The sequence below is a fragment of the Thunnus thynnus genome, chromosome 6, assembly GCF_963924715.1.
Source record: "Thunnus thynnus chromosome 6, fThuThy2.1, whole genome shotgun sequence".
In the NCBI taxonomy this organism is placed as follows: Eukaryota; Metazoa; Chordata; class Actinopteri; order Scombriformes; family Scombridae; genus Thunnus; species Thunnus thynnus.
The window spans coordinates 3,366,025-3,510,203 of NC_089522.1; the positions used below are offsets into that span (position 1 = coordinate 3,366,025).

The 144,179-nt window shown below is 39.0% G+C and overlaps 1 protein-coding gene and 1 long non-coding RNA gene across 3 annotated transcripts; both read right to left on the bottom strand.

The window, feature by feature from the left end:
* Positions 1 to 9,836: 9,836 nt before the first annotated feature.
* Positions 9,837 to 104,395, bottom strand: ntsr1 (neurotensin receptor 1 (high affinity)). Its single transcript, XM_067591325.1, has 4 exons — positions 103,401 to 104,395; positions 43,845 to 44,046; positions 24,880 to 24,964; positions 9,837 to 13,359 (listed from the first exon to the last, which is right to left on the bottom strand). The coding sequence occupies exons 1-4, from the start codon at positions 104,067 to 104,069 to the stop codon at positions 13,104 to 13,106; spliced, it is 1,212 nt and encodes a 403-aa protein (XP_067447426.1). The 5' UTR covers positions 104,070 to 104,395; the 3' UTR covers positions 9,837 to 13,103.
* Positions 64,468 to 71,743, bottom strand: LOC137184034 (uncharacterized). Of its 2 annotated transcripts, XR_010928606.1 has the most exons (5): positions 71,036 to 71,743; positions 69,967 to 70,054; positions 65,581 to 65,750; positions 65,346 to 65,503; positions 64,468 to 65,253 (listed from the first exon to the last, which is right to left on the bottom strand). It is a non-coding gene; the product is annotated as an uncharacterized lncRNA (long non-coding RNA). The 2 variants fall into 2 exon arrangements; XR_010928605.1 differs by having other exon boundaries at positions 64,468 to 65,503; positions 71,036 to 71,741.
* Positions 104,396 to 144,179: the final 39,784 nt, after the last annotated feature.

The following is a 144,179-nucleotide window of genomic DNA, read 5'->3' on the forward strand; positions in this document are numbered from 1 at the left end:
TTTATGAGCCTCATCGACACTCTTCTGGACTAAAAGGCTACTGCAGATCACTGGGAATTCCTTTCATTGACAATTTCACTACATTTCAGGACAGACCTACGCTTTTCAGGTATGATGGTCTTCACCTAAACTGGTCTGCTATCTACCAACATGGCGCTGACGCTAAAATCATGCAAATCCTTGTGTAACTGACATAAGGTTAGTCTGTTCCATTATTGTAATAACTCTGCTCTTAAGTGTGATACTCCTGAGATTGTAAATGCCACATACTGTGTAAATCCTGAAACTTTTCTGAACAGGAATGGAACGGTTGGGCGCCTGACAGTAGCCAGTCTATTGACCCGGTCTCACTGATTCCCGTCATTACAAACTTTAGGCCCAAGAAATGCCTCCCTGCTCACACAACTAGAGCTAACAGTAGTGCCTTGATCCATATTACCTACAATCATAAACAGTCTATGCAATCCATCACTCCAGCTAAGTTTGCTCTATTCAATGCTAGGTCTCTGTCAAACAAAACCTTTATCCTGAATGATCTGATCACATCACATAATTTGGATTTTCTGATTCTGACAGAAACATGGCTGAAGACTGGGGACTGCTGCCATTTAATTGAACTCTGCCCTCCTGAATACAGTTATTTTAACTCCCCAAGGTCCACTGGCCATGGTGGTGGCCTTGCAGTCACCTACAGCAACCTTTTTATGCTTATGTTCAAAATCAACTGTCAAAACCCTATCTGCTGTATCTCAATCTACCGTCCCCCTAAACCAAACAACAGCTTTTTAGCAGAGTTCTCTGAATTCCTATCCATTGTTCTCAACCATGATAGAATTATTCTTGTAGGGGATTTCAGCATCCATGTTGATGATACATCCAACCATTTTGTTACTGAATTCCTAAACATTACTGATTCTTTCAATCTGGTGCAGCATATTTCTGGTTCAACACATAACCGAGGCCACACCCTTGACCTCGTTTGTACTCTTGGCCTGACTATTAACTCCCTCTCATTGATTGATTTTGTCTCTGATCATAAATGTATTCTATTTGACTCCTACAACCAGGCAACTGCTCCAAGTCAGAAGCGAACAGTATGTTCCCGTATTTTTAATTACCAGTCCGCTTCAAATTTCTCATCTATTTTCTCTGATTTATATAATGGCCATATTCAACCATCTAACATTTATGATTTGGTCAGTAATTTCAATAATCTGTGTTCCGTTGGATGCCATTGCACCTTTCACAACCAGGTCAGTAGCAGCTACCAAATCATAACCATGGATAAATGATGCTATCTGTAGCTGTAAGCAGGAATGCAGGAGGGCTGAGCGCAGATGGAAAAAGACAAAACTCAATGTTCACTACCAATACATGAAAGAATTTTTAAACTTATTCAATCAAAAGACCAAGGATGCAAGATCAGCTTATTTCTCAGACTTAATTACGTTAGATCCAACATTGTGCTGCCATCCACCACTTTTGATCCACCTGGTAGTGTTTCAAATTTGCTAACCCATTTTGCCCCAATTACCATGCAAAACCTTATAGAGACAATTTCTCGTCTGTGCCTGTCCTCCTGCAATCTTGATATCTTACCCCCCAAATTCTTTTTGGAGGTCCTTCCTGTCATTGGCCCTGCTGTACTCACTATTATAAACATGTCCCTCACCTCTGGTTATGTCCCTGATCAGTTTAAGACAGCCAGTGTCCAGCCACTTCTAAAAAAAACCTACCTGGCCTTGATCCAGCTGTTTTAAACAATTTCAGACCCATCTCAAAATTACTTTTAATTTCCAAAATACTGGAAAAAAGTTGTTGCTGAGCAGCTTCTCCAAGTTGTGGAAAGAAATATTGTCTTTGATAAATTTCAATCTGGTTTTCGTCAAAACCATAGTACTGAAACTACTCTGTTACAAGTTACGAGGGAACTCTCCATCTTGGTCTTACTTGACTTGAGCGCTGCCTTTGACACCATTGATCACTCCATCCTCATTAATTGACTAAATACATATGTTGGTATCTCAGGGAAAGCTCTAGAATGGTTTATGTCATATTTGTCAAATAGAAGTTTTTCTGTCTCTATGGGTAACTATGTGTCCTCATCCACTCCGCTGCTATACGGGGTGCCCCAGGGCTCAATACTTGGTCGAATTCTTTTCTCTTTGTATATGCTGCCCTTGCACCAGATAATCAGTCACTTTGGTTGTATATCCTATCATTGCTATGCAGATGACACTCAATTTTTCTGTAAAACCAGATGATTTTAGCAACCTAAACACTCTCCACAGCTGTTTAGCTGCGATAAAGGACTGGATGTCAGTTAAATTCTGACAAAACTGAGCTTCTCGTTTTTGGTCCTGAAAATACTGCTAAAGGCATCATTCAGCATATTGGCCCACTTGCCTCCTATGTCAAAACTAACGCAAGGAATCTTGGCGTTATATTTGACCCTAAATTGAAATTTGGACACCATGTCAATAAAATGGTTCAATCCTGCTTTTTTCAACTTAGGAACATTGCAAAAATCAGACCATTACTGTCAGCCTCTGACCTAGAACATATCATTCATGCCTTCATTTTTTCCCATCTCGATTACTGTAACTCCCTTTTCACTTGCCTTGGCCAAGCTGACCTGTCACGTCTTCAGCATGTACAAAATGCAGCAGCTAGGCTATTAACTAGGACTGGCCACAGATCCCACATCACTCCTGTTTTAGCCTCATTGCATTGGCTGCCAGTGATGTTCAGGATTGATTTCAAAATTCTCTTAATCACTTATAAGGCCTTACACGGTTTAGCTCCTGCATATATATCCGAGCTACTAAGCCCGTATACTACCATGCGGTCACTTTGGTCTTCCAACCAAAACCTGTTGACCATACCACGTGCCAAACTAAAAACCAAAAGCGACTGTGCTTTTGTTGCCCTGGCACCCAGACTTTGGAACAATCTCCCCACTTCCATCAGATTAGCTGAATCTGTTGACTGTTTCAAAAAACACCTAAAAACCTTCTTTTTTAGAATGGCTTTCTCATAACATTTCATAAATTCAAGTGTGTGCTCTGGGTGATGACTGTATGCTTACTGTGTTCGTATGTGTGAGATGTCTGTATGTGTTCTTGAATGCGTCTTTCATGGTTTTTGTGTCTTATTTTCTCGGTGTCCCCATGTCACTGTAAAGCACTTTGTAACCTGTGTTAAAAAAGGTGCTATATAAATAAAGTTTTACTTACTTACTTACTTATTTACTTACTTACTCAACTCTACAAATGTGTAATCTTCAGTAGTTGTCATTGACTTGTTTGTTTTGTTTATTACTTATCTGTAGGTATTGGTGCTCATTTACAATGTGTCAGGTGTATCCACATTGTTCTCTCAGCTATGCGCACTGCTGTGGGTGTTGCGAGTAGCACTTGGAATGGGCCTTCCCACCTAGGAGAGCTCCAGTTCTTCCTTTTGAGCGTTTTGGTGAAAACTCAGTCTCTTGGCTTCACAGGTGTTGTTTGGTCAGGGACTGGCTCTGTGGGTGAGAGGACTGTAGACATAGTCTCTTTGTTTTTCAACATCCTGCTCATATAATCTACAATTGTTTCTGTTAATTCTGTGTCATCTCTCTTTAAGTTAATCAAAGGCACTCTAGAGGGTCTACCATATAGGATTTCAAAAGGTGATAGTCCTGTATTGTTAGGTTGTATGTTAGGCTTAGCATTACTGCTGGCAAACAGGTTAACCATCCTTTCCCTGTCTCTTCCATGGCTTTCCTGAGTTTAGCTTTGATTGTACCATTTGCTCTTTCCACTAATCCTGCTGACTGTGGGTGATAAGAACAATGATATTTCATTTTGATGGAAAATAGTTCACTTAGTTTAGCAATTACATCATTTCTGAAATGAGGTCCTTTATCACTATATATGATTTCTGGAAACCAAAATCTTGGTGCAATGTGTTGCTAAGGCTTTAGCTATTGTTATTGCATCTTTTTTTACTGTTGGAATGACTTCAATCCATTTTGAATATAAGTCTATGATTACTAGGCAGTATTTTTTGTTTTCACATTTATTCAATTCAATGAAATCCATGCATACTGTGTGAAATGAGTATCGTGCATTGGGTATCCTGCCTGACCTTGGTCTCAATCTACCTTGAACATTCTGTTTTCCACACACTAGACATGATGCACAAAAATTTTTTGCATAATTTTGGAAGGTTGTATATATTTTGTTTATTATTTCATTACATTTTTTGGAAGAATATACTTTCCCTCTGGTCATTTCCATAATTCATTTTCAGACAATTTCACCCCTTTCTTTGCCCAAAACTGCCTTTCTGAGTCGGGTGAGCTATGTTGCATGTCTTCAAATGTCATGATCAATGTGTGTAATTTGCTCGGCTGTGTATATGTCTTGGTATTCTTGTCTGGCAGCAGCTGCTTTCGCTTCCTCATCCGCCTTCCGGTTTCCCTGTGAGTAAGTCATATCCTGAAGTGTGAGCAGCACACTTACATACTGCTATCTGCAATGGCAATTGTTTAGCTTCTAATAAGGCTAAAATCAAATCAGTGTGTAAAATTGGCTTTCCTGTGGATGTGATCATACCTCTATTTTTCCACTGTTCTGCGAAAATATGTAAGGTGTTAAGAGCATATGCGCTATCAGTATAGACAGTTATTCTCTTTCCTGCTCCTCACTTGCATGCTTCAGTTAGTGCAATCAGCTCTGCTGCTTGAGCTGAGAAATGAGGTACAAGTGCTTTTGATTGCAGTACTTTGTCTATAGTTACTACTGCATAGCCACGACTATTTGTTCAGTCCGGATTCTTTTTGCATGACCCATCTACAAACATCACTACGTCTAGGTTTTGTAATGCCACATCAGTTGGATCTGCTCTAGGTAATACTTTTTTCGTTGCTTCAGCCACACAATCATGTTTGGTGCCTTCTGTTTTGTTTGGTAGTAGTGTTGCTGGATTTAGAGTTGTACATCTTTCAATAGTTAGGTGAGGCTGAGAGAGTAGAATGGTCATGCAGTTAAGATGTTGGGCTGGGGACATGAAGGCTATTTTTGTCTGTGTTAGTAGAGCATCTACAGTGTGTGACACTTTCAGGGTTAATGGGTGCTTGGCCCTAAACACCTTAGAAACACACTATCTAATGATTTAGCTAATCTAGATGGCATTACCCTGGCCTTCAGCTCCACCTTAAGGAATCTGGGAGTTCTTTTTGATCAGGATATGTCTTTTAACTCCCATGTAAAACAAATGTCAAGGACTGCCTTTTTTTCACTTATTTAATATTGCAAAAATCAGGCACATCCTGTCTCAACAAGATGCAGAAAAAATAGTCCATGCATTTGTTACTTCTAGGCTGGATTATTGCTACTCATTATTATCAGGCTGCCCTAACAAGTCTCTAAAGACTCTCTAGCTGGTTCAGAATGCAGCTGCGTGTGTGCTGACTAAAACTAGAAGAAGAGATCATATTTTCCCCTGTCTTAGCTTCGCTGCATTGGCTTCCAGTAAAATCAAGAATAGAATTCAAAATCCTTCTCCTCACATACAAAGCCCTTAATGGTCAGGCACCATTATATCTTAAAGAGCTCATAGTACCCTATTTCCCCAGTAGAGCACTGCACTCCCAAAATGCAGGCTTACTGGTGGTTCCTACAGTCACCAGAAGAAGAATGGGAGGCAGAGCCTTCAGCTGTCAGGCTCCTCTTTTGTGGAACTATCTTCCAGATTCGGTCCAGGGGGCAGAAAACCTCTCTACGTTTAAAAGTAGGCTAAAAACTTTCCTTTTTGATAAAGCTTATTAAGGGCCGACCAGGCTCGCCTTGGACCAGCCCTTAGTTATGCTGCTATAGGCCTAGACTGCCGGGGGACTTCCATTGATGCACTGAGCTCCTCTCTCCTCCTCTCAATCTGTATGTATTCTTTTACCATTAATACATGTTACTAACTTGACTTCTTCCTCGGAGTTCTTTGTGCTTTGTCATCCGCAGGAAACCACATGGACCATGCTGACGTGTTGGCGTCCTTCTTCTGTCCTTCTCCAGCTATTGCTGTTTGTTGCTGCTAGGCATGTATCTGTTGTTTGTTCTTGCTTACTTTGTGGCCCTGTTCTGCCAAATATTTTAATAGCGCAATAGTATCAATTTTACAATCCTGTTCATTTTCTGACGCAAGTAAAATGTCATCAACGTATAATAACAGCTGGCTCCCCCTTGGGGGGGTGAATTGTGCTAAGTTGGATGACATTGCCATTGAAAAGATAGTTGGACTTTCACAATATCCTTGTGGGAGATATATTTCTGGTCTAAATCCAATCATGAGTGCATGCTGTATGGACTGTCTCAGTTTCTCATTTATGTGTACAGTATGTAAGTAACCGTATACTGTCCTGCTTTGTGTCCTCCCAAGAAACTGAGGATCTTGTGGATGTGTCTCTCCTTTCTGTGGGGTGATGTCAACCTTCGTGAAGGGGTTGTGGGATGAGAAGGCGGGAGGTGGAGGTGGAGCAGTCAGCGGTGGAGGAGGAGGAGGAGGAGGTTGAGGTTCAGGGTAAGGCGGAGGATCCAGACAGAACCCACATGGCACGTAGCTGTCATCATTCTGCTGGTCCCGTGCGGAATATAGGACAGGATATATGTTATTATTTTTATCTCTATTCTGTTGAGCTTCCTGTCACTTATCTATGCCTTCTTGTTGTCTAGCGACCTTTTCCTCCCCTTCTCTCTTTCTTTTCTGAAAGCCAACTTGTCTGGCTTTTGCTTCTGCCAGCCATGACTTGGCCTGTGTGAGGCCTTCTTTCTTTGACTTCCCCTTTTTCCCTTTTGTTCTTTCTGAGATTGCTTTCACTAATTCTTCACAAGCTTCCACATCTAGTTTTCCCACAAAATCATACCTTTCTTGCCATATCAGGATGCAGTACTTTCATGCGTTTGGTACCTCTACCATATTTCTCTGCTTGTGTTTTTTTACAGCGACAACAGTTACCCATTGTAGAGGCCTCTTTTTTTCTTTTTTTTCCCTCAAAGTTATTTAATTTCCTTGTTCTCCCCTTAACAGCCAACCAGTTTGTATGGAGTTCACCCGAGCAACTGGTCCGATCAGTGAAATATATAGACTTTTGTTGATACCGTTAGGTTTCCAGTCCCCAGACAATTTGTTGACACCGTGAGGTTACCCTTGTCTGGTTTTCATTTCACTGAGACACTGTTAATAACTACCATATAAAACCCTTTAACTCTTTATATGTATATATATATATATATATACTCCCCTGGAGTCCCAGACTCCCCAGTATTATTTATTGAGTGCCGGACTCACAAATAACACTATCCTGTGAAGTCCCTGACTTCTCTAGACGTCTTTTTGTTTACTCAGGCCTGAGGGATTAGTTTTTCCAATTGTCGTTCCAAAGACATTAGCTTCTAAGTCCCTGACTTAGGTATCACTCATAACTTCGAAGTCCCTGACTTAGATTTAACTGATCAGTAATTAAAATTTATCATACCCTTTTTGCTGGGTCCTTCGGTCCGTCTCTCTTTGACTGACCCCGTCGCTGTCTCTTCTCTCAGCCGGTCCAGGCCTTCTCTGCCAAAACGGGGATTTAAGAACTCCGCGGCGAAGGTCTTTGGTTGTGTTCTTGTAAGGCCTTTCTCAGGTCCGTGGCTTTTTGAAGAGATCAGCTGTCAGGGCCCCACGTTGGGCGCCAATATGTTAAAAGAATTTCTTCATAATGACCATTAAACAATAGAGACCGAAGCTGAAGTATCAAAATTTAACAGAATTTATTTTCTTGTACAAGAAGGAGCGTTTTGCAGTGCAACACACAGGATGAAGTTACAAAGAAAAAGGCTCCCAGTGGAGCGCTTATAACAAGGTTTTATACACCTTAAGTGAGCATTACAGTTCTTTTCTTAATCTATCAAATACAGACTTATAGATAACGTCATGTCTGTTTTCAGTTCTCCTGTCCAGGGGCCATCCTACCCAACTGACCCCCAGATGACATGTCTCACCCTGTCTCCAACAAATTTTAATTTCTACATCTTCTTTACAAATATAATGCTGAACTTCCTTTAACCTTAGCTGATGAGTCTGCTGATGTTGCAGAGTTGCAGTACAAGACAGGAACAATTCATCATGATCTAGGTAAAATAGTAACACACATACACAGTGTAATCATAATTTTTATAACACTTAGTGTTATTGGCGGTTGTTGGCCAGGCCTGCCTCTGCACTATTCCCACTGGCCAGCAGAGGAAAAGCTGCCAACATGGTATATCAAGTTGCCTTGAACAGAATTGTATATCTAGTTGCCTTGGTGTATCTAAACAAACATCAGCTCCAGTAGTTGATGTTTACTGTATGCCCTCTTATGGGGTTTGATTCCCTGCATCATAAAGGAGGACAATTCTGTTCAATATCATTCCTCAGATCTTAAGTAAGACACGTGGCTCGTTTTATGAGGCAACAGCTCTCTGTGCTGGACACATGCGCTTGGTGAGTGACATTTCTTTTTTAAAGCCTACAGCTATTAATTGTCATGAGTGTACTTTAGCAAAGGTCAAACACTGTTCTGCTAAGTGGTGTGTGTGTGTGTGTGTGTGTGTGTGTGTGTGTGTGCACCCTTCATTGTTTGTATATTCTTGCATAGCTGTGAGGGAGCCTGTGTAGTGGGAATAAGATAGAGGAGAGACATAAACAGCATAGTCAGTACATCACGGTTTATTTTCTGTCTTTTAATTTTTTATAATGAAATGAAATAACATTCTGTTTGAGAACCGTGTGATATACAGTCATACATAGCTGATGTGAATCATCAGTTAAAATAAGCAAAATATTTCTTTGATTTAAATATAATAAAACCAAGACACATTCAAGTTATGATACGTCTACAAGTCTGTACAGTATAGAAAACAGGTTTGCGACTGCATATACAGTTTATATGGGTTGTAAAATTAAAGGGATATACAGAATTTTTTGTGTATCTCATTCAAGATGGCTGTCTTGGTGAATCTGTGGGTTAGGGAATCTGATGTGAATGAATATCTAATGAAGCATGTATGATTCAACACAGATTCATCAACAACACAAATACTGCACAAATTAACAGAAGTACAGAGATTTATCAACCAATACAAAGCACAACTAATAACTGTCACCGATATTAACTAAGTACATTGTTTAATAAAAGATCAGTCATGATATAATAAAAATAATACACAGAGGTTGACCTTTTTTTTCTTGCAATTTACTGGCGTGATATGCATTGAAAACAGGATGGCAGTGTCAAGTCTTTATTACGGTAAAGTAGTGCTGTAGCAAAAGTAAGTGTAATGCAGTGAAATTACCGCTGATCTTTTTGCACTAATGCAGTATCTAAGTTTTTTTTTCATCTTTTCAGAGTCTTTCTTAAACTTAAGTCCTCACTTACATAAGCAACACTGCTTAGAAGACTATAGTCTTTCATGGGACTGTACATTCATGGGTCATTGACAAAACCTTTGGTATTAAACGTAGCAAACTTCAAAAGAGGCTACAAGATGAAAATTCACTGGTAGGAATTCAGTAGAATGAGCAGTGCATATGCTGAATGATGTTGCTGCTGTGGCCCTGATACTATCTCATAACCACAGCCTGACATTCATTTCAATTTGTAGCAAATTGAAATCAGCATAAACGTAGAGGCTCCTCTAACAGCATAAATTAAGTCTAGGTCCACTCACCACCAGCTGAAAATAGCCTCATGCAAATAAAATGCTTAAGTCCCGGTGATTTGTCGATCCCATTTGTTTATATTAAAGCAGAGAAACGTACAGTAGAAGCAATGGGCCTCATTCACATTCATTCATTCATTGTGCATTCATTGTGCGTATGTACAAATCTGTACTTAAACTGTGTGTATGAACATTTGAAGCACAAATCCAGGATTCATCAATATGTTCTTACCTGAATTTGCTCTTACTCTGCGAACAAATTTAGAACTGCCTTAGACCATGCAAAAATCAACATCTCACAGTCTTAAAAAATGATGTAGTCAATATTTATTCAATGTAAACAGTATATTACAACCACAATTATTTAAAAATTGGGCCTAAATTTGCAACATTTAAAGTGTGAAATTGCTAATAGTACACAATTTATTTACTTATTACAAAATTGATAGCTAAGACGTTGTAATCCATAAATCATCATCATAAATGTAATGAAATTATTAATATATGAAATTTGTCCTGTTTCCACTATAATAATAATAATAATAATAATAATAAAAATAATAATAATAATGATAATAATAATAATAATAATAAGAAGAAGAAGAATAGCTCATATATCGGAATTTCCATATTGAAATGTGACGGCAATTAATTTCCCCATCAGATTTGGCTGTGGTATATGCAGCCTATACAGTGTTCCTCACAGCCTGACAGTTCAGTAGTGGCACAGGGAGGGGCGCTCTGCTTTTATACATCACGGCCTGTTGTGGACAGAGACGAAACACGATGCGCATCTGGCGCAGCAGTAGAGATTTACTTAGATCATATTCACTGATCTACACATCTACCAACTTTTTATTTTGTTATGGACATACTGTGCGGTAGTGGTGCAACAAGTATGATTCTGATTAACTAACATACACACAGCAACATTTCTATGCACGTATTAGTGAATGAGGCCCAATGACTTGTGCAGTAGAAGGACATTCACAACATACTTTCAAAGTTAGGTGCGCTATGTGAGGAGCACACCTACAGAAAGCATTACCCTCACACTGCACACATCTGTGACTCCGAAAACTGGCAACACGTGCAAGAGGTCACCAGCAGTCTGATAAATTCCTACAGGGATGAGCAACCAGGTAATCTTGCTTGATTCCAACTAATGCAATTATGATGACCCATTAAAATTTTTATGTTATTTTTGATTTACCTGGTAAGGACTAGCAACTTAAAGAAATTACCTAACAAGAATCAATTTAGGATGGTATACTATGGTTAAGGTTAAGGCATCAGTATGCTTCAAGTGCTTATCGTATCGTCAAGCAGTGTCTGAAATCCGTATCCCTCCCCCACACCTTTCCGATGTTGGAATTGGGGAGCTGTGTCTCTCGTTTCATTCTTCACACAACTACTTCTGTCACTATTTTTGTGTACAAACGAGTGCAATACTATGCAATCAAGAAAAGACTGTACAAAAGTCTAGTCCATTATCCCCATTTGAACGATTATCATTCTTGCCCCTCTCCATCATGGCGAGCTTTTCACTCCACCTTTGAGTGTGGCAATTTGGAACAACTATAAGGACTGACTGACTTTAGATGTGTTTGCATGACATGTTGAACGAACTAGTTAGTTGCGAGCATACACTGGCCTTTAGACATGTGAAACAGGTTTGGTTATGATAGATCAAGGGAAAGATCATGGTTATGAAAAACTGTGATAAAGGTATGGTCAGGGTTAACAACCAAAGCTCTTCGTTATGGTTAGGGAAAGATTGTGGTTACAGTTAAAAATGTCAACTGCAGGTCTGTGTCAGGACGTGAACTCTGATGTCCTGAATGAGAGGCTGACATGACACAAGCCCATCTACCACCTCCACCCCTTATTTACTGCCTCACTACATAAAAGACACTACTTCCTGTGTTGGAACTGAACATTGGCATTGAATGTAAACTGTGAGGTCTGGAATCGAATATGGACCAATATGGACTGAAATTTGCAGGGATACTGGGAAGGTGCAGTAGAAACTCAAAGATCAGTTGAGTTTGAATTTCTATACCAGAAAGAGACCACAACACTGGTAGAATTAACATCTGTTGTGCCATTCACTATAATTCAGAAGAGAGTGACCTCTCGCAGAGTCCAGGTTGTTTCACATCTTTGTGTTTCTCCTAAAGGAGAAGTTGGATTCCCCTGATCTCTGCCTGCCTCTGATTCGTGAAGGAGCAACTGGTGGGAAAACACAAGATGCTCTGTGTCTGTTGAAGTGCTCTTCTGTCTGCCCCCCATGGACTCAACATTACATTCCATTTCCCCCCATAGTTCCCCCATCTTTCCCTCCCTCTTCTCCTCCCACTGTTTTCATTGTATTTTCTTTTCTAAACAGCTTCACTGCATTGTCTATACAGCAATTTATTTCCAAAGGGTGTCACTTGCTCCACAATTAGTCCACACAGTGTTATGTAAGAATACTTAAAAATAACCTGTTAGAGCCATTTCTGTGTCTACCCACTTACCTCACATTTTCTAAAGGCTGTAATTAATGCAGGAAACTGTTACCAGGGAATAATCATAATCTGCACTATTTACAAATCCCACAGACATTCATATTTCAGAGTCTAAGCAGTGTTACAAGGACCCCTTCCTCCCTCCAGTTTACCAGATTGTCCAGACATTATCTGGACACACGTGTATAACAAAAGTTTTGCAAAAAAGCTGCTTGTGACAATAGTAAGAGAGGCAATGATGCAAGAGATTCTTCAAATACAGCTTTGAAAGCAACTTTGATCGATGAAAAAGCTTTTTTTTTTCTGACATCAAAGCCAGGTTTATCCACAGACCCAAAATTGCACCAAAGGATGGTTACATCAGAACCTTTGTAATGGTAAAACTACTGCCAGTGGCCAAGTATTTTCAGGAGTTTCATAAATGGATGCAACACTAAAACACCAGTCATTTACACTGTACAACACCAAGCAAGTTTGAATGATTAGTCCAATTAAAACATGTAAATAGAAACATACTGTACTGTATAAAACATTAACATACCATTTTAAAATAGGCATTCCTTTTATGTCCATCCTTTCTTCCCTTTTTCATTCTTCCATTGTTGTATTTTGTTTTTGTGATTACACAAATTCAGGTTATATTTAATAAACATATAACACACAGTAACACATAATAAAATGTGCATCTGAAATGAAACCAGTGGTTGCAGTGGTCACTTGACCCCACTTGACAATGATGGTGAGCCTAATACTGGCCAACATTCTCCAAACTAGAGGCAGAATTTCCTGATGAAGTTGGACAAGTAATCACAAAGTGGCAGCAGGTGGGTTTATAGTATGAGAAAATGTATTCAATTGCAGTTCAGTTCAATCAATATGCAGTCTCTTTGATGATGTTGGTGGAGAGGGTGTGGTTGCTGGAGATGCTGATGGAGTGACGGGTCAGGGGGTGAGGGTACCTCCTGGGTGTATGGTGGCAGGGCATGCAGAAGTAGCGCAGTGTGGAGAAGAAGATCTGGCGGTAGGTGGCTGACACCAGGTTGTAGAGGATTGGATTGATGGCCGAGCTGACGTAAAACAAGACGTTGGTCAGCATGTAGAAATAGTGGTAGAAGTCATACAGGTCACTGTGAGAGGACAGAGGAGTCATTGTTACGAGTGGCGTATCAAAACATCAGTTCATCATTGTCAAATTGATTTGGACACATTTGTATAGTACACATTATAATATACATAGACATACCATGTTGTGGCATTGTTGACTTGAGCAGGAAAATTTATATTTTGTAATATTTGTGTGAAATGACAAATTCTCTCCAATATTTTACAAGGGTAGTTTTCTACTTTCTTGCTTGTTAAATCCACTATATTGTAGCTTATTAGCTGTTTGCAGCATCAACTTTTATTTAACACTCCTCTGCATTAATATAAACTGCTCTACAAAAGAGGATTAACTTGTAGATAGTAGTCTTAAAGTCCCTCTCCACTCAAAAATGTGTTTTTATTGTTACTTTAAACTTGGATGTTTGAGTTTCACTCTGCAGAATGATGTATGTGCAGAATTTGACACTAGAAGGTTGTTTTCACATTCATCTGCTGAATGTGGAAAGTTTCTCTGTGCTCACTGAAAATCCGATTTTAAGGGGTGGGCCTACAAGCATGATTTGTGACATCATAGGTAGCCAATCCTGGTCCAGTATTAACTTATACAAGTGTGATGTGAAACTTGAAGCCTCCAGTGCAGAAACACTGAGAATGGATTTTACAGTGAAGTAAGAGACATCTTGTGTTCAGCAGTTAAACTTTTGAAATAAAATATATTTGCATATTCATAGATTCTGGAATTTTTAATGAGGTAGAAAAAGTAGGTGTCATTTAAAGAATTTTAACATGGTAATTTTATTTTTTTGTGTGGAAAAAACATAGATACACATTTATGCAGCCTGGGAGGGGCTATAAAGAAAAAAAAATAATTTATGCTCTCAATTTAGTAATTTGTGCTCTCAGTTTAGTAATTTGTGCTCTCGATGGCACGGGGAGAACACGCAAAAATATATGTACAGATACAGTATATATATTAGGGATGTGCAGAGAGCCCAGTATTTGTATTTGTACTTGTATTCAAATAAAAGTGGAAATAGGAGTAACAATCCTGTTTTTTTTTGTTTTAATTTTTATTACACTTCAAATTTTAGGATATTAAAGTGTTAAAATAGGTGTTCTTCAATAAACTAATATAATTATTATAAACACTTAAATGTCATTTTGGTTTATGGTTTTCATAAACCCAGCAAGAAACATGTATAACCATAAACATCATTGTAAAGAAAATAATTTTAAAACTTAAATTCAGTTCCTAATCCACACTCAACCATTACTCTAAATTAAAGCTGCAAGCAGCGTTGGTCGGGACCTCACACTCTGGCCCGTCGGGATCAGATCATTTTGCTTTTAAAAATGAGGGATATTTCTTACAAGTGTGGTGTGCTTTTATTTTGAAAGTTTGATTGACATGTGTACTGTCGGGTGTGTAGAGACAATAAGTAACTGCAGCTGGACACAGAAAAATGCTCATATATTTGAATGGAGAGTGTGAGCAAACCCACATCTTTTTGAACATTTACTGCTTCCACATAGTTTTAGATACAGACTTCATTTGAACTTTAAATGAGTCACGAGACTTTGACCTACAAATCTTGAATTTACGTTTTTTTTTAAAAATCTTTTACTGTTTTTGAGATATTAGAGTTTGACTTTTAAAGTCTTTTGTTGCTCCTCCTGTGATTTTCTAATGAGTGTGTATTGCGGAATGTTTCACAGTACTGAGGGAGTGACATCACCAGGAGCAGTTGGAGAGGAGGATTTTAGAATACACTTCTTGTGAAATCTCCACATAAATCCCATTACTTTAGCCAAATCTTACATTAAAAATCATATTTTAGTAGGAAATTTTATAGAGAATCCATTGATACAGGTTTGAAAGAGGTCAGACTTATAATTTAGACATCAGAAGCATCTGTTTGACACAAAGTCCATGCCTCCCCCATTCTTTTACATTGTAAGGGGTTTCATGTGATGTGATGTGGCACTGCAACTTTCAGGGATTATAAAATCCAAACCGTTCGAGTTATTACAAAGTTTTTAACAACTTTTTTTCAGCACAGTGTCATTAGTCAATTATTAAAGTTTGAAGCCGATACCATTAACGTCCTCACAGGAGATAGTGTTTGTTCGGAGGCCAAAATTGAGGCAAAGTCTTATATTGAAAGGCTAATTGCGGACTTCCTGTTGGATTTAGGTCAGGGGTGTCAGCATATGATTTGAAGGTCTTGATGAGACAAATAAGTCAGTTTTAGTGTGATCACTCTATGATATTCCTATGGGCCTATCAGCCATTTTAGTTACATAGGTGGCGCTAGAGAGCACATTTTGGCACTTTGGGGTTCAATGTTTACATTTTATCAAATTGTTCACCAGACCTGATGTGCGTGCCAAATTTGGCCTAATTAGGGCCCCAGCCCAAAGGATGAAGGCCCTGTTGTATTTCGTGTGTTTGTTTCTCTCTGTCTTTCTTTATTATTCTACCACTTCAGACCTAAATTTGACCCCTAAACATGCTCAAAAACTCACCAAATTTGGCACGCATATCAGGTCAAAATTTGATAAGATGTAAAAATTAACCCACAAAGTGCCAAAATGTGCTCTCTAGCACCACCTATGTAAGTAAAATGGCCACCATGGCCCGTAGCAATGTCGTAGAGAGATCAAACCAAAACTCAATTATTCATCTAATCAAGACCTACAAATCATATGCTGACACCCCTGACCTAAATCCAACAGGAAGTCTGCAATTATCCTGTCAATATAAGACTTTGCCTCAATTTTGGCCACCGAACAAATGCTATCTCCTCCGAGGGCATTAATGGTATCAGTTTCAAACTTTAATGGATGACTTCTGACACTGTGCTGAAAAAGTTGTTAAAGACTTTGTAATAACACTAACGGTTTGGATTTTATAAGCCCTGAAAGTTGCAGTGCCACATCACATCAAATGTACCCCTTACAATGTAAAACAATGGGGGAGGCATGGATTTTGTTTCAAACAGAGGCTTCTGACAACTTAACTATAAGTCTGACCACTTTTAAACCTGTATCAATGGATTCGCCACAAAATTTCCTACTAAAATATGATTTTCCATGTAAGATTTGGCCAAAGTAATGGGATTTATGAGGATGTTTCACCAGAAGTGTACTCCTTTCCAAGTGCTCCTCGTCATGTCACTCCCTCAGTGCTCTGACACATTTCGCAATACACACTCATTATAAAATCACAGGAGGAGCAAGAAAATACTTTAAAACTCAGACTCTAATATGTCAAAAACAGTAAAAGATAGAAAAACCATGTAAATTCAAGATTTGTAGGTCAAAGTCTCGTGACTCATATAAAGTTCAAAAGAAGTTTGTATCTAAAACTATGTGGATGCAGTAAATGTTCAAATAGGTGTGGGTTCGCTCACACTCTCCATTCAAATATATGAGAATTTTTCTGTGTCCAGCTGCAGTTACTTATTGTCTCTCCACACCTGACAGTACACATTTCAATCAAACTTTGACCAGGTCATGTGCATTAGAAGTCTTTCCTTTTCTAAAAATAGACTTGATAAAAATTAGGAAATTAATTTGTTTTAGACACAATCTCGCTATGCTTCCATATTGTCTCTTTCTCATAGTGCCACCTACTGTGCACAGGAAGTCTGCCTTACAACACACATCATCAGGTTTGCTTGACATTACATAGTATATTCTCAACAACATAAACTACAACATGCCTTTATTTCGCAGGTGTGTTTGTTACTTTGTGGATGTTTTCTAGTCTAAATAGCTTCACCACTTCATTCAATGTCCAAAAAATGCCTGCGTATGAAGAAGTCCACGTGCAGACCCACCAACCACGTCACAGCCCAACATGCATGGGGCACAAGGGACTGTTCATCGCTGCTTGCAGCTTTAATTAATAAATGTCTGTCTGAACATTGTGAACCCCACCACCACCCACCCTGACTGGAGGATACTGAACAGATAGAATATAAACATAGGATAGGACATGGCTGTGTTGTTGATTTGGTACTTGTGGGAGGTTGGGTGGATACCAAGGTAGGGTGCTTGAAATGCAAGTAATTGTACAATGTGGATGTTGACAGATGTTTAATATCTTTGCCTCTGCCTAATTGACTTTTACACACATTACAGATCATCTTGGTTGGATCTGCACTGACTGTGAAATGCTTCCAGGCAGCACTTTTTTGGCTGGGGGAGCACTTTAGTAGGCTCAGCATGCACATCTTCCTCTATTTTGTTTTCCAAATCCATGGGGTAGGAGTTGTGTTGTTGTGGGACAGCAAATGAGTGGTCAAAAATAGACTGCTACCTATGGACCTAACTACAGATCTTGCTGTCTGCAAAGAAGAGAGCAGCCTAAAAGGCTATGCAAAATATCTCAATTCTTGTCAAGTGTTGATGCAATGTGAAACAATCACACAAAAGGTAGACCTATACTGCCAACAATAAAGGCTAAGTTACAGGGTTAACAGGCGAATGCTAGCCTAATTCCCTCCCGGTCAAACAAGCTCTACGTCTTCTAAGTTGAAATAGTGGCACAACAACTTTGCAAGAATAGCTATAAATGGCGCTTTATTTCTCCAGTATGATATCTGCACCTGTGTGACACAAAGGCTGACTGATCAGTGAGCACAGTGTGTCAGTGAGCTAGTACTACACTGCCAGAGCTAACAGGCTCCTCCTCCCCATCAAACAAACTGCACTTCAGATATTGCAGGTCCAACAGGAAAACAAAAGACAAGTAATGTTATTATAAGGTAACTACGCAAACCAGTTAAGCGAAAAAGAACCTAATCAAAACAAAATAGTCGTGCAGCAATGTGCTACGTTTTGCCCAAAGCCTCTGGTTTTGCCTACATTTTAATCAGGCTGTGTTGGAAACTCTGTCTGTACTCTCTCTCCCCTTCTCTCTCCTACTGTCGGAGCAGGTGGAGCACAAAATACCCACCATGCACACATGAGGAAAACCAGCTGTTTATATATATACTTTTTTTTTTCTTCCCAGGAGCAAATAATTTTTAAAATATTTGTACAAAATAAATATTCGTAAAAACCCACTGTTTGTGTTTTGCCCAATAACATATTTGGATTCGACACCACCCCTAATATATATTATGTATTATATTCTCTAAGTACATCCATGGAGCGCTTCCTGGCTGCTTTTGATCAAGCTTGGCTTGGATCAGTAACTGACAGGAAACATCTTCTTTGTCACTTGTCACAAAATAGTTAATTCAATCGAGAGCACAAATTACTACATCAAGAACACAAATTAGTTTTTTTTTCTCCATGGCTCCTCCCGGGCTCTGTACACATTATTGTTCCAAGCAGAGTATTTCTGTATGTCTTAATACATGTCTGTCTTTCATAATACTGTCTGAACTTATTGTCCCATTAGAAACAAGCAACCAAGCATATACTGTCAGTTAGAAAGCTAGTTAGCTCGGTTAATGTGATTGACTAGATCTAGAATGTTTCACAGCTACCTAGTGTGTTAGTGGTTAGCTCAGCAGCTAAAGCTGTTTTCTAGCTAATGTTAGCCCTGCGTGTAATCAGTGACCAGGCCTTTATATATTCATTTATGGAATTTTATTTGACATTTAAACATTGTCAAATACAAAATTGTATGTAAATTATATGTATAGACAATTTGATAATGAGTAATAATCCAATTTCATACATTATATGTACTGTACAAGTCATCTGAAGGCAAAACAATTATCACATACGATAGAGAAAAATAGTTTCTGGCATTTTTAGTTGAAATACATGATGTTACCACAAAAGAGGTATGGTCTTTAGAAAGGTCATGTCAATGAATACATCTCTTACAAACTGTCTTGCAAACCGACAGTTTGTAAGCTACTGTTAGTGGTTAGCTGCTGTTAGTGATTGAACCCGGTTGAGGTGATGTAATATACACCAGGATTGAAAGTTGGTGAGAATGTAGATAATTTGGCTTCACAGGGACCCTGAATATCACTTTGAGTCCCCAAAAGGCTAAGTGTATAATTTTTATATTGTGTATAACAGCAAAGAATATATAATACAATGAGAGTGGAAATTGTGTCTTGCTTTATTCCACTGAGCATATACTTTAAGAATTTATGTGAATCGTCAGGCTAAGAGGACCAGAGAGCCTGGTGTGTACTAATTGCTGGTGAGTATGTATTACACTAAACCACTAATCATCTCTTTAGATGTCATTGCTCATTTTAGGCCTTGCTGTTCCACAACCAGCCTGCCAGCCTCTTTCTATAGTAATGCTGCCAAAGCTACAGTAAGAAGAAAACGTTTTAACTGGAATTAAACAGATGCATACTGTGGAGTAAGATCAGCTTTTGGAGTCCATATTGTACAGATCCAAGCTTCAGCTGTCTGAGGGGGATACTGATTTTTCTCTACATAGACAACCATAAGGAGACCTCTACTGCAACTGGGTGTAAATCTTGTGCGGGAGAAGGATTTGTTTTATTTGTAGTCCAATAAGGAATTAGCATTATTATACTACAAAGTATCCCTTCAGTCTGTCAGACTTAACTGCCGTTCTCGATCACACACCTTTGTGAAGCAGGTTTCTCTTTTTAATAAAACAAGATTTCAGAAAATAATGGATGTACACCCTCCCACAGCGATATTCCAGGCTATGACCATTTTTTTTGTTTTTTAGAAAATTTCCAAAAATTCTCACAAAGTGATAAGTTTTAAAATTTTTCGACTTTTTAAGTATTCAAGACAGCAATAGCCTAATTAAGTCTCTCTCCCCCTCCCTGAAGCCTCCATCATCCTGTCACTGGTTCAGAATTAAATGCTGTATATCAACTATATGTATGTATAAGCTATCATTTTATCATTTGGGTCCAGTTGTGGTTATAGCAAATGTCCAGGCTTTCAACTCATAGTAATAGGTAGTCCTGTAACCTCAACACTCGGTATATTAGTTAATCTGTGTCATGATTCGAAACACAGGGTAACTGACATGCAGAGTCACTGAGTAATGCAAGGAATGCTAGATGGGACTAAGCAATGACTGAGAATATTTGCCCCCAAACATTGTACCAACATTGTCAATCAGAACCAAATATTGTACTGTTTCCCCCTTGACACACTAGCAATATCTACTTTAATTTAACAATCTTCTGCTGGAGTATAAACTGCAAACTCCACTGTAGGGGTCGCTGTCACTGCAGAAAATCGAATAAACCTAAAATATCTTCTTTTTGGTAATTAAAATGATGTATTATAAGTACACAAGTCAAAAACAACTCTGGTTATATATACTGATTTCTGAGAAAAACTGAATTTTAATTTCAGTTTAACTTCAAGCATTGCACTGCATAAATAGCATATAGCATATATATCCAATCTTTATGTGCACAGGAAATAAAGAATGAATGGATACTAAGTAGGCAGGTTTGTGACACAGAAATAAGAGGACAAGATAGGCCAAATTCACACAGGCAAACAACAGACAATAACTGTGAAGCAAAAGGTTACAGCACATCAATATATCCTAACACATAGTGTAGATACTCCCAAGCGTCATCTCAGTTACTAGAATCTGGTGTATTGATCTTTTCTGCTCTTAGAATTGTGGGCCATAGACAAGGGTCACTGAAGTGTGCATAAAGTCAATGATGTATGTGTCTGTCTGTATACAGGGACACCATTAAAGATGAATGAGGGTAGTATTGAGAGTGATAACGGACGGTATTTAACATGACCTTTTCATTATATATACTCAGGTTATTCTGTGGGCTCTATTTATGTAATGGAGGATGTTACATGAGCCATGAGCTAGTTCTTGCACTCGTAAAATTTTGACTTTGACAGGAATCCCTCAAGCAAGAGGCATTTTTCATTATAATTACACACGGTGTCGAGCAAACTGTGGATCACAGGCGCAGCATTTTCTAATATGGAGATTCAGTGCTTTGTGCACACAGACATCAGTCAGTTTTCTCTTGTGGCAGAATGACTGCGGAGCGAGCTTGCTGTCATGAACTCATCAGTGAGGACTACTATTACCAGGAAAGAAAAGCAACCCACTTCACTGGTCATGACTGCTCCCAGCCCTTACAACACTCACTGATTCCTCTTAATCCCAATCCAAGTCCATCTGTGCCGGGTGCTTCTTGGCACAAAATTAGCAAATTTCAGTGGAAATGCCCTGAACACCCTGGAAAGTGCAGTATTTTCTGTGATATCTGCATTGCACCACTGATTCAGGAGAACAGAGCCCTGTGTCTGTTATTGTCTCAAATACAAACACTCCTTCATGCACACATTTTTACTTGATATTTATTGTGAGGGGCCAGTCTATACACACACATTAACTAACACAATGCATGGCGAGTGCAAAGTCTCATTACTGAAAAAACAATACAGGCTAACAGGAGGCTGCTTCAGTCACACTTGTCACTATCCACAAGTGAGCAAGGCAGGTAGACATACTCCCATCCACTCCTTTGCTGGCTTTGTCTGTCTTCTGTCTCCAGTAGTGATGTGCAGAGAGCCCAGTATTTGTATTTGTATTTATATTTGTTGAGGCAACAAAATTATTTAGTATTTAGTATTTAGTATTTGCGTTCAAATAAAAGTGGAAATAGGTGTAAAAATACAGTTTTTGTTTTTCATTACGCTTTTAATTTTAGGATATTAAAGTGTTAAAATAAGTGTTTATGAATAAACTATCTTACGAAGGAGGCCCCACACCGGGTCTCAAACTTGAGTCTCCCGGATCATAGATGACTGCACTGAGCTAAAACCCAGTGCATCACAAATGTGCAGCCAGACCTCTACTTATTTACACACCCATAACACAGAGAGCAAAGCATGTAACGTGGTGCGAGGAACTTCAAAGGTGATTCTTATTTTGCACTTTCATTTATTGCCTATTTTTTACAACATTGGTTGTGGAAAGGAGAAGGGGAACAACAGGTTATGGAGAGTCCCTTGACAGCACTTTGCTTGTGTTAGTAGCTCAGCTTTATCAACTCCGGGAGTGATGTCTAAATAAGGAAATGTGCATCATGTAGCAGGTGGATGTGACTCCCCTGATTGAGACCTGCTGATAGATGTAACAGCGGAGCAGAGGAGAGAGAATGAGATAGCAACTGAAATTTTCTTCCCAAAAACAAATCATTTTTAAAATATTTGTACAAAATAAATGTTCGTAAAAAAACCACTATTTGTGCTTTGCCGAATAAGGTATTCGTATTTGGGCCCACCCCTTAAGTCTCTAGGAGTCTAATCTAATTTTCTTGATATCGTTTCCAACTGACTTTGACTGAGCTACCTTGTTTTATTGCTGCCTTTTACCATGCGGAACAAATATATTTCCCAAATAACACCCTTTTACATCTGAAATTTAGAGAAACTGAAGAAGGCTGTCCTTTTATCATGCTGGAGAGTTGACTGACACTGTTTTTAACAGGCATGCAGATACTGTACCCTGTGGTTTCTTGGGTACATATGTGCATATTTTTTCCATTTTTGAAAGAGGATAAAATACCTATTGTGTGTACACGTTTGTGGCCTCTGGAGGTTAATGTAACACCTTTTTGCTCAGAATGAGTGGGTAACAGTACAGTACTGTAACTTCTGTGTAAAAAATGTTAAATGAAAAAAAAATCCAAGAAAGCCACACAGAGTGAGTGTTCAAGTATTACTCAGCAAATACAACTTAATTCTTTTATAAAGATTTGCATTTGTTGCTAACATTGGCATTTTAACATTAGTGAAGTGTGGGAAAAAATTAGGATCCAACTTGATGCTAAAATTAAACATTAGTCAATAGTGTTAAAGATTAACTTGTTGTATATGGTGATTTTGTGTTTGTCAATAAAATAACTGTACCTTTTTATTCTGAGTGGAAAACAATTTAAAAAGAAAAATAGAAATATGTTGTTCTCTTTATTTCTTTTCTTTTTTATTTGGGCCTTCTATCTTATACTCTTAGCTTCACTCAGCTACGAACGCCCATGGTTGACTGACATTTGAAAGCTGGCATTGCTAGGACTCATGTTGTCAACTTCTGTGGTGCGCCACCGTTACATGTCATATTGTATATGTTTGATACGTTTTTTCCCTTTTGAATGGGGGTCATCATTCTCCTAAGTTTCTACTGTACTCAGAGAGTGGAATCTAGCAATCATGTTATTGCAACACCTGCTGAGTGCCTTTGTCAAGCTCCTCCATATTCAGTGTTATGTTTGTCCCACACTGTACAGAGGAGTGTGTTCCAACTACTGTTTTTCCATTGGGTTGGTTGTGTTAATGACAAATGACAGTTCTGTTACAACAGCACTCCATATTCCATATACATAAAAACAAATAAACTGAAATTTAGAATTGTAACAATTGACCAAATAAGTATACAAGCCAAGACAAACACTAACAATATAAATGAAATTCATTTAGATTTTTGTTTGATTTTAAAAAAAAAAGGAAGCAGAGAAATGCTACTTTAAAATATGCAAATTTGAGTCATCATAATGAAACCAACTCCTGTCAAATTATGGCACCAGAAAGTGAACAAGAGGCACACATACTTTGTGGTTTGTCTGTTTTATTGACTGTATAGGCAGCAAGTTTACAGTAACCGTGTTTACAGAGGTCATATGATTTTCTGTTCCCTCATTCAAATACAGTTTGTCTATCCTTCATATAGAGTGGAAGAAAGAGGCTTTCCCACCACTGACATCCATTTACTGAAATGGTGTCTGATTTAATTAGGAAAACAGTATATACTTTGGAAGAGCTAATCGTTAGAGGAGAAAGAGAGAGAGAAAGAGAATGGGAATGTTAAATGAAGGCAGTCTAATCAGGAAGATGTATCTGTCCTGCTCCACTTTGTCAGACGCTCTTAACTGATAACCCTATAAGTGATGGCTATGGCCAATATGTGTGTGTCAGTGTGAAGGTCTGTGTGTGCGTACTTGGGTTTGTGCATGTGTGTGTGACAGTGTGTGTGAATGATCATGCATGTGCAGGCCTATTTGTGTCTATAATCTGAATGAGTATGTTAAATTAAGGCAATCTAACAAGGAAGATGTAACTACCCTGCTCCTCTTTGTCAGATGGTCTTAAGTGATGGGTCGGGTCGGGTCAGTGAGGATTGATTACAGTATGATTATAGTATATAACTTGGTTATGATTGGCCATTAAGCTCAGTCCCAGAACACGCATGCAGCAAGCTCTCATGTGCACCCCAAATGACAGGCACACAAAAACTTGATAGATTAGTTGACTGCAGCCTACCAATGCAGCGGCCCATTGAGATTTGTCTCAGTATGCCTGATGGCCAGTACACCACTGTATGCGTGTCAGTGTGAAGGTCTGTATGTGTGTACTTGGGTTTGAGCATTTGTGTATGACAGTGCATCTGAATGATGATGCATGTACAGGCTTATGTGTATGCGTATGTCTATACTCTATGTGGCATCGGTGTGTATCTATAGAGATCAAGTGAGCAAACTACTTGGAAATTCCTTTCGCATGAGAGGCAAAGTGGAATTGTTACTCACTCAGACCAGTCAGACACGTAGCAAAACATGAGGCGACGAGCATGATAAGGCAGCCAGCAGACCACAAAGGCTATGACCACTGCTCCTAAACAAAAAGAAAACAGAGATAGCCTCAGAAACCAAGGCAAAGCCAAAAAATGAGCAGACACATAAAAAGCAATATGACATAAAATTGATGCAGAAAGGGACAAAGTTTTTTTTTTTTTGCAAAGTGTGCACAGTTTTCATAAGATTAGTGTGAATGTTTAACAGTCAGACTTGATCGAATACTATAAATGTAGGTGTAGATTTGTATTGTGTTACTGTGGACAGAAAGAGAATAATGTGTTTGATTGGAGACATAAGAAAGTTCCCCACCACACACCACCAAAAGTGGTGCCAGGCCCTACAGATGCAGCTTCAGGCTCAGCAGCCCTGTCTCCCCAACCCCATACCCCTACCAGCCCTACTCCCAACTGAAGAAGTATACCTGGCGAGAACCCTGACAACTGTACTGGGGAATTTTCATGGGAGCTGCTGGTTTTCCTGATAGCAAGTGCTGAAGTGGATGCCAATTCATCTTAAAATGGAAAGTAAACCCTAGGAAAACAGTGTGAAGACAGATGGAAGAAATGCAAAATGAGAAATTGCATTTAGTCACAAAAGCTATCAGAGATCTTGTTACTGCTGCAAAGAAGTTTGCTTTTGCTGATTTATGACTCTGAGAAGTGTGACACATTGGCAAATCAGGCGACAAAAGATTCCGATTCAGAGTACATGGTTCATATCCAAATAATGTGTTAGTATTTGTTTATATCTAGAGTAGGTACTTACATGTGTAACAGCATTTTCAATTTTAACAGAACCCACTTCATACAAAAGTCAATAACAGACCAAAACTAGCACAAAACAAGCATTAAAGGGGAAATTAACCTGTGTTTCAAAAAACTTAAAAATAACAACACTTTCTACCAAGGCAGAATGAGTGGCTCAGAGTTGAGAATGGCAGAAATCAATGGTTGATTCAAACAGCTGTGTTGTGTTTCTTCAACAAGATTTATTTATAAATGTTCTATGTGCTTAACTTCTCTTCTCTTATTCTCTTCCTCTTCCATGTCTGTCCCTCCTCTTTCATGTACTTCTTTTGCAATTGTATCCATACAGTTGTGATTGGATGACAGGGTGGTATACTGTGTCAAGCTGTCCTGCAAACAGTTTTGTTTTCAACCTGAACTCAGTCCTCCTTGTCCCTTCTGTCAAAACACCTTTGTCAATAACAGCGTCATCCCAACTGTCACATTCCCTGCCTTGTTATATAAACTTAGCACAAAAAGTAAGGAAATTTGTGTTTGGTAGATTATTTCTTTGTTGTAACAATGCTTCTTGGAAAAAAATCTTATACCGTTGGAAAGCCTGTTTATTTCCTTTTTAAATGGTGCCACATTTGTAAGGAACATGCATTTGTGGGATGAGTAGCAGAGCTGAGTATGTGGGTTGGGCCCATGAAAAATTTGCCAAATCTTCTCTGCCAATGTCAAACAGCTTATTTTGCTGTGGCTATTGACTCTTGTTTTGAGCTTCTGGTACCCACAGGTGCTGCAGCCCAATCAGGTGCCAATCAGGCACCTCCAGTCAATAAGTTATAATATCTTGAAATCAGTATGAATCCATTGATTGTCCAAATCCCCTCATCACCTAGTAGTATCTAATCTGCATCACTCTCTTCCACTGTGAAAACAATGGAGTCCTCTTTCGCAAATACATATATTAAAATTCCTTCACAGCACCCAATCTGTATCTTCGATAAGTTGTACAAGTGTCCAAGGTGTGAATGTGATAAAAATAATGTTAACCAATTATTTTAATATTAAAAGCAATATTATTAAGACCAAAACAGCATGAGTTCTCTGAATAAGTACATAAATACATGAATCAAATCCCTCATGTATTGTATGTATTGGATTGTATCTTTGGCAGTATATGTAACTGAAATGTAACCACTGCAAGATAAATTAGTCCAAGGTTCTTGCTGTGGAAAAGGGATCTTCCAAAAATTTTTATTTCATGTACAGTCAGCAATCTTCCAAACTATGACTATTCATCATCACTGTTACAAGCTCAAAATTAATTAAAACAGAGGCTTTAACCCTGTAAAGCCCAAATATAGAAAAAAAATGAGCATTTTTTTCACCTTTCAGATGTTGCAAGTTAAAGGGTTTTTTCTTTTTTTTCACATTTTAGTACGTTTTTCAGGAAATGTAATATTGCAACATTGGCCCTAGTTGGGAGCAGAATTTCTGTATTTGTACTCACATTCTCTGAACAAATATACAGAAGAACTAAAGGTTAATTTGCAGGTTTGACTTCTTACTTAGCCCCATAACAGTATACATCATGAATAATAATCACACAACAGTCATATTTTTTATGAATAGTCATTTCATTAATGAAAAAAACAGGATAAATTTGTATTTACAAAACTGAATTTCATCTTCGTCCCAGTGCTCAGCCATGTTCATTTGCAGTGATAGTTCCAAAGACACTTCTTTTCCTCTGAAAAGTAAAGACGAACATCACACTTGCTGCATAACATGTTGGTGTATCCTTTATTGCAGTGTCTGCAGCATCCTCTCTTCATCTTCACTGGGAAATTTTTCAGCCAACGATACCTGTCACAAGGCATGGTGTGTTTGTTTGGTTGGGGCTCGATGTCCACATAATCAAACCTAACCCTAACCCTAATCCGATTTACACATTCCGCTAAATTCATACAATACTATCGGACTAGCCTATCATGCTCTCTACTTATCATACTTAAAGGAATACTTGCATCCCCCCAGAACACTTATATCCCCACATCAGGACGATTTTCACCTGTCCTCAAACAATGCAACAACCATCCCCCAAAACATTCAGAACATTCAGAACCTGTTCCTAATTAATGCAACAGGCACCTATTTGGGCAAACAAACAAAGCCCAGAAAAAAGCCCGAGATCACTTAAATGTATTTTTAACTGATAAGATACAGATATAGTTTCTGCTACAGATAGAGTTTCAAATACTGCGACCAGAAACAGTTAATTCATTTCTTCAATTCTTGTCTAAACTCAAAAATTTAACAGAGAAAACAAATTTAGAACTTAGTTATAGTGAATCATCAAAGACATTATATTTCTATCAGTATTTTTTTTTCCATATGTGAACATATGAGAAGCGCAATGTCCCCATGTAATGTGTAAAGTGCACACACTATTTTGACTACCAAGCTCACCCAGAGTTGTAGAATTGCAACACAGACATAACAAGCTCAAAATCAAATTTGATGAATGTACTGCACAATAACTAAGTATCTACATGTTCTAGACATTGTAATAATCACACACAAAAAAAAAAGGAATTTTACTTACTTCTCTCTTGACACATCCAGTCCAATAAAACAAGGAGATGAGCTTTACAGAAAGTTTGCAGGTAGCATGAGTTCATGGCCAGATGGCCGGACCTATTTACACATTTACTATAATAGCATTGCAAGGATAAACAATAGAAATGACTAGGTAAATGTGGTCTTTAAAAAAACATTTACAGATTTTTTTTAGGATAGCTAAAAGTGATTGTTGTAATTTTGCAACTGTAGGCCTTACAGGGTAAAATAATCAACTGCCTCCTAGCCATGAAGCACATACCCAAAGGCAATTCATGATGTCATTAAAACCTTAGGATATCCTACATAACTGTATACTAAGTATAATGTTTAACTTGTTCAACATCTTAGTTTAACATGTTAGCATGCTTATATTTGCTAACTAGCAGTAAAAACAATCTAGCTCTGAGGCTGATAAGAGGGTTCTCTGCAGGTATTTAGTCATAAACCAAAGTTTTGGACAAATTAAACTTTTGAGCTGAAGATGGTGCTAGATGAAAAGTTAAGGGATCACAAAAGTTATCTCATAGATAAGACATTCATGTCCCCTCTTCATCCAGAGGGGACATGAATGTCTGTGAAATAGCATCCATCCAATAGTTGTCAAGAAATTTCACTCAAAACCACAAATGTCAGCCTTATGGTGGCGCTAGTGGAAAAGTCTGAGGATCACTGAAGTCGTTACGATACATTGTCTGCGAACCATGAATGCCAATCCTACCAAAAGTTGTCAAGAGATTTCACTGAAAGCCAACAGTGTCAACCTACTGATGGTACTAGAGGTAATGACAGTGGTTCGCCAAAGTAAATAAAATCCATCTTTCTGGCACCATGGATATCTCAACCACATTTCATGGCAATCCAGCCAATACCTGGGATATTTCAATCTAGACAAAAGTGGTGGACAAACCAACTGACTGATCGACATTGCTAGAGCCACAGTGATAACACATCCAAAAAAGCCAACTGATCGAGACTGGGAAAAGCTTGAGATTATACATTAAAAACATCTTGAGACTGGATTTTGGACTGAGAACAAACTAGTGTACTACACCACCAATATCAGTCTCACAAAACATTCATTTTACCACATTCAACTCAAGTTTAGTTTAAAGTTGTTCCATACAGTATGCTTGTCATTGCCATGGAATGAGGTTCAAGTCATAAATATCACACAAATTCACACAATAAGGTGGTGATACACTCATTTATCCTCTTTGTATCAAATGTAGTTCATGATAGTAATGGCTAGTGTCATGATTTGTTGCTTCTACTTTCCTAGTTTAACCCCAATAAATTTAACAGACTCTAAACTTTACTGTTTAACTCCACTTGTTTATAGTTATTTGCATTTGGCATAAAAAAGTTACAATGAAACCTTCATTGATTTTGTATACACATTGATTCATATGTAACACCCATTAACACCCACATTTGACAGATATTCATTCAAATATCATGCTGGAGTTATTGTTGTACTTTTGACCAAAAGTCCAGAGGGTGGCGGTAAGCGCCTTCAGAATGAGCCTGTTGTCAGTAGCGACGTGCGAGAGAAAGAAGGTGGGGGGTGGGGAGTAGGAAAGGCAGAAAAAAGGGAATGGAGTCCAGTGTGTGTACAATCAAGCATGGAGAGGAAAAGAGTGAAAAAGTTCTTAATACTTGTTGAAGTTCAGTGCTAGTCCAGAAGAGACTTACCTTGTTCCGGGATATTACTGATTACCAGAGAATGAAATAGGATCACTATTAGACATGTTTTTGATGACAGTTCTTTGGTGAGTGTGTTTTCCTTTCAGTGCTAGCTTAAAAATTGATGTTAGCTCATGCTCACTTTATGACTGTGGATGGAAAAAAAAACTATCAGAGAAAGACAGAAGCACTGTAAAGATTTGTGATTTTTGATCTGTGTGTTTTCTGAGAAGTGATATTAGATGTTATTATTCCTAGATATTATTGCTGGCAGAAATTGTTGCCTTGGGAATTTTATTTTCCATTTATTTGTATTAACAAAAGAACTGAAGGGTAGACAATTTAATTTCCTTTATTTATTTATTTATTTTTTGGTTTAATATTTTGAGGAGCTCCGAAAAAGGAATACATTTAAATTGGTGTACTGTTTTATTTTAAAGGGGTATATATATTTTTATTTTATTATTAGTGGCCAAATCTAAGTAATATGTGAAAGGTAAACCTTGGTTTATATTTTTTCCTCATGTGGAATAAATTCATTCTTTCTATTTTCACTAAGTTGAATTGGTGTCTTACTTATCATTCTCCTTGAAGGGCCTATACATAAGATATTGGTGTAACTATTTATTTGGCACTTAGGTTAATTCATAACAAGTAGAGGTTACACTACCAACATCTTAAAATAACCCTGACGTCATCTCTAGAATTCAAACAAAAAAAATCCAGTTTAAAATCAAACCTTTCTAGCCCGTGCAACAATTTTTAGACAGTATACTGCAGAAAATTAAAATGTATGCCTCTATTGTCACCACAGGGCTATTTTGAGAAACTACTGTAAGAACATCTTAGTTCACTTAGATTTGCTATTTTGGTGCCAGCTCCAAACTTAGACATCCCAGGAAGCTTGTCTTGTACAACGTTGAAAGGGTTACTTATCACTGCATGATAGGCCAACTACACAACAGAGAGCTAACAGATACTTGAGTGTCAATTTGTATGCATGTCAGGTGAGATTACATCAGGGTCTCACATGTTTCCTCTTCTTGTCTCACGATTTTGTGGTAAGACATTCTACAGGTAGTGAAGTACAGCTTAGGCATTCATCAAGTGACAGTGAGTTCAGTCAAGAAAAACTCAACCAACGATGTTGCCAACACTTAGCAGTTATTGTTTTCTATTCCCTGGTGGACATACTAATATGTAGTGTTTGCTGAAGTGTGTGTGTGTGTGTGTGTGTGCACTACACTCATGAAGTCCATCAAAAGCTCAGTGGCAGACTGGGATCTCATTTGTCTAGAGTCTATTCCCACAGGCAGCTCCATCCTCGTCTCTGTATGTAAGTATATTATTTTGTGGGTAAAAAAATTACAAGTTGTTATATAAGCATACGCATATAAAAAAATTAGTTATAATCAAAGCTGTCCCAACAAATTAAGCTGGTCTCTTGCCTCAACAAAAGTAATTCATTACCATGGCCACAAAAAATTCTCAATTCTGACTGGCTCCAAGGTGTGGATTAACTTTTAATAACTGTACAGTATAACTGGACACCTTTGACATAGGTGGGTTTTTTCAGTTTGTGCGCCGGTACTAAACTGTAGGTAACTACAGCTTTAGCATGGTTTAGCCCAAGGGCTTCAGCTAGTAGCTGGCTATTTAACACGAACAACTCTGGATTAAACAAATACCAGAATGGAGGAATTTAACATTTGGTGAACATACAACTTTTGAAGAATGGGACATTGCTTATGGAATGGAAAGCATCAAGTCCAAGAAGAGATTGCACAAAGAACTACTGGAGGAAGCTCTCAGTAAAATACAGGACGATAAACCTGAGAAGAACCCAAAAAGTTTGCAAAACAAATTGGGAAGTTGAGATGTCAATGGATTTCCTTGTATGAAAAGGGGAAAAAACACCTGCAATACCTGCAATCATACAGCACGCTGCTCTCATTTAAATACTGACAGAATTTACTTTTATTCCTCCGTCCAGGCTTCAAAACTGGGGAGACAGTACACCCTGGCAAGCCTGACAAACCTCACTGTTTTCAACTTAATTACCAACACCAGTCTCCACACATCAAATTCAGTTTTTGGTCCATAGTCAAATGCTATAGAAAAAGAGCCAAATATGTAAATGCTCAAACATCCTCCTGTTTCTGAGCCTGACCTTAAACTTAATAGAAACTCTCCTGTGCTGTCACCTAATACAGCTGAAAGTCCTGCCTGAGTGGTGTGTTTGGCCTGTAGAGATAGTGAGAGGGAGAGGGAAATCTGTCCCGTTTGTCTTGAATATGTGATGCTGCCATATAATCTTGAACAAAGAACCATAAAGATCCAAATGATCCACACAAGGAAAATGTGTGGGGTTTTTTGTTTGCAAATGGGGGGAGTATGTGGGGGGGGGGGGGGGGTCATCACTGCAAAAGTAGCCTTAGAGTTATTAGGCCCAGTCTGTGCAGGGAATAAGAGCATTTTGTTGTCTCAAAATGGCAAGCACTTAGGCTGTTAAGACTTTTGTATTTCTTGTTTAAAGTGTTGCCATCTTAGTAAAAGAAATAAATAATCGATCATTACTAAAACCACAAAAAAGCATACTACCTTTACTGCTCTGGGTACTGACTGAATCAGGAATCAGAATCAATCATAAAGCCTCCCTTTAAAAACCTTAGTGCAACTACATATAGAATGTGTTGTTCAGTTGTTTGGTTTCATAGTCTACAGCCACTATCTATTCAATAAAGAAACACCTATTCCGCTGATTCCATCTGGTGTGTGCTAAAATACATAAATGCTCCTTTAAGACATGTAACTGCACTGATGTTTAGTATTTAAAAGGGCCCAGTTTGAGAAGTACAAGAGTCTCATCCCTGACTGATTTCTGTGTTCAGGGCTAGTATGAATAATGCATTGACTTTGGACTTTTTCCAGAATAAGGTAAACCTTCATGGAGAAGAATACATTTTTTGGCATGCATGTGTCGAATCAATCAAAACTCTTGCACAGTGGCTGAGCAAGTACTATACCAGACTAGATGACTACAGATTTGTGGTGAAAAAAGGAGCTGCAAGGGCCTGTGGGGTAGCTATTTTCTTGAAATCTGTGGCTATTTCTAAAAACAATGACTCATTGTGGACACCTTAAATTAATGTTGGTTAGATATGTGGTTTTATAGTGATAGATGTTGAATTGCTAAATGATGAAACAGCTGGACAAAGACTGGCTGATGATGACAAACTGGGTTTTGAATTGGGACCCAAACACACATGTAGGGGAGCAAGTCTAATTAAGTTAAAGAAGGACAGAGATACATTGAGACATCGAGAGGAGAGTTGGGAGAGGAAATGCTAAGAACTTAATCTGTGCCCCATTCTGGACCATGTCCCAGTTTACTTTCATAATTGATGAGTACAGAACATGAGGCACATTACAGTGAAGATTATTCTGTCTCTGTGTGATAAAAATGGCAATCACAGGCAGAGTAATATTAGAAATCATGTAAAATCCTTTTTTCCATAATTAAAATTGCCTGGCATTATAAAACCAATTGGATTGTCGCTAAAGTGTAACGCTACTCATCACGCATCAGGGCAGATCTCAGTAAAAACTGCTGTAACTGGAAGTATTAGAAACAAAACTGGACCCATCTGGCCACTAAATTCTATCTGTAATATGATGACATAGGTCAGACCAATGAGAGTGGAATCATTATAGAAAGACATTAGAGTGTGGCTCAGGCCGCAAAGTTCTGTCCAGATCATCTGACCCAAGTCAGAGAGAGTAGTTACTGAGCTCAACCCAAACCCGACTGGCATTCTGTTTTCTGTCTGAACCCAAGCCGAGTCTGATGCAGTTAATGTAAGCTGAAGCATTGAGTTTGTGTTGCCCTGTCATGCAATTGTTGTTACCATGGTTCTATCTCACACAGGCTCTGCCCTCTACTGGACTCTGTGGATAATACTCTTTTCTAATTACACACATGCACATGCACACTCGCACATTATTTAAGCAGAGCCTCATTGCTGCTCACTATCCTCTTTTCTTCAGCGACCTGTCATCTGCCACTCTTGCCTTCTTCAAACCAGAGAAGAGACAAGGTGCATTGCTGTAACGCCACGACAAGGAGAAGAGCTTGCAGGGAGGGCAGAGCACTGTCAGCCCCTGCTGCTTCAGCCATCTCCCACAACACCTCAACAGAGACAACACAGCACCAGCCCACCCGTGACCACAGAGCACGGTGGGCTGGTGAAACAGACTGTCTCGATTATTCCCGCTCATGACAGACAGAAGGGGTTACTACCTTACTGGTTCCCAAAAAGACGAGAGGATTCAGACCCATTTTGGATATCCACATTCTAAACCAATGCATCGCCAGAAAGATGTTCTGCATGCTGGCCATTGCTGGAACCATGCTGGTTCAACTAGGCGACAGGTTCATCATCCATCATCAACCTGAAAGTTGCTTATTTTCACGTTGAGGTGGCATCAAACACAGGAAATTCCTGCGTTTTGCCTTCCAGGGGATGGCCTACAAGTACAACAGGCTACTGTTTGGCTACTTCCTGGCTATCCACATGTTCAACAAATGTGTGGACATGGTGCTGCAACCGCTGCATGACCGGGGCATGAGGGTCTTCTTCTACTTAGACAACCTCATTGTCATGGCCAGGTCCAGAGAATGAGCCATTTTCTGCACAGCCAGCCTGGTGCTGCACCTAACCCGGTTAGGTTTTGCCATCAACTGGAAGAGGACTGGCCACACCAGCAGGCGCAGTATCTAGGGGTCGTGCTCGACTCAGTCAGGCTGCAGGCTGTTCTGTTGGAACCCAGACAGATAGCCCTGCAGCAGGCAGTCCTCAGACTTTGGCAGGGAGTGGCAGTGACAGCTTTGACTGTCATGCAGGCACTGGGGCTCATGGCGGCGGGCCATTCCATCACAAGTAACACTTGGTGAACATTCTGTCATCAGTGCAGGAGGACCTGCATTATTGGTGGTCCCCACAGTATCTATTGGCAGGAATACCGCTGGGTCGAGTGACCTCCTACATAGCGGTGTTCACATAAGCATCCCTAATGGGAAGTAGGGGCACCTGTCTGGGGAGAATGATAGGTGGTATGTGGCCTTCAGGGAAAAACCGACACATCAACCTCCACCAAACTTCAAGTGGTGCTCCTGATTCTCCAACACGTGCCTATATCAACAAGCAGGGCGGAGTCTGATCCACAGCCCTGTTGGTGTGGACCTTAGAACACCTCCTGTCTCTGAGAGCCCTCCACATTCCAGGTCTGGAGAATAGGGGTGCTGACATCATGTTGAGAGGTAGCTCTCTGGCAGATGAGTGGGTGCTGGACCCCAAGGTGGTGCAGCAGATTTGGAACCAGTTCGAGAGAGCAGAAGTGGACCTGTTTGCCAGTCGGAACAACACCCACTGCCCACTCTGGTTCTCCCTGACACTGCAAGACGATCCACCCTTGGGGTTAATATGTTTGCACACATGCCATGGCCAAGGAGGCTGCTTTATGCCTTTCCCCCTTTTCATCTCATTCCCCCACTGCTTGTTGGCAGCGCAGCCCTGGTCCATCCCCAAAATGTGCACAGGTGGTGCAGACCATCCAGGCGGCAAGAGCAGGATCCACCATTGCTTTCTACAAGGCAAAGTGGTTGGGATTCCAACATTGGCGCAAGGAAAGGAGACTTGACCCCCTGACATATGCAGTGGGAGAGGTTCTTTCCTTTCTATAGTATCTGGTGGAAAAGGGGCTGTCTCACGGCAATGTTAAAGTGTATCCAGCAGCTGTTTCCACCTGTCATGAGGGTTTTGGCAACAAACCTGTCTTTGACCAACCCCTCATGAAATATTTCTTGCAGGGGGTTAGGAGACAACAGCCAATGATGCATGTCTCTGCCCCCCAGCAGGAATTGCTCAATGCCTTAGTGAGTGATAAAGTTAAGAGCCTCTAGAGCGCTCCTCTCTGAAGGCATTCTCATTCAAGACAGCTTTGCTGCTTGCACTGACTTCAGCTAAGAGAATGAGCAAACTGTACACCCTTTTGGTTCACCCCAGCTGTTTGTTGCTTCATGGTGACCACAGCAGTACTACTCTCAGACCAAACCCCTCCTTTGTTCCTAAGAACATAAGGAGCTCATTTAGGTTGAGAACTACTCTGATAGAGGCATTTTGTCCTCCACCCCATGGGAGCCAGGGAGGCCAAACTGCACCTCTTATGTCCATATGATCAATCTGTCTTTAGTAACAGGCTATGTACCAAAGTCCTTTAAAGTAGCTGTAATTAAACCTCTTCTTAAGAAGCCTACTCTCGATTCAGGCATCTTAGCCAACTTATAGACCTATATCTAACCTTCCATTTCTCACCTCAACAGAGACAACACAGCACCAGCCCACCCGTGACCACAGAGCAGCCCAAGTTGCAGCGAGGAGCACAGACAGACACCTGCTGAAGCTGGCTTATACTAAGTCAGAGGCACTGAAATGACTGTCAGCGGAAGGGAGTGTCACATCGGTGTGGACCCACCCCCCCGGATGGGTCAGCGGAGTTCACTGCCTCCTCCACCACCCCCTCCTACCGCTGTTCAAGTTGTGTTTAATTTTGAAAATCTTGAAAATGTTTTAAAAATATTACATTTTACAAAGAGCACAATTCTCCACTCTCCACTCTTCCACCTCTCTGGTCCTCTGTGACGCTGGGATGGTAGCCTGCTTCATCCAGTCACAGAGGCTGCGTAATCAAGAAAGCACTTGCTCTGCTGGTGCCCCCGCCTCTCTTCTCTCTGTCAAAGAAACAGATGGCAAGCAGCCTTATTCAGCTGCAGACAGCACTAGCTGAAAAAAGCCCAGCCCTGACTGCATCAATGAACACTATGTTAGGCACAATGTGGTGAGAAAAAACAAATCACACATCCTGCCTGACATTGCAACACTCAAAAGCAAATCTGTGTCTCACTGCGCTCGCTGGTAGTGTTATTTCTCAGACCAGCCAGCACAGTGCGTTTCCCTGGGAAATGATGATGCGGCGAGAGGCATTCCTCACACAGGAATAATGCCTCGCACCTACATGCTGACCAGAGCGAGGAAGCTTCTTGTCTGCTTAGTGTCTCCAGCTGTTCGCACCCTGCTTGGGACCAGCATATACAGCTCACCACTTAGGGTTACGTTAGTGCAGCCCGCGGTGTTACTTCTTCTTTAGAGAGTAATACCCGGGGCTCACTCATGGACCAAGGAGAGGAGACACCAAGTCTGCTCCGCTCCCCTCTGGCTATTTCTGTGGGAAATACGGAGGGTGACAGACACAAAAGCTGATACTGTGTTGAGGCAGCTGACAGTGATGCGTTCACAGACCGCTCTGTCAGCTTGGTCCTTTTGATACTGGCCCCCCATGGGCCAGTCTTCTAATTATGGAAGGTTTAGCAGTGGACAGGGCCGAATCAGAATATCACAGCTTCCTGGCTGCTGCCCCCCAGCTGACCACCTGTCCTCTGACACAGTGTTACGAAGAATGGCATCATCACAGCTGCATGTTATAGGAGTAGATGGACAAACACTGAGACTGGGTTATTCTCTCCAGTTCTGCTGTGCTCCTTCTCCATCCATGGGCATTAAGGAGATAAACCTATCCTCCTGAGAGGAGATAGATTTTCTCTCAGAAGAGATCCGTGACCTGTTATTGAAACAGACTGTCTCGATCATTCCCGCTCATGACAGACAGAAGGGGTTTTACTCGGTGTACTTCCTGGTTCCCAAAAAGACGAGAGGATTCAGACCCATTTTGGATCTCCACATTCTAAACCAATGCATCGCCAGAAAGATGTTCTGCATGCTGACCATCAGAAGATTGCTGGAACTGGTTCAACTAGGCAACGGGTTCACCATCATCAACCTGAAAGATGCTTATTTTCATGTTGGTTTAGTATAGTTTTTTATAGTTTATTTGAGGATTTTCAGTCAGGATTTTGAGTGCATCATAGCACAGTGACAGCACTGGTTAAAGTTACAAATGATCTCTTAACTGCATCGGACAGGGGACTTATCTCTGTGCTTGTCCTGTTAGATCTTAGTGCCGCATTCAACACAATTGATCATCAAATCCTATTACAGAGACTGGAAAATTTAATTGGCATCAAAGGAACTGCATTAAGCTGGTTTAAGTCCTATTTATCGGATCAATTTCAGTTTGTACATGTTAATGATGAATCCTCCAGGAAGGCAAAAGTTAGACACAGAGTTCCACAAGGTTCTGTACTTGGACCAATACTATTCACCTTGTATATGCTTCCTTTGGGTAATATTATTCAGAAACCCTCCATCAATTTTCATGGCCATGCAGATGACACCCAAATATATTTATCAATGAAGTCAGATGAGACCGATCAGTTAACTGAACTCCAAGCATGCCTTAAGGACATTAAGACCTGGATGACCTACAATTTTCTGCTACTTAACTCATACAAAACTGAAGTCATTGTGCTTGGTCCTAAACACCTTAGAAATACATTATCTAATGATGATTACCTTGGACTCCAGCATCACTGTAAGGAATCTGGGAGTTATTTTGGATCAAGATATGTTCCCACATAAAACAAAATTCAAGGACTACTTTTTTTCACTTAGGTAATATTGCAAAAATCAAGCACATACTGTCTCAAAAAGATGCAGAAAAAATCCACGCATTCATTACTTCTAGGCTGGATTATTGCAATACCTTATCATCAGGCTGCCCTAACAAGTCTCTAAACACTCTCCAGCTGGTCCAGAATGCAGCTGCACATATACTGACTAAAACTAGAAAGAGAGATCATATTTCTCCCATTTTAGGTTCGCTGCATTGCCTTCCTGTAAAATCCAGAATTGAATTTAAAATCCTTCTCCTCACCTACAAAGCTCTTAATGGTCTAGCACCATCATATCTTAAAGAGCTCATAGTACCCTATTACCCCACTAGAACACTGCGCTCTCAGAATGCAGGCTTACTGGTGGTTCCTACAGTCTCCAAAATTAGAATGGAAGGCAGAGCCTTCAGCTATCAGGCTCCTCTCTTGTGGAACCATCCTCCAGATTCGGTCCGGGGTGCAGACACCCTTTCTATGTTTAAGAGTAGGCTTAAAACTTTCCTTTTTGATAAAGCTTATAGTTAGGGACGACCAGGCTCACCTTGGATCAGCCCTTAGTTATGCTACTATAGGCCTAGACTGCCAGGGGACTTCCCTTGATGCACTGAGCTCCTCCCTCCTCCTCTCCATCTGTATGTATTCATATACCATTACTGCATGTTCATAACTTGACTTCTTCCCCGGAGTTCTTTGTGCTTTGTCATCCGCAGGAAACCCCAAGGAACAAGCTCTAGCCCGTGGCCATGGGGACATCCTTCTCCAGCTGTTACTGCTGTTTGCTGTTGCTAGTTATGTATCTATTGTTGTTGTTGTTCTGCTTCTCTGTGCCCACTAACCTTTCTTTCTCTCTCAACCCAACCGGTCAAAGCAGATGGCCGCCCACCTAGAGCCAGGTTCTGCTTGAGGTTTCTTCACGTTAAAGGGGAGTTTTTCCTTACCGCTGTTGAATTGAATTGAACATATACATAATAAATCAGCATTTTAAATTATAGCATCGGTTGTTTGGGCTTATGATGATTACCAGCTGCTTACCCACATTTGATTTACTGATACATCACTGACTAGATAACAATGATGAATATAATGGTTTTGGTGGCGCATTCGCTCAGTTGGAGTGAGTTAAGTGCAGATCACTGAAAGTTTGTTGGAGTAACTAAGTTGATTTATAAAGGTCTTATTTTTAAAGTGTGCGCACATGCGTTAATTTGTGTGAAAATATGCTGACTGACTGTGTTGTCTGCTTTTCCTGCCACATGGCTGAAAAGCTGTGGACTCAAGAGCATATACAAAACGGAATTGGAGAGTAGAAAGTGGATTTGTGTGCAGGGCCCAAAATAAATCTGCGCAAATCTTTCGTGTTGTATTCAACTTTGGTGAATGTTGAAGCCCAAATTTGTGCCATTGTTCATTAACAAACTGTTTTGACAATGCTCACCTTTGAGGGAACAGAAAACTTGGGAGTCTGAAACAAACGCTATTGTAGCTTATTAGCTTTGTTGCACCATCAGTTGTTTTATTTAACCCTCCTATGTTGGAGTATAAAACCAATTAAAATGCATGTTTGGCAGACAGTTATGAGACAGGAGTCAAAAGTATAAATACCAGATGTCTCTTGAATGAACTGTGTGAACTTTTTGTCCAGTTAGTGACTAAGCAAACTAGCTAGTCAGCTAGCAAGCAGATGTATTGTGCTGGTGTGACAGGGCCCTTATACATTTATTTATTTTATTACATTTGACATCAAAGCATTGTCAAATACCAAATTGCTTATATCTACAGAAAAATTGATCTAGATTTATGTTTTACCCAAATAGAGCACAATGAAACTGAGTTAGTTAACTTCTAGCATGTACAAAAATACACTGCTGATTTTCGATGTGTCATTTTGATGATGTAACCACAATGATGTAACCAGTGCTTTACAGTTAGCAATAGGCAGGCAGTCAGGCAAGCAGACACACTGAATATTAACATCAGGAATATCAAAATTAGGAGGCTTTTAGGTAGGGAAAAAAATCTGTTTTTTTCTTCTTAAATGTGAGGATTTGCTGCTTTTCTTAATATATCAATGAAAATTAAATATCTTTTAGACTGACTGACAAAACGAGCCATTTGAAGACAGTGTATTTTTTATAGAATCAAATAATGGTCATTAATATTTTGAGCTTGTGAAATGCTCTGTGAAAGTGTAATAAAGTTTTGCAGCTGTACAAATATTTTGTGTATGTGTGAAAAAGTTTTGTACACACATATAATGTAAATGGACTGTACTTTTATAGTGCCTTTCTAGTCTTCCGACCACTCAAAGCGCTTTTTACACCACGAATCACATTCACCCATATTAATACGCCGAATGGTACAGGGGCTACCATGCAAGGTCCCAACCTGCCCATCAGAGGAAATCTAATCATTCACACACATTCACACACTGATGGCACGGCCATGAGGAGCAATTTGCGGTTAAGTGTCTTGCCCAAGGACACATCGACATGTGGACTGGAGGAGCCGGGAATCTAGCTGTAGATATATTTTGTGTATGTGTAACTAAAATTTGTGCAGGAATATTTTCAACAGTGAGGTTTCACAAAGTCAAAAGTGAGAGACAGACACACAAATTTCCTACTTTAGTATGTGACACTTAAGTTACAACTACAAACTGCAAGTTATGAGTATGAATTTTGACCCTGTTTTTACAGCTGAATCCAACTAGTCAAATATAGAGTCAATCTGTTCAATCAGAGGGTGATGGTTCCATTGCCTTCATCCCCCTGCAGGTCTTGAAAGATGGACGACAGCACCCTCTCTCAGGTGGGTTTAATTTTATTTGAGGATTCTGTAGATATTAATGGTAAGTATTTAATGTGTTGTGTATTTAGCTTGCCGTTAGTTCACTGTTATTGTAAGGTAACATAATTTTCCAAAAGCATATTTTCAAGTTCAGGAAGGATGCTGTATGTACCCGGATGTCTGAGCAGGTAAAGACGGGGAAAGTTTCTGCCAAAAACAAGAACCAAGACCCAGAGAGACATGAGAGCAGCTGCTCACTAACAGCTGTGTGTGTTTACAACAGAGAGCAGGACTCTGTGCTGAGACTCTGCTGCTGCTGCTATATAAGAACAGTCCATTTACCATTTAAATCGCCCCCCATATAGCTGTTTATCTGTGACTTGTAATCCAACCTTCTGGGTATATTTATTCTTGAGCCAAATAAATTCTTACAACTCTAAAAAGTCATAATTCATTTTGTTTAGCTTCTTTAAGACTGCATGTCATGATTAACTGTTAATTAATTTGTCCATGCCATTAGTGTAAATGAAGGTGAGGGTCTAGTAAAAATAGTTAATGGTACAATGGTGTAACAAACATGTATTTTTTTAGAAACAATTCACTCGAGTCACTTTATTGTAAAAGACGCAGTAGCAAAAGAAAAATTACATAGCAAATAAAATGTACATAAGTAACCTATTTACAGTATAAAGCATCTCAGACTATTTATAATTGACAAATTGAAATGGAAGCTACATCCTCATTCAGATGAAACTGTGCTTTCTGTGGATATCAGATTCTCCAAAAACAGCAATTTGGGATGACAAGTGTGTGACCTGGACCAAGAGTTCCACACTGGCATGCAAATACTGTCTGTTATCCTCTGCTGTGTCTGGCAGGTCAGCTATTACCTAGGTGTAATCCCTGATCCTCTGTGCAACACTCCCCCCCGCAATATATGTGCCTCCATATACAGCAATGTTGAAATTGTCTCTAGTCATTGGTTGTAGCACTTCCTCTCCACAGCTGTCTGTATATCCCTGCATTTCTGGCCAACACCCTGTGCACCATTTTCCACAGCCCCTATTTTCCTGTCCACTGCTCATACTTCCAACAGACCATCCAAGAAACCTATGCCAAGAAACAGAATAAGATTAAAATGCAAACCTATCACAGCACAGAAAATATAATCAACTTCCTGCAAATTTACTGGCTTACTGTTACCATCAATTTTACCTAAGCTAATATATATAATAGCTAATGCTAACTTTATCTTAGTAAGTAAGTCAATATGAATCTGATACTGTCTTCAAATTTAGCTCTAGCTCCTTTAGGAGCTAGACTCCTAAAGGAGCTAGACTGTCCTAAATCCACAAAATTGTAAACACAAAGAATTGAGCTAGTGTTCATGTCTAACTACATGTCATTACAGTACATGTATCATTCTTGGTTTTCCTCCAGCCTGAAAAGTTCCTTTCCAGCGTTCATGCTACTACTTTGGAAATGCCAGCAGAAATTTGCTAACATCCTAAAGCTACATTACTGTTCTATTCTGGGTACATAAAGCAGCCTTCCTGAACTTGAAAATATGCTTTTGGACAACTGCATTGCCTTACAATAACAGTGAACTAACGGCAAGCTAAATACTGAACACATTAAATATTTACCATTAATATCCACAGTATCCTCAAGTACAATTAAACCCACTTGCGAGACCGCACTCATCCATCTTTCAAAACCTGCAGGGGGATGAATGCAACTGAACCATCTGCCTTCTGATTGGACAGATTGACTCTACGTTTGACCAGTCGCATTCAGCTGTTAAAACAGGGTCAAAATTCATACTCTTAACTTGTAGTTTGTAGTTGTAACTTCAGTGTTGCATACACAGGTAGGAAATTTGTATGTCCATCTCTCATGTAACTTCATTGTCGCACACAAAGGTTGGAAATTTGTGTGTCCATCTCTCAGACCTTGTGAAACCTGTTTCACTGTTGAAAATATTGTTGCACAAATTTTAATTACACATACACAAAATATTTCTACAGCCACAAAATATTACTGACCCTTATTTGATTCCATAATTTTTCACTATCATATGACATTTTATCAAGTTTACTTCTAGCCCCATGACACCTTGTATTAATTATGGACATGAATTTCAGTTATTCTTTTTACTGAACCAGCATCTGTGAAAATTAGTGGTATTAAATAAGTGTCTTTCTTTTTCAATAACTGGAAGATGAGCCCACAATTCATGCAAATTGTCATGGGGCTAGGAAATAAGTCTTGAGGGGTGTCAAGACGCCGCCAGTTCCAAAGCTCAGAATTTCATGTTTTGAATGAAGGCACAACATATTCTAGACAATCTGACAAACTGGTCAATTAAACAGTCCTCTCCATCTACAAAGAGGATGACGTGGGCTATAACATGCTGTGTTTGTGTATGTGTGTCTATGTTGTGGGAGTAGGGAGTGTTCACTTACGAAGAACAAGAACTCCATGGCGAAGGGACTGAGCACGGTTGGGCTCCACAGTGACATTCAGCATGGTGGGATTGCCGCCAATGATGCAGACACGGTTGTCTTGCTCTGCCTCACGGAACATTCGCAGCAGTTGATTGGCTATGACCCCGTTCAGTGCCGATATGGCCACCATGGGTACCACGAAGGACAGAAATGCGTTTACCTGTTCAGGGAGAAAAGGCAGTAGTCTGGTAAACACTGGTTAGATTGTGGAGCTAACACACAGCTGAAGGTCAGGTAAAACATATCACATCCCAAGAATGTTTTTCTAGAATGTTTGACCTAGATCAGTGGTCACAAACCTGGGTCATGCGATAACTTTGAGATGTCACAAGATTATTTACCGGGTAAAAGTTTATAAAAAATCTACACAAAGTAAGAATATCAGAAAAAGAAACGTGAAAGCAGACACCTACTGTAGTGAGAGAGGGATAATGGACAGGGTGTAAAAATAGTGGTGAAAGAAAACATGTAGGGAGAGAGGAAATGAGGGGCAGCAAGGTGCAGGCGAACTGGGTGACAGTAGGACGAATCACAGGCACATACCTGAGAGAAAATTAGGGGTGCTGCGTAAGAAATTGAGAACAGCCCTTTTTTTGCTTTTCAAAACCTTTTTTACAACCAGTGTAATGCAGTTCTCCTTTCATTAATTAATTTAGCAGACATGTGAAGCAATAGTTTTCAGCTCTGTCTTTGTTTTCCCTGGCAAAGGAATGATGGATTTGTGTGAATCATTTTCTTCACACTGTGTTGCCTTGCTGTTGATAGAACATAAAAGAGCGAGAATAAAGTGAGTGGTGAGGATTAATGAGCAAGAAGAATGGAACGAGAGCGGAAAGGCTAAAAGTTGAAAGAGAGAGGAGGTGCTGCTAGACATCATTTATGACAGCAGACTTCTTATTAGACCTACTGTGTGACTGTGGAGCAAGTATGCGAACAATGAGAGAGGTTGGTGAAAAGAGGAACCGTGCAGGGATGTGTGTAGTGCTCATTTGTACAGATATTTGCTTAATCAATGTAACCGTAACAGCTTTACATCTCTTCTTCCCTACAGCATTTTCTCTCCACCTACTACACACTCACACAGACACAAACGGATGCAGTGCTGTTGTTTTTCCAAGGGATAATCATGGATGAAAAATGTTAATGGCTTTAATGAACAGGCTGGCTGACTTCTGAGGGTCCCCTGCCTCCTAGACATTGATGACTGATTAAAGTTGAAAAGGAGAGCAGAAGAAAAGCAGTAAGGCAAACCCTGGCTGCAGAGTGAGACAAAACCTCAGCTTTTGGAGGGGGGGGGATTTGTGAAAAGCAGCCAAAAAACTGGCAGAGCTAATGTGGATAATTAGAATGATTGAAGGGGAAAAGGGTGACACACAAAAATAAATAAGTGAAATTAAAAGTCTGGCAAACTTTGGAGTGACTCATGCATACAGGGCTTAAAATCTAGGCGTCAGTTTGCAAAACATTAAAACTAATGTGTAGTTTTACACCAGGCCTTCCAAAACTACAGAACTTAATGTTCCCTTCACTGACTGCTGCCGTAGCTTCAACTGTGTACAATATATAACCTATAACCTATTTTCTAATTTACCTCCTTGTCACTGGAGATTTACGACTAACTGCTGTTGCACTTGTATTTTCTTTAGGAAGTGAGTGAAAGTGGGTGGTGAGAACTCTGATAAGAATACCACAATATTTTTACTTAAATGAGATGCTGTTTTTTCATTGGGAACTTGAGTTAAAAAAACACCCTGCTATGTTTGTGGACACAGAGTTGTTGGGGCATAAGAGCTCAGCATCATGGCACTTGCTGGTAATATTAATGTTTATATGAACACACTGAGATTTGCTAAAGGTTTGTGCAGGGATGTGTATGTAGTTTTGTTGTTTTGGTTGTGTTTTTTAAATTCATTGTCCCATCTAGTTTGGTGAGGTTCAGGGACATAACACAAAGGAGGAACAAACAATGAAATACCTGCATACAAGCTTATCAAAAACAGGCAAGAGGTGCAAAAATCTTTGTCTTAGATATTCACAATATAGAAATTAACAAGACAAGGTTGATGTTCCTTCAAAAATTCAAATGTTTTATATGTAAAATGCCTAAATGTTGTGATTTGCTATAATAATGATTATTATGATTATGCATGCCAGATCTGCTGGTTATATTTTGTGTTATCATCACCAGACTGTTGCAAAATAAATACAGAAACCTTTGTGCTATATGCACACCAAACTTGTTGGTTATGATTAATTATTCTGCGTGGTTTCTAATGCAAATCACCACGTTTTTAAACACAATGCAGGTAGACATGTTCACACGTGTTCATAAAAGTGAAAAAAAGTAAAAAAGACATCATATAATCTTGGCAGCATATTTGAGCTGCTGTATTCATATTTGAAACTCTTCACATCCCAGGCAACAAGTTTCCTCTGAGGAAAACTCTCCACAGGATTACCAAACTGTCAGTGCATCATGATGGGGAAAGCTCTGTGTGCTGTGGAGGGATGCACTTGACAATGATCTGCCACTGGGTTCACAAAAATAGGGTCCTAAGAGTTAGTGGCTTTGTGAGGCTGTACTTATGCACATCTGAGCTTTGAGCTAAATGCTAACATGAGCTCACAATGACAGTGTAAACATGCCAATGTTTAACAGGTACAACCATGTTAGTTTAGTGTTTTAACATCATGCTAACATTTGCTAACTAGCACCAATGTTGCCTTCATAGCAACTTTCTCACTAGATTTGGTGACTTTTAAAACCCCTTTAGCTACTTTTCTCAAAAAAGCGCCAAAGGACCAATCTAGTGACTTTGTGGGCAACTCCTCTCCCTTGAAGGGAGTTGCCAATATTACTCAGTGAATGTGCTGGCATGTGGCTGTGGCTCTCTGGACTGACTGTATTCAGTGAGCTGAACAGTCACAAGGAGCTTAAAAAATAATAATTGCTAATGATATAATTAGTTAGAGTCAGTTAAGTTTTGTTTGACTTAATTTACTTTATTTTTCATTTTTTAAAATCTCGTTTTAAGTTAGGTAATGTCACTGATATTCAATCTAATGACTTAATGAGCAGGCATTAGCTATTTTCCACTGGAAATATTTGGCAACACAATAAGCTCTAAACACAAACTACAGTAAAGGCTGTTTAGGATACATCATCTGGGAACTATGAATGTGATGGCATCTAATAGATGGTCAGTCTGTCCACTAATTTGCTCCCGAAGTTTTGTACAAGCAATCATGGTCCCCAGAGGATGAAGCCCTCTGGTGATCCCCTGACTTTTCCTGTAGCACAACCATGAGGTTGACATTTTTGATCGTACTAAAATATCTTTATAATTTTTGGTACAGATATCCTTGGTGACAAGAAGATGAATTTCAATAACTTTGGTCCATGCCAAATAAATTAACAGTGTCCTGTGAGGGTGTGTGCTTCCAGAGAAAGCATCAGTAGGCCAGTCATTCACTTAATGCATGAGGTGCATGTGAATTTGCAGTACTATTGTACTGCCCCTTAAGTCTGGGCTTTGGCTCACTTTGGTTTTCCATAATTTACAGACTGCTTTGGAGGGATCCAGCTCATTCTCCCAAGACTTACATTTATACATTTATAGTTCTTTGTGCTTTCTCATCCGCAAGAGACCATGCTGACATGTTGATGTCCTTCCTCTGAACTTCACTAGCTGTTCCTGCTGTGGTTGCTGTTTGTTGCTGCTAGTCATGTATCTATTGTCATGTATCCACCCTCTTCTCTGTCTCTCTCAACCCAACCTGTCGGGGCAGATGGCCGCCTACCTAGAGCTGGGTTCTGCTTGAGGTTTCTTCCTGTTAAAGGGGAGTTTTTCCTTACCGCTGTCGCCAAGTGCTTGCTCATGGGGGAATTGTTGGGTCTCTCTCTCTGTAAATTAAAGAGTATGGTCTAGACCTGAATTGATCATTCTGCAGTCCAATGCCAATATTTAACGGCAATGCAGTGCTAGGGCATTCCATCTCCTCCAACAGAGAATGCTAGATTTTTTATTATTTAGTCAAGCCATTTTTCTATAACATTGAAAAGGGGGTTTAGCTGCCTTAATTAAGTCATATCTTAAACATACAGTAATGGCACCACATTGATATTTTAAATCAATTTTAAGAATAAAATAATAAAAGTGCCACATGCACAGGCATAACTTCCATTGCAGATGGAGAAACATGTTCCCCCTCACTCATCAAAATCCTTTTTGTCCATTCAACCTCAAACGTTTAAGTTTGTTTAGGATTTTTTCAGTGAAATGTCTGTAAACTGTCAGTAGCCAAAATCCGGATGAGCGAAGAGACAAGTTAATAAAAATGTTGATACTCTAATTTGAGCCCATTCCAGAAGTAAAAGTCACATTCATTTTCTCCATAGACACTGTTACATGACTAGTTGAAGCACTTCCACTTGGAATTTCTGTAAGAAACATCAATTCACAGAGCTTAAAATCTTTGTATGTGTGTTGCCAGTGTGGCGAAAGCTAAAGATAACACTTTCACTAACTGATAATACAATCTGCAGTTTAAATGAATTCACTTTCAGATTCTGGGTTCATCTTGGTTTAATTCAACAACTATGGTGTGAATCCACTAAAGGTTTGACTTGTGCCTTCGATGTGCTGCTTCTCCATTTTAACTGGGGGGCTGCTTGCCACAATTTTTGCATTCATAGTGTACAAATGACACTATGAATGCTTTTGAAGTGTTCGCTGTTATCACTGTTCAAGCTTTTATTTACTGCATGTTTTCCTTCTCGATGACTATAGGCTTTTTGCCTCACCTTCAAGTACTTTTGGAACAGCTAAAACACTTTTGTCTTCAGATCTGGTCAGATAACATGTTTTCAAGTGTACCCAGGCTTCCAAATTGATGGAAGCTGTTGGCCATACTGAAAACAGTTACTGCCACCTCCTCAGCATGTTTTTGGGGGTAAAAAAAAAGAAATCCCTGCAGCTTTTGAAACCAAAGCTCTGTGCTCTTGCACATGTGTATGGTTTTGATGAGTGGGGTAGAGTGGTGGTGATTCTAATACATAATTTATCAGCCACACCCTCAGTGTCACTGACAGTATGTCCATGTTTAGGAGAGAGAGATGGAGAAAGAGTAAGGCAGTGAGAGAAAAAAGAGCAATGTAATACATAATTATTATTATGTATTATGTTTTATTATTATGTTATTATACAAACACCAGCCAATTTAGTTTTAAAAACTATCATACCTGATCTGGCAAATTACTACTTTTTTTCCAACTGTGAATATAATTAGTTTTAATTACTATGTCCAAAATTGTGAGAAAACCACTAACGAGCCATGTTCACACTAACATCTGTTTTTCTGTTGTTCTCCTTTTATTTGCAAGGTTTGAGTCATAATTTCTCTTTGCAGACAGACAGACTATCAGGTGAATGTAATGAAAAGCTGACATTCAATATTTGATCACATTTTGGTTGTATTTACAACATTCAAGAATTCTATATAGACTACAAGTTATTGATAGAAATCTACCAAAAAGAGCTTTGTATTGATATACAGTATATCAGTGGCGGCTGGTGACTCAAAATATTGGGGAGGACAGGAGGAAAACTAACATGGAATCTTACAACAAACCGCATCAAACTATATCATTGTCCCCCACCTGATGAAATCTGAGGGGTGGGGGGCAATTTTATATGCCAATAAAACAATTTGCTTTCGAAAAATAAAAACCCCTGAGTGGTGAAAAGGCTGCTTCTTTAAAGACATTTAGTATATACATAATGTCTCTAAACAAAGAAGTGCTCATTTTAGCCATGGAGTGGTTCAAATGTGTCATTTTACCAACAAAGTGAAATTCAAATTTACAGTACTGTTCTATTGTGACAACAAATTTATGTTCTCATCAAAAACAAGATATGACATGATTTACATGTGTTTCCAATGTATTTTCTTAGTATACAGAAATATAGAAAGTACCACAAACCTTAAATCTGATACAGTTACAGATCAGTGCTGAATACTAGAAAGATTGAACACTAAAAACATTCACAGATCTAAAAGTGTAGGTTCACATCAGAAAGTATGAATGCATGTATCAAATACATGACTTACACACCCTTATCTATATGTATGATATACAAAATATAGGCCTAGTCTACAAAGCTGAACCGTGAGTTTTGTGTTCATGTTAACACCCCTAGTGTTAACATGAACACAAAACTCACGGTTCGGATTGTATCACGGATTTGAGTCACGGATCAGATCATTATTAGGATCAGCGAAAAAAAAAGGGGGGAGACAAATAAAACTTTGTTTTCCATTTATTCTATAACACACTGACAGCCAGAAACAGCAAGGAACTTTTGCCCATGGTCTTAAATGAAAACAACATTTAAGATGTCTAATGTTTAAATAAAATAAAGTATATAAAATATTCAATGCTCAGTTATTGCAATATGAGGCATGAAACCTTCCTCTTTTAAACAGTGAATGAAACAGCCTCTGTCCACATCATCAAAACTTGATGATAACAAACATTCACCGCTAACATCAGTTAGCAGCTAGATAGCTAATTAGCTGCTCAGCTGCAGCACATTAAACAGCAGGTAAACATGACTCAAATGTCACATCGGACCCGTTAGATGCTGGTTTGATTGTTGCTCTTCAAAATCCCTGTTAGCGACGCGCTGTCTGTCCATGACTTGTACTTACACCAGTTTGTTTACTTTGTCTTAAATGAGACATTAAATTTTGCAATTAATCCATGGTTCATATGCCTGCCGAACCGTGGGGGGCGATATGTACGGATCACGGATCAACTACAATCAGTTACACCACTAGTTAACACTTGTTATTCTAGCTACTTTAAGCTTATTACTCAATATACGGCTCAGCCTAAAACAAACTAAAGAAACTGTCAGAAGCAAGCAGCCAGACCTCCTGCACACTAACCATACAACATTAACAGGTGACTGAACAACCACTCAATTAAAAACGAATGAATGAGTGAGTCCAGACAGCTCACTGTAACTTCAACAAGCAAACTAACGTTACCCACAACACATTATATGATCTCTGCTGCATTCTTGTTAAGGAGATAAAAAGCACAAAAAAGCCACACAGAGACATTTAACCATCAGAGATTAGCGACCAAAGAGACACAGAGAGAGAAGCTGTATCTGAGTCAAGTTATCTGACGTCTTCTTCTTTCTTACATGGAGATGAAGTATTCATGCCATAACGTCCATTTGTAGCTGTTGGTCATCTTGTTTGTTAGTTAACAGAACTTTGTGGCTACTGGTTAACCAGTCTGATATCATTAGCAACAATGACAAACAAGCTAACTCTCCTGGTTGTTTCTCTGGTTGCTTCTCTCTCCAGCCTCCACGGAAGCGTCCTGCAGCTGCTGCACTGCACAGACCAGATAATTTCTCCCGCTAGCTTAACAACAGTCCTTAACAGTCCTTCCATGGATGTATAAAGAGTCCTTCAGGCTGTTACAACAAGCTAACTGTTGCGTTGGCTAACACAAGGAGCTATCTACTGCTGCTAGTCTGCCTTACAGTGGAGAGAATTGAAGATGAATTCTGGAAACTATCATTGGACCAACTTGATGTCAATATTGCATTCTGGTTGTTGATTGGTAAGAGAGGACAGCCTTGGAGCGTCATTTTACGTGTCATGGCCAATCACAGATTAGCATGAAAAAAAAAGAAATACATTGAGTCCAATGTAAGAGATCCCGCCCTGCGGAGGTTAGCAGGCACCTGTCCTCCTCTGTCCCCCAGATGGATGTATACAGAGAACTGGATACAGGAAGAGCGCCAGGCTTTGAAGCCAATTTGAAATGGCGACCAAACCGTGTAATTACAATGTCACGTGATGCACACTGGCCCAAAAAGACTTTTTCTCATAGACTTATATTGTGAAAGAGACGTCTGTAAATCAGCCGATAAATTTTTCTGAGCATCACAACCCCCACGAAATGACTTGTCTCACTATCAGAATTACATACGTTCGGTCTGATCACATTTCAAAAGCCTCGAAGAGCCGCATGATTGAATTGTTTTATCCCTGAAAGTCACTAGTGTGCATGCTCTATGAGCCGCACAATGCGGAAGATCCGGGTACTTTCATACCGGGAAGTTGATTTTTTTTTGCTTCATGCCCACTGAGCAATTTTCATAGGAATGAACGGGGCCCCGCCTCCGACGCTGTATGCAGTTCTCTTTATACATCCATGGTCCCCCACTCCACCTCCACCAATTGCGGCCCATCATCTTAAGAGCTGGTGACCTTGCCACTCCTACCATTGTAAAGAACTGTTAAGTACGTCCTGTGTGCTCCTTTACTTTATTTTTGTAATCTTCATGTCCTAGTTCCAACTCTTCAGAACAGTTGTGAATACAGTATGTGCATATGACATCTCTATATGTGGAGGTCACCACAGTCACTCCCCTCTGAATGGCAGACACAAACTTTCTTCTTGAAAACAAGAAGAAACAAAAAACGTATATACACACACAAAATGTGATTTGTGTAATCCACTGTACAACAAAGATTTAAAAAAGAATGTAGACTGAAGTTTTTACAGAAAGCAGAAGACTTAAATAAAAGAAAAGCAAATGGATCGCTGCAATTCAGTGAGACAGTTGGAATCCTTGTGGCAAAATTTGGACAGGTAGTTTTTTTGTGTCAGCTGTTACATGTTTAGATAAAATTATACCTTAGACTGCCTTTGGACTGCTCAGTGACTGTCTCGATTGCCTTTCACAGTTCTCTGTTAGACTGAAGTCCTTGTGATTTTGGTTTCACTGACAGATCTTGCTTTAAGACCAGAGGCCCTATTTTAGTAGTGGCGCAACAACCAGCTCAAGCAGCACTCAGAGTTCGGTATATTTCTGAATTTGAAATTGGAATTGGCTGTCTGTGTGGTGTTTTGGTATTTAGTTTAGTGCAAATCTGCAGCCTCTCATTTATGAAGTACTGCGCCAGAGAGCAGTACCATTATGTTCACTGTGTTTACCATCATTAAATTACATGTGAAGGACACCAGGCTGCTACAGTATAACTACACACACCTCTACATACAGCAGACTGGTCATAATTTAGTATTCTGCCCTTTTTTGTGAGACACTGGATTAACTGGGCTCATAAATCCAATGCATGATTACGTCTTTTCCAACTTTTTTTAAGCAAAAAGTGGCATTTCATGTGTTATTCTTTAAATGTATTATGGTGAAAACACTGCTGTCATATCAAGTATGATATGATGTGAACATTTGAGATGTGAGATACAGTAAAAATAATGTTGAATTCATTCATTATAGGCCTAAACAGCTTCACCAACATTTTTATGATTTATGCCTATCATCACTGTACTCATTTACTGTTTAAAAAAACACACTATCTGCCATCTGCTGCTGTGCACCATCCAGACAACAATATGATTTCCTGAAGTGACTGAAATGTCTTTCCATTTGCTATCATCATAATGCTTCACTGTGATTGGCTCAGCTCTCTCAGAGCTATCAGAGCAGTGATGTGACTAGCTGAGAGTGTATTTATTAATCACCACACCCACCCATCTATAATCCGCTTCACTCAACCCTGTGGCACTTTGCACCGCTGCACCTATAAACCAAAATAGCAGGTGTGCTTGGAGACGACCACACAGCCTTTGCACTCAAGACCTATCACCTAGCTCTTGGTGTTAAATATTATATAGGTGTCCAGGCTCCTGTATGCCCTCAGGTTGTGTTTAGTGTAGTCTTGCTTCCCCACTTTCATAGTAAATATGTTAGGAAGCTCAGTTTTTTGCAACATTTCCATTTGCACAGACCACTGACTGTCCTGTATGTCTTACAAAGATATTTGAGTAGTTTTGAATCTCCAAGTAAGTTTGTTTGGCCTCTCACTAGTGGTGCAGAGGGTTACAACCCACATCAAAAGGTGATAGCAGGACATACCCTTTAATATTTGATTGACAGCTTCATTAATTAGTTAGATTTGAGAAAATGTCAACCTGTCAATGGAACTGTGTTGTTGAACAGTGAAACAAGAGGAATGTTTTGTTCAACTGGATGCCCAACAAGATGCCTGGTGTGTATGCAGTGAATTATTACCTAAACAAATTCCAAGCCTCTAGTGACAACAAAAAAGGATATTACTCTTAATACAACATTGGATTTGATACATGGTAAACAGGGTACACTTCTTTTGTTAGTATTTTGTTACAATTAAATGAGCCAGACACCTAGAATACTGTACATATTTTGCTTTTATACAATGTTGTAGCCAGCTTGTTTTCATCTCCGTCTCTGCCTCAAACATGCATTCACCACAAAATACAGACCTTGCACTTCAGTGGGTTGCTGTGTTGAATTAGTTTTGTGCATTATTATTTGAAGACTTCTCAAATTTATTTGTTTACTATCACTTTAATAAACAAACCGACCATTCATTACATGTGTTAAACAAGGCGAGGCAGTATGCTGTATTTCCATCAGCTCCTCCAGACTCTTCAGGCTGTTAAGTCTCATCTGGCTCAAACATACAGCTTGCAGTTGTAGGGATCTTTTGTTATCTAACACTGTATGCCATCATTAAACTGTCACCTAGCAACCTCAGCCATGTGCATTTGTTCTTCTGTGATGTCTTAAGGTCATTTGCATTGTTTACATGCTGTCCTGATTTCATTTGTATAAAAGAAACCTACCATGCTGGTGTTTGATTAGAAGGGCCACAATAAACTATGGTGGGTTTTTAACAGTTTCTGATTTAACTTTAGATGCTTTGCATAGTATATTTAATGTATACATTTGGATATGACATCCTATTATATCAAATTTCTAATTTCATTTTACATCAAGTTTTGAAGTGTTACTAGAAGCTTGGTGACATAGGGACTACTCGCAGGGCTAGTTTAGGAACTATTGTAGCTGGAAACATGCTGGTGCTAGTCAATCACCAGTGCTCTTCAGAAAGGCACTATGCAATACAATAATGATTACTTTTTTCAGTAACACAGTAACAAGTAGTGTCAAAAATTGAAATTCAGTAATTACATTACAGTTACTAATCCTGGCTGTTTTGAGAGTTAATTGTTTGTTGTCCTACTGGGTGTTTGATGGAGGGTTGATATCAGTTTTGTCTCTCTGTGTTAGCTTGGTGAAGAGGCCTGAGGTGGGGGCAGACAGTTTGCCTCTACGAAAAGAGAAAACTGCACCTCCTGGTAACATGCATTTGTGCCAGCAACTCTTGTCTCAAAACTGTCTATAAACCATATCTCTTTTGGGCAGTTTATACTTTGACACAGAGGGTTAAATAAAAATGGAGATGGTGAATCACGAATATGTTATGATAGCTTTCTCTGTTTTGAACTCTCCGGTTCTCCATTCCCTTATATGTCAAAATTTACCAAAGTTTAATGCAACACAAAATCAAGTGTCAATGTTCACCAAAGTTTACCTTGACATAAAATACTTGTGGATTTACTTCATACTTCAAGCAAACCCACAAATCCTCTTCTCTTTGTACTACATTGTGCAGTGTAAATTTCTCAGAGACCTTCAGTACAAAGTCAAGAGGTTCAGTGGCATCTGCCTTACACAGAAGTAGTCTCTGGTGACTGAAAACGTGAACGCTGTTATTAGTCCCCATTAGACCCTTCATAATGAAGGAACATGTCAGTGTGGCACATTGACAGAGGAATACAATATATCAGACTTTGGATACACACACAAGACTTGTAAGTCAATTCATTGTTGGTTTGACTCAGCACATGAGATTTGTTGACAATAAAAGAAATATAGAAAATCGCCAGCCTTATCCTTTAAATGCTGGTCACTGGGCCCCAAAGTATAAAGTGCATTATAATATGTTATCTACGCAGCAGCAGATAAGACATAATATGCCCTGCTCAGATTTTATTATGTTGGTGTAAACCCAGAGAGCCTGCAACAAGAAAAATGATTTGACTGTGAAGGGGTGTATAAGCTGCAGCTCACAAACAAAGAGGACTAATGCTTTTCTAACTGTGTTAGCTGCCTACATTCTCTGCCTTCTAGCAAAAACACTCACCTGGAATATCCATTAAAGGTAATTGGAAATAAAAACAGACCTTCTCCTAGTTTACTCATAAGAACAACCACAAATTGAAACACAACAGTCTTGTCTTGTTTTGTTTTGTTTCCATACCAGCACCACCTTAAGAACCTGGATGACCCTGAACACAACACTATGCACATATACCAGGGATGGAAATTAGCCCTGGCCATCAGCCAAATGCATGGGAATTTGTTATGTGGCTGGTGAATTGGCTAAACCTACCAGCCACAGTGGCCGACGTGCTGTAACAATACCAGTTGAGTCTCTGCTGCAGTTCATAGCATTTAGTTTTAGTTTGTGTGTGACTGTGACGTTACTGTGAACCATCGTGCAGCCATGTGTGGCACAAGTGTGTAAATCTGACCAGCAAAAACTCAGATAGCCAGTCACCGACGGTTTTGATCGGTTGCCAATCGATTACAAACAAATAGCTTTATTGTGGGCACCAAAAATTTAAAATTGGCAGCTATTGAGGACCACAAAGCCTCCAAATGCCATAAAGAGATCTGCATTTGTCAGCTCTGGAGAAAATGGCTAGAATGAGTGTGTGTGTGTGTGTGTGTGTCTGTGTGTGTGTGTATGTGTGTGTGCGTGCGTGTGTGTGAGTAGGCCTATATGGTTTTGTCAGTTTCAATTTTCAGGCTTACATACCAGTATTACAAGACCGGGTGGGGTTACAACCTTTTTTCTTTTGTTTTTGTTTTTAAATATGTTATTGACTCACAAAATACAAACAAAAAGACAAAAGATATACATTTCTGACAATAAATCAACATACAAGTCCTATCATTTCTAAATCCCTCCAAATCAACTTACAAATCTAATACAACCCTATACCAATGCACCCCTCAAACAATATCAGTCATAAACTATATTAGTATACTTTTGTCTCACAGCACAAATAACATGCAGTGTTGATACTGTAGAACAGCACTAAGAGAAAAAGAAAACAACATTCATTAGCCTAGATTAAAAAAAACAAAACAAAAAAAAACAACAAAAAAACAAAAACAAAATAAAATAAGATAAAGTGAATAAAATAGAATAAACATGGTAGTCTTGTTTTTTTTCTGTGCTTGTTTTTAAAATTGACATTAAGTACTTTTCCACTGGCAACCATATTCCAGCGTAATCTGTCTCATTGTTTTGCAGTCGGAAAGCTACCTTTTCCAACTTAAAATGCCTTAATATGTAATTTCAGCTGCTAGGGGTCCTGAATCAAAACAATAACAAAAGATGGAGTGTGTTGACGGTGTGAAGTAGCATGGGATCATGGGAGTTGTTGTCTTCATTGTTAAACAACCAGCTTCTTCGGTTAAGGATTACTACAGTGTTCATTGTTCAGGATGTTTTTACCGGGAGCCGAATTATCAACAGAGGTCTCCTCTTCTCCAAAAAAAACGGACCTGGTGACTAAAACAGGTAAAAACGCTGAATAAAAATCAGTGTTTCTCTGATGCTGTTCAGCTGGCACCAGGCTGTTAGCTGAGCTGCTGCTAATGTTTGATCAGCTTGTTTCTCTAATAATTTAAGATCCAGACATTCAGCAGGTTTCTACTGGGAGCCGAATTATCCACAGAGGTCTCCTCCTCTCCAAAAACAAATGTACACTGGGATTCAAACCATAAAAATATTGAATAAAACTGTTTCATGTAAAAAAATGTTTCTCCAACGATGTTTGGTGAGCACCGGACTTCCGGGAAGGGCTGCCAGCCAAGCTGCTGCTAACCCTCGCTCAATTTGTTTCTCTGATAACTTAAGATCCAGACATCCGATGACTAAAATCCGTCATCTGGTTAAAAGATAGAGTTAAAAACCACCAGTCAATTTATAACAATTTCTGTCGAACAACCACAACGCCGACGTATTATCTTCTATGCATATACTCTTTGGTAGATGCCACTGTGGCAAACAGCCACAAGGCCAATGTATTATCTTGTAGGTGTATAATCTTTGGTAGATGCCATTATGGCAAACAGCCACAACACCGATGTATGATCTTGTAGGTGTATACTCTTTGGTAGATGCAATTGTAATGGACAAACACAACACCAACTCATGCATCTTGCGTGCATATACTCTTTGGTAGAGGGGTATGACGCCATTGACAGGCAACCAAATGAAACAGACCACTACCTTCATTGAAATTACAGATTTCTCTGGGTTTGAAAATTGTTGCAAACATTTGAGATAATGTAAGTACACAACTCAACAAAACATAACATAGGTCTAGTTGTTTTTAGACATTTTAAAACGTAATTGTCACATATTATATCTTTAATCATTTCTAATGCTTCAGTGGTCCATTCTTTCTGAGTTGGTGTATTTAAAGCAATTCAGTTATTCGTGATTACTTTTTTGTGACCATACATAATGAAAGAAAGATATTTTTATTCTTTGAAGATACTCCACTGAAGTTATGCAAATTTCCCAATATACATGATTGTGGTGTAAGTTGAATGACTATATTAGTGTAGTTCATTGCTTGCTTTGTTATACCAAAGATCTTTAATTTTATTGCAGTCCCACAACAAATGGAGCAGAGTTCCTTCAGCAGCACCACATTTTATACACTTACTGTCATCAAAACTTAATGATGTATTTCCATTTATTCCATTTTATGACCTTTTTGTTTACTGTTGTATTTGAATTCTGCCATAGTGGTTGATTTACTGACGTAGCTGTGTTAATTCCAATGATCTTTGTACATGATTTCAAGATGTTAGATGACGCTTCGATTGGGCTTTGCATGATTTCCTTTGGAAATATTTTCATAAAATATAGACATTTCATGTCAATGTTTAAGTTTTATAACATATTTTATTTTATGTATTTCCAATTCCAAAAAAGTTGGGTAGCTGTGGTCCACCTTTATTGTACGAATTAGACATCCTTACGTATGAACATCATGCCTTTTTTCCATGCCATATAAAGGTTGAGATTATTTTATGCAAATGTTCAAACCAGGTTTTCTGTATAATGACAGGTAACATCCTCAGAATGTAATTGACAGTAGGAAGAATATTCATCTTTACTATGTTCATATGACCCCACAGAGATATGGGAAGATTTGACCATCAATCTATATTTGACTCTATTTTATTAAATATTTATGTGAGATTTATATCTCTTAATCTTAAATATGTTCGCTCTGTTGGTTTCCATTTAATTTTTGTATTTTGTAGTTATACTGTAATGTTTGTTTAAAAGCAGTAACTCACATTTTCCCCAATGTACATTGTACCCTGAAAGTAAGCCACATAGAGTGATAACCTGTCTGATATAACAAAGTGAGGAATCTACCTGTTAGATATAGGATGATGTCATCACAATATAGTGACATTTTATATATTTGACTTCCAATTTTTATGCCTTTAATATACTTTTTAAGATCTTATTTTCTCAGCTAATGTTTCAATGATAAACATAGCAACCCACATACTCAGCTCTGCTGCTCATTCCACAAATGCATGTTCCTTACAAATGTGGCATCATTTAAAAGGGAAATAAACAGGCTTTCCAACAGTATGAGATTTATTGACAAGAAGCATTGTTACAACAAAGAAATAATCTACCAAACACAAACTCCTTACTTTTTGTGCTCTGTTTATATTGAATAAAAGTCCTGAAGCTGGACATCCTTGTTTAGCTCCTCGATGTAAAATGAAACGTTTTGAAATTATGTTGTTAGTTCTTATTGAAGCTGTGGGCTTTGAGTAGATATATTTCTGCAGGGCACTGAGCAGAAATGGCCATTCAATTTGGTCAAAGGCTTTTTCAGCATCTGAGATATACAATACACAAACACTTTTTTGCATAATGAATGATACTGAATATTTTCCTTGTGTTGTCAGATGAATGTCGATTTTTCATGAAACCAGTTTGGTCAGTGTGTATCGGTTTTCCGATTACCTGAACTAATCTGGCTGCAAGAATTTTGGCCAAGCCCATAGGAAAGCAAAATCCAAGAAGAGATCTCATAGTTGTTTCTTTCATTTCTCCTAGACACAAATAAGCTATTTTTAAGACTAAGGTGAGACTACTTCCTATTTCTCAAATTCAACTCAGGAGAAACAACCACATATAATCTTTTTTATGCCTTACTCTGATCAAGAGATCTCTAAATCATCTTAAATAAGTCTAATTTAAGTCTCCTGAACATGAGACCATGAGATCAGAGAAAGAGCTCAAAGAAAGCTCAGCTGACACCTAGGATCTCACGATTCTTCTCAAAAATATCTCAGTTTTCTCATAGTGACATCAACAGAAACAACCACATATAACTCATCTGTGTCTTACACTGATAAAAGAAGAGATCTCTAAATGATCTTAAACAAGTAATTTAAGTCTCCTGAGCATGGATCACAGAAAGCTCCAAGAAAACTTATGACTCCTAGGATCTCATGATTTTTCAAAAATATGTCTCGGTTTTTCGGACCCCAGTGTTACTCCTCATTCTGCCAAACAGACTGGAGTAAGTTAGCAGGTGCGGAGATCGAGCTCAACAAAAGGCTCGCTCAGAAAAAAAAAGCGTGCAATGGAAATTAATGTCCTATTGGTCACATAGGCTGTAACTTCACTTGAGCGTCACTGATTGGTGGTCGACTGCATGAGTGACCCAATAACAACATACAAATGTCTGCAGGTGGTGGTACACTCCTATTTGGACCGCTAACTTTCGAGTGGGCGACGTTAAGTTGGGGAGTGAAGTTGCAGGTAAGTTTTCAACGTCTTACATATAGTTGTGTAACCAGCGACATCAGTATGCATTAACACCCTTGATAGAAAAAAAATCTATCTTTCTTGTAGCTTAGCACTGTAAATTAGGTTCGTCATGTCTTAATTCAAGGCTCCTTTGTCACCTTTGTTTGTTTGTTTGGTAATGCTCTTGATTCATCTTAAAAGTTATCACGGGTTCATGAGGACCATTTTGTGTACACATCTACTAAATGTTTTTAGTTAAATAGTGCAACACTAACTGCTAGCTTTGCCATTTTTCTATGGGATTTCCTATTGTATTTGTATGTTGTTAGCATTACGCTAAACAAGGATTACTGTCCTGTCAGCCAGTTCAGTTTGTGATGCTAAGTGTCATATTTATTAAAGTAAAAGTCCTGCATTCAAAACGTATGTAACAGTCAACATTTTTTTCTGTTCAGTGTAGTTTAAAATCATCAGATAAAGTCTTCAACTGTTTCTTACTGTTGGAGGAAAACCTCCATAAACATATTGTTAAATTTAACAGAGGTAAACATCTACTCTACTCCTAAAAGACCATTTATGATTTCTCATAAAGAGACATTAACTCATTCTGCAAACATTTAGCATAATTCGATAGGGGTGCGCAAAAAAATTGATTCACATAAAAATCGCGATTCTATCTCTGCTGATTCAGAATCGATTCAGAAATTCCAAGAATCGATTCACATTTTTCAGTCTTGCCACAACGCTGTTTTCCATTTTTTCCTGACTTCCCTGACATATCAGTGGAGTGGAGAGTTTTTGTTAATGTCCATGAATGTATGAATGTATTCACTTATTTGATTTTGATTTATGGATCCTCAAATAGAAAGTTATTTTGTTTAGTTTGCAGTGGTGCTGATTGCAAATTAGAGTCAGACTGAATGGGACTATGGTCTGAGATAACTATTGGATGTATTAAACTCTGTGTCACATTTCTAACAATTTCTTGGGAGATCAGGAAAAGGTTGATTCTTGAGTAGGTTTGATGTCTGAGTAGAGAGTGTAATCTCTGACATCATGATGTATTGTCCTCCAAATGTCCAAGAGACTGAAAGTCTGCATTACTTTCAGCAGTGAAAATATAGATTTTTTCGGTTGACATATCTTCCCACTTTTATCAACTTGTGGGTTTAATGTTAGATTTAGATCCCCTCCTGAAATTATTATTGAGCTACAAAAATCTGATAATTTCCGGTCAGTTGTACTGAAGAATGATGGACTATCTTCATTAGGCACATTTATCAAATATTTACGAAAGTAATACTGTTTGACTTTAAGGAACCATTAATAAAAATATATCTTCCTGATGGGTCTTGATATATTGTTAACTTTGAAGATTGTCCAGCACCAATTACCTCCCCAACCCACTCTCTTTTTAGATGTTGCAAATTTCCATTTTTAAAATGTAAGAAATGACAATATCTGGGGAAAAGCTTTTTAAATGTTTTAAAATTTTACCACATTTAACCTGATTGTTAGCACCATTCACATTCCAAGATATAATTCTTAGCTTTGTGTTATTCATTAGGCAACAGAAAATGTGTTGAACAAATTTGTATGTTTCTTCTCTTCAATATCAAGTGCAAATATCAGTGAACTTTGCCACAACACAACGACAGCTCTGTTTTCCAGCCTTTGTCTGCCCGATACGGTGAACTCTGGAGAAGCGAATAGCTTCCACCTCTTGCACCTCCATCTTCAGGCTGTTGTTCATAAATTACTTGACTAGCCACTCTGTTGTCTGGTAAGTTTCTTTGGTTTGTTCAGGAAGCCTGTGAACTATTATATTGTCTCTCATGCTTCTGCATTGCATATAGCATGTCATTTGCCATTTTAACATTTTTTTCTTGGAGTTCTGCTATCAGACTTTTGAGGCTGTTAACCTTGATCCTAAGCGATGCGTTGTCTTCCTTTAAGACCTCAATCAGGGAATTGTTAAACCCAGCGACTGCTTTAACTCTTCAACATCGTCTGTTAACTTTTTCATTAGATCAAGCTTCCGCAGCTGCTCTTTCATCATTGTTATAGACTCAGGTACATCATGGAGGTCCACTGATATGTGAGAGTCTTCAATTTCGCTTGAGCTAAGCTGCTGCCTGCCATGTTTGCTGTTGCATTAACTTGGCATTTTGTAGTAATATGTATCGATAAAAGACTCCAAATCTTCAACAGATTCATCCACAGATTATTCCACTTTAGTGTATGCTTGGATGATCACAGATTACACCCAGTTTAGCGGCATGATAGGGAAAGTTGGCACAGAGTACTGCACAAGAATTCACACCATCGGCCATCTTCCCTCACCCTCCACCATTTTTGATGGTCTCATAATTCAAGGAATTTATATTGTTATAATTATTGAATAATAATACTTTAAAACATTATTAATACTAATGACCTTTACAGATATGGACCTTACAAACCAGGATGTGTATGTGTGAACTTCGAACAGTGCACCCAGTAGTTGGGATTGGTATTGCAAGATATACACAATTGTTTCAAATTATACACATTTGCCTGCCATATTATACACAAATTGGTGTAAACTATGTCATATGAATACATCAAGAGGATTTGCCGTGCTCGCAGCCGTGTGGATTTTAAGATTGGAGCTGCTCTTCAGGATCATGGGATTTCATTAAGAGTGAAAAGTAAGTCCTTCATATTTATATTTTGAATGTAAAATGAAAACTTAATGTCTGATAGCCTCAATGGACTTAAAGTACGGTAGCGTTACAACTTATTTAATTAATGTGTTCATTAATGTTAGTTAATATGTTTACTCAGAAATAACATTACTCTCAAGACTATCTCTCAGTGCAGTGAGTTAGCTTTTAACTACACCTGCTTATATAAAGGTTTTATCATTTATTTTATTATTAAAACATGTCTTTTATGGCACATTTGATGAATGCTCATCAGCTGAAAATAGCGATAGCCGGGTGCTGCACATGCTGCACACACACACTAGTGATTGCATGCTAAATTAATTTATTTTGTTGTCAGTTGTCGAAATAGACCAAGTCTGAAATATTTAACATCAATACAGATGTGATTTAAGTTTCATCTAAATGTTTTTATTATTTGATTTTCCTTTCGATTTTCCAATCTCAATGTTAGAAAATGTACTTTTGTATTCATATGTGTTTGTATTATATAAGTGGCACAGTCCAAATGCTGACATTTATGATTTCTGAATTTAGTGAACATAAAAAGTAAAAGCTGTATCAGCACTTGCTAAAATCTCAAATAGATCAGGCTGAAATGGTTCCTCCTTCCTCCTCCTTAATTTAGGAAGTGAATTCTCACAGAGACACATTTGGGAATGAAAAATCCATGTTTATCACGTTATCTTGGAACAGCTGCAGTATCAAGTTTCATTTGCAACTTTTGAAGATGAGAGGATAGGTTCACAGTTTTTCAGGTCTGAAGTAAACTCATTCCAGGCCTGCTGTTTTCTGTTCAGATCATGGTAACTACAGTTAGTAAAGTCACCACAACTTTGTCCCCCATAATTATTATCTAAACTTGTTGTTGTCACCACCAAAGAAAGCCTGCCTGTTTCCCACAGAATTAGATTTTAATTGTGGTGGTAACTGGCTGAGTGGGTGATTAAATAATACCACATATAGTTTGCATTTTATGTAAAGCACATTGTGTTTCCTGTGTATGAAAAAATAAGGTTTCACTTGATTTGACTTCAACAAAATACTTTATTGATTTACTGCCAAACAGTTCATATTTCCTCACCTACTGACCGGACATAATGCAGGCTACTAGTATCAATGGTACCAATTTCAGACATGTAATGAATGAGAAAATAAATACACCAGGAAGAACTGTAAACTGAAATCAATTTGCAGTTACAGTGGCAGATCTGCATGCAAAACACATTTTTCTGTGTTAAGAGAAACAGAGCTGAAGAAATGAAATATAGTGCAAAAAATAAAAATCTTCATTTATATTAAGTTTCCAAGTAAAGAAACCACGTAAACTTTTTTCAAAAATAGAATTGTTGAAAACTTTTGGATCTTAATCAAGGGTGCACAATGATTAAGACAATACATTCAACAGTGTCATGGGAACTACTTAGGTGCAAATATAATGTGTCAATGTGTTCTGGTACAAAGATGAATATGAAGTTTTGGGGTAACAAATTTCTGCCCTGAACAGAGCATTCACTTTGCTCCTTAACAGCCATTTTAAAAGGGGATAATGGGAACATGTCCCTCTTTATCCAGGTATCTGAGAGAGAGCATAGGCATGTGTTTAGTATTTACAGTTCATACAGGACCTAGGATTTATGGGATTCTGATATCAAAGAAAATAAATGTTCCCATACTGGACGTGCAAATAGTTGCCTCTACGTTGAGACATCTGTGCTCTCATTGTTTTCCAGGCTAATTGCCTGTGATGATTTAATCTCGATGAGAATTAGCTCCTCAATGACTTCTGTTAAGATCTCAAGCATTTCGTCAATGATACAATGAGATCTATAATTGTTCCTCTGGTCAATCTTGACATTGGAAAAAGGAAAAAAAGGACTTTGTAAATTGTATTCACTCTTTAATAAAATCTTCAGCCAATCTTAAATGATGGCTAGGTGACCATTACCTTCAATTTCCTGTTACACCCTAGACGCTTTGAGAAGTGTGTGTGGTGGGCCAGTTCATTTTTTATGAGCCAGAATAGGCACCTGAACCCACCAATGATTGCCTCATGTGCCACAGCAACAGTAAGCTCAAAGGTGTCCATCACTGAGATGCCTGTAAATGACAAAGTGGTTAGAAAATTATTTGAGTATACTCCAGTTATATTATTTGCTGTTGAAATTGAAACCTACCAGATGCAAGAGATGTCTGGCATCTGATGCTGTCCTGGTGGTGCTCTGTGGTGACGTGCTGTTCCAGGTCATCGTTTTGTAAATAACCGCTCCAAACCCAACAAAAGCCCTCTTTGTGTGGCCTTTCTTAAGTGTGGGCTTGTGGTGCCTGCACAGTCAACAAAATATCCCTAAAAAGTAGAGCAATAATTTATCAAATTTGTTAAACAGCCACACATATACTTGAGTATTTTTTCTTTCTTTTTTTCCCCTTTAAATTATATACATAGGACATGACGTACCACAGTAAGATCACATAATAATAAAAATACTACTACTACTACTAACAATAATAATAATAATAATAACAAAAAGGTGAAAATGAAAGAAGAAATAAAAACATTTATGATAGCACAAAAATAGGGAGATATTAACTTAACCATGCTGTGTGTGGTACAGCTAGGTCTTAAATTGAGGCATATTAAGCCACTTTGGATCAAATCCAGTGTTTCTGTGATTGCTGCTTGCTGATGTCCTGTCTACAACGCACAGAAGAACAGAGATGAGGCCCCTTTTGCTGAGAAATCTGCTTTTCTGACCTGCCATGCTTCTACTGTACTCTCTCTGTTTGCTGTCAGTTTCACCTGTTGCTTCTGCCCCGGCTGGTTCTCCCACAGCAGCATGTTGACTGCTGTTCTCCGCCTCCTACATCTTTCTGATTAGCTACAGCTGTCCCTTCCTGACCCTCTCTTGCTGTTTCAGCTGTCACAGTAGCACTGGTTGAAACCTTTCTTATTTTTTTTATTTTTATTTTTTATCACCGCTTGCTTCTTTTACAAACTCAACCAAAAAAAAGAAAAAATCAGCTCTTGAACAAGGAAAACTAAGGGCATGCAAAGGATTTTGATAATTAATGAAAGGATTATTTATTATTCCATCACTAATTATTATGTATGTGCAGGTGGTGCACATACATAATCCATCCAAACAGATCGACGTCCAGACTGAGACAAATTTCCAATGTCTGAATAAAATCATTCTGCTAGAGTTATGGCATGCTCCTGTCATCTCGATCGTTTAGTGTAAGGTGGTCAAAAAACTCAGACCAAGCTGTCTTATGTCAGTCTTTTTATGTGTTGACGTTCTGATAAAATCAAACATGTTGAATATTATCATCAGTCTTTAATCTTGGTTCATGCAAATAGTGAAGTTCAATGACATGAACATTGTCAACAACCAATAGGTGCGCTCTCTCCAGCACCAAACAGGAAGTAGCAAACCGGGTAGTTACTGTTAAAAAACTGTTGAAAAAACTCCTCACACACACACACAATAGATGGTGAAATAACAGTGTTATGAGTCTATGTTTAATTTAAATTGGTGGAGGTGGAGTGGGGGAGTGGAGGACGGGTGCCTGCTCACCTCCGCAGGGCGGGATCTCTTACATTGGACTCAGTGTATTTCATTTTTTTTCATGCTAATCTGTGATTGGCCATGACACGTAAAATGACGCTCCAAGGGAGGCTGTCCTCCCTTACCAATCAACAACCAGAATGCAATATTGACATCGAGTTGGTCCAATGATAGTTTCCAGAATTCATCTTCAATTCTCTCCACTGTAAGGCAGACTAGCAGCAGTAGATAGCTCCTTGTGTTAGCCAACGCAACAGTTAGCTTATTGTAACAGCCTGAAGGACTCTTTATACATCCATGGAAGGACTGTTAAGGACTGTTGTTAACTTGATGAAATCTGAGGGGTGGGGGGCAATTTTATATGCCAATAAAACAATTTGCTTTCAAAAACAAAAACAGAAAAAAAAGGCTGCTTCTATAAAGACATTTAGCATATACATAATGTCTCTAAACAAAGAAGTGCTCATTTTAGCCATGGAGTGGTACAAATGTGTCATTTTACCAACAAAGTGAAATTCAAATTTATAGTACTGTTCTATTGTGACAACAAATTTATGTTCTCATCAAAAACAGACAAGATATCACATGATTTGCATGCATTTCCTATGTATTTTCTTAATATACAGAAATATATAAAGTAGCACAAAGCTTATAATGTGATACAGGTTCAGATCAGTGCTGAATACTAGAAAGATTGAACACTAAAAACATTCACAGATCTAAAAGTGTAGGTTCACATCAGAAAGTATGAATGCATGTATCAAATACATGACTTATACACCCTTATCTATATGTATGATATACAAAATATAGGCCTAGTCTACAAAGCTGAACCGTGAGTTTTGTGTTCATGTTAACACCCCTAGTGTTAACATGAACACAAAACTCACGGTTCGTATTGTATCACGGATTTGAGTCACGGATCAGATCATTATTAAGATCAGCGAAAAAAAAGGGGGGAGACAAATAAAACTTTGTTTTCCATTTATTCTATAACACACTGACAGCCAGAAACAGCAAGGAACTTTTGCCCATGGTCTTAAATGAAAACAACATTTAAGATGTCTAATGTTTAAATAAAATAAAGTATATAAAATATTCAATGCTCAGTTATTGCAATATGAGGCATGAAACCTTCCTCTTTTAAACAGTGAATGAAACAGCCTCTGTCCACATCATCAAAACTTGATGACAAACATTCACCGCTAACATCAGTTAGCAGCTAGATAGCTAATAAGCTGCTCAGCTGCAGCACATTAAACAGCAGGTAAGCATGACTCAAATGTCACATCGGACCCGTTATAGATGCTGGTTTGATCGTTGCTCTTCAAAATTCCTGTTAGCGACGCGCTATCTGTCCATGACTTGTACTTACACCAGTTTGTTTACTTTGTCTTAAATGAGACATTAAATTTTGCAATTAATCCGTGGTTCATATGCCTGCCGAACCGTGGGGGGTGATCCGTACGGATCACGGATCAACTACAATCAGTTACACCACTAGTTAACACTTGTTATTCTAGCTACTTTAAGCTTATTACTCAATATACGGCTCAGCCTAAAACAAACTAAAGAAACTGTCAGAAGCAAGCAGCCAGACCTCCTGCACACTAATCATACAACATCAACAGGTGACTGAACAACCACTCAATTGAAAACGAATGAATGAGTGAGTCCAGACAGCTCACTGTAACTTCAACAAGCAAACTAACGTTACCCACAACACATTATATGATCTCTGTTCTGATTGCTCATCAGCAGTTCCAGACCCAGACGAGCCACTTGCTACTCTGCCTGAACCATTAAACAGAATCATGAATCCTGAACACTCATCTGTAAGTGATGCTACTGATTCTCCTGCCCATTTGGGGTATGTGTCTCCAGGAGACATACTTCCCTTCCCTAAAGCCACAGCAACCAAACTTAGAATGAAAAGGAAGAAAGTAAAAACAAAAATCTTGACGGACACACCTGAAAAGCTGGAGCTGGAAAAGGCACACAATGACACAATGAGAAAATAAAGACTGAAAAAGAGAAGAAAAAGACTGAAAAAAGGAGACAGAGGCTCTGAAAGGGTCAAAACAAATCAAAACCAAGAAGAAAACTGTTGACTACAGTAGCTCAGAAGAAAGTGACATAAACATTTCACTTAACGACACCACTGACTACGATAGTTCAGAAGATGACCTGAGTGATAATGATGGTGACAAGAATCTGTCTGCTGGTGACTTTATCGTTGTGAACTTTGCGAGTAAATACAAATCCTGTAATTACATTGGATTGGTGGAGAAGGTTGAGGGCACTGACATCCGTGCAAAGTTTCTGAGATAAAGTCGTGGGAGTTCTGTGGATGGAAAGCCCACCTTCACATTCAAAGAGAATGATGAAGGACTCATCCCTAGAAGTGATGTCCTCAAGAAACTACCCAGACCGCAAAAACGTGGAACATCTCATCTAGAAGGGAGCAGAAGTTCATATTCCCCTGCAGCATTGGCAGGTGGGATGTTGAGGAGTAGCCTGGTCCTGTGAGCAGAATTGCAGTTGATTTTGTTCTTCATTTTGAATTTGATTTTGTTCTAAAAATTTTAAATAGGCCTTGTTTTAAGAAAATTGGCCTTCAAAGTTGTAAACTTCACCTTTAAATACAACCTTTAAGAAGTATAACTTGGTATTGAATTTGTCTTGCTTTGATATAGGATTATATGAGGTGAAAATGTTCAGTTTTACTTCAACATAATCAATGGCACAATTTACCCCCATGTGGTTCAACTTATCCTCTCCCTAGGCTCAACTTGCCCCCAATGAGGGGTAAGTTGAGCCAAGAGACCACTTTTTTTGGGAAAGCCATATTTTGAAAACTGTTTATTTTAGATATAAAGTGATTATTCCAAAGGATGCACCACATCCTAAAATATATGTACATATTTTAGTTGGAGACATTACTGTCATGCCCTCACTTTAAAGACGCCTCAAGTAAAAACTGGCTCAACTCACCCCACTCTTCCCTAATGCTTGAGCTTGAGGACTTCTGACTGCTGTCAATTCCAGGAGTTCTAGGTTGCTCACGTTCCAATTTCTGGTACTGCAGCAAAGGGAAAAAAAGAGACACAAGTTTACATTTATTTATATGTATATGCATATTTTACATTTTAATAATAATACATTTTACATACATACATTTTATAATATATTCGTCTTCTATTGCATTTATGTGTAACGGTAATTCCAGAATAAGTAACACTTGCTTGACAAAATAGCTATTTATAATTCAGTCTATGGGGTTTATTAATTTTACAATTGCTTTAGGCTATATCATTACAGTTCAAAAAGGTCAAATACATTTTAAAATTCATCTATAAACTGTAGGCTACAACAAATAACAAAATAATAATCACATTTAAATAACTGAATTTCGCATAATAGTGTATTGTTATATATTGGGAATACAGAAATAGAGCGTCCTCACACACAGCTTTGGCAGCATTCATCACAACGACACTCATTACATAGCTCTAAATAGCACGCCATTGAACCTTTTCACATATCATTTAACGCAGTTGGTTAGATTTAGGCACAAATTCCACGTTCAAATGAGGAAAAGATCTTGGTTTTTGGTTAAAACAGTAAATGCGGTAAAAATGTCTGGTTTTATGACACAAAAATGCCAGACGTGAAGCTTAGGATGTATCGTTTAATGTCATGAATATGCACTACATAACAGTCAAAATCTCTGGCTAAAATGTCTCAACGTCACAAAAAAAGTGTCTGGTATAAGGGCCTGAAAATGCCCAACCTAACGGTAAAAATCTCCAGCTAAATTGTCCCGATGTCATAAAACTGTCCGGTTTAAAGGCATGAATATGCCTGACATAACGGTCAAAATCTCCAGCAAAAATGTCCCGATGTCAAAGTTTAGCAAAAACTTAGCTGCTAGTGTTACCTAGCTAACGTAATGTTAACATTACTTAGATTTTTTCAGTTTTGGTCAAAATGTACACCCTTAGCTAGGACATTAGACATTTTCAATGTTTTGAATCCTTCGAAAAAAAGGTTTTAACGTTACCTTTCAAACATGCTGCTTCCTCTCTTCTGGAAAAGTGGCTGAATAGAGCTGGAATAGTCCTGGCGTGCTATCTGCTTCATGTTCTTGTCGTGTGCTTCTTGCGTGATAGCGTTACCTGTGTGCATTCAGCAGGAGCAACTCTGATTGCCTGCAAATTGAGTGTTACACATTTTGTTGGCAGACTCCGTCCATCATGTATTTCCGGCCATGGTCATAACTCGAGTCCTTTGCTATAGTTTAAGAATAGGCACCATAAATATTCATGTAAAAGTACAAATTGTATAGACAATGGAGTGCAAATTATGAATTAATTATCATTAATCATTGACAACAAACAAACCCAAACAACAGCAAATTATTTACGTTGCAACTGTCATTTTTTGACTAATTTAATTTCTAATTTACAAAATTACAATGTACCTGCTAGTTGATTTAAAAAAAAAAAAAAAAAAAAAAACACTGAAGGCCTACCACAGAGGCAAGCAACATATGGGATAAGATTTTCTTTTGTGTCAATGTATTTTTTAAATTGAGAACAGAGAATTCTGATAACAAATGTTGTTGTACATTTGCATGAGTTTGATTATAATCCTGAATATCCCATCTGCAATTTAGTGCCCTATCCCATATTACGGTAAAGAAGATAAACTCATATTTGGGTTATGCCTGGTTCGATACACACAAACCCAGCCATTCTGTCTACAGATGGGTTTTTGAATCATGCGGGTCACATATACTCCTACTGTTCTAGTCAAACCAACATTCTGGCCTTTGCATCACAGAGAATATGTCAATACTGCATAGGTATTAATAAACAAGTTATTTAAAGTCCATGTAGTTTACAATTACTTATAATCATGCATAGTACAGCATCACTTATTGCTCTATTTTTACAAAATAAAAAAAATCCAATTTTTCCAAAACTAATTATCCAAGCCATATCTTTTTCAGAAAAAAAAATTCAAAAATCTGAAAATTGTTGTGTGGACAGCTCTGAATGTATATTTTGAGAATCCATGGGCACAACATTAAAATCTTTTACGGTTTTCGCAAAATAGTTGAAAATTGGCAAATCTGTTGCAATACTGGCTTTTTTACTAGGGGGTGACTGAGTCTGAAATCAAACTCTTGGAAGCAGAATCTCCAATTTGGAAGTCACTTGATCTCTCAACCAATCAGAAGTCAAGCTGTTACTAAATCTATACAGATGTCAAAGGTCACAGCGCTTCCAATAACAGAATTTTGTTCTCTATGGCCTCTAAATGCACCCAAGATGCACTGAGGATGGATTGTCCAGACAGTTAGCAAACTAAGCTTCAAGTAAGAAAGCTGCAAGAAGCTATGGTTATTCAAGACACTCGTGGATGGTGTCAAGACGAGACCAAGTGTCTGTTGTCAATTTAGCCCATACAATAGTGCAGCTTCACAGATGGCTGCTGTCTTTTTTTTATTCACACATCATCCTCGCACAAACAAGAGGAGGATGTGACACGCCATTGTTTGAGCTGGACAGAGTGATCAAATCTAAATCGGATCTCAGTATGGACACTGGAGACACATAGTAATACCAGGTGTAAATGTAATCAGGTCAAATCATATCTAGATACAATCTGCATTTTAATGCAAGGTGTGAAGGGGGCTTATATGTCAATTGAAGAGCATTGGAAGCCATTCCAAAAAATGTATTTGAGTCTCTGAATAACAAGGTCAGGCTTCAAATCTGGCCTAATCTTGTGTGGTTGGGTTCCTGACCTTCCAGGTGTTCCAAACAGGAGGAGAATCTTAGCAAGCCTCCCTGATTGGAGCTACTTTCACCCTTGTTCACTGTATGTAATAGATTCTGATTAGTCAATTGATTGGTCAAGTGACGTTCTAAAAACTGAATCTGAAGATTCCAGAAATAAAATTATTATTCTCTAACCCTACAAGGGTCAGAGGGTGACATTTGTCATCATTGCTTGGAAACTATAAAACCTAGAGCTCTTTTTTTACAGGCTTGAACTAGACCAGTTGGTGATGACACAGTCCCATTTTGGTGTGTCTAGGTCAAACCTGTGAATTTTGCCATTTTTTTAATCTACAAAAACCATCAGGTCTACAGGTAGGCCTCAAATGAAGCCTGCTCTTGAGTACTTCAACTTTTTAGTCATATCTTCAGAACCAATAAGCCTAGAAACGTCATTCAACTTTCGTAATCATCAGTGGAGCACTGCAACCGTGCTGTGGTGGAACAATTTCTCAGATGTTAACTCTTCACTGACAGGTCACGGTTTGACCTCTGCAAACACCAAGAGGGACAAAAGTCGAATGCATCGAAGGTTGTGATTTGGGACCACTGACACTAGAATCTTCATTTTGAGGGATTAGTGACTTACTGTGCAGCACTGTGCTTCAAAATAGGGCAGATTAAACTCTCAACCTGTTACCAAACTCATTCAGATGTCAAAGGTCATAGCGCTTCCACAAACAGAATTTTGTTCTTTATATGTTCTCTATATGTTCCACTGAAGACCATCAGTAGCCATTCCAATATTTTCTTAAAATTTTACTCTAAACACACAACAGTTTTTATGACATAAAAACACCTATTTAACAATCAAATCTTTAAATTAATACAAATCTTTAAATTAATACAAATGTGGCGATAAAGTGAATGTCAAAATCTGTTAAATATCTAATTTTTAATTGTCTCATAGGATAGTTATTACCCTGTGTTTTTTTCAATTTATGTATGTAAAGTAGTGGATAAGTTATGCAAAATGACAAAATATTTCTTTCTTTAGTCATAAATTTTCTTGCAGTTGTACAATTTTAAATGTATTATAACAGTATTTTTATGTATTTGACAGTGATATAGCTCCATAACATTTTTTTTGTAAAATTACAGTAAATTCTGCTACTTTTGTTAATGAATAAAACTTTATTATTATGGTTAGTTTTGGTAAAATTGACATTTAGAAGCTGTTAAAAAAAAAGATATTTAATGTATTCCATTTTTACTGATTTTTTTGTTAACTCACGACACATTTCAATATACAATTTATTCTTGTAATTTAATATGATTTTTCTGTCAGCTTGAAATACAGGCAAAAAATTGTAAAATTTATTGGGAAAAAAAACAAAAAAAAAAAACAACTTTTTTTTTTTTTTTTTTTTTTACAGTGCAGTATAATGTTATTGTGTTGGAAGTTCACATTAATCATGGCTAAAGTGTCAAATAATGAGGTAAACATGTAGAGCAAAAAGGGCTGGCTTCAGACTGCTCTGAATGCTTGGTTTCCAACATTTTTTTTTTTTATTTCCAGTCCGAGCTGACATAGGCTCATGACAGATTTCAAGATCTTGTTCTGTCAACCAGTTTTATTATTATTTATTTATACCAGTGTTCATATAAATGGTCAGTGGACTGTACTTGTATAGCCCCTTTCTAGTCTTCCAACCACTCAAAGACACATTCACCGATTCACACACATTCATATGCTGATGGGTACAGAGGCTACCATACAAGATCCCAATGTGCCCATCAGAGGATACTAACCATTCACACACATTCATACATTGATGGCACAGCCATCAGGAGCAATTTGGGTTTCAGTATCTTGCCCAAGGACACTTCGACATATGGACTGGAGGAGCCGGGAATGAAACCACTGATCTTCCGATTAGTGGATGACCTACTCTACCTCCTGCCCCAATGCGGCTGTGGCACATTTAATTTCCTGTAAATTCTTCACAATAAAGTCTCCCATTATTTAGTCCTTTGAAAGATTTTAATTTGAAGCAGCACAAGCAGAAAATGTTGGGTTTTCATCAGGAGTGACACGACTCTGATACATGCTGAAAGTGATCAGCAAACAGTATAATAAGCCAGATATCTAAAAGTACAAACTGGAACACAGAGAGATCCTTAACTTCAAATCACAGAGTTTCAGTTAGAAGCTATAAAAGTACTGAGAGCTGAACACAGATAGAATAAAGATATCAAACAATAAACAGGTAATGAGCCTTACCAAACGGAGACGTCCTGCTGTAATGTAATGTTTGTTGCTGCGGATGTTCATGCTGTCCACTCGCATATTTTGAATCAGATTTCAGCTCAAACAAACAACGGATATATTTGAGAGGTTTATATTTTGCATAAAGAACTAGCGCAAGAAGCAAAATCTGACTGCTGTAGTTTGTTTATGTTGTCTCTGGAGCCGGGGAAAGCTTCCTAAAGCTGGTCATAAGAGAGTGGGCTTTTAGGAAGGAGGGCAGAGGAGAGAGGAATCCGAAATGGCCTGTTTCAGAGAAAGGCTGAACACAGGGGCTGCATAAAGGGACAGTATAGGATAAATAAGGAGCTTTTGAACTGTGAATCATCCAAAGCTACTCTGGTGGAGTCCAAATATAACAATATAGAGCTGGAAATGAGCGTAATAGGTCCCTAGCTGGCTCAATCATCATGTCAAATTTTCACTTTTATGACCACCTCTAAAATTAATGTCATTCCCAGATCCCATCAGGATCAGTGAGTTTGCTGAAAAAAAGTAAGTAATTGCAGCTGTAAGTATTACTGGAGTGGTGGTGAAAAATTACCCCTAGGGGTGTGCCCGAAAGTACAAATAGTGGGGTTTTTTTTACAAATAATTATTTCATAAAAATATTTTTAAAATTATTTGTTTTTGGGAAGAAAAAAAAAAGTCAAATACCAGCATGCAGGTTGGTTACATTGCTATCTCAGTCTCTCTCCTCAGCTCCACTGTTACGTACAACGAGGGGAGTCACATCCACCCTCTACATGACGCACATTTCCTAATTTGGACATCACTCCCAGAGTTGAGGGTGTTCCCCAGAGATAAAGCTGAGCTCCTGACACACACGAAGTGCTCCCAATGCACTCTCCATAACCTGTTGTTCCCCTTCTCCTTTCCACAAAGTTAGGTTGTAAAAAATAGGCAATAAATGAAAAGTGCAAAACAATAATCACTGTTGAAGTTCTTCCCTCCACGTTACACAGTGTGCTGTCTCTGTGTTATGGGTATATAAATAGGTAGAGGTCTGTCTACAATGAGGCAATGAGTAAAGTTTTAGCTCAGTAGTCAGCACAGTCATCTATGATCTGGGAGACCTCCTTCATAAGGTAGTTTATATATGAACACTTATTGTAACACTTCAGTTTTCTTAAATTAAAAGTGTAACAGAAACAGGATTTTTTAGCTTCTTTCCACTTTTATTCAAATACAAATATAAATAATTTTGCTGCCTCAACAAATATAGATACAAATACAAATACTGGGCTCTGCACATCCCTATTACCCACATACCTGTTTTGGACTGGTTTTAAAATCACTGACCAGTGCAGCTAATGTTGAAATCACCACACTTCCCCAAGAGAAATAAATCCAGTCAGAATGGGCAAAATGTATTGGTCAAAATTCTTTAATTATCAAAACTTCCGCTCATGTTATTGATTTATGTAAAAAAGAAAAAAGAAAAGAAATTGGCCAACATATTTTTAAAACTCTTAATATTGACCTCTTTCAGCCAGGCATTACTTTTCACTGTCACACAGCTGCAGGACCTAGTGAACCTTGTGAGGTAATGAGCTGCTGCTCATTGTCATTTGTGTCCTGCATAATTTTAAAAAAAGTTTTAAAACCCTGTGTCATGCAATGCTGTAATGAGATTCTATTGGGAAACAATTAGAGAGAAAAGCATTTGCAATTCTGTTCCGGAAACATGTTGACTGTAGTGATAGACAGATTAAAGTATTTTTGTCCTAATTATGATCAAGTGTGTACGAGTCAATTCCTCAAACCATTGCTTAGTTTTTAGACAAGATTTTTTGCTTTATTGGCAGCCCTATGCCATTCATCATTGTTTGTACAACTGAAACAAATGACCAACATTTTTTTACTTTGTTTCTTCTCCTCTTCTTCTCCTATTCAGTTTTTCTCTACCTCTACAGTCTTATTCAATTAAAGTATCTTTTAAGTGATTAATACTGTTTACCAAAATATCATACTATTTGTCCTTTTGAGTGAAACCACACATTTTGTCATTCTGTTACATTGTTTCTGGATGCACTGTCATTGTACAATAATGCAATTTCAGGGATGGCAGCATTTACCCTGAAGGATATCCTTTGCATTCTTCACAAATGTTTTATACTCTTGCTTACATCATGCTACCTGAACATTTTTATACCAGGCCTCCACGGTTATATAATATCCATTATTCACTCTTCCATTTCTCTCTGTACACATTCAGTTGCTGGCATGGCCATGTTGAAGCAATGAAACAGCTCATTTTTCTATCAAAGAGGTGCAGAAAAGGAAGAACACAAAGCCAATTTACCCTAAATGGTTTAACATACAAGTATTACCGACTGGGGTCCTTGGGGACCCCAAGAATGAACTACTGTAAGAAACAACCATCATGGAAAAATGTATATAACTTATTTCTTCTCAAAACATTATTAGTTATGTAATTAATGTAATCTGAAAAATAGATTATTATTATTTTAGGAAAATTACAGTTAATTTGCATATTGTGTGAAACAAAATACCGTATTTTCTCTAGTAGTGGCCGGGGCCTTTATTTACCTCAACTGCAGAGGGAACCAGGCCTTTATTGGAAGCAGGCTTATATTAGAGAGAGGCCTTTATTCCTAATTCCCTCCGTTTGATAAGTATATTTGCTCATATTTTAGTACAAAGCCTCCCTGTTTTCTGATCTGCTTCCATTTGCTCTATTAAATTTTTATATTTATTTTTATTTATTTATTTATTAATTATGCTATTAATAAAATAAAAGCCTTCATTTCCTGACTTTTATCGTGAAACATCACACAAACATTTCAATATAACTTGTGTGAAGTATGACCAGTCAAGTACAGGAGGGGAAATATGGCCAGTGTCAGTTAAAATTAAACAAATCTGGGGTAATGTTACACTGGATATAAACATTAATAGCCAGTTAACAGCACAGTCAAATATCAAATATCAATCAGCTGTCTCTCTAGCTCCAAGCTAACTTTCTTCTTCCCACCTCCAGCTAGCCGTGCCCTCCTCTTGTCAGCTAACAGCAGCTCACGTTTCTGTTTTTTTCCAGTATCTGATTCTTTTCGAGTCAATGTCAAAATGTCTTGCAGCTTTTGCTCCTTAATTTTCCTCTGCATATTGCAAAACTCTCTCTTTGAATTTGATATCAAACTTCCGTCTGGTGGGTGCCATGTTCGCTCTCTACAGTGTTGTGGCATTGGTGTTGTGGAAAATCTAGTCACTGATACTTGCACAGGTCCTATATGGTACTTCAATTATAGCTACCGCCATCTTGTGGCACTTGTACATTACAACAAACCACAGTCACATTATAACAGGCACCAAGAGGAGGGGGACGGACATTTCTTTTCATTTGATAATGTTAAAAGTAAAGTTAGGCTTTGCTGTCAGTTTCCCAACTCCTGTTAAAAAAAGAGGGAGAGGGGGCTGGAGAGTGAATGAAGAGATGGAGCTGGTAAGCAGTGTATAATAAACACACCCACACCCCTGCACACCACCGTACAACCCTGCAGCGATGCACAGCAACACCTGATTTGGTCTGAATACAGCCTCAATCCATCCTTGTTTTTTCCCTCCCCGGCCTGTATTTGGGGCTGGCCTTTATTTGTTCGTGTCGACCACACCCACGGCCATTATTGGACACCCGGCTTTTAATTGAGGGTCTACCGGCCACTATCAGAGAAAATATGGTATATACTTTTATTAAATACATATTGCAGCTTTTATCCCAAGTACAATCTTACCACAAAGCCTTCAGAATGACTGGCAGAGTCAGTTGCTCCCTATTGCTGTGTCTAGACAGCAAGCATAGTGTGAGCAGTACGTCAGCAGAGCAGCAGCAATGAGTGCTCTGTGTGTGTATCTACACTGAAGGCGTTCGGGTACAGTGTTAAGCGTAGGTCACCTGTGTGTTGGAAGCGCTCAGAGCCTATTTTCCTCCATTTTCCCCGTAAAACAAAAATAGACTTGAAGCGTAAATGAATGCTTCAGGTCACAGTTATGCCTGTGAGACGCAAGCCTGCACGGAGCCGGTGCAGACAGCTGCATACATTAAAATGAGAGTGTATCTGTTGCATGTGACATGCATGTGAAAAACACATCTGACACACTTGCTGTCTAGATACCAGGTAATACTCTCATGGCCATGCAGAAATTGGTCCGTTCCACCATCATGAAGGACGTTCCAATGCTTTTATTTCTGCTTTGAGGAGCAAGGAGGCCTGAATGAGGATTCACCAGCTTTTGTGGTGGTCTTTTATCAGACTGACGCACTCCTTTTTTGGAAACCTGTGATTGGACTGCTCTGACAATGCATCTGCTGCTGTTGTATATCAGGAAAAAATACAACTCAGATGTCATATTACGACCAATGTTTAGATTTTACTTGGGTCCAAAAGAACCATGAAACAACTTTCATCATTCATCAGAAAGATTGTCTTTAGACAATAAATATTCTTATCTATTGCTGTCATTTTCATTCAGTCACAACATATGTGTTATAATAATAATAATCATGTTTTACAAAAAGTGAATTTTATTATGACACATTCTAATCATATCATGGATTAAAAGTGGTTGGACTGATCTGTATACACTATACATACAAAACGATATGTTTGTCCAGTTTTTATTGTTAAAAGGCACCCTGTGGAGTTTCTGACCTCTAGTACTAGTGCCTCTAGTAAGACACCTTTTCTCATTAATGTACCGGCAGCAGGTATGTGTGTCTATTACGTTACAATTACATTCAGGCATTTACAACTTATAAAACATTTTCTGAAATGCTCCTACTTGTCTTTATTCTTATCTTCTTTCTTCTTCTTTATTATCAACCTTTATTAGGCCACATTGTTTTACTGTAAGTTATATTTTAACTTGTTTAGGTTTTCATTCATTATTTTATTTGATAAACTATTTTTTTCTGTCTTTAATCACTGTATGAAGCACATGAAAGGATTTACATAAATTACACAAATTCTGGTAATCTTGGACACAAAAGGCACTGCACTTTCAAGGAGTGTAGCAAATAAGCAAATGTCGAAGCAGACTTGGTGGTAGAAGACTCTGGAATGGCACATAATGTGTCAGACCCCGTAAACAGAGTGACAGTGAGTAGGGGGAGGGTATATATATTGAAGTTTTATATTATTAGCATTATACATAAATTATTACTGTCGGCTTAATACATAGTTCAGACTGTCTCTTGTATCTAAAACAACATTAGAGCCTCTGCAGGGCCATCCCCTCTGAAAGGTGGACATGGTTTAGTCCACTCCTGCAGCAAGGGGGACAAAAATAGTTCATACCCTGTAGTTGTGCTAATGCTGATGCTGAGAACTTAAGGTGAATTTGGAGCTATCAAGTCATTTTAAAAACAAGCAAAATCAGAAAAGAAAGGAAACAATCAGAGGGAGAGCAGCTGTTGGCAATTTTCTTGTGAGCACAGCTTGCCAACAGTGCCTCAGGGTGATTTAATACTGGTATGTAACATGGCTAGCTACCTAACATCAGAATAGTTATCTTGCTGATAAATGAAGCAGCATGGGCCTAATGTTGAGGAACAGCCACAGAGAGTCAGAGAATCAGCTGCAGCTTCATCACCAAAGTATTTTACTCACTGATTCAGTTATTTGTTTAGGTGTGACAGCAGTTGTTTTAAAACAGGAAGGAGGCCCACTGAGGCTATGTATAGTGACAGCTGATCAAGCTGTGCCATTGTCAGAAAATGGCATAATTTCAGATGATGCTTGAGAGGAGCAGACGTCTCATTTCACTAAAAACATGTTTCCTTGATTCCTCTTTCTTGCATCCGACTACGATGTGAGGAAACAGAGATGCAATTAAGGGGACTGAGATGTACAGACCTGGACCTCATTTTCCAAAAGGCCAAAAGGCAAAGATGATCATGAAATCCATTTTACAAACTTTCTGAACTTTAAGAGGTGTTTCTCAAAAGTATTGTGACTGAAGACTCTACAGAAATGACATAGATTAATGAGTGACTTGTAGGAGGCTGAGAGCATCTTAAGAAGCTCTACAATGTGCAGGAGGGACCAAAAGCGACATGCTTTATTTAAATTTTCATTGTTTTTGTACATTTTTAATTCTCTACTTTTATTGTGAACACTGATGTTCTTTGTTAAGTGATGTTTGGTGTCGGATGAGTGATGATGTTTAAATTAGAAAATAAACCAACACATACAAATTAATTCAGCCTCCTCTCCCTATTCTTGCAAATGACCTATATTAATTTCTTCTGGCTGAAATGTCATGTTGCTGGTGGTATATTCTCAGGTTCATTATCTATCTCATTATCTATTTTGTTTTTATTTATGCAACTCTAATACAGAAATGATGACAGAATGACATTCTCAATAGACGACGTGCATATTCATGAAACTTATAGGAACCACCACTGCTTTATTTTAAATTTTAATATAAGATAGGAAAGCCTTTATTGACCCCTGGGGGGAAATTCCGGCAGCAGCAGCAGCGGCTGAATCAGAACACAGGGGGTTACATGTGCATAAGGAAAGTAACATCAGAGAATTGAAATATAGAATGGGGAAATAATTAAATAAATAAGTAAGAATAAAATGCCATTATGGGTAAGTACACGAGCAAAGCAGAACAGTACAACTATACAACCTGAATTTCAGTGCAAGTGGCACTGAAGTGCAAAGCCAATGAGCTAATGGAACACTGTTGAACACTATTGAACAGAAAGGAAACTGTACAACCTTGATAAAACTGTAAAACCTAAAACTGTCCAACCTAATCAATAACAGTACAAATGCAAAAGGCAGCGTAGGGCAAAACCGAAAACAGTTCCACTGCAATTGGCAATGTGTAGTGCAAAAATATTTACATATAATATTTCTGAGGGGAGTAGTATATTGCATTATGATGAGTCACTGTGGGGTCTACTGAGAGCAAAGGGCGTTGTGAAGCCTCACAGCAGAGGGAATGAAGGATCATTAGATGATATATGATCGTGACAGTAACATCTGCCATTTAGGCATTTGAACAGTGTGTGAATAAGAGAACATCACTAAGAAACTTGAGGTAATCATTGAAGCCTTTTTTAATTTATAACATCATAGCACAAATATATATTTCTCTTTTGGTGTTCCATTCATGAAAACAGTAAGGCAACGGTCAAATTAGGCTAAATTGCCTATAAACAATAAACAGTAACATGGCAAAACAATAATGGATGAATAATCAATTAACTAAAAGTAAGTTTTACATAGAGTGAACATCTGTGAGTGGGCTAACACATGAACATGACATGTCCCTCAAACACACTTTGAGCAGACATTCAGTACCTTGACTGTCCATTTTCCACAAACAGCTTTCCTGCACTTCAGGCACATGGCGAAGGTTTTATTGCAGGTCATTCTCCTCTGACTTAGTTGTCAGATCACACATTCAAACGAATGCTGCTGCCTAGCAACTTAGAATGTTTAAAACATACACCGCATGGAAATAAATGCATTTCATTTACGGGTAAATTTGACCTGGTGGCAGTTAGGGGTACTGTATAAATGTCTGTGTTTTTAATCTGGATTCATTGGGGGTGCTACACAACATTATTTTAGGAAAACTTAAAGACTATATGGAATAAGAATATTTTATTAAAACATAGTAACAAACATACATTTTTACCAGTTTTTCTAATGAGCCACTGAGGTGCAGCTGTGGAGGCAGGCCATAGGTCAGGGCTGATGAGGTGAAAGGTAACAGATGTGCACGCAAAGAATGAGATTGAGTGCTTGGTGAACAGGATGGGTATGACTGATTCTGAAAGAAAGAGAAAAGCTGTCCTTTTAAAATTAAAATTATGTTTTAGGGCTTTGTCTTAAATATCCTCTTGTCCCTGATGAATAAAATCTGTGTACATGTACTATTTTGGCTTATTTATTGCCCACAAAAAGACTAATTTCCCACAGCTTTACAAAGCGTGTTCTCTCTTTTTAAAATCTTTTTTCCATATGAAATGGAAAAAAAATCTACTGCCCTTTCATAAAATCATTTATTAGACTTATTACCCTTAATTAACTAATTGCCTTTTAGTCAATGTTTACATGCTGTTTACAACCAGTTGAGAACCTATTTACCTTATTTTCCTCCAGCACACTGTTCTCACAATTGCTGTAACCCAGTTCTTCATATCTAAAGAGACATCTATCTCACTTTCAGCATCCAATCAAAATATCTGCATCATCTGACATTGTTTAGACAATGGTCTCTGCACAAGCTACATGCCATGTGTCACGTGGTGTTTTAGAATTGCATAGAGACACAACCACTGATGGCTCCTGTCTAGCCTCATCTCTCACATCCACAGAGCACAAGAACCCAAACACGCTTTCACAATGACCTGCAATGTTCAGACATTTCACCACATACAAATTGTGAAGTATTTAAAATGCAATGAACAATAATTTAAGGCAAATCTACTCTCTGACCCTTCTTCCTCATATATTCTCTACCAGAAAACCCACACACACTGTAGTATTACAGTTGCAATCCTGAAGATTTTGTTTATAATAGTAACAATGCTAAAAAGGTTGAAATAATTGTCCCAGATTTCTGTTGGAAATTACACATTTATCGATCACTGGAAACATGCTTTGAGCAGCAACTCTGTCAGAAAAACAACAGAAGACACCCAACTGAGCGGTGTTCCATCAAGCTGGCTAAAGGAAAAGCCTGGCTTATTTCGATAAGCCTCACTAATTTAAGTGAGAGCTCCGTTCCATCACTGCGGCTTTTATGATTCCCAGCTCAGTAACCATAGTGACTTATTCAGCAGAACGAGCCTGCTCTGTGGCAGGCTAACTGTCAAGCTTAATTTAGTGGTGTGTCAAAGAATGTCTGACAGAGGAAATAGATTCCCAAAAGACAGTTCCATCAAGTGCATTTTTGCACTTGCATCACTTGTCCAGAAACATAAGATGGAAGAACTGTGAGGGACTTTTAAAAAATACTTCAATTAATCCCCATTTTATTCATGGTCACTTCTGTGTTGGAGTGGACCCTTTTATTTAAAAGCTTAGCATTTATAATTTAAGAAATAAAAGTGTGCCAATGTTGTTTTGAAGTTATTTATTTATTTATTCATTCATTCATTCACTCATTTTGTTCAAGCTGTGAAGACAAAAAGAAAATTAAATAAAGTCCAAACCATGACCTTCTGCAGTGTTGATGTATACAGTGGTAACCACTTATAGCGATCACGGCTACAGTGATCAGCTGCTTATATGGATCAAAAAGCTCAGGACAGAATCATTCCTACACAAAATTTATGCTGTATAAATAATTCGCCTATAGAAATCAAGTAGTCTTACAGTAGTCTTACACTGACAGTGTTCATTTTGGGTGTCTTCATACATGACAACATATGTAAAAACATTTTAACTACGGTAAATCTATTGTTTGTACTTTACTCCCATGATAAGCGGCTGTGGCACAAATATTGCCTACCTGAGGCTGCTGCTGCGTGCACACTGAAATCATGATGGAGACAGAAAGTAATTTTCTGTCATTGACAGATGTCTCCTAGAAGCTTGTGACAATGAAAGGCGGGGGAAAGAAATTTAAATCAATTTCACTGCTATCTTCGCCTGTTCTGCCACTGAGGAAAATAAGGAACTTGTCATTGGCAAAAGCACACTGCATTTGAAACAGCTATACTGTATTTTGAAACAGTGAAAAAAATTCAGTAAATAGTGAGGTTGTCCATTTCATTACTTTATATTCATGTAGGCTAATAAATATACAAATGTCAATTAGATGGTATTCTGCATGAGAAGTAAAGAAAAAGAAAAGGTTATAATCATCTGCTTATAGTGATATTTGACTCGGACAGACGTGATCACTGTAAGCGCTTTCCACTGTACTTATTATCCATCTCCAGTTTCTTCATCTCCAACTCCAACTTCCTAACTTTGAACTTTCATTGGCGCTTGTAAATGGATGTCCTGTGAAAGAGAAAATGTGTCAAAGAGTAGATGATAATGTTGGTAATGGTAAGTTTGTTCTCTTAAGTTGCCTACACCATAATTTTAAATATACATCTGATATTTTCTAGCCTAGTGATAATATAGCCACAATTACTGATCTGAATGCTCCTTTATTCACAAATAAGGATAAAACCATGAACAAGGACAAGTGCTGCTCTTCACTTTCCCCACACAGACTCATCAAGCCAGATGTGGGGATCGAAGCATCAACCTTCTAGTAATAAGTTTGCTCTTCTAACCTTTAGGCCATCCCTACCCGCCTATGGGTGTAAATTTAACCTTTGTCTTCAATTTTGTGCCAACCCATCTCCTTCACCTTGTTAATTGCAACAGTACTGCCCTATTTGGAGAAGACTCCTTTATATCCTTCATATAGTTTCATCAGCAGGTTTGTTCTGCTGCTGAGAAGAACACTGCTCTAGTTTTCCCTTCGCTTTGTGACATAATATCGTCTTTTCGACAATCGACTGTTCTGGACTGCTTATGTAGTCATGTGCATGCACATACTGCCAGGTTATTCCAGCCTGGCTAGAGTTACCATTGACTAGACACAGCTAAGCTGCGTTAATGAAATGGCTTGAGCCTCAAGTGGAAGTTGATGTTAATTCCAGCAAGGCTTTTTCAAGTAAGCACAGCTTTCTTTAGCTGCGTTGATGGAACACCCCTCTGGTGTATCTGTTTTCACTGTACTCAAACAAACAGTGGGGCTGAGAGAATTCATCGCATTACACTGTGAAAATGAAAAAAACTACAGAAAAAACAGCCTGCTGTTCGGCAAAGTAATACTGAACTCTTGTTTGACATTTCAGATGTGTCAGCAGATACAAGAATATTTATAGTGTTATAAATTAGGGTGATTAATCAAATTTTATTTTCATTTACAATTTTGGATTCCAATGATTATGAAAACAAGATAATCGAGATAAAAGCGATTATTGTGCCGCATTCCATTTCGTAATGGTGCTCTCATTTTGTCTGGTGTTATAAATCCAGTGTACCCCTTTCCTTTACAGCAGTGCGCTTTCATCCCTCCCTTAAAGGCCAAACTCACTGAGAATCCATAGTAAGCGGGATGTGAGCAGCGCATAAGCATGCTCTTTCCATTCAATCCACACCAACCCTGACCTGCATTCAGTGTCCACAGAGCCGGCTGTCTGTCAGCTGCAGTTCCTGGGGAGCTGGGAGGACAGTGGCCGGGCAAACTGCTTTCACCAGGCTGACTGACACAAGAAATTTACTCAACCAAAATAGTTTTCATGTCAGCTCCACGGGAAGAAATCGACAGTGTTGTATTTATTGATTTGGTGATTTTATTTCAGTGCCAACCATAGCGAGTGAGGGGAATCTGCCTGTAGTGAAACAGACAGCTCACAGACAGACTGGAGGCCTTGATCAATCAATGTAGCTACCGTTAATAAGTTCAAGACACATATACAGCAGTATATTTGTGTGATTTAAACGGCTGTCTGTGCAGATTACGTTTCACTAAATGCGACAGAAATAGACTAGGAGCTTAAATAAAACACAGGGTTTCTCAGTGAGATGCGCATCACTCATGCATGTCTTGGAGTGTGGATTAATATATTTAATAAAATGGGAGCATTTCTGTTCTGTGAGTCAATGAGTAATTGTGTTAAATAATTGTGATTTTAATATTGACTAAACTAATCGTGATTATAATTTTTGCCATAATTGAGCAGCCTTATTATGAGCCACATTTGGTAGTTATGTAGCATGACCTTATGTTAAACCTAAAGATTCTGAAATGTTACTTTTCTGTTCTGAAACACTGTCAAACTGTCACAGTAGCAATTGCAGTGCATGTTCCTTTTACCCAGACGTCAATCTGGCAATGTGACTACCTCTGCTGCCAGCTTAATGGCGGAACAACTATGCCCCCCCATTCCATATTCATAACTTTTACACAGAACAGTAAAGCAGAATAACGGCGCAACATTACCGCCTTGAACAGGCTGTTTAAAAGGGGCTAGTAAGGATTGATACATTTAATAAAATGGAAGTGTATCTGTTCCATGAGACACGCTAGGGACGGATGTAAAAAAACGCTTCTAAAAATGCTTTCTATGTGGATTGGCTGTTAGTCCTAGCTTTTGTCAGTTAAACCACACACGTCATTTAATACTCGAAGAAAGTAAGTAAGTAAGTAAACTTTATTTATAAAGCGCCTTTCAAAACCAGAGTTACAAGGTGTTTTACAATGCAAATAAAACGAGAGAGAGATAAAATAGAATAAAATTAAAAAAAAAATTTTTTAAAAAGTGTAACACATAACATCAATATAAAACAATAAAAGCATAATAAATACACAGAAGTCAGATACAACAATTAAAACAGTGAAAGCAATACAGAGAGTGATCAGATATTATGCAATAAAGTGCTTACGAAAAAGGTGAGTTTTTAAGAGCTTTTTAAAACTGTTGACTGACTCTGCATTTTTTATTACTAAGGGAAGGCAGTTCCAGAGGGTGGGGGCCACAACCGCGAAAGCATGGTCACCCTTGGTCTTAAGCCTAGTTTTTGGCACAGCCAGAGGGCATTGATCAGTAGACCTCAGTGATCTCACTGTGGTCAGGGGACACAGTAATTCAGATATATAGGTTGGGGCCAGTCCATGTAGTGCCTTATAGTTAATTAAAAGAATTTTAAAATCAATTCTAGAAGCTAGTGGTAGCCAATGTAGGTTGGCCAACACTGGTGAGACGTGTGCCCTACACCGTGTATTAGTTAACAGTCTGGCTGCTGCATTCTGGACCAACTGGAAGAGGACACAGAAGAACGACTCAGGGTGGTATACAGTGAATTGCAGTAATCAAGACCGGAGGACACAAAAGCATGAATTATTTTTTCCAGATCTTGAAAGGATAATATTTTTGCAATGTTTCTAAGGTGGAAGAAACAAGACTGGACAACTTTCTTTATGTGACAGTTCATGTGATGGTCAAAGAGGACTCCCAAGTTTCGTGAGGCTTGCTTGACATTTACTGCTAGTGGACCTATACACTGCTGTACTGTTTCCGTAATGCTCTCACAGCCAATAATTGGATTTCTGTTTTGTCAGGGTTAAGTTGGAGGAAGTTGTCTGCCATCCAGATCTTGATAGCTGTTAGGCAGTCTTGCAAGGTGGAGAGTTTGTTCAGGTCAATTGAATTGACAGAAATGTATAGCTGTGTGTCATCCGTATAGCAGTGATAAGACATGCATTTGAATTAACTAATTAGGAGGCCAAGGGGGAGCATATACAGTGAGAAAAGAATCAGACCAAGGATTGAACCTTGGGGTACACCACATGACAACTGAGCAGAGGAGGACATGAAATTATCAATTGCCACAGAAAAACTGTCTGACAAATAGGAGGCAAACCAGTCAAGGGCAGTTCCGGTTATGTCCACCCACTGCTGGAGCCTATTAAGCAGAATAGAGTGGTCATCAGTGTCGAAAGCTGCACTTAGGTCAAGAAGCAACAAAACTGAACAATACCCAGCATCAGCACACATTAAAACATAATTTGAAACCCTAAGCAGAGCGGTTTCAGTACTGTGCCCCACATGAAAACCAGACTGAAACTTATCAAAGATCTCATTACTGTCCAAGGAAAGGAAGTTTGGATATCGGTCTGTAGTTACTGGGCAGCAATGGGTCAAGGCTTGTCTTTTTTAAGAGTGGCTGAACAATTGCATGCTTAAAATAATCAGGTACACAGCCAGAGCTAAGAGAGCTATTTACAATTGAAAGTAAAAATGGTCCTAAAAAACTAAAAACATCTTTAAAAAGAGAGGTTGGAACAATATCAAGAGAGCAAGAAGAGGGGCGCATTTGGGAGATAATGGCAGAGAGATCTTCCAATGTTAATGGGCTAAACTGGCTCAATAATGAGGCATGAGCTTAACAGTCAACACCTGTAGTATGAGAAGGCAATATTTTTGACCTCGTATCAGAGACCTTATCTACAAAGGATAAGAACATTTCACAGTCAGTATTTGAAGAGACCGGTACAGGTGGAGGGGCAGGGTTCACTAATCTATTGATAGTGTTAAATAAAACTCTGGAATTAGTTAATTTTTGTTGAACTCAATGAGATTAGAAAAATAAGCCATTCTTGCCTCCTTCACTCTCTTATTAAAAGATGAAAGTAGTTCTTTCATATGTAAAAAGTGAACCTCAAGTTTAGTATTTTTCCACCTCTGCTCAACCTTTCTGCACTCTCTTTTAAGACAGCTTATGTCGTCATTCATCCAGGGGGATGAATTAACTCGAATAGTTTTGTTTTTAAACGGAGCAACAATATCTAGAGTTGACAAACAGAGGTTGTTAAAGACACAGACAAAATCGTTGGTCTGAGTAGGCAAAGCCATATTCTTACTGAGATCTGCAAAGATAGAGGCAAATTTGTCTGCAGAATGGCTGTTGAGAGTGCGAGAGCGGGTTGAGCGTTTGATGGATTGGGTGTCAGCATTGAAGGTAATATCAAAGATAATGCATTTGTGGTCAGACACAAAAAAGTCATCAATGTATAGGGAATTCAGATTCAGACCCAAAAAAACCAAATCAAGAGTGTGACCATGATTGTGGTTTGGACCTGAAACATGTTGTATTAAATTTAAGGACTGAGTTATGCTTAAGAATTCAGCAGCAAATTTAAATTTAATAGGCATATCAGGGCTGATTTTATTGGAACAGTATCAACTAAAATAAAAGATTAATAAACTAAATATAAAACAAATATCTGATCTTTTCTTTACTGTAGATTACTGTGTTTTTCTCCTCCTGTGTGTTAATGTGAAAAACTATTTAGGTGCTCTGGTACAGGTGACATTGAGTTCTGAAACCCAGGAAAATAGAAAAATACACATTTGCCAAACTCTGACATTAAAAAAGTCTGCTGTAGCAGCAGTTACCTTTCTTTCATATAGGCAAAGAACAGCATGCAAAACATTTACAATATGTAGAAGCTTCTCATTTTCAGCTGATACTGACCATCACTTTCTCCAGTTAAAATGACAAACATTGACAGCGGCAGGTCATATCAGCTTTGAGAAATACGCTTGCTTTCTTGCCGAGAGTTAGACACATGGATATACGGTATCACCCACTTTATCACAGGGTTGAAGCCAACACAACAAACTGTCAGTGTTTTAATAGTTTCTGACTGCACTGTATGTTGCATTAATATTAAGAAATACACCCGCATTAATTTTGTGTAAATTACATGGTGCATATATGTACTGTGTAAAAGTTTGTCAGTGTGCAGAGTATGGCGATGACTTGACATCTGTACTAAAGATATCACTGTCAATCATCAAGTGATGTATGACTGAAATCACCTTGTGATTGTTGTGGTTATTTTGAGTGCTTGAGGGCAGCGACACAGTGTATAGGATACAATGTAGGGGGCTAGTTGTGTACATGACTGAACAGTGTGTAAATTAAAATGATCATTATCAGATGAGCTGCATTGAACAGCATGAAAATTAAACAAATGCAACAGGACACATAATGCAAAATTATGTACAACAGCACATCACACATGCCATGGAAGAATCTCTATACAAAGCAAAAACCAATAAGATGCAGAATGGGTGTATAAAGAATTGGGTAGGTTTAACAGACTTTGTAATTTGGCTTTAAAGCTACTGTTAGAACTACAACTGTTTAAGCCATCTGGTAAGGAAAGAACTCTTAAATGAGTTGTCATTTCAGACTTTAGCCACAAGTCACAATTTTAAATTTAGCACAGAAATTTATGTTTCAAAGTCAAAACACAGTAACTACATATTTGGTCAAAATTGAGTTGAATCTGACTTCTCATCATCTGTTTCACATATAAAAATGATTATGCCATAGAAATGTGCAATTAAAAGAAACATGAAATTTTCAGGATTTACAAAACAGAGGTAAAAACCAAATTGCAGTGACTGCAGTCCAGCTAGTTAAAGCTAGTTGATCGAGGGCAGCAACAGCTAGCCTAAGCTAAAGAAAATTTACCAACTTTTTACAAACTGTTTCCTGTAATAAAAAAATCTATTTTGATCATACAAAATCTTTGTTATTGAGTGTATTATACCATATAAACAAGGCAGTAGTTAAATCAAATTATAATGAAGAAAAGTGTAAGACCAGATAATCTTGTCCAGCTAAAAGCTAACTACCCCAGTTTAGATGCCCTAGCCTAGCTTAGATTGTCTGAACATAGAGTGCAGTATCAGATTTCATATGACTTTTTTTTTTCCTATTTTGCAAGGTCAAAATATAGCTGTCATGCCTGTTTCTGTAGTTAGCTCTCTGCTGTTGTAAACCAGAATTACAAAATGATGTAAACAACAGTTTTTAGATGGTAAAAAAATGATAATTTTGTCTACCAGGAGGAACTGAAATAAGTGTGCAACAACCAATAAAACATTTGAAGCTATTAGAAAACATTCTCCTTCTCCCCCGGAGGAATCAGACTGTGTCCATGCTAAGCTGGCTAAATCTGTAAACACATCTTCTCTCTGTTTTGGCCCTCCGCACAGCATTTTTCTCCCTGAAAACAGCTTTCAGAGTGTGCAAATGTGAACGCGCCAGCTTGGCCTTGTAGTGTGTATGGGGAACAGTATACCATTTCTTCTTCAGTGGTTTTATGTTGGCAGACTTGCAGATGTCCGTGCATGCCCAGTAGGAGAAGAATTACCCATTTTGGCATTTTAATGTGGATGGAGGTATTTGCAGAAATGAGCTGAAACTCCTACTGCGGATGCATGGGATTTTTGCACAAAAACAGCAAATTAGAATTTAGCTGTCTTAATGTACATAGTCTCTGACTGTTTTGTAGTACAAATTCACCCTTCTGCACAAACTGCATGACCCTGTGCAACCAAAGCAGAGACTCCTGCACAGCAGGAGACCACTCAGTGCAATGGCAGCAAACAGACCCGCAGGTATATAGGCCAAGGTAAGTGCACACACCAGTGCCAGCTAAACACACAGCATGTGAAATGTAAATGTACTGGAAATATCTGAGCTTACCGTCAACTGCAGTGAGTTAACTTCCCTTTCAGTTTGCTCACATCCTATAGTCTTGAAGAAATGAAAAACAAATCTTCTCTTGCTTTTTTACTCTCTCCCTCTTCCTCCCTCATTCTCTCCTCCTTCCCCTTGGTAGATAATTTACACACTTGCACTTGCAAGTTTAGTTTTTAGCACTTTTCTTTCGTAGGGTATGAAAACCATAATCAGACTATAGGGCTGTAACTAATCATTATTTCCTTGATTCTCCATTAAATGGAGTTATTATTATGACAAGGTTCAGGAACAAGACCACACCCCTCTCTTTCACTAAATTCAATCACCTGTGCCTCACTAATTCAATCATCCGTGCATACCTATATAAGTGTGTCTAACCCCTTTCTCTCCCGTACGTCTCAGTTCTCACGTGACCTACGACACGCTTGCATCGAAAACGCTTACCTCCTGCCCGTGCTCCGTGATCCACGTTCCTGGGCAACATACCACCCACGACTAGATCCAGCAGTACCAACGTGATATCTCCTTCACCACCACATCCACATGGAACCCTTCTCCTCCAGACACAGCTGGGATCCAGACGCTCCACACGCATCCACACAATGGCCCACTTGGACGTGGCTCTTTTCCAAGCGATTAACATCTTCAATCGGATGTTTGCTCACCTCCGGCGAGCTCTCGAGGAGACGGTCGTCCCACTCCTATGAAACGATGATAAAGACAAACTTTCCAACTCTATGCAGACTGTACTTCCATCAACTCTCTCGCCGGCAGCTCAAATCCTCGCGCTCTTGCGTGTTCATTGTCCGCCGCTGGGCCGATGCACGCCGCACACCGATGACATCACAACGCCGACAACTACAACAGAGCCCAGACTCCAGATACAAATCCTGTTTCGCCGAACCGACAACGATGCCTGGTTCTCCCTGCTCCTCTCTGCCTCCACCTCCATCACCGCTCCGGACGGCCACTCACTTCTGGATTCCCCACCCAGCACCACCGATATGCCGCATGTCGATGATGTCACGACGCAGCCAACAGCTTCAGCCCTCTCGCAGGGCCAGGTCGTATCTTCCTGTGTGCCTGCTCCCTCCCTGTCTGATCTGTCTCGTGTTTTTCATCTTTTCTCGCATCCTCATCCTTTCCTCTTCCCTTCCTTCAGCAGCAGCTGCCTCTACGCTTTTGACTCCACCCGATCCAGCAGCTCCTTCTTTTATGTTTCTTCCCTCAGCCACCTGCGGTCCAGCTGTTACCACAGCAACAGTTGCACCAAGCTCCCTCTGATGGACCGACTCAATGTCCTACTGTTCTATCCCTGTTCCCCTCCCTTCCCCTTCCCTTCCCCAACACCCAAATGTTTTTTCTGTGTCTACAGCACCCCCCAGTCGCCGATCCCCTTGCTCCAACTGTCGTTAACACTGCGCCTGTGAGGACTTTCACTCTCGCCTCTGCCACTCTGCCCCTCCACGGCCTACAAAGCCAGGCTTTCCAGTTCTGCACAGCCTCCAGTTCCACCACCACTCCAGCCTCCCACTCACTTGCGGGTTCCCTACCCAGCACCCCCCGCACTGGCACATCAATGATTCATCATGCTGCCACTACAGCGCGGCAACAGACTGCTTCAGCCCCACGTGCCTGCTCCCTATGCCTTAATGGCCTGTGTTTTTGTTTCATCCCTGCGTCTATGAGCCGCACATCTTACCAATTCACACGCATCCCTTCATCCCTCACCCCTCGACCTTCATCCCTTCATCCCCTCAACCCCTCATCTCTTCATTCCTCCATCTCTTCATCCCTCTCCCCTCGACCCTCATCCCTTCATCCCTCGACCTTCATCCCTTCAACCCTCGACCCTCATCCCTTCATCCCTCACCCTTCGACCCTCATCTCTTCATCCCTCGCCCCTCGACCCTCATCTCTTCATCCCTCGCCCCTCATCTCTCCATCCCCCACCCTTCGACCCTCGACCCTCATCCCTTCATCCCTCACTCCTTGCCCCTCATCCCTTACCCCTCATCTCTTCATCCTTCCCTTGATCCGTCCTTCAGGAATCATCCTGGCTCTCCTCCGTCGATATTATTTGTTTACAGCACCCCTTTTCGCTTCCTCCTGCCACAGCTACTATAGCTCCCTCAACTCGCCTGCTTCTTTTCATTCATCCAACCTTTATTTACATCTCGAGGTATCATTGAAGGCATGCCCTCATTTTCAGTAACATTGACTGACTGTATCAACTGCTTTGCCACTGTGAACAATTTTCGTTGTAATCGCTTCATATTGATTCATTGCTTCAGGGAACCTGGTTTTCCTCATCATTAGTTGATACTTAAGGAAGCCACAGAACTCCCTCCTTTCTAACCCCCTCTGTTTCGTACTGTTTTCGTTTTTGTCTCATCCCTGCATCCGCAGGCTGCACAATCATCCCATGCACATGCATCCCCTCATCCTTTCCTCTTCCCTTCCTTCAGCTGCAGCTACCTCAGCGCTTTTGGCTCCACCCGCCCCTGCAGCTCTTTTCTTCTCTCTCTTCCCATAGCCACCACTGGTCCTGCTGTTACCTCACCCACCATCGCAGTGAACCACGGTGCTCCCTCTACTGGACCAACTCCATTTCCTCCTGTTCTATCCCTGTTCCCCTCCCCCCTTCTCTATCACCCAACTGTATTTTTTCTGTGTTTTTCAGCTCCGCCGTCTTCAACATTATGCCACCGGCACTTTCACTCCGGCCTCCGCCGACCCTCCTTCATCCCGCCACTGAACACTGTCTACAACCACGCCATCATCTCTAACACCCCTCTCATCCTACCCCCTCATCCTCCGACGCCCCCAAGTGCTTTCCAAGACAACCGCACTACCTAATCCCACGACATCCTGCTGTGCTCAGACGCAGCAGTAGGTGGTTCACCTCCGATCAGCCACCTGAACAGTCCCAACCTCACCCACCCTCTGCTCTATGAACCGTACCATGTCATCTTCGCAGCCCTTCTTTGGGGGTATGAGCGGTCTTCCAGTCATCCTCGTTCATACAGCCTACTACATCATCGTCGAGCATAATAAACTAGAAGTTTAAATCCTTGGCACCAGACTCAGATTCCCACCTGAAAGCCGGTCCCTCCGTTTTCAGCTTCCATGCCTCCCACGGTCTTTCGTTCCCTTCACTCAACGTTCTGACCCTCTCCTGCTTCACCACCTTCACCCGTTCCATTGTCAAGATTAAATCTCCCACAATACACGTCTATGCCAGCCAAACTAACGTCTCCATAAAACTGTCCTCAGGGGCACCATACCTAGCCTTATTTCACGCACACTTCGACATGTTATCTGTAAGTCCGAACCACATCTTATGCTAAACGCTTGCCCCTCACTTCAGACTTCCTGGCCCACTACCAAACTCCAACCTGTCTCCCCATAAAAAAAGTCAGTCCACATTCCTAACCGTACTCTGGCCAATTCTTCCGCAGTGGAGCCGCTTCAACCACTTCCAAATAAGAAATCCCAGACCACCCGTTAAAATTAAATAAATAAAATTCTCGACCGCTAGTCTTCCCAAGATTCCATACCTACCTCAGCGACATTCAAAGAGCCCGTTCTTACTTAGTCCAATGAAGTTAATTTTGGGGGATGATGAAGCAGAAAACTCATAGAGACACATGTTCCATTTGGTCCCCGGTCGTCCCAACGCCATCGACCCCCTTCATCCCTCTCCTCAACCCCATCATTCCACCGTACACGACCCGGACCAACCTTCAGCTCCCATTCATCAATCGACCCCTTCATCCCTCTCCTTGATCCACATCCAACCCACCATACACTCTCCTCATTAATCCTGAACCCTCTCGACAATCCAAATAAATCTACTTTTATTCTGTTCAAATGGTGTGGTCTTTGTTAGTGATTCATAAAATGTCAGCAAATAGTGAAAAATAATCATCAAATGTTCCCAAGTCCAAGGTGGTGTGTTCTTTTTTCCTATGACCAAAAGTGCAAAGATATTCATTATACCATTACAGAAGAGGTCTAATGAAAAACATTTGCGGGTAACATTTTTTATTTCTGTTGTTAGCCTCCCGACTCTATACAAACGCAGTACTAAATCACTGGATATCTTTCAAAAGATTTTTTATAAAGTTTGATGAAGATACAGATATAGGTATCGTCTGTCAAATAGGTTGTTTTCCTCCTTGGTATGATTTGTTTTGGCAGATCTGAACACCGGGGTGTGGACCAAAACAACCTTACCCTCTAGAAAAAGTGGTCACAGTCTGGTCACAAACAAATTCTGAAGCAGTTCGTTTGTGGTAGGAACATGATCCAACCTTGATCTGACCCAAGTACAGACATACTCAGCAAGCAGATGAGTGAAATCAACAGTTGCTTGCCGGAGAATGAATTGAGATCTGACCTGAACTACCACAAAGAAGTATATTGCATTCTTGATATTTGGGCAAATAGGAACTTCTTCAGGGCTTTCTTTCTGTGTTTATGGGGCTCCCACCCCAGACACATCTGACCACTGAGAAGAGAGAATGTTCTCACCTGGCTATTAGTGATACATTTTGGTTTGCTTGGATTTTACTGTGTTGCAGAACAGATGGTCACACTGAGCCTGAGAGCGTCCTGCTACCCAACAGAGCCACAGAACAACAACCCACATTAGCTTTCCTGTTAAAGTCCAGTTTTTATCTTACAAACATGAACACGTCTTGTCGTGCACCTTAGCTTGTTGAACGAGCCATCAAACAAACATTCACCGGGGAAAAGTGCACCACTAATGTCAGTTAGCAAGCTAGATATCTAATAAGCTACTCAGCTACAGCACATTGAACAGCATGTAATCATACCTCCAAATATCACTTTGGACCCGTTAGATATTGGTTTGGTTGTTGCTTTTCAAAATCCCTGTTAGTGACACACTGTCCATGACATGTACAGTACTTTGTTTGCTTTGTCTCCATGCCTGTAACACAGCTATCCTGCCAGCTGCTGTCAATCAAACAAACCTTTGATACGTCCCTCCAGCCGGCTGAGACTAAAAGGAGCATTTCTGATGTTTTTTTGAAGACCTTTTCTCTTCATTTTAACAATACAAAACTATTGCCAATATATTTAAAGTCCCCATACACTCAAAAATATGATTTCATATTTCTTCAGTTGGATGCTTGAGCTTCACTGTGCAGAATGATGGTATATGTGCCGAGTTTCTTGACGGTTGAAGGCTGTTTTCACATTCATCTGCTGAAGGGGGAAAGTTTCTCCGTGCAATTAAAAATCGGAGTTTAAGGGGTGGGCCTATAAGCAGGATTTGTGACACTACAACTGGTTTCGAAGCCAATCATGGTCTAGTATGCAACTTACATAAATGTGGTGTGGCAATTTAACCCTTTGAAAACGGATGTCCCGCGGGCAGCCCTAGACTGGTGGGGGGGGTCGCTGTTTACATGGTCCAATTCAAATAGATCTAAAATAAAAACCATAACAGCTAGAGCTCTCATCTTTTACGCAATCACGTTGTACGCTTGTGTCAGAAGATGATGACACCATTATATCACGTTACGTGCGTGTAATAAAACCGGATAAAACGTAATGACGACGCGGGGTGGTGTGGGGGAGCGGAGTGGAGCAGAATGGAGAAGCAGGTCGAAGTCAGAGAGATTGAGAGAAAGTTGAGAGATTCAGATTCAGATACTGAGAGAGTAAGTGTATTTTTGGAGCATATATGTCTTTTTTTTGTCGTGATGATGAAGAAAAGAAGGCTTTGGGGGTTTTGTTCGTGGGTGGTGACCAAACAGAAGAGGTGCTTTCTTCTGATCCGGACTCCTTCAGTGAGGATGAAGACCATTTTGCTGAAGGCATCGATCCATATCAGGATATGTAAGTATATTTTTAGGGATTATTATTTATTTATTTGTTTGTTTTTTACATTTTAGAGAGTTGTTTTTTGTGCTGTGTGCATGTGTGTATGGCGGGTGTGTGTGATTTTCGTGGGTGTGGGAAGTTTCAGACTTTCTCCACAAAGCAGAACGTTTCTGCTTGTCAAAGGATTATATTTTCAAGTTCATCGTTATTTTTAATGATATGTCTTCTTTATGTTTTTTCTAATGTCATTTCCATTTATCTTTGTTTTAGCCCCACTGGAGATGAAGGAGCAACAGAGGACCACCCAGACGCAAAGCATCCCAACACACATTTTGTATTTTGTAATTTATGACACAATTTCAATACTTAGGCCTATATCAATCATTATGGTTTATTGGCTTGCATAACCTTTTAACTTAGGTTGTACAAATTTTAGGGATATGGAGCATTTTAAGATATTCTGGGAAATGACATCACAATAAGCAAAAATACCAACGTAGGCACTGGGGAAATATGTCTATTGCAGATGAAACAAACGCCTTTGCACTCTGCTCATAAAAATGAGCATATCTCAAAAACTAAAAAATGTACATGGTTCAAATAACTTATGGAATGTTAAGAAATATTTTGTTCATGTTTCTACATTCAGAAATGTTTTGGAACAATGTATTTTGTGTGTTTATTCAGTAAAATTTGATGAAAAAACATGTCCGATTTTTGTATTTTTTAAATATATGACAAAATTTCAATACATATATCAATTATTATGGTTTATTGACTTACATAACCTTTTAGCTTAGGTTGTACAGATTCTAGGGATATGAAGCATTTGAAGATACTCCAAAAAATGACATCACAATAAGCAAAAATACCAATTTAGGCACTGGCGGACCATTTCTATTGCAGAGTTCAAAGGGTTAAAGCCTCCAGTACACATACACTGAAAAAGGACTTTACATTGAAGTAGGACACACCTTGTGTCCAGCAGTCCAAACTTATGAGAAAAAAAAATGCATATTTATAGATTCTGGAATTTTGAATGAGGGAGAAGGAGGAGATGTCACTTTAAGGATTTTAAAGTGGTAATTATATTTTTTGTGGAAAAACCATATCAGACACACAATATTGTTCCAAACATTATAGTAGGTATTTGATATGTCTTAATACATATCTGGAGGGGATGTTTTAAGAACATGTTGACATTATTTTTGACTACAAAGGGGGTGGTTAAATGTGATTTCAGTTGGACTTTTTTGTTCCTCAAAGGAAAGCAGGATATGTGATTTACAGAGCAGATATGTATGCTGTAGCAGAAAAAAACATGCAATTTAATTTCAGTGGGACTTAAAAAGTTTTAAGAAGTTAAAACCATTTTGTAGATGTTCTGTATCATTTATGTTTCCCATTTGACATAAAGTTTTACTCACAGCACTGCATACCTTTATTCTGGATAACTGCATGGGGGAATTGAACTCCCTATCCTGGCAGTGTTAGTGCCATGCTCCACCTATTAATCTCCACAGGAAAGCCTTCTGTCTCCCCTCTTGCTGTCTAACCTCCTCATCTCTCCCTTTCACTTCAATTTTCCCACACAAATACACACACTCCTTCTCTCCACCCCGTGTCACTCACTGTTGTAAAGACAGTGAGTGTTTGGGAACCCTCTGTAGCAGCCAGGCGCCTACTGAATCAGCCTGCACTGAATCTTCCATGCACACATACACAGCACAGACAAACACACCCACTTATAAAATGTTATGGGAACAATTTGATTGTTTCCTCTTTGCCAGCACAGTCCAGTGTGTCAGTCTAGTGTGCATCAAATTATGTCCCCAGACTCGACTGTCCTGGAGTATATATTGTTCTTGTCTTTATTTCAAATGGAAAAAATAACACAAAGTCTTATGTGATTTTTATAGCGTATGATTTTTATAGCATATGTGTGAGAAAATGTTTCTTCACTGACACAAACTATTTGCTAGACCCTGGCTCACGAATGTCAACAGCCTCAATGAAAGCATCAGAAGATAAGAACTGTTAGCCTTGGCACTGCATCAGATAGTTATTGTCATGTAGGAGTGATGAATAGAGGGGGCAAGAAAACATTGAGAACAGGAGAGAAAAGGAAAAGACAAGACATGCATGGAGGGATAAACAAAAGACAAGACAGATGGGAAAAAAATCAGTGTGGCATAGAAAAGCAGAGAGAGACTAAACCCAGAAGCAGGAGAAACCGCAGCAGATGATAGTGATGATCATAGTGATTACTAAAAGAGTTACTTAGAATACGCACAAGCAAATGTCACATTCCCTTCTGCTTTTGTCTCATGCCAAGTGTCCATTAAGCTGCAGCGAAGTCACAGAGCATCCACAGAAAACCTCACCTTAATCATTTCCTATTCTCTCACAACACCATGAACTCTGCCGGGCTTCTGAGTCAGTGCCAAGTATGTGCATTGTAAACAAAGCCACAGAGATTGGCTTCATCATTTATATGACCTACGACCTGCAGAGAAACACCATTTATCTTGGGGAGTAGTGGGGAGAGAAGGGATGGCCTTGAGAAATAGCCTGGAAGGTGTGTGGCTCTTTACATTAAGCCGCATGCCTGCTTAACATGAATACAAGGCTATAACTAATGATTATTTTATTGGTTGATAGTTATTTTTGTGATTAATGGATTCATCATGTGGTCTATGAAATGTCAGAAAATTGTAGAATTCATTTTGTCCGTTAATAAAAACATTAAGAAACATGGGATCCAGTGTTGTCAGATGGAACTGACGATAAGCAGCCTAATCAAAGCCTAGAACCTGTCCAGTCATCATAAAAGTAGATAGGGCTGCAATTAACGATTGGTTTGATTATTGATTAATCTGACAATTATTTTCTTGATTAACTGAGTTTTTTTTCTATATATACCAGTCCTGTCACCTCCTGTCTTTTGTTTTTTCAGTGTATTTAGGAAAACTCTACACCACAGTTACAATAATAAAGAATTTATGTTAGAAATCATAAAATTGAATATAAAAGGGAATTAGGACAGCACACCTAGTCAACTGATTTTAATTTGAATTGCCACATGGACGTTTCGGGCCAGGCACCCTTCCTCAGCAATCTACTACCAGCAATCAACACAATCCACAACAAGTGGACTTAATTATAGGCATCCACAACTGATACAACAAGGTCATCCCGGCAGAGGGAGCTACACATATGAGTCATCATAATGAAATTAATAAATTGAAATAAAAATGGACTTATGTCCAGTGCATAAGAGGACAAACAAAAAACAAACAAAAGAACAGATCTCATTCATGCGCCACATCACAGAGAACTATATACAGATCAAATGAAGAAAATATCCTGAGTCCACAAAAGCAATTTCCCATTCAATCCCTTTAATGCGAAGACACTCAGAGTGCACGTTTGACACATCTCCCTCTACAAAAGACCCATGTGTCTGCAGCCACCTCTCCCCAAAAATACTACTACTACTACTACTACTAATAATAATAATAATAATAAAGCTAATCAAAGAAATAATGCTAATCAAAAAATTAATAAAAGTAGTCAAAAAATAATAAAGCTAATCAAAAAAATGATCAAAAAAGTAATAAGAAAGTATAAAATAAAACAAAAGCCTTTTAGATAATGTTACAATAAAGGTTAAAAGTTTTCACTGATACAGTATGAACAGGTGTTGAAAATCTTTTATCACAGAAATATGATATAATAATAACTGAAGGAGGAAGTGTCAGTTGTGTCGAGCTGAACCGGCTGAATTAGTGTCAATGTCAGTCTACCTGGATGAGAAGGGGATGGTTTTTGGAATCTTTGCCCAAGTGGGACAAAAAGCAGCTCACATTATTACAACCCACCCTGAACAATTATTACCCACTCAATTAAATAAAAAGTAGCTTAGTTGGGTGGAAAACTAGCCAATCTGGCTACACTGTTGAAATCGCAAACCATCAAGGTCAAGGTTTTATAAGTGATAAAAATGACAGTGGAAATAATTTTTATTTCAGCTTTAGAGAGTACCACTGCCCGAATGCTAATAGCATCAGACCTCTGTGAGTTCCTAGCAGGATATGATTGGCAGTTTATTGGACCAATAGAAGAGCAGCAGAGCCACACCACACAGATTCATTGCCCCAAGAAAATGTGCACAATTACCATAAAGACCAAGAAAATCTGAGGATTCCGAGGAAAAACAAAAAAATCGCAAACCAAAAGACTGCTGTGGTTTTGGATTTTGCTTTGCATTGAAATTGTAGCTCTTTGTCATATTTTGAAATGACTTGGGGTTGCAGTTACTGTTGGATGATTTGTGATCGCATATTTCTTTGCATTTGTACAAAATGAATCCCATACAAGTAGCCCCATGTATTATCAATACATTTGAGTCACAGAACTACAGTAAGCATCAGATTTTCAGAATATAAATGACCTCAGATCTTTGAAAAACACAGTTGTTCTGAATTCTCAAAGACTAATTAACTAATTAATAAAACTAACTAAGATTAAAATATTCTTGCATATTGTTGCATATTATTCAGTTGCATATAAAAAAGATTTTTAACCCTTTTCCAAATTGCAACTGTTTCCTGTGCAGGTAGCTGGAAATAACACACAGTATGTCCTTGCACTTTTTGTACAACATTGAGATGTGATATTGTATGACAATATTTTAACATCAATATATACAATATAACTTTTATTTTTTTATTTTATTTTTTTATTTATATATTTATAAAAATATTTAACATTGTTATTATTGGTTCATTTTGTACAAATTGAGCAAGGAGATGTGTGAATTCAGGCCACCATGTTTGTTTGGATTAGGAAAAATCCCAGTTTGGGACACAGGATTAAAATCTGTTTTTATGGTGCAGCAGAGGAGGATGGTTAGGAGAGGAGGAGATGGTTCTGGAAGTGCAACAACGACCTTTTGGGTTTTCAAATATCATTTATTTTTCACAAAAAGTATGCTTAAAAAGAGAAAAAAGCAAAAGCAACAAGTGCTCACGTTTGAGTAGCTGGAACCACACAATCTTTGTCAGTTTTGCTTGACAAATGACGTAAATGGTTAATCATATACTAGACTAATCAATTAATTGAATAATTGTTTCAGCTCCATATTAACAACAAATAACGATGCGTAGTAACTGAGCCAACAAGCAGGTTTGCTCACTTTTTGATATTTTCCCTGAAATTTCACTGATAAATTGGGTCAACAAATCGTCTAGAAGAACTAAGGATCTGATCATTTCACATATATCGTTTTTGATTAATCTTGTAAAAACAATCGTCATGTTGTTTGTGGAAAGACTCTGCCTTCTTCATTTCCTGAAAGAAATGAACCTGCATGAAGTGGAACAATCTGAAAAAGCCTAAATCTGAGACACCCACCTGAAGCACAGTCTTCATGGTGATAGGGGAGACGATAGCGGTGCAAATCTTCTCGCCTTTGCGCATCACCTGGCCCATGATAAAGAGCATTGGCGTGGCGAGCGCGAAGGACGCCAGCCACATGGCGCTGATGAGCTTCTTGGTGCGGCTGCGGGACATGATGCTCTTTGCTTTGAATGGGTGGCAGATGGCCATGTAGCGCTCCACGCTCAGACTGGCAATGTTGAGCGCGGTGGCATAGGAACAGCTGTCCCGGAGGAAGTAGTAACCCCTGCACACGGCGTTCCCGAACACCCACGGGTGGTGGAACCAGATGAAGTTGTAGAGCTCGATGGGCATGGAGAGGACGAGGATCAGCAGGTCGGAGACGGCGAGGCTGGCCAGGTGATAGTGAACGGTGCTCTGGAGGTTCTGCAGGGTCTTTTTTGTCAGCAGGGTGTACAGGGTGATGGAGTTCCCCAGTGAGCCCACAGCGAACAGAGCCACATAGATAACTGTGACTATCACCTTGGAGTAAACGTCCGTGTTGACTTCTAAGTCTTCCTCCTCTGTTTTGGAAGCGGCGCTGCTGTTTTCAAAAGGAAAGTGTGAGTTATTCCCAAAGATTCTCTGCGCCAGTGCGCCCAAGCCGGACAAGTCGCGCCCCGAGAGCGTGGAGTTTAAATCCATGATGCCTTTATGTGTGGACACATATAAACTGTGAGTGAAGTTGTTTAAACTGAGTGGACATTGGCTATTTCTCACTTCCACATCAAACGGAGTGAAATGGCTTCAAGGTCTCAAAGGAGAGCAGCTTTTATAGTAGGGACGTCAGGAGGCGTGCTCGCTATTGGCGCTGCTGCGATGACGCACGGCCATTCAGTGAGTGGAGCTTTCGCTATTGTGTCCATTCATGTTTAACCTTGGAAACCAAAAATAACGTGAAGGACCTACCTATCGAAAAATCACAAGCGATTAAATTCAAGCACACTTTCTGAGAGACGTTTTTTGATTTCTGTTTTGTAAGTATCCTTGACACCAAAAACTCCCTCTCTCTCAAACACACTCTTCTCTCTTTTCTCCTCTCTCACACAGGCATATAAGTGCAAAGAAATAATGTTAGGCAACAGCTTGAGCCCCATCACAGTATACCTGATTGTGTTAGAGGCTTCAGTTAAGATTGTGTCTTTAGTGCTAACGATCCAGTCTCACTGAGGGGAAATGTAATCACTGGACACTGTCACAGCTGCCACTGCTGGAACCAATGTAGCAAGACAGGCCTTCCTCTCTCTCACACACACAGACACACAGACACACACACACACTCCAATACACACACACACACTCCAATACACACACACACACACATACACACATACACACACACATAATCTCTACAGATAGTTGAACACAAAGTGGTACATCTAAAGAAGTTAAACCTGTGCATGTGTTACAAGGCACATAGTACATTAAAGCATATGTGTGTTTATGTGTTGCAGTGTCATTCTACACAGCATCAAGAACCTGATGATGATGTTCTTCAGACTGTGAGGAAATGCTCTTCTTCTTAAATAGGAAATCTCTCCATGTTTCCGGCACCAGGGCCCATGGCTCCTACAGAGGTTAATGTGTTTAACTGACAGGCTGTCATTGAGGAATAAAAAACATATAGCGTTACTTATAACTACTATCAGCTGTTCACAGTTTGGCCTGTTTCCAGGAGTCATAGTGGGATAAGCGGATGTACAGTACATCTGCAGTACCTTAAATATGATGTTTACTGTGGGACAGGATGTCTTTTTTACTAATGGTTTTTCCCTTATCTCATTCACTTCCCTCAGAAGGGGTCAAAAGGGGCAGCTGATGGTTAAGTTAGAAATGAGAAGACAAAAAAGTATTCACACATTTACTGATTGTACTCTTGTTCAAGTTTTGGTGAAATAATGTTAAATGTGCATCCAGTGTGTGGGTGTCTTTTTTCTGTTTCAATGTCAAGTTTTGTTCAGTGTTTGAAGTTGTTCTTTTCATTATGTCATTATGGAGTGATGTTAATGTCAATATTAGTGACAAATGCTCGTTTAACGATCCACAAATAAAATCAAATGTGTATGGTGATTTGTGAATAAATGGTGGTGTTTGCAAATGCATGTTCCTATAATAATTGAAAAGCGTCCTGTGTATACTGTATGTCTAAAAGTTATTTTGTTGCATTTATTTCCATATTGGCAAATCTGTGCGTATCAGAGACATAAATGCCGCCCAAATTAAGTTTTCTGTCAATATTATGAGAAAATGTTGTGCATTATTGTAATGAGCAAGTTGAATAAAATGTTCACTGACAACATCTTTTTTTTCCCACAAAAATAGCCAATCTTGCAGTAAAGTATCCGCTGGTAGTAACCAGAATCAGAATCTGTTTTTATTAGCCAAGCATGCAAGCATACAAAGAATGTGTCTTGGCATTTGCTCCCACAAACGCAACATAGAAGGATAAATAAATAAAAATAGAGTATAAGTAAGGTGATGATAAATAATGAAATAAAACAAAAGTGATATTAGAATTAAATTCTAATATCTATTTACACAACTAACCTGCAATCTGCAAGCATTATTACATTTTTTATGGTAATTTTTAGGCACTGGCAGGACTTAGTTAAAGTTCTCTTCCACTCAAAAATGTGTTTTTCCTCTTGTTCCTACAGTTGACTGTTTGAGCTTCTCTGTGCAGAATGATGTATGTGTGTTTGACACTAGAAGGTTTTCACATTCATCTGCTGACAGTAGGAAGCTTCTCTGTGCTCATTAACAATCTGATTTTAAGAGGTGTACTCACAAGCATGATTTGTGACATCACAGCTAGTTTGGAAGCCACCATCGTGGTCCAGTATGCAACTTACACAAGTGGGATGTGGAAACCTGAAGACAATATATGTTGCTATAAGTCAGTATATTTTACATTGAGTATAATAGATACATATGGCTGAAATTTTGGCTAATTCAACTTCACACTGACTATAATGACGCTTAGTGAAAGTTCAGTCAGGAAGACTATCTTTTGCATGCTCAAGTCGTTAGTATTATATCTCAAACCATCTGTCATTCCCATCCCTCACACATGCTCACTTGTAATTTCCTTGCTGTCATTCCACTGGGTGTCCATTAAGACATCAACTGTTCACATCAGCTGATCACATCTAACCAATAGCACAGTGATACACCTTCATTTCCCCATCATAATGCCGCTGTCTTTTCAAATATATCTTCTTTACTTTCATGGTGCTGTGTTGCACGCCCCATCACCTCCCCATCAGCGCCCATTCTTCACAGATTCATCAGTGCATTGCCTCATGAACCTCATCAGCCTTATCAGTCTCAGCAGAAGTCATCAAGTTTCATTCACTTGTCTCTCCTGATTGAACTGCTTTTGTGATGTTCCTTTCCTGACATAAACAGGTTTATGGAGTACTTTTGACATTACATTATATATGCAGGTTTTCATAATTGATAGAGCTTGTCTTTTTGACAAAATTTCTTTCACAGTTAGCCCTCATTACTGTGTGATAGTGTGTTTGTTAGTTTGTTAATGTCATTTTTGTGCTTTACCAGCCTCTTCACACACAAAGGTTGCTCAATCCACACGTCAGGTGATCCAGATTCGACAACAATCTGTAAATAAATGCAACATAATGTCTAAAATGTAATAAGAAGCATTTCAAAAGCAAAAAGCAAATTTGTTTCTTCACTTTTGGTCTTTAGAAAATGTATTTGTGAACACCTTCATTTATTCACAAATTGTCATACACTGCCGTGGCTTGTTTTTACTTTTGGATCATTAAACACACATTTGTCACTACTATTGACATGAAAAAGATTGTGGTAGATGCACAAGTCCAAAAAACTTTAAAACAGGTGATGGACCAAAGAAACAATGTACAAAAGAAAGAAGAAAGTCTGCACACTGTTGCTCCCTTTTTCTTTAGATGCAGTTTAATGAGACATCCACAAGTGACGTTTCGAGCTACATCCACACATTTCGAGCTATAACTACTGTTTTGAGGTACCACTACTGTTGACACAAATTTCTCTCCACAGTGAATCAGCTGCAAACTTGATGTAAGCATTCGACTAGTCACTCAACATGAAAGTCATACAGTATTAAAATTAAACCTCTTCTCTTTGTGTGCCTTGAGTGCCAAAATGTAATTTGTTGCAAGTTTGGGGAATACACAGGCTACATTTCAGTAGTGTTACATAAAACACACCTTAACCCAAATTCCTTTTGTCTTGAGGAAGTAACGGGATTTTCCAGCTGGTATACCTTTATTTTGTCAGGGGTTGTAGCTAACAGGATTCAATGAACTTGGCAGCCTGAAATATAACTGGCAAAAAACAATTTATAAACTGAGCTGAGAAATGGCTTGGACAGCCCAGCTGTCCATATATAACTTATCGTGTGACAAACAATGAGAATTCCTTTGCTTGGTTTTCACCTGACAGCAGCAATTCGAGATAAATGGCTCTTTGGCCAAGAGACTGAAGATCTGCTATCTAATCTGAATTCCTCATTTGCAGCCATTTCCTTTGCAGCTTAAAGCAAACATACCAGGCCCAGTACATTTACGCGTAATGTACACTTCTGGAGGGAAAGCCCAGAAAGAAGGTTAAACTAAATAAACCAAAAGCCAAATTACTGACTAAGATTAAACAAAAAGAGGCTATTTTAGTTGTTAGCCTAACACTTTCCAGTTCTATTGTTTGCGATACTGTTAATTGTTGCATACATGGTATTGGATGTATTTATTTATATTTATACTGTATGTTCTGGACTGAAGAACAATTAACAATCAGGTTACTCCAGTGATTTACTATTGCATTCACAAAAGACAAATTTTTAAAAAAAAACAATGATCAAAACTGAAGTACCTCAGGCAGAGATGCTCTAAAAATGCACATACATTTCTCACAAAGCAACTCAATAGCATCTTTCATTAGAGCCTCACTGCCTCCTAAGTAAGCACTTCTGTCAAACCCTACATCTTGACTTTGTAAAGTGGCCTTTCAATTAAAAATGTGACATCTGACGCCTACAACGATATCTTGATGACATCATCAGGGTTTTGTTTTGTTTTTTAACTACTATCTACCCGTATAAATACAACATGTTTTGTGGAGAGGGGATATTTTTCAGCTGTCTTACATCTTACTTACTGATATTGTATCTTTTCAGCTAAAATAAAATATGTTTTAAGAATAAGAATTGATTTACACTGATGTCACAAACATAAAATATGTGACATATCGTATATAACATAACATCAGTATTAAAAGTGCAATATATAATTTTCTGCTGCTAGTGGTTTCTCGATAGAAACAGTAACAAAAGATGGACTTTGATGTTGTGTTTGATCATTGCAGTCAGCTTCTCCCGGTTAGGATTCCTTCAGTGTTCATTGTTCAGGAGATTTTTACCAGGAGCCAAATTATCCACAGAGGTCTCTACTCGGTGATTAAAACCAGTAAAAACACTGAGTAAAGCAGTTTCACGTTAAAAATCTGTGTTTTTTTCCCACACAGTTTGGTGGACACAGGACATCTGGAGGGGCTCAGCTTGCTTCTCTAATGACTTAGGATCCAGACGTCCGATGACTAAAATCCTTCATCCAAAAAGATATAGTATAAAAATGACCAAGATCTAAAAAGTGTATCATAAAGATGTGGCTTAAAAGTGGACAAAAAGTCAATTTATGACAGTTTCCAGCGGACAACCACAACACTGACACATGTGCAATGGGGATATGATGCCATTGACTGCTGACCAAATGAAACAAAGGTTATGATATTGTAACCCTAGGTCTATAAGCACAGGAGCCCTCTACTTGACTGTATGGGTAATATTCTCCTCCAATCACGCGACGCAATGGCCCACTGAAATCTGCATGTATGTAGCCTGCCAAGCAAGATGCACCTAACGATTACGTGTGTCTCACACAGTATATAAGGCAGCGCTTTGCTGCCGCTTTCATCAAGAAACCATTTCAGCAGATGGCGTAGGAGTCCATAGGCAGAGGGCTCCGCCTGTGCTTATAGAACTAAGGTTAAAATATCGTAACCTTCGTTCTATCTCACACAGGCTCCTCCCTCTACTGGACTCTATGGGTACAGTAGGTGGAGCGGGTACCACAGCTGACACTCACACCACCCTTTTCACAAGTCCTGAGTCATCCCTGTGAGCACAGACATTGAAAATGAGCCCATCATGTCCAAGAGACAGAACCTTATGAACAGACAAGGCGTAGCCCAAGACGATGCCATGCATATGTCCTCAACACTTGGCCCACTGAATAAGGCCAGTTCCATATCAGTTAAATGCAACATCACACTGAACACATTAGACAACATTAAAGATCGCAAAGTGTATTTACTCTCCACTAAGCAAGTTGCTTAATTAGTCTGTGTCTCAAGGCCACCATATCAAGGTCAAACTTCACTGCAAAATAAGTTACTCTACAGTCCAATAAAGGCAGCTGTAACGCAGCAAGAGAGTCTGTTCAAAGTGTTCACAGGTCATGTGGTTATCATGTGGGGTCAAAATAAGCCCTCCAAGTTGCAGGTGTTTGATCATAAACCAAAGTATTGTTTTTTTTTAAAATTTAGACCTGATAATGGTGCTAGATGGAAAGTGAATCACTAATGTTATTACAATATGTACTAAGGGGAACAGGCATGTCTGTACCAAACTGCATGGCAGTCCATCTACTAGTTGTTGAGATATTTCACTGGATAAGAGAAGATTCATCCTTTTGAGACCATGAACATGTACAAAATTTCATGGCAATCCATAGTAACTCAGACATTTTATTCTAAATTTCAGATGAACTCTTCAAGCAGTCAAGTGTTTCAAGACCACCACCGCCAGCATAAATTTGATGGGGTTGAGATGCTTCTTCATTTGACATTTCAGTCTGACCCAAAGTGGGGTACCAGCCCTATGATCAACATTGCCATCCATAGAGCCACATCTATAGCATGAGTAACATAATAATCTCCATACAGATGGAATATCACACTGTGTAAATTAAATAATACCTTCAGTGTCCCCATTCATTTGTATCTTACTCACTTAATTTTAGACTAGAATCAGCCATAAGTTTATTTGATTCTGTGTACACTGTTTCACTTTCCATTTATGATGGGAAAACAAAATATTTATGTTTCTTAGTTGTCCACAATGTATGAATAGATGATATTCTGACCCAATGTAATGATTCCACCTGATGTTCTGTGCATTGCGTTGCTACTGCCTCCTCCTGGCCAGTAGGACTTGAATGTAATGGTTATTATTGGACTCGTATTCCTGGCATTTATATATGAGGCCTGGAGGTCATTAGCCTCTGAGACAGGAGGGTTGATGTTGCGACTTTCACAGCTTTCACTCACCTGCTTGTGTGTAACTGTTGCTTACCATTTGCATGCAAAAAGTTGCAATTTGAAGGACAGAGCTTTGATGAACTTTGGGGCAGACAGGTATCTGGCGCCCTGTGCACCAAATATTGCTCTTGAGTATGACTCTTTTCTTAGTATGACCTTGATTTAAGAGCCCTTTACTCTTAATAAGGGGATTGTAATTTCTTAGGAAAAAACGAGTATCATTTCTGTGGAACATGTTACAATTTTTACAAAACTGTGGTGTGTTTGCAAGCATGTGCAAGCAATGAGAGAGTTCCTCATGTCAAAAGAATTTAAACGAGTTTTAGCTGCAGGCACAGGGACCAGTGTAGGCAAGGATATCATTCTCCCTCCATGTTGAGATATGCAATAATATTTGTGTATTATTTGTGTAAGGGTCAAAACCCTTTCTGGTGTCTCTTGTTGAAGTCAACTGCATACATACTGTGTATGGAGTCGAATGACGGTCATTAATATTCTGAGCTTGTGAAATGGATTGTGAATGTGTAAGTTTTGCAGCTGTAGAAATATTTTGTGTAAGTAATTAAAATATGTGCATGATTTTTTTCAACAGTGAGGTTTCATAAAGTCTGAAAGATTGACACACAAATTTTCTACCTTTTGTGCAATAGTGAAGTTACATGAGAAATGGACACCCAAATTTCCTACCTGTGTATGCAACGCTGAAGTTACAAGCTTCAAACTACGAAGTATGAGTACAAATTTTGACCCTGTTTTTACAGCTTAATCCGATTGGTCGAACACAGAGTCAATCTGTCCAATCAGAGGGCAGATGGTTCTGTTGCTTTCATCTCCCTCCAGGTCCTGATTTTTAAGATGGACGACAATACGGGCTCTCCTGCGACTCAGGTAATTGTACTTGAGGATGCCATAGATAATAATGGTAAGCATTAATGTGTTGTGTATTTATCTTGCAGTTAGTTTGCTGTTATTGTAAGGTGACGTAGTTGTCTAAATGCATATTTTCAAGTACAGGAAGGCTGCTTTATGTACCCAGAGTAGAACAGTAATGTAGCTTTCTGTTATAAAATGTCTGCTAGCATTACCATAGTAGCAGCAGCAACACTGGGAAGGAACTTGCTCAGCAAAAACAGGATTGTGGGCAGATTCTTCTAAAGAAATGACAAGTACTGCTGAGAGAGCCCCAACTGAGAAAGTGCTCCAATTTACTTCTCATGTGAAGACTCCTCTCTTCCCCACCGTGCCTTCGCATTATTGATTTGGCCATTACTACAGCTGTGTGTGCTCTGAATAGGGTGTTTCATATTTCATACATGGTGCACTGGGAACACCCTGAGGTTGCGGGCTATTGATTCAAGTGTGCTGTGAAATTGGAGAGACAGAGCGGTTTAAGGGATTTAAAGAAATGTCAAAGTTGGAGCTGACACATATGGGAAGGTCAGGGTTAGAGGTCATTTGTTATTATACACTTCGACAGTGTAGCTTATCTTTTGGCAGTAGATTCTTAAGTTAATTTTGGTGAAATAAACAGGTAGCTAATTTGATGGGATAGATTCTGGGTGGCACAGGAAATTATAACAGGGGCAGGGGTAATGTCAGGGCAGGGAGAGGTCTCAGTCAGGTGCAGTGTTTCTACATAGCATTCAGGCACAATGTTGAGTGGAGGTCACCCATGTTTTAGAAGCACTCAGAGCCCAACACACAATCACTGTACTTGTTCTGTCAGACGCATGAGATGGACAAGTGAAAAACACACCTGAAACGCTTTCTGTGTAGACATGGTGTTATACAGTATCTTGACTTAATCTAAATTAAATGAATATATAGACACTGCTTGTTTCTCTTCTACTAATGAGTACACTTTACTACACAACTAAAGCTGTTGCCTTCAAGTTTTCTTTTACATCTACATTTACAAAGCTTAGTACTACTTGTATTATTGATGGTGTTCCTAATATTTTGTCCACTTCAATAACATATGAGGGGGGTAAAATATTAGGAATACTTTTTAATGTAGTGCACTCCATAACACCACCACCATCCACTATGACCTCAATAATAAACATAAAGTAGAATTATCACCTTTTGGACAATACACATATACACAGACGGGTGACAAATTAAAGGAAAAACTGGTACAGCTCTGAATGCTTGACTCATACAGTGAGGGGATCTGGTGTCCGTTATGTTGTGGGGGGCATTTTCCTGGCATGGTTTGGGCCCACTTGTCCCCTTAGAGGGAAGGGTCACTGCAAATTAATACAAAGTTATTCATCACCTTCATCCTATGATGGAACATTTCTATCCTGATGAGAGTGGTCTCTTCCAGGATGACAGTGCCCCAATTCACAGGGCATGAAGGGTCACTGAATGGTTTGATGAGTATGAAAATGATGTGGATCATAGGTTATGGCCTTCACAGTCACCAGATCTCAACGCAATTGAACACCTATGGGAGATTTTGGACTGACGTGTTAGACAGCGCTTTCCACCACCATCATCAAAACACCAAATGAGGGAATATCATTTTGAAGAATGGTTCTCCTCAGCCTTGGCAAGTCTCTGGAACTCTTATGGAGGGATGAACACCTTCAGGGTGATTAAAGACCCCTCCGCTTCGTGTCAGTGTCCTGCATCACCCTGTCGGAATTCTTTTCACAATAATGACCTGCTCACTGTACATTATCCCTTACTTACATAGCCGCAGGACCACGTCTTCAGTAGGGAGTGTTCTCAACCCCCACCCTAAATAAAAAAGAAAATTTGCTTGAACAAAAAAACATTATCATGGTATTATAATATTTGTATGCATATTTGTATGTGTATGTTGCCACACATACCAAAACTTGACTGTTACTGTACAGCTTCAGCCCAAAAGCACATGGGGACCTTTATAACCATCACATGTTGACAGCACCAAACAACATAAAAATGGCATAGTTTGGCAATCTACTTAAGTCATCAGTGACCTACACTGGCATAGTATTGAGTTGCCACCATAGACTTTCTGGATTAGATCGATGTAGTGAGGTGTGATGATGACAACCCATTGGTTTCTTTGGAGCCAGTTTGAAGCCCAGAGTTGCAGCTTATGGTCAGTGCCATCTTTTCTATTTGGAGCCAGGACCTTCCAAATAAGCAATACAGGGTGCCTTTCACACTCTGGAAACATGCCCCGCTTCCTTGGCCCAAAGCTAATGCTAGCTTACTGGCAACATTGAGCGCTGCACACTTGGGCTAATGTTAGCTACATTTAACATCAAGTGATTTATATATGCTCCTGGTGTCTCTTTGTGGAGCAGATCAGCCATAAGTAAATAATCATCATCATACCCAGCAGTGCCCGAGTCATACTATTGCATCCTACCTCTCTGTGGCTTGCTCTCCACACTGTGCGTGTTAATGAAGTGACTGCCACTGCTGTTTGCTTAGTGCTCAAATTTATCACACTTTGCCCTCATGAGGAGAGTAATTTCGTTAAGTTGAGACTCATATTTGAATGTATACTATGTATGTAATTACACTGACCTTTCAGGCTGCTTGTGTTTGTGTGTTGTGGAGGAGGAAGATGATTATACATATTAAGTTGCTCAATGAATTACCACCTGTGTGCATTTGTATCAGCAACACTGATGTATCTCAGGGGCGTGTGGTAGTATGTACACTATCTACCTTGAAGTTATGAAGGCGAAGCAGTTAGTCTAGACACTGCTCATACTGGCAACAAACAGATTGAGTATGGGAAATAAACATTTCTTATGGGTAATGATTTCCTCTGAAGCGAGGAGAAGGAACTGGTGACACTGAAATGGAGAACTTAATCTCACACTGGCACACAACAATCCTGAGCCCTTGATAGAGGCAGGAGATTTCTACTGATTGATCCTCTCTGTTTTTAAATTTTTCAGTGTACAGCCACAAAGGGAAACTGTTTGGAATAATGAAAAGCTTTGTTTGTATACCTCAAACAAGAAGACTCATTTTAATCTAAATGCATGAGGCAATAGTCAATAAAAACAATCAACAGACCACTGAAAGGATGCTTGAGGGGTGTCATTATACTTTCATTAGCTCAAAAAGGTCTTTGTATTTCACAGACGTGGTGGAACATTGCCATAATGAGAGTCCATCTACATCTGAGTCTGCCCTTTTTTAAGGCACTGGGAGCCTTCAGATAATGCTACTGATTCTCTAATGTCAGGGAATACAGTACAGATATTAAGAAAAATTTGGACAGCCTCAGTAGGACAATAGGCCTGCTTATCAGAAGCAGACCTCCTGCATGTCTCCAGTATCCACAACAGCTGAGGACACTTGTGTCATGGTTCTGTCACTGACTCTAGAGACTCTTGTGAGTGTGTCTTTGAATTCCTTGGTTTCCATTATCCATCAGATGCCCTCCAGACTTTTTCTATTTTGTGAAGAATGGATTCATGGGTTGGGGATTCAGTATTCTTTGGGTTTTCTGTGTTACACTTATGTTGCCTGGTCATTTGGTTGAGCTCGTTTGTTATTTGACTTTGGGGGACTTTCTTGTATTCTTGGTTTGATTGTGATTTGAATGTTGTGTGCTCTGGGATTTGGTTTGCTTTGTGTTTCCCTAACATGTTCCTTCACTGTGTTCATGTGCCCCCCCTCTCACCTGCCCTGCATTACTCTTATTAGCCCTGCCCTGCTCTGTGTTTTCCCTACACCTGCCCTGTATTAGCCTCGTCAGTCCTGCCCTGCCCTACTGTCTTCCCCAGACTATCAGCTCCCAGCCTGCCCTTGTGTTGTGCCATCTGTACCTTGTTGTCTGATTACTTCAGTTCGTATTTAAGTTCAGTTTTCTGTTCAGTCCTTGTTGAGTTGTCTGTTATGTTCAGCAAGTCTATTCTGTTCTGTTCATCCTGCTAAGGGGCCTGTTTCAGAAAGCGGATTTAGTGAAAACTCTGAATTTGTTAACCCTGAGATGAGGGAAACTCTGGGTTTTCAGTTTCAGAAAGAGAGTTAACTTAAACATGGGGTCAGTTACCGCAGTAACTGACTCTCTGAACCTAACTTGCTCGCTGGCAGGTTTTCTTCAACAAACCCTGAGTTTCTCTCTGTCTCCTCCCTCTTACAGAGCCAGACACGCTGTTTAATTTCCTGATTCATTCAGTCCATATCAAAGCACATTCATTAACGGAAGTTTACTGTCTGTCAGAATCTAAATCATGGTTGGATATTAGTTTAGTTGTGTGAATTCATCCTCAGCTTAGAATAAAACCTCTGCATGTCCTTCTGTTATAACTCTGTGACTCTGTGCACAAGACAGCTGTTAGTTTGTTAGAGTAGCTCCTGTGCTAAATCTTTACTGCACATAATGTGTAGTCTCAGTTTTAAATTTAAACAATTGGTATGAAGCTTTAGACACGTGGGATCAATAATTATCTCTATCACTCATGATGTGATTGGTCGCACTGATGGAACATTATTCCTATAATATTGGAGATTATATGTTAATATGCTAAGTGAGATTTTTAAATGGGAGCATAATCTTAACATGTTTTAACAGCATTTCAGTGACAATATTGACAAATTTACTACATTTGTTGAAGCAGCTGAAATAAAGTCACTGAATGTTGTTGAGCTGAGATACAAATAGAGGTCTAAAAATTTTTAAAATATTCTGTATTGTAACCTCGACACCTTTTCAAGTACAAATCAGCAAACACATTATTACTGATCAGACTGTGCGCTACAGTCATGTCTCCGTGTCTTTGATCTATATATATATATATATATATATATAATATATATTTGAAATCTTTAACTATATTTTTCATCCTCAGTTGCTGCTTCCTGTGTTTTGTCTGTCAGATTAAAGCCGAACAAATATATTTAAAATGTAACGTAGCTGCAGCCTGATACACAGATTCCACTTTATCATCATTAAGGAAGTGTAAGTCTGCTGCTGTAAGTAAAACTTTAATCCCGATTATCTTTTTTTTTTTTTTTTTTTTTTTAAGATAAATGTGCAGCGTCCACACACACATGCATTCATGTTTTCTACGTCCACTTAACTAAAATGGACGCTCTGCCTTTTATTTACCTGTTACCATGGTGACTCGTAGTATCGGGGCTCCATTGATGATGCTTTTTTTATTCATCACACATGCGCTTAACTCAGAGTGAACATACTCAGAGTTGATTGAACTGAAAACTGAAACCAAAAATTCTGACTTTCCCATCTCAGGGTTCATCAACTCAGAGTTCAGGGTTTGACTCAGAGTTTGCTGAACCTGCTCTCTGAAACAGGCCCCAGCTCAGCCAGCTTTTGTGTTTTTGCCTGCTGGTCCCAGAAATAAAAGTGGTTTTCTTCAGTCCTGCTTTTGGTTTCTGCATTTGGCCCAACTGCTCTGCAATGTGTGACAACTTGAGCATTAGAGGAGACAGTGAATTATTATCTAAAAAGCTAATGGTTAAAACAAGTAATGGTTGGGAATAATCAGTAAAATCAGTATATACATGTGGTTGTGAATGATTTATATTGTGATTGTGTGACTAGAAATGAATGTGTGTTAATCAGTAAACAGACATAATAACTTGGTAATGATGATGAAGAAATAATTTGGCAGAATGGATAATTAAGACAGGCCTGTGCTGATTTAAAAGAAATTTGATGTTTATTCTTAATGTTTAGGAGGAAGTGTGTGTGCTGTGACCATTAGGAAAGAGGAACTCTGGCAAGATGTGAAGCAACGTTGTATGTATATGGCAAAAAGTTAGTCCAAGGTAGGAGAGAGAGATTAATGCATATACAGATTTTCTCAGCCCACTATTTTTCATCATGCAATTTCATCTGTATTGGACAATTCCAACAAGTCCTCTAAATAAAATAACAAAAATTAAATACATTTTGTGATGTGACACTATGGTTTAGGTCTGGGTAGGTTTAGAAAACAATCATGGTTTGGGTTAAAATTGCATTTGTCGTCATTGTTACAATCATATCCATGTAGTTAGGGCCAGGGGAGAGATTGTAAACATAAACATACTTGTTGCACTTGCTGAAATTCTTGGTAGGACTGTCTTGTCAATTCTGCACCTCCATGATTTGTGCTGAGTATCAATGGAGGAAATAGGGTGCACTTTATATAGGAGAGAAATTAAGGGGGAACTCCATTGATTGTACACATCAAAATGTGTTTCCAGGTGTTGAGAAGCACTACTCTACTACTACTGAAATTTTTATAAAATTAAATAATTTTGCGGCTCCAGAGGGAGCTGCATGTCTAATCATTTGCCTCAAGTGACTTGAAGCAGCATCGGTTGGGGCTGATGACTGCAAGTTTGAAAATGAAACAAATCTGGGGGTGTGGAGGTGGAAGAAGTGAGATTACCAGACCTCTATAGCCCACTCATCATCTCTGCTGGAGGCTGCATTAGCCGTTGCTAGCATAAGACATCCGAATCTATATAGCCAAGTCAATCGAATTTAGTTGAATTATGGGTAATGTAGGCACCAGTTTTTGACAAAGAAGAATGCATGGAATAAAAAACATCTCTGGTTCTGCTGTATTATTTTTTTAACCGTCCTTTTTTCCAGTCGAAATTGGACCAATTTTACAAGTTTTCTCTGTGAAAAATGTAGTTTGTTTAATCAGATTGTGATAAGGTTCCATGACTTTGTCCACACAGGGCATCTGAAAACACAAAACAAATTTTGATTATTTTCATTAAATTTTGGGTGTTTTTATTTAACTGTGTGAGACTACATTTAGTGTATAAAATTGAGTTCAGGCACATGCCCATTCATCAGATGGACACACTTCTTCTCCCAACCCCCCACATGCATGTGTTTGAGCATGCGCGCATGCGCACACACACACACACACACACACACACACACACACACACACACACACACACACACACACACACACACCTACCTCAGTCCCCTTCTTGGCTTCCATGGCAACCCCCATGGGCACCTTTCCCCAATAGAATCTTTCCTCCAACATGTGCATGAGAACACACAGAATGATAGATTGTGAACATTTTAATGTTTTTGCTGTTGTTGTTAGTAATACTGTTAATGCGTTCAGACATTAACTTTGTAATATTGGAGAGTTTTCATGCATAGTTTTGGGCCTACCCATAGGAGAGCAAAATCCAAGAGATCTCATAGTAGTTTCTTTCTTTTCTTCTAGACATAAATGAGCTATTTTTAAGACAAAGGTGAGACCAAAGGCTTTTTCTCCTACTTCTCAAATTCATCTCAGAAGAAACAACCACATATAACTCATCTGTGTCTTACTCTTATCAAAAAAGAGATCTCTAAATGATCTTAAACAAGTGTAATTTAAGTCTCCTTAACATGGATCAAAGAAAGCTCCAAGAAAACTCTGCGATGACTCCTAGGATCTCATGATTCTTATCATATGTCTCAAGTTTTGTCTTAGGGACCCCAGTGTTACTCCTCATTCAGCCGAACAGACTGGAGTAAGTTAGCAGGCACAGAGAGCAAGCTCGGAGGAAGGCTGGCTCAGAAAAAAATGGTCAAATTGGTCACATAGGCCGTCTCTTCACTTCAGCTTCACTGATTGGTGGTTGACTGCACGAGTGACCAAATAACATACAAACGTCAGTAGGCAGTGGCACACCCCTATTTGGACCATTTACTTTTGAGTGGCTACGGTAGCTTAAGTTGAGGAGTGAAGTTGTGGCTAAGTTTCCAACTTTTTACATATAGTTGTCTAACTGTCGACAGTAGTATGCATTAACGCCCTTGATTTAAAACAAAACAAACAAAAAAACAACAAAAAAACAAAAAACAAACTCTTGTTTATTTGTTTGTTTGGTAATGCTCCTGTTACATCTTAAAAGTTATTACAGGTTCATAAAGATCATTTTGTGTACACATCTAGTAAGTTAAATGTGTAACACTAACTCTGTTAGCTTTGCCATTTGCTAGGATATAAACAGCACAAAAAGTAAGGAAATTTGTGTTTGGTAGATTATTTCTTTGGCAATAAATCTTATACCGTTGTAAATCCTGTTTATTTCCCTTTTTAAATTGTGCCACATTTGTAAGGAACATGCATTTGTGGGATGAGCAGCAGAGCGGACTATGTGGGTTGTGCCCATGAAAAATTTGCCATATCTTCTCTGCCAATGCCAAACAGCTTATTTTGCTGTTGCTATTGACTTGTTTTGAGCTTCTGGTACCCCCTGGTGTGTGAGCATGGGCCCTGCTACAGTGGTCAGTAGGTGTCTGCTCCAATCACATGCCACGTTTGACTGACCTGGATAGGGCAACTTCGAGCTGATGTTCCGCCAATCTAAGTTGCGGCATTATTTGGAGTGAGCCCTTGTACCATCTCCAAAGTGAAGGCCGAATTCTATATAACGGGGGATGTCAGAGACAGGCCGCGAAGACGACACCCCAAGAAGACGTTTCCTCACCCTGTCAGCACTTAGGTACTGTAGGCTGTCTTCTACAGATTTGCGGTCAAGGTTTGCAGGACGATATGGCTCTCTGCCCAGACAATCTGGAACAGACTGCATGCAGCCAATCTCCGGTCTCATAGGGCTGCCAGGAGGCCTGCCATTACTGCCCTTCACCATCAGGCCCGTTTGCGCTAGTGTTGGCAACACATGCACTGACACCTGAACATGTGGAGGAGCATTATGTTCAGCGATGAGTCCAGATTCTGCCTACGGCAGTTGGATTGTAGGGTCAAAGTGTGGAGAAGATGCAGAGAACACTATGCTGATTGCTGCACCAATAGAGTAACATCTTTTGGTGGAGGTAGTGTGATGGTATGGGGCAGCATCTCTTTCGCTGGAAAAACGAGGCTTGTCATCATTGGAGGCAATCTCAATGCAGAGAGATATCGAGATGAGATTCTGCAACCAGTGGCAATCCCATGTCTCCACAGTGTGGGACTGAACTCTATCCTCCAAGATGACAACATTCGCCCCCACAGAGCGGGGTTTATCAGAGACTACCTCCAGAATTTGGGAGTGGAGAGGATGGAATGGCCTGCCAGCAGTCCTGACCTCAACCCCACTGAACACTTGTGGGATCAGCTTGGGGATGCTGTTTGTGTCAGAGTGACCAACACAACCATGTTGGCTGACTTGCAACAAATGCTGGTTGAAGAATGGGATGCTATCCCACAGCAGTGTGTGACCAGGCTGGTGACCAGCATGAGGAGGAGGTGCCAGGCTGTTTTGGCTGTGTATGGTTCTTCCACACGCTACCATCTGTTTGTTAAATGAATAAATTGTTAAATTGCCAATATGTCTTTTTTCTTCAAACTTCAATCATCCAATCCACCAAACACCAAACAAGAGTCAATGGCAGAATAAGCTGTTTGGCATTGGCAGAGAAGATTTGGCATATTTTTCATGGGTGCAACCCACATACTCAGCTCTGCTGCTCATCCCACAAATGCATGTTCCTTACAAATGTGGCACCATTTAAAAGGGAAATAAACAGGCTTTCCAACGGTATAAGATTTATTGCCAAGAAGCACTGTTACAACAAAGAAATAATCTACCAAACACAAATTTCCTTACTTTTTGTGTGCTAAGTTTATTTATTTATTTATTTATTTACTCATATATTAAAAAAATCCCTCCCTCTCACCCCTCTCCCATGGGGGGTGGTGTTCCTCAAGCTCAGGTCCTCTACCAGAGGCCTGGGAGTTTGAGGGTTCTGTGCAGTATCTTAGCTGTTCCTAGAACTGCAATCTTCTGGACAGAGACCTCAGATGTTGTACCTGGAATCTGCTGGAGCCAGCTCTCGTGTTCCTTCTTCCTGATGTTGCTGTTGCTTGGGATTGCTACGTCTATCACTACTGCCTTCCTCTGTTGTTTGTCGATCAACACGATGTCCGGTTGGTTAGCCATCACCAGCTTGTCAGTCTGGATCTGGAAGTCCCACAGGATCTTGGCTTGGTCATTCTCAACCACCTTAGGAGGTGTCTTCCATTCTGACCTTGGGACTTCCAGCCCATACTCAGTGCAGATGTCCCTGTAAACTATGCCAGCCACTTGATTATGGTGTTCCATGTACGCTGTTCCTGCCTGCATCTTACACCCTGCTATTATGTGCTGAACTGTCTCAGGAGCATCTTTGCACAGCCTGGGGTCCTGTCTGGTGTGGTAGATCCCCGCCTCTATTGATCTTGTACTGAGTGCTGCGTGTGTTCTTGTGCTGCCATGATTAGTGCTTCTGTGCTGTCGTTCAGTCCAGCCTTTTCCAGCCACTGGTAGGATTTCTTGATATCAGCCACTTCTTCTATCTGTCGGTGGTATATGCTGTGTAGGGGCTTGTCCCTCCATGATGATTCCTCCTCCTCATCATCGGGTTTCTGCTGTCTGAGGTATTCACTTAGTAGTTCATCTTTGGGGGCCATCTTCCTGATGTATTCCTGGATGTTGGTTGTTTCATCCTGGACAGTGGCTCTGACGCTCACCAGTCCTTGGCCTCCCTCATTCCGCTTAGTGTACAGTCTCAGGGTGCTGGACTTGGGATGAGAACCTCCATGCATTGTGAGGAGCTTTCTTGTCTTGATATCAGTGGCCTCTATCTCCTCCTTTGGCCAGCTTATTATACCAGCGGGGTATCTGATGACTGGCAGGGCATGTTGATGACTCTGTGTAGGTATTTGGCTGTGGCTGACTTGTGTAGGTATTTGGCTGACTTATATATGTATATATATATATATATATATATATACACACACACATACACAGCGGCACTAGAGCATATCAATAGGATAGGCACTTGTGATTGGATCACCCAAGATGCATGTTAATGCCAGGTGTAAACAGAGCCTTAAAACAATAGTCAGGTGCCCAAATGAACATTGAAATAGGTTTTTCTTGTCATAATCATTCCTTCATACTGACCATTAGAGGATCCCTTCATATTGCTCTTACAATGTAAGTGTTGGGGGCCAAAATCCACAGTCCTCTTCCTGTGCAAAAATGTATTAGTTTATCTGAAGCTAATATGAAGCTTCAGCTGTCCAAATTAGTCAAATCAAGTACTACACTACCTGTGACCTCACAATTGCCATGACAAAAGATAATAGTTGCTGCTGTGATAATATTCCAAAGCTGTAAAATCGTGTCTGTGAGTATTACAAACTGTTGTGCAGTGTTTTGGTGTCTGATAAGCCTTTAAATGGCAGCTCCTCTCACTCTTTACAGATGGATGGCAAATTAAATAAAAAAACATGTGAAGTGTTAGTAAGGTGAACTGTTTTAAAAGATATTCTTCTGGCTTTTATATTGCTTATAACATGTCATGGAATTTTACTTGGTTGGAAATCACTTTTGCCTCCAATCTTCTCTCAGTGGTTTAAAGATATAATTCTTTTAGTTAATTTGTGGAACTTTTCTCTCACAGGTTCATCATTTTGCTGTTTTTTGTATTTTTCCTGTTTTATCGCTGTAGTCTTTTGCTCTTGTTCCTTTTTAGTTCTTTTTCATGCCTGTCATTCATTATTGTCTCCACTCCTTTGGCCAGGTTTCTCCTGTAATCTGTATTTTTTTAGACAGTAAAAGGCAGTTTGTGCAGCTCTGGTGGCTCACCCAGATGTCCATTTCAGGTAGAGAGGTTAAATATCAACACACTGGATTTCCTACCGCAGAGATCCAATAACAACAGTTTCCTTTTCCCCCCACTTAAGTTGGAGTAAATTGTTGGACAATGAGTTATTTATACCTTCAACACATTCAAACAACTACTTTAAAGAACTCAGCTTTCCAGGGAACAGGGACCTTTTTGGACAGAGGAAGTCATGTGGGCACAGATGGCTTATGAAAAAGGGAAGTAAATTATATTTTTCTGAGAAAGCAGTAGCTTCATAACCAATGTTGTCTGACAAACCAAGTCCTGGGTCAAAGGACAGGAAACAGATTTCACACTCTTTTTGTCAGCAAAATCTAAGTCGCATAGTTGGTTTTGTCATGTTAACCTGTTAGAGCTGAAAATGAAATCCTACAGTATGAGTATTCATAGCCTTTCCTTTGGGATGTAATACTATAATAAGTCTGATTTATTTGCCGAAGTTTAGATTAGGGAAAAGGAGATCAGATCAGAGCTGGATATTCTTTTGTTCACTAGACCCTGTCTCCCAACATTATCAGTATCATTTGTCTGTTGAATCATCAATTTCAGTCCAGTTTTCAATTAAAGTATTCATTTATTTAGGTACACAAATAATAAAACACAAGTGTAAGTTTTGTAGGTTGTGTTTCAAGGCACATTCTGTTGAAATGCAGTCCGTCTGTAATAACTGGCTCCAAACTAGTTGTGATGTCAGAAATCATGCTCAAATGTACATGCCTTGAACTCAGATTTTTGGTAAGGACAGATAATCTTTCCTCCTTCAGCAGATCAATGTGAAAACAAACTCTGCATATACATCATTCTGCACAGTGAAGAGAACAACATCCAACTGAAGGAACAAGGAGAAAAACACATTTGAGTGGAGTGACTTGAGTGGGGTTTTTTGGTGTTTGTTTATAAAATATCACCTTTCTATTTCTGTAGTTTTTTCCCATTATTGGGGGTAGTAATGTTGAGCCATACAGTGAGCAGGTGAGCTGCATTGGCGCAATTCAACTGTTGAGGGGGGGAGTAACAAACATGCAGGATGACAGCGGGGCAGCACAGCTACCCTCTGCTGTGAGTTTGGAGTGGAGACGCATGTAATCACGGCGCAGCACAGCTGAAGTGGACCATAATGTGTGAATATTATCAGAACATTAAGGTACAGGTAAACAGAAGGTCTTCCAGTCAAAATCGCACATCACAATTGACTGCTTATTACTATTACTCTTCTGCACTTTGTTGATCAATACGACCTGCATCATTTCTGAAGTTGAACCTGAGTGGACAGGCTCTGTCCAGTCTGAGTTGAGGGTCGAACATTTAGCCTTTCACAAAAAAAATAAATGAATGAATAAATAAATAAATAAATAAAAAATAATAGTAATAGTAAAAAGCGGTCATTTCCGCTATTTGGTTCTCGTGTGACTTCACGCCTGCTATCCTTAAGATCGCATGACGTCTTCTCATGAGATTACGCCATCTTAAATCTTGCGCAACATCATCTCACGAGATCACGGTCACTATCTTGCCCACACACACAGAGACACACACATACCCATCTACACTCCCTTACACACACACACACACACCCATATGCATTCACTTGCATGTGTTCAACACTGTACATAGCTGTTTATGTGTTTGCGTAGGTAGAACTAGATTTTAGAATAGTTGTTTATTGATCAAAGCATTTGTTAACTTTGTTAATTCTAAGGTTAATAAACACTGTTATACCTTTAAAGAGAAGTCTTTTGTCATTATTGTGCTTATGTATTGTGAAAAGTGGCTGATTGAGGGAGTCAGAGCTCGAATTCATACCTTCTTTGTTCTCCAGTGAAAATTGATATCCCTCAGATATTAACATTCTAGGTGAACTCCTTCATGAGACTACTTTATTGTTTGGTAATTGGTCCCGGTTTCCAGGTGGTGCCCAATTATTATTAATTCATAATAATAATTTTATTATTTTTATAATTAATAATTATCTCTGATAATTATTAATTATTGCTAATAACCAACTGTTCTCCTCACAGATCTGACAGTCGTGTCCCCATGTGAGGCTCTCTAACAGTTGGTGCCCCATATTATTAATTAATATTAATGATTTCTTGATTTCATAATTCTTAATTATGATAATTATGAATTATTACTAATAACCACACCCCAGTCCAAACAGTAGTAAAAGCATCAGGTGGCTGTATGATGCTGTTCACTGTGGAAAACAGGGCTCTAGTGTTCTAATAGGTCGTTTTGGCTGTAGCAAGAGCATCCTTATAATGAAGACTGTGGTCAGCATACATATTTTTATGAACAGCAAGGCCAGTTTTAGTATTGAGGTGTTGCAGGCAACAACCTTTAACTTTCAGTTGGCGTAGTTCAGGAGTAAACCAAGGGGAAGAGTGGGTAAAGGAGACAGTCCAGGTTTTTAATGGACCAAGCACATCAAAAAGTAATGAGTAAAGAAGTTCATCTGGAGTTGATAAATTGTCATTGCTTGGGAGGTTATAAATTTAATTTCAATGGATAAATCAATATTCTTGATGTTGTGGAATGAGATGGAATGAAGTAGGTTTGCTTTGAATAATGTTAAATTGACACTGAAAGACACTAACTTGTGGTCAGATATGGGACACACTGCAGGGCCAAAACCAAGACCAATAAATAGTCCATAAGATCAATCAAATTAAATCTCTGTCATGTGTTGGCAGAGTGAGCTACTGTTCATTTGGCTGGAGGAACAGTAGAGAAATGACAAAATACAGAATTCCAGAGAGCAGCGGCAGCAAATCGCACCAGCGCTCACTCTCCAGCGTTCACTCTCTATATACTATAAATACTCAATTCAATCAATCAATCAATCAATTTTTATTTATATAGCGCCATATCACAACAAAAGTCATCTCAAGGCACTTTTCACATAGAGTAAGTCAAGACCGTACTCTTTGATTTACAGAGACCCAACAATTCCCCCATGAGCAAGCACTTTTGAATTATGTTAAATGTTTGCAGAATGAGTTAGTGTCTGTTTATGAGAAATCATAAATGATCTTTTAGATTGAGTAGAGGTTCACCGGTATGTTTACAGAGGTTTTCCTCCAACAGTAAGAAACAGTTGAAGACTTTATCTGATGATTTTAAACTACATTTAACTGATAAAAATGTTTACTGTTACATATGTTTTGGATGCATGACTTTTACTTTAATAAACTGAACTGGCTGACAGGACAGTAATCCTTGCTTAGCATAATACTAACAACATATAAATACAGTGGAAAATCCCATAGAAAAATGGCAAAGCTAGCAGAGTAAGCATTACGTTATTTAACTTAACCCTTTCTGTCATGTTTGGGAAAGAACAAACATACATTTCATTTGAGAGGTCAATTAGCATACACTTGCTTTTTATAGGAGTAGGGTGCATAGCACACAAACCTGTGTTGTCTTAGGAAGCACACATCTTTATGTGAGCAAGAGATATTTTTGAGCTTCCATTTTTCAGTTGTGTATCACACAAACCATGCATCATGTTCACTAATAAAAAAACAATGCTCAAAGCCACCATTTGAAAAGTTGACAATTTTTGACACGACTCCAATAGTCCCATCAAAGGGGAGTACAACAGTGTCATTTGTTCTCTTAGGTCTGATATAGTCCACAGAATGAATCATCTCACTATTTACAATTAGTCTCTGGTAAACACTGAACACAGTGTCAGCAGGGATGTCTTTGACTTGTCTAACAGCAGTAGTTTCCCTTTCACTCAACCTTGAGACAGTAGTCATTGTACTGCATAGTTGTAAGGTACCCTTTTGGATGCAATTACAATGAGCATTTGTAAAAGAAAAAATAGTTTTGGACATCATAAACTAATCCACTATTTGTAGAGGCACTCCTTTACAGTTTTTTACAAGCTTGGCAAGTTTTCCATTTCCGTTTTTGAAACAGAGGGCAGAATGTGCCCAAAGTGGGCCCCAGTTTTTTACACTTTTAGTTAGGAAACTTAGCTGATGGACATGAAAGTCATGCCCCTTTCTCCATATAACATCTGCACATGAAAGACAAAGTCAAGTAACAATAAATCTGCAGTGCACAAGTCCACTTTAGAAATGCACTCCCCTGACATAATGTAAATGGCTTTTACAAGTAAGCTAAAATGGTACAGGTACTTCATGGGCAAGACACCTTTTAAACATGGAATGGCATGAAAAAGTAGCCATGATCGCCGTTCTGCTGCCTTCCAGAATTTTCTCTCACTAAGAGACCGTGGCAACCTACTTATGTATTGTGGGGGAGGATTTTTGAGATATGGGTATTTACAACTTGTTGATCCTGTGATGATCCTATATACAAATCCTCACCAACTCCTTCAATCCACCTTTTTGAAATCTGTCTTGCGATGCCAAGCAGGACACAGTGCATATAATCAGGCACAAAACCGCTGACAATATTAAAGAAGGGTATATTTACTAAGGGTGACGGTGCCTTTACACCTCTGACACTTTACCCTTTATGCACTGCTTCTTCCATGTGTTTGAGTGCCTGTGTTTCACTTCTGTCAGAATATTGCTCTGTGCCAACAGGGTATCTCATTGCACCATCTATGTATTTACAAGGATGGTAACAGAACCCACAACCATAATAACCATTAAATTGTGTCATGTTCTGCATCTGTGGCCTGGCAACAGAGTCCACACAACAGCATAATCCAATGTGTCTAGTTTTGATGAAAATTAAACCTTTTTTCCAAATAACACCGTCTGGGCAAAAAAATTTTGCAGCCTCAAGAAAACTTTTCAAAAAAATGTCCATCCTTGGTTCAGTTTTACCAAACCATAGTCCTGCTAAAAGCATATTTTTATACCTGTCATTGACAGGAATTTCATTAATTGAAATTTGAATTGGCCATGTGGAGAATGAGGATGATTTGAATAATGGGCTTCCATCAGAGTTGAAAACTTGCCCTTGAATACCTATGGTTTAGCCAATCACTATTCTTCTCTAGCAGGCACTTCACCTGTTCACCTAATGGCAATGTGACAAAATAGCTATTATTTTTTTAAATCTGTAATAGTGTACGGCTTGTTACAAGTAGTACATTTTTGATGTTGGGGTGGGTCCAAATTATTTCCAATATATGACTGGCAGAATTTGCACACATAGTGTTGTACTGAGCCAGTGCTCAAATGTTTGAAAACCTTTTTAAACAGATATTTAGTGCCTGGTATCACTATGGCAGAAAATATGTGGTTAACAATTTTAAGCAAATCTGTGAGAGCAGAGGTTGTCAAATTATGTTTCAGTACAAAGGTGTGGTGGCCACACCACATGTGAGCAAATGTTAGTAGTTTTCTTTCTAACACTTAACATACAAATATTTCAAATAATCATAGTACACATAGTCTTTTGTTTTCATACAGCACACACTTCATTATTGACAGTTTGTTTGCTAATTTGAGTGCACGCATTTTGGTTAACAATCTGTCTTCAATATTTCTTGCTTGTGTTTAATCCTGCTTTACCTTTGTCATTTTTCCATGGATCCAGCGAGTCCTCCCTCTGGCCCAAAGAGTTGGTGCCGGTAAAGATGGCCTCTTATACTGTGGCAGGCAGGAAGTGGAAAAGGCCAACCGGGCATGCCAGAGGGGAGTCTGCCTTTCGGGATCCAGTTAAATTTAATTACTTTAGGACTTTAAGTTTATTTTTCTTGCTTTTGATACTTAGTTTTGGTTGTAAATAGTTTCTTGATTTAAATCTTTGTTGAGATTGAGGTTAATTTGTGTTATAGAGTTAATTGTTTATTCCTGCCCCCCTTATGTGTCTGTGTAGGCTAGCTGGTGTGTATATAAATCCCCCTTATGTGTCATTTGTCAGGTCTGTTATGTTGAGTTCACTTCAGGTTGCTGTTTGTTTAGTTGACCTCACTTTGACTTAAAGGGTCCTAGTTTTTGAAATTACTTTAATCTAGTTTTTTTTCTGTTTTTGTATTTTGAAAAAAGAATTTGTTGATTTGAAATTAAGTTGTAAATAAATTTCTAATTTTTACTCAAGAACACAAGGTGTATACCTTGTGTTCTTGAGTTTTACTGCTTGGTCCCTGACAAAAGGTTAATAACAGCAACAGTACCTCTGCCTTGGTGATTTGAAGAAACCCATATACTGGGACATCAAGATTGTCTCCTGAGTTCATGTTCTCTGCATCTTCCTCCAAATGTGTGTCCTCATTGTCGTACCCTGCATCCTCAGCGTTGTGCTGTGAATCCTCATCTTCAGCGTTGTGCTGTGAATCCTCATCCTTGTTGTACTGTGAATCTTCATCCTCACCAGAAAACTAGTTATTAGTCTAACATACCCTTTATGTGTTTTGTCCCTTATTTGTCCGTTGTTGTTTTTTCTTGTACCTCCTTTGCCCTTCTTTATTGTATATCCTTATATTCTTTTTCACTTTTCTTTAAGCTATATTTGTCCTCTCCCTCTACTGGTCTTCTTTGACTTGCTGCACGAGCTATCTCCCATAGGCTCTGTTGGTAGTGCTTTCTTCTTCTGTGATTGGCTGGATCGAAAAAAAAACTGCGATGTGATTGGCTCAGGCGACAAGTAACGAAAAACTGGGAGAGAAGCCGCAGACATTTTCACAGATTTTTTCACCGCAATCAACGAAAGATGTATGCGTATGTTTTTGATGATTTTGACCATTGGCACTTAAAATTAAAGTGACTAACTTAGCTACTTAGCATCGTTGGATATAGACCACCTCTGCTGCACAAGCCTTAGGTAACTTAACGTTATCAGGATGAAGTTGACCATTAAAATTTAAATCGGGATGTCAGTTGCCTGTTGGCAGGATAAGTTGTGGCATTATCAAAGTTTTTTGTCATTCAATATGTTGTTTTGTAATACTGTGACATTATAGTATAGTAACGTTGTAGTTAGAAAACGTCATTCATTCAACTTTTTTTTATCAATTACCAGCGCATATAACATTACATTAGTTGCGTTTGTGTGTTTGTGTGCGTGCCTTTATGTGCACCTGTTGTAGTCATAGACTGTATATAAATAGACTGTGTATAAAAATGGACGTCATGACAGCTCCCCAAAAGTGAAGCCAAAACATCTCGATCTGGTGGCTGGCGGCAGTATAGGTAATAAATCCTACCCCTTCCATGTTAGTGGGTATGAGCCAACTAAAAAATCAAAGTACACGTCAAATACATTTTTCCCAAAAATGGTTTCTGTCATTTTAGGTAGTTCTTATCACACTGATGTATGTTCATGCGCTTATTTTTCGCATGAGTTTGTTTTTAATTAGTTATTTGACGATATAAAAAGGGGGTCTGGCATCATGATTGACAGCAGTGACAGCCACTCTCAAACCTCCATCAGGCTGACTGTACTGTGTAGACTCTGGCTCCAAATGACGTCACACAAGCAAGATGGCGGCTCCCGAAAAGGGGATATTTTGGCTTCACTTTTGCATAACGGTAGGAAGCAGAGACGCGTCATCCATATTTATATAAAGGCTATGGTTGTAGTCCATATGTGAGTGCTGTAGTAGGAATAGGACGGGCTATAAAAAAAATGCATTTTGTGTGTGTGTGTGTGTTATATGGGTGGCTAAAAGGTTATTTTATTAATGTGGAGTATTTCATATATCTATTTTCTATCATATTTGTGTAATGTTTCCTATGATTTACTATGATGCACCTTGAGCTTACCTGTGTATGAAATGTGCTATACAAATAAAATTGATTGACCCGACCCCCCCTGAGGAGGATACAGTTGCACCAGTTGAAAACAAAAGGACGGAAGCAAAAGATAAAATGGTAAATATTTAACGTATGGATTTGAAAAGTAAATCTTAAAGCTGATGTTCTTTTTGTAACTTACTTACCCTACTATAATACAACTTTTGGAGAAGGTAAATCATTAATATGAGCACACAGTAAGAGTCACCCAAAGCAATTTACACAAAAATACTCCCCTGTACAATGACATTTAATTATCTAGTGTACTATTAAACAATAAATGAAATTCATGTATTATTATATTGCTTCTTAAGAACTGGGACTATCTATCTATCTGTGTGTGTGTGTGTGTGTGTGTTTGTGCGTGTGTGCACGTGTGTGTAGATGAGCCAGAAATCAAGCATTGCTGGAGGCAAGCAAATGAACCTGAAGGCCATCCTTGAATAAAGGAGAAATCCAGAGGGACCACAGCACTCTTCCAAGGGAGATGGTCCTGAGGGATAACGAGGCAACAGATTCAGGTGAAAGTAATGATGAGGTGGCACCAAAAAAAATATTGACTGAAGCAGAAACAGAAAATAAAGCCCTGAAGAGAAAATTAGAAAAAATGCAGGGGAAGGTGAATGTTCTGAGGGAAGAGGTTGATAACTATTGAAACCTGTACATAACTCTCCAAAAATGCCTGATGTCAAAAATTCTCAACCCCACATGTAAGTAGGCCTTTTTCTAACTTTGATGTAGTACAAAATGTAGTATTCTGTTAAGATCTGACAAGCTTTGACAATCCACAATTTTATACATTTTAGAAGTTGTCCTGTGATTTCAGTTATATTTATATTATACCAAATTTATGTGACATACTTCAAAAAGATGCGAAAGGCTCAGTGATATTGAGAAATTACTTATTTTTTTCAATGTGTTTTGATATTTAAGGGGTAAAAAGTTTGAAAAATGAAACTGGCAGTACCAACAGCTATTGCTATCTTTGCAATGTGAATTTTACACATGTATACATTGCAGTGGCAGTGCTTAAAGTGATAGCTTGGATTCTTGCCTATATAGTTGTATTTCCTGCTCTCTATGAGTGAATATGTCCATCAGCTTTGGTCTGTTAACTCCTTCCCTGTCGAGAATGACAGCCTCACCAGGAGTTCAACATTCTTTCCTGTCCCCTGGCTTCCAAAATGGTGGAATTATATTCTAAAATAGCACTGACCCTGTGTCACCCTGTAGGTTGAATATGGGATCAGAGTGCTATGCATTCTGTTTACACAGTGGCAGTGAAGCAGCAAATTTGTCAGACGATATATATCGTCATATTGCACAGCCCTATTTTAAATTATATATTGTTGACTCCCATTGTAACATAATTGTGATTTATTTTTTGATTTATTTTTTGTCTGTCCCTCACATTTAAGCTTCAGCAACTTTGGATGGCAACCCATGTCCTGCCCTTCCAGAGCACAGTCAAGCATCTACAGTGCAAGGTGTGTTCCTTTGAAAGTTGTGTATATTGGTTTATCCTATGGATATATCACTTACATGCATTACAGCTTTTGTTTCCAGTAATTTGATATAAATTACTATTTCACTGTAAAATCAACTTAACTATCCCCTACCAATCATCCAGCAGCTTCAGGTTCTTTGGATGGCACCCCAAGGGACTTTCCTCAGCCAGAGCAGACTCAAGGGACATCTGCAGTGCAAGGTATGTTCTTGTGAAAGTGAAACCTCTGCAAAATGTGGTATCATGGATTTATGTAAGCATTATATAGTAAGTTGACACCCCTCAAGCTCATTACAGTATTTTGGCTTCCTAGCCACTCTACAACTAAGCCAAGTCTTGTAAGTTTTCACATTTTACACGTTTTACAGGTTACAGCTGATTGCTTACAACATTAAAGCATTAAAATGTATTTAGAAAAGTTGGCCATGTCCAAAATTTGGACAGATGAATCTATGGCATCCACCATTTTTGTTGCTGGTAGTGAAAGCCAGACAATGCATTTGCCTGAAAAACAGAAGATCTGTGTTCTACAGTGGAAAATTCTGGTAAACATGAGTGGCAGGAGATAAACTTATACTGAGTTCAAGAACATATATAGGCAAATGTTTTACTAAACGTCCATATCACTTCGAGTTAAAATTGATGTAATAATATTAATGCATTCAGTGTGGTGGAAGTCAATGCCTGACCTTTAAAATCGATATTAATTTGACCCTATGTATTGTATATGGGCTTTGATGCATTTTTTCCCCCTTCTTTAGTGGACAACACCCCCCTTGATTATAGGTAAAAATTGTTTTGCCCTGCTGGAAGGGGGGAGCCTATGGATGATTGAATTGGTCCACCTGTACATCAGTTCAACATTTACATGGAGCACATTTGCAAAGTAGTACTGCAAAACTTCATTAATGTCTTTTTTGGAATGAAAACACTAGGTGCAAAGCAATCAGTGAAATTTTATTTAACAATACACTTGTATACTGTACCTTTATGGATTATTTAAGTGTTAAAAATTCTGAATGAGTTTCTCAAATTGAACAAAACTTTTGCTTCCACACAAATTACACAGTTTCATGTAATCATTCATCTTGCTTCATGTGCCTATTTATTAGCGACTGAGCCCAAAAGGCCTATGGGCGAGGACTCTATTGTTTTTCATGTGTTTGTTTATTTGTTTGTTTGTTTCTGTCTTTCTTTCTTTATAAGGGCCCAAGCCCAAAGGGCAAAGGCACTATTGTATTTCGTGTGTTTGTTTTTCTTCTTTCTTTCTTTATTATTCTGCCACTTCAGACCTAAATTTGAACCCCTAAACATGCTCAAAAACTCACCAAATTTGGAACGCACATCAAGTCTGATGAAAAATTGGGTAAAATGTAAAAATTAACCCCCAAAGTGTGCTCTCTAGAGCCACCTATGTAACTAATATGGCCGCCACACGAAGCATACTCTAAAATCCTCCTGCTAAAATCTAAACTGCTCCTGGTGATGTCACCCCCTCAGTACTGTGAAACATTCTGCAATACACAAGAAATCACAGGAGGAGCAAGAAAAGACTTTAAAAGTCAAACTCTAATATCTCAAAAACAGTAAAAGATAGAAAAAACATGTAAATTCAAGATTTGTAGGTCAAAGTCTCGTGACTCATTTAAAGTTCAGATGAAGTTTGTATCTAAAGCTATGTGGTGTTTATTTAAATATTAAATATTATTTGTTGATTAGAGAACAACAATATTCAAGAGTAACTGCACCATAACAGAAGTAGAAATGTGTACAGTAGATGTTTGCACTAAATATTTATTGTTTATAGACCAGCAGTACCCAAGAATAGTTGTCTGTACCTTAGCAGCAGGCCGAAGATGTACAGTACTTACTTACTTAATTTTTGTTCATTTTTAGATATTATTTATAATTTATGGACCAGTAATAGCATAGCACTAGCACAAATATATGCAGTACCTGGTGTTTGTTTAAATATTATTGTATTGTTTATAAACCAGCAATACCCAGGAGTATTGGTCTGTACCTTTGCAGTAGGCCAAATATGTACAGTGCTTAAAGTTACTACAGAGTTACTGTGAAATCAGACAAAAATGATTTATGGCACGCAGACTGGAAGAGCCTATGTTTATAGTACATGTAACATTGTAGCATGAAGGAGTACAAAGACATTACTAGTATGAGGGTAGGACAAAGGAAGGACATTTCTCTTTGTTGAATAACATTAAAAGTAAAGTTAGACTTGTTGTCGGCTTCCCGACTCATTTTAAAAAAGATGAGAGAAAAAGAGAGAGAGCACGAGCGAGCTGACAGCACCAGAGAGTAATAGAGAGAGCGGGGTAAAAAAAAGTCCAGTGTCATTTTGTAGTCCTAGTCCATCCCTGTTGCTAGCTGAAATGTTACTATTGCTGGCAGATTTCATCAGCTGTAGCTAGCTGGCTAATGTTATCTCTGTGAGCTAGTTAAAAAAATACTGTCTCCAGCTGTCTGAAATATGCACTTGATGGCTTCATAATGATACTGTTCTAAAAGACAGAGGCTAAAGTTGCATTTCCTCAGCCAGAGATCAGCAGACTGGTTCATGAATACATGGATATAAAGAAACTGCATTCTTGCATTGTAGTGTAGAGCTAGTTAATCCTAGTATTAGTCTGTGTAAAGCAATAATAAATATGAGTTTTTCAAACCACAGAAAAATGTGTTATTAACCACGCAGCCAAATTTGACTGATTAAAAAAAATCGCCAAGTTTATAAAATTAGGTTTCAAAATCATGGAAAAACAAGCAGTATTCTGAGCTCTGAAAAATTGGTGGTATGCCTGCTGAAGGCGCTGAAACTGTGCCCCCAACTGAACAGTCTCTGAGCCTCTGAACTAGAGCTCTGCACCGGACTATTTTCTTAATCCCGCTCTCGCCTGCTCCCGGTGGATTTCTGACCATTACCACCCGCTCCCGGAATGTGTGTGTTACACTCCCACCCGCACCAGCGAACATTCTGACCATTCACGCCCACACAATGATTTTTGTGTCTTCTCCCGTCCTGCAGGGAAAACAGGTCATTTTACTGTGCTCTAATATGTTTTAATTGTGACAAGGGACTGCAGATGAAAACTAGCTATAAGCTATCTGGTACAGTGCATTAAATGGCAACATTTATGTTTGAAACTGTACATGGTCCCTTTCAAATAAAATAAAATAAATAAAAATGAAGAGATGCATCCGTGTCTGTAATAATGTAGGGAAATAACATTCTAGTGCATAATAGTGCATTCTAGTGCAGTCGAAGGGGCATGTAGATGTCTTCAGACCCGGGCAATTCCACTATTTTGCCCGCTGCTGGAGCTGCTTTGCTGCAATTTCGTAGGGGGCGCTATTCAGCCAGTTTGCATCACTGACTGAATATTGTCATGAGGACATGTTTAGGCTGAGACTTTTATCAAACATGCAAAGTTTGGGGCAGACTGGAGCACTTGCACTAAAGTTATAGCAATTTCCTCTGTCATGGCGAAACATCAAAACTCAACGCCATGCCACGGCCACTACCTTCAACGATAGTTAAATTATAGCATATTAGGCACATCACTGCCACCCTCCGCTTCGGACTGTAGACCAAATATTAAATCCTACACATCAATCCTTTCTGTCTAATAAACTCAAAAAAAAATTAAAGCTGCAAGCAGCCTTTGTGCATGTCAGGCCGCGGCACAGTCGAAGGGCTTCTGTCACGGGCATGTAGATGTCTTCAGACCCGGGCTGTTTTCAGACAGTGCAAGAAGGAGATAAACATCACTTCCTTTGTCCACTATTTTGCCTGCTGCTGGGGCTGCTTTGCTGCAATTTCGTAGGGGGCGCTATTCAGCCAGTTTGCATCACTGATGGAATATTGTCATATAGACGTGTTCAGGCCGGGATTCTTATCAAACATGTAAAGTTTGGTGCAGACTAGAGCATGTACAATAAAGTTATAGCAACTTCCTCTCTCATGGCGAAGAATCAAATCTCAATGGTGCGAGGATTTTCTGCAGGGTGAGACATGTCTTTCTTGCTCACACCTGTGGCATCAAAATCATGCAAGTTCTGGGCCTATTCACTGTAATTTCAATTAGTACACAGAAAACTCTTGATGAGTTTGTGTATAAAACAAATTAATTTCCTAATTTTCATCAAGTTTATTTTTTAGAAAAGTAAAGACCTTTGACCCACATAATCTGGTCAAAGTTTGATTGAAATGTGTACTGTCAGGTGTGTAGAGACAATAAGTAACTGCAGCTGCACACAGAAAAATACTCATATATTTGAATGGAGAGTGTGAGCGAACTGCTAGGTGCTTGGGCCCTAATAAAGGAAAAACTGCAGTACAGAACTACAAATTTTAGTTTTGATGGTACAGGAATTTTCGTTGCAAATCCATTGAAACAGGTTTGAAAGTGGTCTGACTTATAGTTTAGACGTCAGATGCCCCAGTTTGGCACAAAGTCCATGCCCAGAGATTGCCTCCCCATTGGTTTACATTGTAAGGTGTGATGTGGCACTCCAACTTTCGGGGCTTACAAAATCTAAATCGTTCAAGTTATTACAAAGTTTTTAACAACTTTTGTTCAGCACAGTGTCATAAGTCATGTATTCAAGTTTGAAGCCGATACCATTAACCCTAGGAGGAGATAGCGTTTCTTGGGGGTCCAAAATTGGCGCAAAGTCGTACTTTGATGGGCATATTGCGGACTTCCTGTTGGATTTAGGTCAGGGGTGTCATATGATTTGTAGGTCTTGATTAGACGAATAATTGAGTTTTGGTTCGATCTCTCTACGACAATCCTACGGGCAGTGGCGGCCATATACATAGGTGGCGCTCTCGAGCACATTTTGGCACTTTGGCAATTAATTTTTACATTTTATCTTTCACCAGACCTGATGTGGGTGCCAAATTTGGTGAGTTTTTGAGCATGTTTAGGGAGTCAAATTTAGGTGTGATGTCAGATAATAATAAAGAAAGAAGAAAGAAAGAAAGAAAGAAACACCTGAAAAACAATAGAGTTCTCGCCCTTAGGCAGAGAACTACTGTAAAACAGTAGTTCTCTTTTAGTTAGTTAGTTAGTTATGGTTGAAGGATTTGGAGTTCTTTACAGAGTGGGGGTTGGCAAAACTCATTCTTGTGCAACATTAAAACAGACAACAGGTATATCCAAAAGCATTTATTTAACAAAAGGGTAAAAGCAACACACAATACTAATCTAGCTAAGTGTACCTATATACAAGTGTGAGTGTGTATGTGTGTGTGTGTGTGTGTGTGTGTGTGTGTGTAGGGAAGACAATAGCAAGATGGCTGCAGTCACCTGGTGACTGAGTACATGGCATGCCGACAGTTTGGCTGATAAAGGGAACTACAGAGATAAAAGGCCAGACCATGTGGTGTCTTGAACCACATGTGCTGCCTGAACCAAAGTTTGCCAAACTAAGTTTTAACCTCTTAACTGTGTGGTTCTCTATTCAAGGCCAATTGGTGTATGCTAAAGGTGCCAGGTTAAAATGAGGTTAGTTGCATGCAAGGCCTAGTTACTGGATGTAACATGTGTTAAGCATGCTAACATTAACCTAGCAGTTTGGCTATGCAGTAACCTGACTATAAGCAACAAGGACATCACAACAACAGTTCAATGTATAACCTTAACCAAATCAATACACGTAGAGTACATTGTTTGAGTTAAACATTCTTGCTTAGCCGTACTATGCTTCACTGTGTTGCTAGGCTATGCCCAGTTGTTACCAGTCCATGAAGGAAGAGATGCTTTGTGTGTGGTGTTCTGCTTTGTAGTCGGTGAATCCGTGGGTGAGTCAGGCTCAGAGGGCTTTGGCTCTGAAGCTGAAAGATGCAGGCATTGCTGGGGAGACTGCACTCCAGTCGTGCAGAGGGCCCAGGTCACTCCTTTGTGTAGAGTTTGCGGCAAGCACTCCATTTCGCGGCTCCTGTACTTGTTAAACTGGCCAGCAAACTTGTGTGGTAGCTGCTGGCACAAGGAAACTTAGTTTCGGAGTCTTAGGCAGGCTCTCGCGTTTTCTGCCATAAAGAAGACTGTGTGTGTCTGCTGTGAGCACGCCACGCAAGAGAGCAGAGAGCTGCTCCAGCAGCTGCTGGAGGTGTGAAAGAGCAAGCAGCTGCTCCTGCAGCTGAAGGAGAAAGAGAGCAAGGAGCTGCTCCTGCTGCAGCTCGGGGAGAAAAGAGAAAGATAAGAGGGGAATCTCTAGTTTTGATAACCTGGATCCATGGGTGGAGCTTCATACTTTGGGTACGAACCCCCAGGGCTCAGGTTTCTTGGAGTCTTGAAACATGTGGTAAACTGTGGTCCACATGTAGTCCCAACAATTAATACTCATATTTAAAGATCAGTGATATTACATATTCAATTCATTCTGGACAGGCCTATATTTATCCTAACATAAGCAATGATTTTTTAAGCTCTAGTTTTCAGATGAGTTTTAGTTTGGGATGAGATCATGAGCTTCAAGATGTTATGACTGATGTCTCCTCACCATTAACTGTGTTTTAATGTTACGCCAAAATGAACTGAATGGGTTTAAAATGTGTTTTACAATGTGTTCATACTAGCCTCAATGTGATTAACATTTGAAAAAGTTATTGTTTAATTGTAAATCCTGAAATTGACTCATTTACCATCCTTAGAACATTAGTATTGACCCTGCAAATTGTTTTTCTTTCGGTCAGTTGGTCCTCAGAAATCATCATAGAAACATCTGCACTTTCACCCAGCTGGCTAGACCAGAAATTTTGGCCAAATTCAAATGCCAACAGCACACCATAGAGATACAGACAAGATGACAACACATATTGAAAGATGAAGTATTGAAGAGTAATTTCCACTATAGTTTTGATTTTGTTCATAAATAGTTTTTTGGCTACATTACAAACAACATACATGTTGTATATTTAGCTTTTTCTGCATTGACAACACAGCAAAATGGCTGTTCACACCCATTTCAAATGCCATTTACAGGCCATAGGATTGAAGTGGAGACAAAATGAAAATAGCTATTGAGAGCTAAGAGATTACATATTTGAATTGAAGAAGTTTGTATTGTTAAGATTTTTTAATACATATATTTATTTACAAACAAATCATGACGTGGGCTTATTTGGAACACCCATGGGCTTAAACTACATTAGGCGCCCATTAAGCCCATGCCAGATTTTTAATAAAAACTAAATTAAACAATAAAAACATTAAAAATTGGTATAAATGAATTATTGACACTTCAATTGAGAGATTAGACTTTTATTTTAACAAAAGTGTTCTCACTTAAACATCTGCTAATGTTAGCTTAAATTCGTATAGCATTCAGGACCAGCTCCAGATAAAATAAATTCTAAACTGTGAACGCAGTCGTTGTGTAATTTTTTTTTTTTTTTTTTAATGTAACCTGTAACCCCCCAAAAATAATTTAGTTGGTTAATGAAGTGCTCATTGGCATTGGAAGTAAAGCTCATCATTCAAATTCACATTGATTCACATGAATGAATCATTCACAGAGCTGAGAGGAAGACAAACAGTGCAACAACATTTAAACAAGCTGGAAGTCATCTTTAAATTAACCTGTATGTGTTTAACTTAGTTTATTTTCACAGAAGACAGTTTTAGCTTCAGGAACTAACAGCAGCAGATGCCAAGGCTCAGACTGACCTACTGTGGGAAATCTCTCCGTCTGTGTCCATGGGAGGAAAAGCTGCTGGCAGCCACAAAAACAAACAAAAAACAAAACAGAAACCCTCTTTGTGGTTCCTCCTGTAGCTCTTTAATTCTCCATCTGTCTGCTCCTGCAGTTATCAGCTGTTAAAACCGGGCAGCGGAGCAGCTCAGTTCAGCAACGGTGGAGTAACAGCGGAGTAACTACAATTGTAGTTGCACTACAATTTACAGTTTTAAATCAAGATTTACCAGCTGATAACTGCAGAAACAGACAGTGGGAGAGTTAAAGAGCTACAGGACAAACTGCAAAGAGGGAGTTTCACAGGGAGGGACTCATTCACTAACATGCACAAGTGGCCAGACTGGTTATCAAAACAAAGAACAGAGATACATTCTCTCATACATTCTCTACTTAAGAAGCCATTACTCCACTATATCTTTACATAGCAAGGCCAATTGGGCTGTATGTCATATATTGCGCCTTTAAACATAGAATATCCAGAATAATTCTATATATAAAGAATGCATCTAGCTGTGCCAATCAATAATGGAAAAAATGACTTCTTGTAATGTGGGGAATCGCTTGAAGAGAATTATCACTGGACTCTGCACTTTTTCTCAGTCTTACAGGATGTTTAAGCATCTCTCAGCTCATTGATTTGGTTTTATGTCCCCCATCTTTATAGTTTTGGTTCAGTCTCACCGTTCTCATTATGGTTTCCAGAAGCAGTGAGCAGCTATTTTATGCAAAAAGCTCTGATAAACCCACTATACACCTAGCAGCTAAAGAGCCAGATATTTTTGCCAGGTGGTCAGTTGTTGTTTGGATGTGCAAACAAGGAACGTTTTATTAAAATGTTTGCCATATCAACTTTATGAGATGATATATGTCAGTGTTGTGTTTACAGCTTGTTGTGCTCTCTCCAAGTGGTCAAAAATCAGTTAATGCAGGTTTAAACCATAACATCTAGTTTGAAAGAAGAATACAATCTGTTGGCCTGTCATTTCTACCTTTTTTGTTTCATTCTTTCAAATTAATGTATTTTCAATAACCTGCTCTGCACCTGATGTCTATAGTGCATACTATCTTTACCCTTCCCTATCCCTTTTTGCACAGCACACATTTAAACCTGCCATAGCAGGTACAAGCAGAGGTGGAACTAATAACTTGCTATTTAAAGCTATAATATGTAACTATTCCACATTAAAATGTCTAAAAACAACTAGATCTATGGTATGTATTTTGTTGAATTTTGTACTTACGTTATCCCAAATGTTTCCAACAATGTTCAGACCCAGAGAAATCTGTAATTTTAATCAAGGTAATGGTCAGTTTCATTTGGTCGCCTGTCAGTGGCATCATACCCCTCTACTAGAGTATACGCGCACAAGATGCATTGCGTTGGTGTGTGTCCACTACAGTTGTGTCTACCAAAGAATATACAACAAGATAATACATTGGCATTGTGGCTGTTTGCCACAATGGCGTCTACCAAAGATCATACACTTACCAGATAATACATTGGCGTTGTGACTGTTTGCCACTGAAGGACAACTGATTTTTTTTTACATGAAACTGCTTTATTTAGTGTTTTACCTGTTTTAATCACTGGGTCAGTTTGTTTTGGAGAGGAGGAGACCTCTGCAGATAATTCAGTTCCTGGTAAAAACATCCTAAACGATGAACACTGGAGTAATCCTAGTCCGAGGAAGCTGGTTGTTTAACAATGAAGACAATAACTCCCATGATCCCACACTACTTCACAATGTCATCTCACTCCGTCTTTTGTTATTGTTTTGATTGACAGACCCATAGCAGCTGAAATTACATATTGTGTGTTTAAGTCCAGATTGCATACTTTTCATACTAATTTTCTAAAATGTATTTGGTTGTACCCCTGCCTACAAAAGTCAAAGAAATAGCACAGGACAGGAGTCATGTGACACTGCTCTCGGCAGGTGGGTGATTCAAGAGCAAATTCTTGTAGTTAAGTCATAATACTCTTGTCAAGATATTTATCTTTTGTTGCAAAATGACACACATTTGAGGTGAGCGGTGATGGTCCAGAACAAATTGATACATGACACAGACTCACGGCCAACTCACATTGAATAAAATTGATTGTATGTGAAGATACAGCATCAGTGTTTGGCATCTAGACTCTGACCACATCACTCTCCACAACAAAACATCAAGCTTTGGACTGCAAGGAGTGGGGAGTGACGATACTAACTCCCCCCTAGGAGAGGGTAGACTCAGAACCTGCAAGTGGATGCTGGGGTGGAGGTGGGGCTTTAAAATGCTGTATGAACAGCAGCAGCAGCAGCCATAGCAGCAAGCTTTCAGGTGAGTGGTGTGGCAGTATCATGCAGCAAATGAGAGAGCAGAGTACTGACGGCTTACGGGCCATATTATCCACAAGTGTATAGGCTCTATGACAACCACACTCAAAAGTGGAATGAAAAGCTGGCCATGATAGAGAGAGCTCTGATAATCTTTTAAATGTTGGGATAACAGCTCAGTTTTTCAGACTCTCTTTCCTAGAAGGCATTGTGACTGGTTGGTCAAAATGAAACAAGTGAAAGAAGGGAGCTTGAGAGAGAAGTTCAAACCCTGCTTACTTTCTCTGCTCCACACAGCTGGCCAATCAAGGTGTGAAGTGGGTGTGATGTTGGATTGTTAGTTTTGGAAACAGAAATTCCAGCATCAGAAATGTGTGAGGGGAGAGGAAAGCATTTCGACCATCATACAAGCAATTCTGATGGAGGATACTAGCACTGTTTTAGCACACTGTACAATTGCAAGTGGAGTTACAGAGTTTTCCTGTCCTCATAAATGATCTTTGGCCAAGCACAGACACCAGCTACCAGAGAGCACACAAACACAACAATTTACGAGTTTCTCACAGCCCCTACCATGTGCCTGAATGATAATAAGCGCCCTGAAAAAATGTTTAAATTAAAGAGCACACTATGGTGTAGGGAGAAGTTTAGCGGCTAGACATGATGCATGGGTAACAATGAGGTTAATGAGAATGAATGGGAAGCACAACAATCAATCACACTGATGATGCATTTTAATAAGCCAACTGAATCTGGGTGTACGAAATTGTACCATTTTACATTTCTTGTCACATTCTTTGCCCACTGGTATCTCTCAATTGTATGGGAACTGCACATGAATGCTTTTTGTGAGATTCTGTTATGAGCTTTTCTTTAATTAAACAGATTTTTTTTTCTCCTGAGCAGGTGTTACTGGATTAACTTTTTGATTTTCATATTCAAACATTTGGATAGACAGACATCCACATACAACATCTTTTGCTTTAAATGGTTTTATTTGGGTTTTAACACGTATTCCTTTCCAGGGGGATTTGAATGTGTTTGTGGCAGTGACTGAAGCTTGGTCAAAGTCAGAAATCCACATGTTAAAGTCCGATAGTCAGAGCGAATGGTCCAAAGAGAGGTAAGAAAGGGAGGGAAAGTAATGGTTTGCAGGATTTAATTCAATAATACTTGGGAGGTGATGAGCAAGCAAACAGAAAAGAAGTAAAAACAGTGGCTGCCAGTATGCCATGTCTTTTTAGTTGTAATTTGAAAACTAAAATAATGATGATATGTTTTTGTACACAGAAAAATGCAACAATATGAAAGAGGGATTAATGGCCAAATGAAGTAATTTCTGTTTTAATGCAGTGTTACTCATTGACTGTCATGCATCTGCAATGTCATACAGTGTATGTGAAAATATCTCTACCTTTATTATGATTGGACAGTGCATATATTCGCAACTACAAACTCAATGTGTGGGGGGGAGGGGGGTGTTTG

Coding starts and splice junctions, on each gene's coding strand:
- ntsr1 (XM_067591325.1), bottom strand. CDS start 104,069: ATGGATTTAAACTCCACGCTCTCGGGGCGCGACTTGTCCGGCTTGGGC. Junction 24,965..43,844: donor CCATGGAGTTCTTGTTCTTC/GTAAGTGAACAC, acceptor CTTTTTGTTTAG/GAGCAGTGGTCATAGCCTTT. Junction 13,360..24,879: donor TACGTGTCTGACTGGTCTGA/GTGAGTAACAAT, acceptor GTCCTCTCACAG/TGACCTGTATGACTTCTACC.